The sequence below is a fragment of the Carcharodon carcharias genome, assembly GCF_017639515.1.
Source record: "Carcharodon carcharias isolate sCarCar2 chromosome 27 unlocalized genomic scaffold, sCarCar2.pri SUPER_27_unloc_2, whole genome shotgun sequence".
Lineage (NCBI taxonomy): Eukaryota > Metazoa > Chordata > Chondrichthyes > Lamniformes > Lamnidae > Carcharodon > Carcharodon carcharias.
This window is the reverse complement of record NW_024470635.1, coordinates 881,673-1,025,851: the sequence shown is the minus strand read 5'-3', so window position 1 is coordinate 1,025,851 and position 144,179 is coordinate 881,673. Positions and strand designations below refer to the sequence as shown.

The window sequence follows — 144,179 nt, the reverse complement described above, 5'->3', positions numbered from 1 at the left end:
TTTGTCACCATCCTGCGACTCCTGCATGACAGCATGACCACCTCCGTCCTGAGTGAAGGATCTGAAACTGACTCCTTTCACATTCGGACCAGGGCCATACAAGGTTGTGTGATCGCCCCCAACTTGTTCACCATTTACCTGACTGTCATCGTCCACCTCATCCAAGATGACCTACCACATAGTGTCAACATTCAACAATATCTGGACGGGCAGCTCTTCAAACTTGGTTGCTTCTGGACAAAAACCAAAACTCACCACCATGGACATCCACAACCTTCAGTTTGAGGATGACGGCTGCATGATGGTTTACTCTGTAGGGGATATGCAAAGGACCCTTGGCCTCTTCAACATCTCATATAAGAGGCTTGGCCTATCCTTAAACATTGCCAAGATGAAGGTCCTTCAGCAACCTTCCCTGGGCCAGTTAAGCATCCCTCGTGCCATCCACCTGGATGGGGTGGGCATATAGCATGTGCAGCAAATCCCTTATCGCAGCAGCCATCTCTCCCAAGGGACCATTCATCAATGAGGAAGTCCAACACCGAGTCAACTGGAGAATGAGATTTGAAGTTTCACACGTGTTAGAAATGTCACACGTGGAACAAATTGAGAACAAACACAAAGATGGAGAGGGGAAGTGGAAATAAAAGGGAAGGGCTGTGATAGGTTACAGAGCACTGACTATAGAGCTGGTGGTGCAAGGCAGAATATTATTCCTGTATTACCCATGTCACTTGCAGCTCTAATTTCCTGATATATACCGTGCCCAACATTACCACTACAGTTTGATGACCTGTAAACAACACCCACCAATATTTGTTCCCTCTTGCTGTTTCTGAGCTCCACCCAAACTGATTCTACTACTTGATCCTTCAATCTAAGATCCTGTCTCATGAATGTACTGATCTTGTCCCTTATTAACAACAATACCCCACCTCCGTGTCCTTTTTGCCTGTCCTTCCTAAATGATGAATATCCTTGAATATTGAGGTCAGCCAATCACATTGCTCTTTGAAAGCAGCACACAGGGCTGAATGGCCTCTTTCTTTGCTATACCTTTCCATGAATTGTTACTTCCTAACACAATGGTTACTCCTTTCACAGTCATTCTGCCATTTTATAATCCACTCTCGTGAGTGGGTTCAAACCTTAACAACGTGTAAAAGACCGGAAGGAGTCTGCAACTGTGGATAATCAGCACTGTGCACATTCATGTATGTGAGAGAATCAGGAAAATTAGGTCCTGGTTTATCTTTACCATGTCATCTTCAAACCCATCCCTCTAAAATTCTTGGGTTTGACGTTCCCTCTCCCTGCTTTCCAGGGAAAGCCCATGTTCACTGACTGTGCCTACATCAAGCAGCGAATTGACCTGGGAGCTGGATGGGCAGAGGGAGCTGGACGGTCATGGGGGGGAGGGGGGGGTTCAGGGACAGGGGGTGGTGGGTGGCAGGGACCGGGGGGGTGGGCAGGGACAGATGTAGAAACAGATGTGACATGAAAGCAGCAGAATTTGATGTGTGTCAGTTACTTTCAGTGATGAATTTCTGCCGTGTGTTCCCTTGTCAGTTTCACAGGAGCCGCAGTGATGAGGTTGGTGGGTTTTGGAAATTGAAAGTTACACATGAGCAGCTTGTGGGACTTTTTCACCTCACTGTCAATTTCATGTTCCAGATCACAATAACTGTTGCTGTCATTGGCTGAAGAAGTCATTTGTGTTCCACCTAAACAAGCAGTTTTGTGGTAAAAGAGATCTGAAATAAAAAAAAATGTGCAAAAGCAGCGTGGATAAGGCAAACTGATAAGCTTCTTGCCAGTTTCCCTGGTGGCCTATTGGTAAGCATTCAGCACTCTCGCTGCAGCTGGGGTTCGGTTATTGGTCAGGGAATGAAAATTAATTGGTCTTGTGAAATTGTTAAAACGAGTGTTAATTCCTCACTTTTTGAAACATTTGGTGGAGTGAGAGTTGAAATCTCATCTCACAGCTGAAAATGTCACCACTCATAGAGTCATAGTCACAGAGCCATCGAGGGCCACAGCACAGAAAAAAACCCTTTGGCTCATCGAGTCTGTGCCGATCAAACAAATACTGAACTATTCTACTCCCATTTTCCAGCAATCTGGAACCAGCTGGAACAGGTCAAGAACAAATATGGATGCAGAGTGAGTGAATGAAAAAAGGAGAAGAGAAGGGCTGGTTGCAAAGCACTGATCAAAAATATGGTGATGTGAGGCAAAGTATGGGTGGGAGAAGGACAAATGTTGCTGCCTACTGGTTGCACTGACACAAATATCACTCCTGATGGACCAACCAATCACAACTGCTCTTTGAAAGCAGCATGCAGGGCCGAATTATCTTTCTGTGCTGTAACCTTCTATAATTTTATGTTCCCTAACACCACTGTTGCTTCATTCACAGTCATTCTAGCGAGATTACCTTGTATTCGGCTCTTTTGAAACCAAAATACTGAGTAACTTCAGCGAGTTATCTTCTCATTTCTAGGCAGGGACAGAAGCAGAAAGAGGTGTGACATGAAAGTGTTTTGAATTTGATGTGTCTCAGTTGCTTTGAGTCATGAATGTCTGTCTTGTAGGTTTCACAAGAGCCACAGTGATGAGGTTGGTGGCTATTTTGAAAGCAACAAAATTTGAAACAAACACAATGGCACCCATTACCCAAAGATTAATAATCTTACGTTCTACCGACTGAGTCAGCCAGGCAAGGTTGAAAAACAAATGATCCATATGCCAACATACATGGAGAGAAACGTTGTTTTCCACCTGGAGCTTCAGCTTCTCTGAATTTCAAAGTGTAGAAGGTAATCGACCTACAAAAGACTCAAGGCTGCATTGCATTCCTCTCAATCATCAATAACATCCTTCACATCTTCCACTTCTTTGCTGCACCTCCTTCCAAACATTGCAAACTCCTCTTGCATCTTTCATCCTGACATTTTTCTCTGTAATATTTTCATCTGAAGCTACGCAACAAATGTGAATAAAATTTGTGATGATAAAATTGTGTTCACCCCCTCGGGAACTGAACCACATTGACACACAGACAGAGGAAAAAACACAGACATAGACACCGTGAGTGACAGAGGGCAAGGGCTTGTCTCTAAGGAGAGACAAACACCCAGAAAGCAAGCATGACACCAACCTGGCTCCGTTGTTGGTCCATTTATGACTGCAAGTTTCGTGAATGTTTTTGTGAATGAACAGAAATAGGAAAACTCCCGAGTGTTTGGATGGATTTTATTCAATTTAACCGATAATTATCTCAGTAGACTCAAAGGTAAAACCAGGAGTAATGAGAAGCAGGAAACCGCAATGGATTTGGACTCCATCGCCTTAACCTCTCGGCCACGACGACTGGCCCTATGGACAGGGTGATGTTGTTATAAAATCGTCGATGGATACAGCAGAGAAACAGGATATTTGGCCCATAATGCCTGTGCTGGCTGTCTGGAAGATCAACTCAACTAATTCCACAATCCCGCCTTTTCCCCACAGCAATTGTATTTGTATCTTCTCTCCTCGTTTTCCCTGTTTATAGGAAAGACAATCTACATCTGCACTAGCTTAAGGAGGCGCTTGTTGGACAAAAGATAGCATGCAATGCAACCCAAGGTTAAAGCACCTATAAAGTTGAGAGGAGAAAGATTTGAACCCAAGCCTCCAGAAAGACTGTAACCTGAATCCAGGACTTTAGACCACTCGGTCACAGTACCACACTAGACTGGCTTTTTACCATTACATTGATTGGCATTGCCACTGAAATAGAAGATTAGCAATACAACAGGAATTGACCATAAGCTCATCGAGTCTCCACTACATTAAATAAGATAATGGTGGATCCGCAGCCTCTAAACCAATTTCCCCCCTGACCCTGATAGCCCTTCATTCCCTTAAAATCCAAAAATCCATCCATCTCAGCCTTCAATCTTCTCATTGACTGAGGATCCACAGACCTCTGGGCTACAGAATTCCAAAGATTCACAAGCCTTTGAGTGAACAAATGTCTCCTCACCTCAGTCCTAAATGACTGACACATTATGCAGAGAATGTGAGCCCAGTTCTTGACGCTCCAGCCAGGGGAAAACAGCCTCTCAGCATGTTCACTGTCAAGCTGGCTCAGAATGTTCAATGAGATCACCTCTTATTAGTCTAAACTCTAGAGAGAACAGACTCATCCCACTTAATCTCTCACTCTCATCTCAGGAATCAATCCAGTGAATCTTGGTTGCACATAGGCAGCGAGAGAATAGAGGGAACAAAGAGAACATGGGTTAACAGAGATGGAGACACAGACAGAGATACTGAGAGAGTGAAAGAGACTGAGATAGATATACAGAGACAAAGAGAGACAGATAGAGAGCGGGGTAGAACTGAAAGGAACAGATACACTTCACCGTTTCATACGATCATTAACTTAGATTGACAGAAAGAAAGAAGAGAAAGAAAGACTTACATTTAAACAGAGCCTTTCACTAACTCAGGACAACAGGAGGCGCTTTAGAGCCAATGAAATCCTTTTGAAGTGTATTTACTGTTGTAATCTAATCACAGAGAGAGTTTGATAAAAATGCTAATTCAGCAGATGACAAAATCCGATTTTAAGAATCACATCTCAATGTAGAATCTTTCTTTCTATATCTCTGAACATTTCATTGTTTGTTTGATGCAGGTTCAGCAGATGTAAATCTGCAGCTGAGTGAATAAATTTCACCTCGAATCCCTGATGAAACAGGGATAAAGCATCCTATTTCTATCAGGTCATCTCTCAGCCTTCTCTTTTCTAGAGAAAAGAGCTTCAGGCTGTTCAGCCTTTCCTGATGATTATAACCTATCCATTCCTGTAACATTTGTGATTGAACTTTTATTTTTCTGTTCCTTGCGATACCTGACAGCGATAGAAACAGTTCCTAATGTCCGAGTGATTTCAGTTTGGACTATTTGTATTTACAAATTCATTCTCTCGCTGTGTCCATTGCCTTAACCATTCGACCACAAGGACTCAGTACCTGTTCAAATGTTGCTCGGTTATGAACATAGTTTGGAGAGGTCGGGACTGTTCATCTTGGAAAGGAGAAGGCTAAAAGGAGATTTGATAGAAGTGTTCTGAGTCATGAGGGGCCTGGATAGAGTAGATAGGGAGAAACTGTTCCCTCTCATCAAGAGATCAAGGACGAAAGGGTACAGACTTAAAGTGGTTTGTAAAAGAAGATGATGTGAGAATAAACTTTTTCACACAGTGCATGGTTTGAGTCTGGAAAGCACTGCCTGGAAGTATGATGGAGGGAGGTTAAGTCAAGGCATTCAATATGGCAATAGATGATTATTTAAAACTTATAGCACTTAGTAGATGGACAGCCTCCAGTAAAATAAATCAAGAAATAACTAAATTAATCTCCCCTTCCATGTTTTAAAACTGCTCCTCCCCCTACACCGGCCCAGCGCCCCCCACACCACCCCCCCCTCCATGCCACACACCCCCCCACCCCCACCCCCACCCACCATATACGACTTTAGTATGAAGCTACACTGACTAACGTGAATGATGTTTGGATGCTAAAAATGGGGAGCTGAACCACACAGACACACGTACACACAGAGGAACACACACAGACATATACACCGTGAGTGACAGAGGGCAAGGGATTGTCTCTAAGGAGAGACAAACACCCAGAACGCAAGAATGCCAACAGCCTGACTCAGTTTTTGTTCCATCCAAGTGGAAATTTGTTGAATGATTGCAGATGAGCACAAATAAGAAAAAACAAGAGTTTTGTGATGGTTTTTGCTCCATTTACCGATAATTAACTCTGTCGGCACCTGGTTAAAATTGGAAATGATGAATAGTGTAGTCAGCAGAATTCATGGCTGTGCAGGGAGACCGCAATGAATTTCAAAACCATCACCTTAACCGCTCAGCCACTGTTACAGACCTTGTGCTTGGTTGAGACATAAATCTCAATAGCATTAACAAAAAATACACTTGTGAAACCTTTGAGGTGTTGTAACCCACTTGCTCTGTATCTCCTGTGCCGAGTGGTTAGGAAGGATTCATAAACACCCAGCGGAGGCCTCAAAACCTGAATAAGAACCTATCAGGCCCGCGTTAGCACCCAACGGGCCGGTAACAGCTGCAAGGCCGTGTTCAAGTTGGAGGCCCGAGATCGTGCAGCAGGGCGCATGCGCGGTCATCCTGGTCCAGGTCACAGGAGGAGAGAATTTTATGAATTTCTGAGATAAAAGCAAAAAACAGCGGATGCTGGAAATCCAAAACAAAAACAAAAATACTTGGAAAAATTCAGCAGGTCTGGCAGCATCTGTGGAGAGGAGCACAGTTAACGTTTTGTCCGCATGACTCTTCAACAGAACTAAGGAAAAATAGAAAAGGGGTGAAATATAAGCTGGTTTAAGGGGGGGTGGGGTTGTTGGACCAGGGTGTCCCGGAGGATCCCTAGGATCCCTAAAGAATGCCGCCAGGGGGTTGTGAATTTCTATCCTGGACTGACAGGGATGGATTTTGGAAACTTCTTTTACAGGTGGTTAGAAGGGGAGGATTTACACACAGCAAACTCAAACCAAGAGAAATGTTTGTCTCTGCTCATTATTGGACTGACAGCAATGTTTTTTTACAGGGTTAGCTGGATAGAGGGCGAGTGACAGGTGGAGATAACCAAAATATGTCACAGACAAAAGGACAAAGAGGTGTTGAAGGTGATGATATTATCTTAAGGAATATGCTAAGTAAGGGTAGAAAGCAGGACGAGCAAGGTACAGATAGCCCTAGTGGGAGTGGGGTGGAGTGAAGAAATTGAAAAAGGCTAAAAAGTAGAGATAAAACAATGGATAGAAATATATTTAAAATAATGGAAGTTGGTGGGAAAAGAAAAATCTATATAAATTATTGGAAAAAGCAAAAAGGAGGAAGAAAAATGGAAAGGGGTTGGGGATGGAGGAGAGAGTTCATGATCTAAAATTGTTGAACTCAATTCGGAAGGCTGTAAAGTGCCTAGTGAGAAGATGAGGTGCTGTTCCTCCAGTTTGCGTTGAGCTTCACTGGAACAATGCAGCAAGCCAATGACAGACATGTGGGCATGAGAGCAGGGTGGAGTGTTGAAATGGCCAGCGACAGGGAGGTCTGGGTAATGCTTGCGGACAGACCGAAGGTGTTCTGCAAAGCGGTCACCCAGTCTGCATTTGGTCTCTCCAATGTAGAGGAAACCGCATTGGGAGCAACGAATGCAGTAGACTAAGTTGAGGGAAGTGCAAGTGAAATGCTCCTTCACTTGAAATGAGTGTTTGGGTCCTTGGACGGTGAAGAGAGGGGAAGTGAAGGGGCAGGTGTTGCATCTTCTACGGTTGCATGGAAAGGTGCCGTAGGAGGGGGTTGAGGTGTAGGGGGCGATGGACGAGTGGACCAGGGTGTCCGGGAGGGTACAATCCCTACGGAATGCTGCTGGGGGTAGTGAATTTCTATCATGGACTGCCAGGGATGGATTTTGGAAACTTCTTTTACAGGGGGTTAGAAGGGGAGGATTTACACACAGTAAACTCAAATGAAGACAAATGTTTGTCTCTGCTCGTTATTGGACTGACAGCAATTTTTTTTTACAGGGTATTAGCTGAGCAGAATTTGAAGGCGGGAAACTCAAACCAAACATCAGATCAAAACCTGACAGAGTCACTCGATTCAACAGAACCTAATGTATGTTTCTCTGTGGTAAAATATTCAAACATCTGTGTGACTGGTAATAGGGGAGAGCAAAGTCATGGAGGGGTTTGAGAAGAAGGATGAAAATTTTGTATTGAGTTGCTGTTTAACTGGAGCCCGTGTAGGTCATTGAGGACAGGGTGATGGGTGAGTGAATGGGACTCGTGCAGAAGACATAGGCAGCAGACATTTGGATAAACTCAAGTTTATCACGGAAGCCAGCCAGTCAAGACTTGATGTCATAAGGAATAGATGAGAGTTCAGAAACATGAGCTGAGACAGGGCCAAAACAAGTGACGTTACTGCAACATTTTATGGACAAGATGGGGGTTAATTTAAACCACACTGATTTCTCTCATTTCCCATCCACAAACAGAAAGGTGTTTTTGATTTGCTTCCCTCTTTATAAGTATTTTCCAACCCTCGGTTTTCATATGATCTGATTTCTATTAGTAACCCCATAGCAATGTCAAGATAGGATGAACTCAAAGGGTTAGTTTATTTGCACACACCCAAAACTTGTGTGGTGTGTATGTTACTTGCTTATCATCACCTCAAGCCTCTGTGTGACTGGAAATAGGGGAGAGCAAAGTCATGGATGGATTTGGAAAGAAGGGTGAGAATTTTAAATTTCTGATTAACTGGGAGCCTGTCTAGGTCAGTAAGTACAGGGTGATGTGAGAGTGACTGGGACTCAGTGCATAGGACATGGTGATATTTATATGTATTGCCTGAGACTGAGCCAGACTGTTCACAAAAATACAAGCAGAATACTGCAGATGCTGGAAATCTGAAATAAACAGAAAATGCTGGAAAGACTCAGCAGGTGTGGTAGTATCTGTGGAGAGAGAAACAGAGTTAATGTTTTGAATCCATATGATGCTTCTTCAGATAACAGGAGAAACTGTGGTTGTTCTTCCCCGGAGCAAAGGAGATTGAGGGGAGATTTGATCGAGATGTACAAGTTTATGATAGGTTTAGATAAGGTTGATAAACAAAAAGCTCATCCCATCAGCTGATTGGACATTCTACAGCACTGAAACCACAATTAACCATTCTCTTGACTGAAATGAGAACAGAAGACGTCATCTGTGGAAGAGCTCTCTCTCCACACACTGCTAGACCAGCTGAGGCTTTCTAGTATTTTCTGTTTTTATTTCACACTGTTTACAACTTTGGTGTAACATATATATTTATATATACATACATATGTATGTATAATATATATAATGTGTAGATATCCATTTATGTATATGTCTATATATAAAACACCACAGTTGTGAACAGTCTGGTTTAGTCTCAGACAGTTGCCAGGGAGAATGGTAGAGTGGGTGGCCAGGTAGTGGGGTTTGTAGGGGATTGAAGACTTGGCGACAACTTGGAGGTGATGGTGTTCACATACACCTGCTACCCTGGTTCTAGGTGGTGGAGGTTAAGGCATTTCAGAGATTCTGTTAAAGTATTGACAAAGTTCTAGTCTTGTTTTAGATATATAAAATGCCTTGCTTCACCCCTTCTGTTCCCATCTCTCTTAGTCCCGTTCCTCATACAGAGGCCAGACTCCTGTGTAGGCCTGGGTGGCAGGTTCCCTTCCCTGAAGGACATTAGTGAACCAGTTGGGTTTTTATGACAATCCAGCAGTTTTCATGGTCACTTTTTCCTCGTGCCGGCCCCACAAATTCCCAGATTCATTCAGCTCAATTTCATAACCTGCCTTTGTGTTTTTGTGGGTTCTCTCTCCCTCCCTTTTTTCTGTTTTAAATCAATTTCACAGAGGATTAGAAGGGGAGGAATTGCAGGCAGGAAACTGAAACCAAACATCACGTCAGGATCTTATGGAGTCGCCCAATTTATCGTAACCTAAACATGGAAGGAAAAAGCACCGTTCACAGTGGAGAGAAACCGTACACGTGTTCTGTGTGTGGACGAGGCTTCAGTCGATTGTCTGACCTGTCAGAACACAAATACAACCACAGCAGGGAGAAGCCGTGGAAATGTGGGGACTGTGGGAAAGGATTTAATTTCCCATCAAAGCTGGAAATACATCAGCGCAGTCACTCTGGGGAGAGGCCATTCACCTGCTCTGTGTGTGGGAAGGGATTCACTCGCTCATCCACCCTGCGGACACACCAGTGAATTCACACTGGAGAGAGACCATTCATCTGTTCAGAGCGTGGGAAGAGATTCACTCTGTTATCTCATGTCATGGCACACCAGCGGGTTCACAATGATGAGAGACCTTTTCAATGTCCAGAATGTGGGAAGTGTTTTAAAAGTTCTGCTGAAGTGATGTATCATCAACGTGTTCACACTGATGAGAGACCTTTTCAATGCCCAGACTGTGGAATTGTTTTAAAAGTTCCTGGGAACGAATGTGCCATCAATGTATTCACACTGACAAGAGACCATTCAGGTGCTCATGGCTGATCTGACTGTGACCTCCTGCTTACACACAATAACCTTTCACTCCCTTGTTTATCAAGCATCTATCCATCTCTGCCTTGAAAATATTCAAAGATTCTGCTTCCACTACCTTTAGAGGAAGAGAGTGCCCATAATTCACAAACCTCTGAAAGAAAACATTTCTCCTGATCTCTATCTTAACCCCTAATTTTATATTAACCCTGGCGACCCCTTATTTTTAAACAGTGGCCTGTAGTTCTAGATTCTCCCACAAGTGGAAACATCCTTTCCACATCCACGCTCGCATGACCCCTCAGTATCTCATAAGTTTCAATTAAGTCACCTATTACTCTCTAAAATCCAGCAGAGACAAGCCTAGCATGTCCAACTTGTCCTCATAATTCAACTCCGCCCCACCATTCCATGAATTAGTCTAGCAAACCTCTGAACTGCTTCCAATGCATTGATATCCTCCCTTAAATAAGGAGAACAATACTGCACACAGTACTCTAAATGTGGTCTCACCAATGCCCTGTATAACTGAAACATAATCTCCCTACTTTTGTATTCAATTCCCTTCGCATTAACAACAATATTCTAATAGCTTCCCTAATTATTTGCTGTACCTGCATACTAACCTTCTGTGATACATGCACTAAGACACCCAGATCCCTCTGGACTTCAGAGCTCTGAAATTTCTCACCATTTAGATGAAATGCTTTGTTTTTATTCTTCCTGCCAAATAGACCATTTCAAATTTTCCAACATTATTCTACATTTCCTGTTCTTTTTCCACTCACTTAAACTATCCGGATGTTTTTTTAACGTCCTTATGTCCTCATCACAGTTTACTTTCCAACCTATCTTTGTGTCAACAGCAAAGTTAGCAACCATAGCTTAGGTCCCTTCATCCAAGTCATTTGTATAAATTGTAAAACGTTGAGGTCCCAGCACTGATCTCTGTGGCACAACACTTGTTACATCTTGCCAACCAGAAAATTACCAATTTATGCCAACTTTCTTCTTACTGTTTCTTATGACATGCCAGGTGGACCAAATCCACACGGGAAACTTGGTTGTGCTATCAAAATAGTTTTGCAATTTGTATTTATTATGACAAGATGTGTGTACTGAATTCAGAAGTAATGAGTCCACCAAGGCCATTAAAATATTTATTTAAAAAATATTTCAAGCTCATACATAAGACTACAATTACCTAACACTATAATAACTCCTAAAACTCCTATTTGACCTGACTCCCAATTACACACCCATTTTAATACAGTCCAAAATAGATTTTAGATTTAAACAAACCCAACAAGTTAACACGGTACCCATTTGACAGTGGAATTCCAAATGGCTCTTCCCCAATTTCAGTTCCTTGACATAGCAAATGTGGGCACAAATGGCTGGAGGATTCTTGAAGGCTGATTCACATTCTCTTGTTAGACCTTACATGGCCCTTTCCTTTCATTTTCTTTTATGTTTCTCTCTCTTTAATATGTAAATTCTATTGTTTCCATGTGCCTTTGAAACTGTATCTTCCTCATAATATAAAAAAAACTTTCATGTTGCCAATATTGTCAGCAACGTTTGGGAAGAGAAACACACTCCTTAGCCTTGCTTATCCAACTGGTTGTAAACAAACTAAGATCCCTTTGAAATCCAAACAATCCCTTAATGTATCTAAAAATAACAATTCCCTTCACACCTAACATGTTAAGATAGCATCCATATTTACTCATTAGCATGCCAAGCACATTTCAACACCTAGCTTCTTCTGATGAATTTAAACTTGCAGTCTACTTGACTCCAAATGTAATTAAATCACACAGACAGAACCACCTATACATACACCCATAAACCTACTTTAAAATAAACCAGAATATTATGAAAATTATTAGATTTTAATCACATATTAGCAAGCCAATCTCCTACCCATGCCAATATGTTACCCACGACATCATGAGCTTTTATTTTCTGCAATACCCTTTGAGGTGGGACCTTATCAAATACCTTCTAATAGTCTAAATACAGTACACCCAATTATCCACAGCACATTTTACTTCTTCAAACGACTCCAATAAACTGATTAAACATGATTTCCTTTTTACAAAACCATGTTGACTCTGCCTGATTACCTTGAATTTTGAATTTTTCTAAGCGTCCTGCTATAACATCTTTAATAATCGCTTCCAACATTGTCCCAATGGCAGATGTTAAACTAACTGGCCTGAAGTTTCTTGTTTCTTGTCTCTCTCCCTTTTTGGGTAAAGAAGTTACATTTACTGTTTTTTAATCGAATGGAACCTTATCCAAACCTACGGAATTTTGGAAAATTAAAAGAAGTACCATCAACTCTCTCATTAGACACTTTTTTGAAGACCCGAGCCTGAATTCCATCAGGACCCTGGGACATGTCAGCCGCAGCTCCAACAATTTGCTTAGTCCCACTTCCCTGGTGATTTTCCTAAGCTCCTTCCTACCTTCCAATTTCTGATTTATATATATTTCTGGGATGTTATAGTATCCACAATAGTGAAGACCAATGCAAAATCTCTGTTCAATTCACCTGCTATCTCATTATTTTCCATTATCAGTTCCCCAGGCTCACTTTCTGTAGGACCAACGCTCACTTTGTTAACCCTGTTCTTTTTAAAATATCAATAGAAACTCTTACCATATGACTTTATATTTCTAGTTAGCTTTCTCTTGTACTCTAATTGTCCCTCCTTATTCATCTTTGGTCAATTTTGCTGTTTTTATATTCTGTCCAATCGTTTGACCTGCCACCCATCTTTCTGCAACTGCATGTTTTTCTGGCTGGGGTGGTGGGGGAATCTAGAACCGGGGGACACCATCTTAGCCTAAGCGAGATGGCTTTTAGGACTGAGATGAGGAGGAATTTCTTCACTGAGAAGGTTGTGAATCTTTGGAATTCTCTGCCCCTGAGGGCTGTGGAGGCTCAGTCACTTATTATGTTCAAGACTGAGGATTGGTGGATTTCTATATATTAAAAACTTCTAGAAATACATGGAGAGTGCAGGAAAGTGGTATTGAAGTAGACAATCAGCCATGAGCTCACTGAATTGTGGACTGGGCTCGAAGGGCTGAATGGCCTACTCTTGTTTGCTTATATTATGTTCTTATGAAAAGAGTATTATTTTAGAAACAAATATTTCTGTACAACCTTTTAATTCTTGGTGTGTGGGTGTTTGTAGCAAGTCCACTGAGGGTATTGCACATCCCCAGTTACCTTTGAGAAAGTAATAGTGGGCCACCTTCGTCTTGAACCACTGCCTGGCGAAGGTGCTCCCACAAGGCCATGAGGTAAAATCCTGAGTTCCACCATTTTCACTCTGCAATGAAGGAGAGGTGAGAATATGCCCAAGGCAGGATGGTGTGTGCCTGAGATGGAAAAATGGGGATCAGGGGTGTGTTTCTGTGAATCCACTATGTTCCTCCTTCTACGTGGTGGAATCTTTAGGGCTGGGAGGCCCTGTCAAAATTCTGGTTATGTTGCTGATGTATCAAATCCTTCATCTTCACCCTGACCTATCTCCGTCCCTTTCTCCTCACGTAGGGACACGGACCAGGTAGTAGGTTCTCCTCCTGTGCACTTGTTGCAACATCAATTGACTTCATAATGTAATATCTTTGGCTCCAATCATAATGGGATTACACAATATAATTTTGTATTCAACAATATCATATTTCAATGGCGCTGCGGTTACCCAGCATTCAGCGAGGCGCAGAATATGCTCAATCCTCACCGCGGGGTGTCATCGCGCAGCCGCAGTGTCAGGATGTGACTGGAGCATACGCTCTGCAAGTTGTGACCGGCGCATGCGCAGTTGCGATGCTGGGAGGGGCGTGGTGATGGTATCAGATCAGGGAGGGAAGCCAAAGAATAGCGAAGCCTGCGGGTGGGTGATGGGGAATAGGAGCCAGTCAATCGATGGGGCGGCTTCATAAATATCCTCTGCATGCCTCAAATCGCAAATTACAAGTTTCCTGCCTGGCGTTTGTACCGATTTGGCGGCTGTGCCGTTTCTCCCGATATCGGGGCCCGCATTAACAGCCGCCATCTTTTTGGGACGTAAGGTGGAGGAGTGCGCATGTGCGCTCGCCATCTTTATAGGGGCAATTACAGCAGTGCGCATGTGCAGTCAACATCTTTATAGGGGGCAATTTGCAGCAGTTCTGATCACAGGTGGAACAATTAAAATTGGGAATTGTCAGCAATCCGGAATGAGAGAAAGTGAAGATCTCTGGGAGGATTGTGAGTCTGGAGGAGATTACTAGACAGGGAGGAGCGAGACCATGGAGGGATTTGAAAGAACAAGAAAGTTAAAATTTTGATGCATTTTAACCTTTAGGGTTTGTAGGTCAGTGAGCACAGGGGCAATGGGTGAACAAGACTAGGTGCAAGTCAGCACATGGGCAGCAGAGTTTTGAATGACCTAAGGATTACAGGGAGGCTGAATGTGGGAGACCAGCCGGGAGTGCGTTAGGATAGTTAACTCTAGAGGTATCAAAGGAATGGATGAGAGTTTCAGCAGCAGATGAGCTGAGACTGGGCTGGAGTCAGGTGATGTTACTGAGGTGGAAATAGGCGGTCTTGGTGATGATGTGAATATGTGGCTGGAAGCTCATATTGGGGTGAAATATTTCACCATGTTTGTGAACAGACTGGTTCAGTTTCAGACAATTGCCAGGGAGAGGGAAGGAGTCAATGGCTAGGGAGTGGAGTTTGTAGTGGGGACAGAAGACAATGGATGTCAGACAAGCCAGGATGGTCTGTGACTTGAAGTGGAACTTGATGGTGATGGTGTTCACATACACCTGCTACCCTGGTCCTTCTAGGTGGTGGAGATTTGTAATTTTGGAGGTTCTGAATTGTAAACATATGAATGCTCTCTCCTTCACCCCTCACCACTCCCAATTCTCTCTCTCCCTCCCTCCTCCTATAGATGCCAAAGTCTTGTGTATGATCAGCAGCTTTCATGGTCACTTTTTCCTAATGCCAGCCCCACAAATTACCAGATTCATTCAGCTTAATTTCACAACCTGTCTTAGTGTTTTTGTGGGTCCTCTCTCACTCCCTTTTTTTCTGTTTTAAATCAATTTCACAGGGTAATATAAGGGGAGAATTTGCAGTCGGCAAACTCAAACCAAACATCACATCAGGATCTGACCAAGTCGCACAAATTAAGTGAACATAGAAGGAAAAAGCACTGTTCACGCTCTGGAGAAACCACGGAAATGTCCGGATTGTGGGAAGAGATTCAATTACCCATCTGTGCTGGAAATTCATTGACACACTCACACTGGGGAGAGGCCATTCACCTGCTCCCAGTATAGGAAGGGATTCACTGATTCATCCACCCTGCTGAAACACCAGCGAGTTCACACTGACGAGAAACCTTTTAAATGTCCAGACTGCGGGAAGCGTTTTAAAAGTTCCAGAAATCTGATGTACCATCAACGTGTTCACACTGACGAGAAACCGTTGAGGTGCTCTCACTGTGGGACTGGATTCAGACGATCATCTCAATTCACTGTACACCAGCGAACTCACACTGTAGAGAGACCATTCACCTGCTCCGAGTGTGGAAAGGGATACACTCAATCATCTGACCTGCTGACACACCAGCGAGTTCACACTGGGGAGAGACCGTTCACCTGCTCCGAGTATAGGAAGGGATTCATTCAGTTATCCCACCTGCTGACACACCATCAACGTGTTCACACTGATGAGAGACATTTTAAATGCCCAGACTGCGGGAAAAGCTATATAAGTTCCTAGGAACAGATTTCCCATCAACATGTTCACACTGATGAGAAACCGTTCAGGTGCTCTCACTGTGGGACTGGGTTCAAGCGACCATCTGAACTCACTGTACACCAGCGGCTTCACAGTGGGAAGAGACCATTCAACTGCTCAGAGTGTGGCAAAGGATTCACTCAGTCATCGGCATTGCACACACATCAGCGGGTTCACACTGGGGAGAGACCGTTTATCTGTTCTGAGTGTGGGAAGGGATTCGCTGATTCATCCAATCTGCTGACACACCAGCAAGTTCACACTGGAGAGAGATCATTTAAGTGCCCAGACTGCGGGAAGTGCTATAAAAGCACCAGGGGACCGATGTCCCATCAACGTGTTCACACTGACGAGAGACCGTTCAGGTGCTCTCACTGTGGGACTGGGTTCAGGCGATCATCTCAACTCACTGAACACCAGCGAATTCACACTGGGGCAAGGCCATTCACTTGTTCCATATGTGGGAAGGGATTCACTACCTCATCCAACCTACTCAGACACCAGCGAGTTCACAAGAAACTACAGTGATTGGATTTTTCTGTTAATCACATCCAGGACTGAACCATGTTCATTGGGGTCTGTTTCTGCTGATATGAATAAACTCCAGCCCAGATATAGGCATTTATATTTTGGATAAAAGTCAAATAAATTAGCTTTGTGTTAAACACAAAGTGTCAATTCTTTCCAATATCTCTACACAGTATCTCTCAACAAGTATGAGGAGCTCATGGAGCTTCTTTGTCACTAAGATTGAGACAATCCGATCAGCTGCCTCTGCTGCTTCCCTCCCTTCCACTAGCCCACAGGGAAAACTGTCTCTAAAATTCTACCAATGTCTGAGCCCTGCACCCACATCTTTCTCCAGATTCTCTCCCATCTCCCCTCATGCCCTCTCAGTGCTCATCTTTGTCCATGAGACTCGCCTTCTGCTCCAGTGACCCTATTCCCACTAAATTTTTGACCATCCAAATTCTCCTTGTTGGCTGATATTGTTAATGGTTCTCTCTCTCTTCTGGTACTGTCCCTTTCACTGTTAAATCCAGTCATCACCCATGGCCCGGCCTATTTCTCATCGACATGCTGCCACTAGGTGACATCATCCAAAAGCACCGTGTTAGTTTTCACATGTACACTGACAACGCCCAGCTCTATCTCACCACCATCCCTCTCCATTCCTCCACTGTTACTAAATTATCAAACTGCTTATCCCACATCCAGTACTGGATAAGCAGAAATTTCCTCCAATTAAAAATTGGAAGACCAAAGCCATTGTTTTCAGTCCCTACTAGAAATTTCGTCCCATAACTACTGAGTCCGTCACTATGAGGTAATATAGATACAGTGTCAAGCCAGGAATCTTTTTTCCTATGCAAGAGAGAGAAGGAGGGAGCTATTCCTATAATATTCAATACATTTCTGCAGATTTTATTAGGTTATAAGACATTGATTTCTCACATATCTCCCCAGCTTGAGAAGGGAATGTCCTTACTGATTTCTCACAACTGACTTCTGACTAACCTCACTATTTCTAAGGTACCAGTTTGTTTTCCTAATTTCTTGATGACAAACTGTAGATAACATACTAAAGCTACTAGAATGATCAGAATCAGCAACAGAAACCCTTGAGCTGCCACCAAGAATAAATGTCCAAACTTTTCCACTAAATGTGATAACTATTGACTTAGATTCATCCTCCCCGCAATCATCTCACACAATCTAAATTATTGACATGTCGTAAATACATCTGGTTCAAACAAAGGTTCATGCATGAACTTTAAAGATTCTCCAGCTCTCTGTTCACCTGCATCCACCTTGTGGATATTTTCTAAATCCAGATTCTATTTCCCTCTTCAAATTAATCCCTCTGATAGGTAACAGTGAGCTTAATTCTATTCTAAATGTTTAAAAGACAGTTTCTCCATGGAGTATGTGTCAATGTCTTGATAATTTAAAATGTTGTCTCATTCTACCGGCCATAATAATCACTCATGTTCTGTTTTCTTTTTCATTCATTCATGGGATGTAGGCTTCACCGGCTGGGCCAGCATTTGTTGCTCATCCCTAGTTGCCCTTGAGAAGGTGGTGGTGAGCCGCCTTCTTAAACCGCTGCAGTCCATGCGGTGCAGGTATACCCACAGTGCTGTTAGGGAGGGAGTTCTAGGATTTTGACCCAGCAACAGTGAAGGAATGGCAATATATTTCCATATCAGGATGGTGAGCGACTTGGAGGGGAATTTCCAGGTGATGGTGTTCCCATCTATCTGCTGCCCTTGTCCTTCTAGATGGGAGTTGTGGGTTTGGAAGGTGCTGTCGAAGGAGCCTTGGTGAATTCCTGCAGTTCATCTTGTAGATAGTACACACTGCTGCTACTGTGTGTTGGTGTTGCAGGGAGTGAATGTTTGCGGATGTGGTGCCAATCAAGTGGGCTGCTTTGTCCTGGACCGTGTCAAGCTTCTTGAGTGTTGTGGGAGCTGCACTCACCCAAGTAAGTGGGGAGTTTTCCATCACACTCCTGATTTGTGCCTTGTAGATGGTGGACAGGCTTTGTGGAGTCAGGAGGTTAGTTACACATTGCAGGATTCCTAGCCTCTGACCTGATCTTGAAGCCACAGTATTTAAATAGCTAGTCCAGTTCTGTTTCTGGACGCCCAGGATGTTGATAGTAAGGGATTCAGTGATGGTAATGCCATTGAACATTAAGAGGCGATGGTTGGATTCTCTCTTGTTGGAGATGGTCATTGCCTGACACTTGCGTGGTGCAAATGTTACTTGCCATTTGTCAGCCCAAGCCTGGATATTGTCCAGGTCTTGCTGCATTTGGATATGGACTGCTTCAGTATCTGAGGAGTCACGAATGGTGCTGAACATTGTGCAATCATCAGCGAACATCCCCACTTCTGATGTTATGATGGAAGGAAGGTCATTGATGTTTTCAAGTAGCTGAGTATGTCTGGGGCCTGTTCTTCAGTGCAGGGTCATCATGTTCATTACAGCACATGTAATATATCACATCTGCACATTCACACCAGTGTCCCATTAGCATTCCCCATGTACCATCTGAACAGCTCTGGGACTTTCAAGTGATCTTATCAAAAGATCGAGGTGGTGTCTATCTGAAGATCTTTGCTCACCTTCCTTGCATAGTTCCAATGCCCTCAGGTAGTGGCCAGACTTATCAGATTCAGTTAAAAACAAAATACTGCAGATGTTGGAAATCTGAAACAGAAACAGAAAATGTTGGAAAACCTCTCCTCATCTCCACTTTCCTGTCTTTCACTGGAATGTACATGTATTTCAGATTGAATTATTCCATTGAACTATACCCGGAATGAGTTATTCAATTCCCAATTGGTGGTGTCATTTTCCCTATCTTTTATTCTGAATGCACCATTCCACTAATTACTATTCCATCTCATTCAGGAGCGCTGGAGGAACTTTACCGTCCAATTTAATACTCACATAATATGGTGTTTGTAGATCAGAGACAGGAGTACAGATACTTGCAATCAAATTGCAGATCACTCCCATATCTCCCATTCTCAGACACTTTGTCTTGAATGATCACAATTGGGGTGAGGCCAAATCTTTAAAAAGCAAAGCCTTTTGTTTAAATTGTAACCAGGCTGTCAGTGGAAAGGGTTAACTTCTCAGCTTGTTAGCAAAGGGGCTGAAGAAACATTCTCAAATGTGCGCAATTGTGTCAAATTTAAATAACTCCACTTTCAGATCAAGGATGAACCAACCCCCACTTCAATCTTTGTTTTTCCAATTCTTTTGGTATTTTTCTCAGCTTTGCCCAAATGATATTTATTTTTGTTTCTTATTCAGGCGCCTTTCCAAGTGACTGTAATAAAAATGAAGTGAAATAAAAATAAAAAAAGTTCACTTTCACAGCAAAACAGAAGTTTCAACCTTCTGAGAGCAGAAGAGTTAAAGAGGGTGGAGCTTCCAACAGCTTGTGAGCTCCAGAACAGAACCTCAAGGCTGAAGCTTATCTTTAGGGAATCCAACTTTTCGATGTCTTTTACAATTGTACAAGTTCATTGTAATTCATACTTAAAGGTTTACTTTTAATCAGCAATTATAACCTTCCATTTTTCTCAGCACAGAAGCTGGTAGCATTTTAGATTCAATCCCAATTGTAAACTTCTCTTGTAGCTGGCGTATGGAGAAGATCATGTCCACTGTAGATCTGCCAGCACAGAAACCGCACTGTGCTTCTGGATACACTCGGTCTGCAAGTAGATGGAGTCTTTTAAGCCTGACCCTAGTGAAGGTCGTCCCTGTGATGCTGAGGAGTGAGATGTCCCTGCAGTTGTTTCAATCTCCTCTGTCACCTTTCTTTTTGTATATTGTGATCATTCTTCAATCACACATGCCCTGTGGAATGGATCCTACCTCCCAACAGAAAGGAGGAGGAGCTCATGAAGCTGTGACAGTAGATGGGACTTTCTGGGCTTGAGCAGTTCAGCTGGAATTCCAACCTTGCCGGGTGTCTTTCTGCTTGTGAAACAATCAATGGCCTTTTCGAGCTCAAGTGATGAGGGTTCTTCATCCAACTCAACCATGAGAGGAAACTGCAGGAGAAAGTCAAACGGAGACGGGGGGATGTCCATCCCATGGGGACAGATCCATGATATTTAAATGGAAGAAATTTCTGTTCATCCAGTACTGGATGTCAGACAAGTCAGGACCGTGTGTGACTTGAAGTGGAACTTGGAGGTGATGGCATTCACATACACCTGCTACCCTGGTTCTTCTAGGGGGTGGAGGTTTGTAATTTTGGAGGTTCTGAGTTGTAAAAATATGAAATCTCTCTCCTTCACCCCTTGCCACACCCAACCTTCTCTCTCTCCCTCCTTTCCCCAGTAGATGCCAGAGTCTTGTGTAGGACAAGACCGAGTGACAGGTTCCCTTCCCTGAAGGACCTTAGTGAACCAGTTCGGTTTTTATGACAATCCAGCAGTTCTCATGGTCAACTTTTCCTAGTGCCGGCACCACAAATTCCCAGATTCATTCAGCTCAATTTCACAGGCTGTCTTTGTGTTTCTGTGGGTTCTCTCTAACTCCTTTTTTCCTGTTTTAAATCAATTTCACAGAGTAATCATCCTGATCCCATCAAACACAGCACATAGATTTCCACTGTCAGTTTGGATTCCAATACGTATTTGTCTTTTATGCAACTGTCTCAGCTACTTTCAAGTTACACAGTATTCTAGCTGTTGGGTTTATGTTGTAATCAGGTAGGCTTTGCTTTTTGCTTCAATGACAGATTCATCTCTGCTGAGTAGGTCTCAAACCAGTTTTTGTTGTGGATTCCACCTTTCCCAAATGTTGCTGCTGCTGTGTCAGAAATGATTGAACTCAAACACTTCCAAGATTCAGCAATATTAATGTTGACTAATGAGGCTTTTATTGATATGCCTGTAAAATATTTTACTGTTTTATGTCCCTTGATAATTTAATTACATAACAGAGGTGTCACTGTGAAGAATATGCAAATCAGTAAGAATTGTCAGCAAGGATTAATCAGCACTTTCTAATTGGAGATGTTAATCAGTGGAACCTCTCAGACACTGAATTGTAGAGTTTGTACCAAAGATCAATTTAGGATTGAAGTAAAAGTTCATAATTTTGTTGTAATGTAGTTCCTGTTGAGCGTTCTTGAATTAAGGGAAAGATCACAGATGGTGCTTTTAAAAAGGGACCCTGCAGTCCAGAAAATCAGTGACAGATCCAGAATATTAAACTCCAGCCAGTTATATGGCTGTTAACATCAGCAGGAACAAACCTAATTATTGTCAGACCATCAATCCTGGACGTGATTAACAGCAGCAACAACCGCAGAATCCAACCATGCAGTCGCTCATGAATTCGCGGGTGAGTCCGCAGGTTGGAGGACCTTGTGAATCCCTTTCCACACGCGGAGCAGGTGAATGGTCTCTATTCGATGTTAAATCGCTGGTGTACAGTCAGCTTAGATGACTGTCTGAAACTCTTTCCACAGATATTGCAGCTGAATGGGCTCCCCTCAGTGTGAACTCGCTGGTGTGACTGAAGGCCAGATAACCGAGCAAATCCCTTCCCACATGCGGAGCAGGTGAATGGTCTCTCCCCAGTGTGAATTTGCTGGTGTCTCACCAGGTCAAATGACTGAGCAAATTTTTTCCCACACTCGGAACAGGTGAATGGCCTCTCCCCAGTGTGAATTCGCTGGTGTACAGTGAGTGTAGAAGAATGTCTGAATCTCTTTCCACAGGAAGTGCAGCTGAACGGCTTCTCCTCAGTGTGAATTTGCTGGTGTTCAATGAGGACAGATGACTGTCTGAAACCCTTTCTACAGTAAGTGCAGCTGAATGGACTCTTATCAGTGTGAATTCGCTGGTGTAACTGGAGGCTGAATAATTGAGCAAATCCCTTCCCACACATGGAGCAGGTGAATGGTCTCGCCCCCAGTACGAAGCCACTGGCGTCTAACCAGGTCAAATGACTGAGTGAATCCTTTCCCACACACAGAGCAGGTGAACGGCCTCTCCCCAGTGTGAGTACGTTGGTGTACAGCGAGTGTGGATGAATGCCCGAAACTCTTTCCACGGGAGGTGCAGCTGAAAGGCTTCTCCTCGGTACGAATTTGCTGGTGTTAACAAAAGACTGGATGACCTTGTGAAACCCTCCCGACACACGGCCCATACGCTCTCTCATTTCCTGTGCTGAATTCCAAACCCATCATACCATCTCCCCCCATATATTTCCTCCACTCCCAGTTTTCTCCCTCCATCTGCTCCAGTTCAGTTCAGTCCTCAAACCCCTGTGTGCAGAGTGAGAATAAAATCAATGAATGAATAATTTTCTCTCCTGGTCACTGGGACCCTCAAGCACCCTGCACACAGCCCCAATGAAGATGGTGCCGTCACCCCTGGGCCTGACAGCGGAAAAAAACCCAAGCAGCTGCCACCGGTTCAAAGCAGGACCCGGGATCTTCTAATTGGGCACTTGATGCCCGCACAGGGTGTTTGTGAACCCTCCCCATTGATTCCGCCGCCGCCACCATTACCCCACCACAATCGGCCCTTCCTCTCGGATTGTCGAGCCAAGCTCACCATCTCCACATAGCTGCAGCACCCACGCTGCGCATGCGCACGCTCCATGCACATCCCCACCACTGCGCATGCGCGGAGAGCTCCGGTGGTGAAGATAGGGCACATTCTACCCCGCAGTGAATGCTGGGTAAATGCCCAGCCATGGAAAGGGCAAAATGTTAAATAAAGAATTATGTTTTCTAGTCCGATTTGAATTGCAGCCCATAGAGATAAAATATAAAATTACTAAATAATTTGTTGAAGCAACCAATGTGCATGAACCCGCCACCACAGTTCTGTTCTGAGAGTAATCAACAGCAGAACAAACCCCTACAGTTGGATGTGACCCCTTTGGAGTCTCCGCAGCTGGAATGAATAAGTGATTTAAATAAAAAAATTGTATTTTTGGCCCAATGGCTCCATTGTCTTCAGATCACAAAACATAATATACTATTCAAAAGTATGGCCTTTCAATGGCAGTGATCCTACCCAGCCTGCACTGTGGGGAATGTGCCCTATCCTCCTTACAGGATTTCCCCACACAGGCACCCTACCGGATTCTGCTTGGAGCATGTGCTTTGCAGGCTCTATCTCCAGCTGAGCAATGGGGAGTCGAAGCGAGTGAACGGAGCCGGTGGGCAGGGAGGAATGGAGGGGCCGAGTGGTACAGGAGGAATGGAGGGGCCAAGTGGGTAGGGAGGCTTCACAAACACCAAGTGGAGACCTCAAACCTGCAATAAGAAACTCCCAGTCCTGTAGTTGCACCAAGTGGCCCGGTGAATGTTTCTCTGGTGATAAAGTGCCCGGTGAGCGGGGGGCGGGTTGGGGGTGGTGGTGTGGTGGGGGGATGGAGCCAGCGGCTGTGTGAGATAGAGAGTGTTGGGGAGGCAGATTCAGTCGTGCTTTTTAAAAGAGAATTGGACCAAAACCTGCAATATGTCGAAGGAAAGGGTGGGGAGTTGGACCAGGTGAGTTAGCTTCCAGAAGAGTAAGATGTCTCCCATTTCAGATGGAGATGAAGAAATTCATTTTTTTTCAGAGGGTCATAACTCAGGAATTTTCCCCAGAAAGCAATGGAGGCTGAGTTACTGAATTTATTCAAGGCAGAATTAGATAGATTTTTGATAGACAAGTGAGTCAAGGGTTATGGGGGCATCGGGGGAAGGGGGTGGAGGGGGCCGGGTGGAGGGGGGTGGATGGAGGGGGCAAACTGAGAGACAGGCAGGAAAGTGGACTTGAGACCACAACCAGATCAGCCATGATCTTATTGAATGGTGGAGCAGAGTCAAAGGGCTGAATGGCCGATGTTCCTCTGACCTGGGCTGAATGATCTCTATATGCGGTGTTACCTTGGCTCTGATTTCATGGACCTGTGAGGGGCTCGAGCGACAAAATGGTCTATTCCTGCTCCAACTTGTTATGCTCTAATTCAGTACTGATACCACTCAAGGCAATGGTTACCATCATATTCCCAGCAGTAGTGTGTGCGACTGGTCTCAGGCGCTAGATTTAGGCACCAGTTCCTATTAATTCATGGATTTGAATCCCATCATTGCCAAAGTTTCAGTTCATTTGTCCTTTCAGGCGTTTCATCAAATCCCATAAGATAGGCTTGGTGCATTTGACATATGAAGTGGTTTGTCTTGGCAGGAAGAACAAGGGAGGCTGTAGGAATTGCAGGGTGACTGGGAATAGGTGGGGCCCAATGCTCTCATTCTCTGCTCTGTAACCATTCCATGATTTTACATGAACAGCACTGATATTAACATAAGGTCTGTGGCCGTGAGCAAGTGGTTAAGATGACAGATTTGAAATCTATCGGGGTCTGCCTATACATGTTCAAGTGCTGCTGACTGTGCTTCTCGCTGTTCCTTTGTTTTGATGTCTCCAGAATTAACTATTGGTTAAGTGGAATCAGCAACTTCCAAACACTCACGTGTGTTTTTCGTGATTCACTTCCGTGCTGCTTCATTTCTGTTTATCCAAAAACATTCAAAGAATTTGCAGTCAGAAATGGTACAAAATTGAGCTAATTGGTGGCATCCTTGCTTTCTGAGAGATTTTCTCTCCTTAGAGCCAAATTCTTGCTCGCTATCACTCACGCTGCATATGTCTGTGTGGCTCAATGTGGTTCAGTTCCCCAAGGAGTGAAGACATCTTTACCATCGCAACCTTTATTCATGTTTGTTATATATCTTCATGGTAAATTGGACAGTCAACAACAACAGGTTAAAAAGTTGCAAGAGGAGGTTGATCCTTTGTGTTTATTTGAGTGGCGACTGCTTATTGACTCAGTGCCTGTATGTTACACAGCGGAGGATGATTGAAATTTTCACTGAGCAACATTTTAACAGACAGTGGATTCACTCGAAGTGATGCTGTGTTCCAGTTCTATATATGCAATTTGACAGTCAATTTCGATTAGTCGCTTTGAACCCAATTTTTCCAAAAGGTTGGAGGTTATGCACATGTTTGTTTCAGTTTCTTGGCTTATTTGAAATGAATATTCATAAATCTATTTGTGTGGGAACTTACTGAATAACAGCAGGACTGGCAAAGTTTGAACAATATTTCCTTATATCAAAGGACACAAAGCAGAACCTTGTCGGTGATATTAGTTGAAACAGGAATAGAGTCAGCTGATTTGATCCTAGGTGGTCCTAAACCATTAAACCTTCAGTTGGAATCTAATTTCGTTCAAACAGTATGCTAAAGAAACACCCTAATGGTTCAGATTCGGTGCTTTCTCCGCCTGGGTTCAATTCTGTGTCTTGATGTTGTACAAAATGTTGTAACTAGCAGCCAATTTATGGTTTGGAAAAGGATCATATTGAACTCAAAACCTTCACTCTGTTTCTCCCTTCACATTTGCTGCCAGACCTGCTGAGAACTTCCAGCACTTTCTGTTTTTATTATAACATGAATTACTGTCTTTATCATACACATGAACACAGGAAATAGGAGCAGAATGGGCCACATGGCCCATAGAACCTGCTCCATCATTCAATTCAATCATGGCTGATCTTGGGCTTCAACTCCATTATCCTGCCCATTCCCCATATCCCTTCTGTCCGAAGAATGACCCAAACCTCCCTGTCGCTTGCCATTTTAACACTCCACCCTGCTCTCTTGCCCACATGTCTGTTCTTGGCTTGCTGCATTGTTCCAGTGAAACTCAACGCAAACTGGAGGAACAGCACCTCATCTTTCGACTAGGCACTTTACAGCCTTCCAGACTGAATATTGAATTCAACAACTTTAGGTCTTGACCTCCCTCCTCCATCCCCACCCCCTTTCTGTTTCTTCCCCCTTCCTTTTGTTTTTTCCAATAATTTATATAGATTTTTCTTTTCCCACCTATTTCCATTATTTTTAAATCTTTATGCTCCCCCCACCCCCACTAGAGCTATATCTTGAGTGTCCTACCATCCATTCTTAATTAGCACATTCATTTAGATAATATCACCAACTTCAACACTTCTGTGTTCTTTTGTCAGTGACACCTTCTGATGATCTGTTCCTATCATTGCTTGCTTGTCCCTACAACCATACCACACCCCTCCACTTCTCTCCCCCCACCCAACCACCCCTCCCCCACCTTGAACCAGCTTATATTTCACCCCCCTCCTTGGATTCACATAGTTCTGTTGAAGGGTCATGAGGACTCGAAACGTCAACTCTTTTCTTCTCCGCCGATGCTGCCAGACCTGCTGAGTTTTTCCAGTAATTCTGTTTTTGTTTTTATTTTTGCCCTCCAATCCTCTTGTAATAAAGGCCAACATGCCATTGGCCTCCCTAATTTCTTGCTGCACCTGCATGCTAACTTTCTACGTTGCTTGTACAAGCACAACCAGGCCCCTTTGAAAATCAGCACTTATAAATTTCTCATCTTTTAAAAGCTTTTAAAAATTCTGTTGTTCTAATTTTTATAAACAAGTGAACGTATGCACACCTGCACACATGGTAGTCCACCTGCCTCTTGTTGCTCACTCACATTATCTGTCTATAACTTTTTGCATGCTCTCTGTGCCTTGCCACCCAATTTAATAAATTTTAACCACAGAATTGAACTCGCGACTGCTGATGTTTATAAGGCCAGTACTTGAGCCACTGAGCTATGTAGCTAGTGACATTAGAGCCTGCAGAGTAACCCAGTAGAAAGAGGAACAGGACAATGTTCTGTGGAGATGATATTTGGTCAATCTGGAAATGTCTGAGATGAAGAGCAGGGAATTAAAAGATGAGACACGAAAATGGCAGAATTTGATATGTGTCAGTTGCTTTCAGTGATGAATGTCTGCCGTGGTAATGTGAGAGATTTTACTGCCCACTGTTTACAATTGACACAAATATCACTCCTGACCAACTAATCACATCTGCTCAATGAAAGCAGCGCACCAGGCCAAATGGCCTCTTTCTTTGCTCTCCCGTTTGTAGAGCACATTGAATCAGGTTGTAGATATCAGTGCAGAAATAACAAGAACAGGCTTAGTCAGAATGTTGTTTTAAATCGTGATGTTTTAAATTTGCTATGAAATCAATTGCATGAATCAATATTGTTTATATCAAAAAGTGTATATGGAACCGCAGCGGAGAAAGCACAATTCCAAATCACTAGGCCTACAGGGAAACTGATTGCAAACCTCACAACTTGGCTGATCCATGCTACCTGTGCCTTTTATTTTCATTTCAGACCTCGTTCACCAGATGCAAGTTTATCCCACAAAATGACACGTTTGTATCGAACACAACCGACTTCTTCAGCCAATGACAAGAGTGATTGCTGTTAGCTGGAACATCATTCATTGTCACACAGTTCCGGGCTGTCACTGGGTCCCTAAGTGGCAAATAAAATAAAACAAAATAAATAATAAAAATTGCCATTTCTGCGTAGTAAGAGGACCTTCCACCCATGATGTCTTTGTCCGCATTTTTAAAAAGAGCTGATGGATTCGTCTCGATTTCCTTCTCTCTTCCTTGAGAGTATTACCTTTGAGCCCTGCTTCTTAATTTGATGCCTAGCTCTTCATACTTACTATGCATGATTTCTTTCCTTGTCCTGTCTATGTCATTGGTACCTACATGTACCATCATAGCTAGATCCAACCCCTCCCAATGCAAGTTCCTCTCCATCCCTGAGCAAATGTCCCAAACCCTGGCACCAGACACGCAGCACAGCTGTCTGGACTCTTGCTCTTCATTGCAGAGAAGAGTGTCAATACCCCTCACCATACTGTCCCTTACTGCCACTACATTCCTGTTTACTCCCAACAGTGAACAGCTCCCTGTATCATGTTGCCATGGCCAGCTTGCTCCTCCACCTTGCATATTTCCCTTTCGTCCACACAGGGTGTGAGCACCTCAAACCTGTTTGACAATTGCAACGTCTGAGGCTCCTCCCTACTGTCTGCTCGGTCCCTTTACCTGCCTCACTCATGGTCACATCCTCCTGTCCCTCACCACTAACCACAATAGATGACTCAACCAATAAAGGCATGACTGTCATTTGGAACGAAGAGCCCATGTATTTTCCCCCATCCCTTATGTTGCGCAGTGCCTGCAGTTTGGCTTCCAGATCAATAATCCTGATCCGGAATTCCTCTAGCTGTTTACACTTTCTGCAGACGTGTTTGTCCTGGATCACCTTGGTGTCCAAAAGGCCTACATTCCACCGCTGCAATTATACCTGTGCTGCCAATGTTATTTATTTTATTTAGTTAACTTAATTTAATTACTTCATTTATTAACTTAGATAATTCCTAGGTATGGTACAATTTACTGTGCTTATTAAATATTTGTACTTTTATTAACGTTTATTAACCACACAGCAATATGTTTCAGGTGTTTATTTTAATTATTTTATTTTATTTTTAAAGTTTTAGTTAATTTATTTATAGATCTACCTTAACTCCCGTGCCCTAAGCTGTTTATTAACACACTGTGCCGAACACAAAACACTTACCGGTCAGTCAACTTACAATGACATCATTGTTGTCACTGGCTGAAGAAGCTTTGTGTTTTACCTAAACACGCCCCTCTGTCAGAGAAACTTGTCTCTGGTGAAAATGGTCTGGAATGGAAAAATAGGCCAAAGTAGCCGGAAGGGCTGTTGAAAGTTTCACTCATGGTCTCGTGGTTAAGAATTTGGTGGTTTTACTGTTGTGGCTGACTTTCATTTCTGGTCACAAAATGATGGTTTTGTGAAATTGTTCAAATGAACATGATTTAATTATTGATTGAAAACAGAAAACACAGAACGGCTCTCCCAAAATCAGTGGAGTGAGAGGAGAAGTTCACATCACAGCTGGAAATGTCACATGTGGAACAGGCTGAGGACAAACACAGAGCTAGAGGGAGGGTGTGAAAGCAGAATAGAAGGGCTGTAATAGGATGCACAGCACGGATGGAAGAGATATTGGTGCAAGACAAAGTATGGGAGTTAATGGGACAGATTTTACTGCCCACTGTTGGCACTAGCACAGATATCACTCCAGATCAATCAATCACAACTGCTGTTTGAAAGCAGAATGCCAACTGAATTGAAAGTTACACATGAGCAGCTTGTGGGGCTATTTCACCTCTCTGTCGGTTTTATGTTCCAGCTCACAGCAACTGTTGCTGTCATTGGCTGAAAAAGATGCTTGTGTTCAACCTAAACCTCCCATTTTGTAGCAGAAACTTGCCTCTGGTGATAAAGGCCTGAAATTAAAATAAAAGGCAAGGGTATCATGGAAAAGCCAGGTTAAAATGCTCAGAGGCAGTTCCGTGGTTGTCCAATGGTTGGACTGTGTTCTCTCAACACCGTGACCGGCGTTAGGTTCCAATTCAGGAAATGAAGTTATTGCTCATGTAAAAACAAACATCAATGACTTCCTGATTGAAAACAGCTCTGCCAGAAGCTGCGAGGAGTGAGAGTTTTCGTTTCGCATCAGAGCTGGAAGTGATGCGTGTACAACAGGCTGAGAACAAACACAGAGGCAGAAAGAGAAGGGCAGTGAGAGGCTGAAAAGCGCTGATGATAGACGTGTTGGTTGGTACAAGGCAAAATATGGGTGGTAATGGGATGGATTTTACCATTGACACTGACACAAATATCTATCAGACCTGCTTCCGAATCTCGTGTTAAATAACATGAAAACTTCTCACTGAATTTATTCAGTCCCATGACATCAGAAGAGCTGAACACAAGGGAAGAAGGTGGATTTTGCTGGAATGGGTTGTAAGATGATAGAATGACTGTGAAAGCAGCAGCAGTAGGGATGGAAATGAAACTATAGAAAGTTACAGCACAGGAGGAGGCCATTCGACCCCGCTAGCTGCTGTGAAGGAGCAGTTCCAATTGATTTATCAGGAGGAATATTTGTGCCAGTTTGAACAGCAGGGAGAAAAATCTGTCCCATTGTGGCTGCGCAGTTTTGTTGGTCCAGGGGCTTGAGTGGAACTTGACACTTTTAAAGTGTCATCATTCATTGTAACTTAGGCTGCAGCTACCAATTTGTCTCCCATGCTGAAGGGGAGGGCAGTTTCAGTCATAAACCAACAGCTGTGATATTAACAAAGCAAGATGGAGAAAGACTCAGTTTGAACGGTGACACTGCTGGAGAAATGTAGAGCTGGGGATCACCCATCGAAGCAGCAAAGTTTAAAAAAGGCTTGAACACACAACGCTGAAAGCAAGGGTCGCAGACTCTACCACCTGAACTAGCTGGGCATCCAAGTGGCAAGCGTCATATCACAAATAACAAAGAGAAATGTTGTTTTCAACCTGGAGCCTCAGTTTGTTTTGAATTTCAAAGCCAAGAAGGCAGTCGACCTACAAATGCCCCAAAGTTACAATGCATTCCTCTCAATCATCAATGACATCATTCACATCTTCCACTTCTTAGCTGCACCTCCTTCCAAATACTGAAATTCATTTTCAAGGCTTGTTTCAGGACTTAATATTCAATATTTTAACGCTGGTGCCCTCAGCTTTAAGGTGACCATATTACTCTCAGTTACCCTGTGAGATGGTGAATAAATATGTTAATCTGCTTCAATAAACCCATTCATTTCTATTGCTGACTGGAAGAAATGTTGATATGTCTGCGGAGTGACAGTCAACACTTTCATCCATCAGGAAATCATTATATATTTTTTCACATTACTATTGTGGGGTATTGTAAAGTCAGCGTGTGTGTGTGTGTGTGGTTCTGTGGGTGTGGCTAATTTACTGAAATTCGAGACAGATGGACTGCAATAGGAGCAGGAATAGACCATTTTCCCCTCGGGCCCCTCATAGTGTTATACAATCAGAGCCAAGGTTACACCACAGATAGAGGCTATTCGGCCCGTTTCATAGCAACATCGGACTAATGAGCAGAAGTAGGTTATTCAGCCCTTCGAGCCTGATCCCCCATTCAATAACGTCTCAGCTGATCTGGTTGTGATCTCACTTTCCTGTCCGCCCCCATAACCCCTAACTCCCTTGTCTATCAAAAACTTCATTCTGCCTTGAATAAATTCAGTGACCCAGCCTCCACTGCCTTCTGGGGAAAATAATTCCATAGACTAATAGCTCTTGGAGAGAGAGAAAAGAATCCTCAACTCTGTCTGAAAAGGGAGATCTCTTACTCTTCTGGAAACTAACTCATCTAGTACCATTCCGCCACCTTTTCCCTGTGGAGCTGCATTTTCTGTTCAATTCTCTTTTGAAATCCGCAATTGAAGCTGCCTCCCCCACACTCTCAGATAGTGCATTCCAGATCCTAACCATTCACTGTGTAACAGAGAAACCCCTTTAGAATTGTACGTTTCATTTGAAAACAGGAAATGCTGGAAAATCTTTCCAGGTCTGGCAGCATCTGTGGAGAAAGGAAGAGAGAAAATGCTTCTTTGAAGAAGAGTCATATCGGATTTGAAACATTAATTCTGTTTCTTCCTCCATAGATACTGCCAGAGCTCCTGAGTTTTTCCAGCATTTACTGTTTTTTTTCAGGTTTCCAGCACCTGCAGAATTTTGCTTTGGCACTTTACTTGATGTTGTCTCTTCTCATCCTTCCGACCAAAATCAATCACTTCGCACTTCCCTACATTAAATTTCAGCTGCCACTTGTCTGCCCAAATGGATTTGTTGAAGAGCCCGAAAGGAGACCTGACTCATCCTGGAAATGGAAGAGTGAGAATGAAAGAAAAAGACAAGTGATGGGTTTTGTAGATCCCAGGGGAAAGAGATTCCAGAATCAGTTCATTGTGACAGTTCACACAGCAACAAGAAAACAACATTCCCTGCTGAGGGCCAAACCCGGGTGGCAGGAGTGGGAGCGCCGAATAATAGCATGTTTGGTTCAAACACAGAAGACTTGTTCAGCCAATAACAGCATCGAGTATGTTAGACATGAACATGAAGTGAACAGTGAGGTGAAATAGTGCCACAAGCTGCGGATGTACAACTTTCAATTTCCAAAACCCACCAACCTCATCAATGTGTCTCCTCTGAAACTTTCAAGGCAAATATTGATCCCTTATAAGGTGTCATTCCCAGAACTATACACAGTCCTCCAGGTATGATTTAACCGGGGCTTTGTATGGCTGTCGTAAACCTTTCCCTCTTTCCTATAACAATCTCTGTAACAGGTTGTACAGCAAGGGGAGTTAGAATCTATGTACCAACTGAGAAAAATGACAAGATGCTTGATCAGAAAAAACTTCAAAAATTTAATTCAAAAATCAAAAGATTAAGTGGAGTTTTGATTCAGAAACAGTGTAAGAATCCTCAGTTCAATTCCTCATGTCATTGGGTCAAGGAAACTTTGCTAAAACTGCAGAATTTAGCAGACTGGACACTGCCGAAGCTCTTGATTATCTTTCAATATTGTTTCTTCTTAACTTAAAGTTTTCAAACAAAGGAATTGCGCATTGGCTTGAGGCGGGGAAAATCAGGGTCCTGGAGCGAAAGAGGGGAACTAGGATGAATTAGAAAGCTCTTTGTAAAAAAGCTTATGACAATGAAACTGTTGGTGAAGGTCCTCTTGCTGTGCTGTGCCATTTGATGATGACATTGTTGATCAGTTTGTCTCCAGCATTCCTAATGAAAACAGCCGAATTCCATTTCTTCAAAACAAAGACCCAAAGTGCTGCTGCATGACGTCACCGTTTAACATTCTAGCCAGGTGCCTTTCGGTTTAGAGGATTCAAGTAACATCCCAGAAATAGCTGTAAATCAGTAAATGGAAGGTAGCGAGGAACTCAAGATAACTAAAATAACCAGGGAAATGGTACTGAGAAAATTGTTGGAGCCGCAGCCTGACCCCAAGGCCCGATGGACTTCATCCTGGTTAGTGAGGTAGTTGATGTGTTGGTCTTAATTTTCCAAAATTCTGTAGATTCAGGGAAGGCCCCATGAGATTGGAAAATAACAAATGTAATTCTTATATTCTAAAAGGGGGGGAGACAGATATCAGAAAACTACAGGCCAGTTAGCTTAAAATCTGTCATGAAGAAAATGTTAGATGCTAATCTTAATGATGTTATAGCAAGGCACTGAGAAAAATTCAAGGTATTCTGGCAGAGACAACATGGTTTTGTTAAAGGCAAATCAGGTGCTGTGTATAATGGGGAACTTATGGATGTGCTGTACTTAGATTTCCAGGAGGCATTTGATAAGGTGCCACATCAAAGATCATTGAGGAAAGTGAAAGCTCATGGTGCAGGGGGTTATATATTGACGTGGATAGAAGATCAGCTAGCTAACAGGAAACAGAATAGGCATAAATGTGTCATTTTCTGGCTGGCAGGATATGACAAGTGGTGTGCCACAGGGACCAGTGCTGGGTCCTCAAATGTTTACCATTTATCTAAATGACTTGTTTGAAGGGACCAAGGTATGGTTACTAAATTTGCTGATGACACAAAGATAGGTAGGAAAATAAGTTGCAAGAGGATATAAGGAGGCTACAAGGAGATACAGATAGGTGAAGTGAATGGACAAATGTCTGGCAAATGGCAGAGAATGTGGGAAAATGTGAAATTGCCCATTTTGGCAGGAAGAATAAAAAAGCTTCTTATCTAAATGGTGAGAGATTGCAGAGTTCTGAGATGTAAATGATCCTGATGCCCTAGTGCAAGAATTGCACAAGGTTAGTGTGCAGGTGCAGCGAGTGGTTAGAAAAGTTAATAGAGTGTTATTGTTTATTGTAAGGGAAATTGAATATAAATTGGGAGGTTATACTTAAATTATACATGTCATTGGTGAGATCACATTGGGAGTACTGTGTACAGTATTGGTCTCCTTGTTTAAGGAAGGATGCAAATGCATTGGAAGCAGTTCAGAGAAGGATCACGAGGCTAATATCTGAAATGATTGGGTTGTTTTATGAGGAAATGTTGGAAAGGTCTGGCTTGTATCTGCTGGAGTTTAGAAGAGTAAGACGTGACTTGATTGAAACATCTAAGATCCTGAGGAGTTTTGACAGGGTGGATGTGGAGAGGATGTTTCCTCTTGTGGGAGAATCCAGAACTAGGGGTCACTGTATAAAAAGAGAGGGCCGCCCATTTAAGGCAGAGATTAGGAGAATTTTTTCTCTCAAATGGTCATGAATCTTTGGGACTCTTCCCCAAAAGACAGTGGAAGCAGAGTCGCTGAATATTTTAAAGACAGAGGTAGATTGATTCTTGATAATCAAGGAGGTGAAAGGTTATCTGAGCTGGCTAAGAATGTGGACTCGAGGTTACAATCATATCAACATGATCTTATTGAACGGTGGAGAAGGTTTGAGGGGCCGAGTGGCCTATTCCTGATTTTAATTTGTGTGTAAATTGTGTGAAAGATAATAAAAAGGCTGGACACAACTTGCCTTTAACACAAAGCTAATTTACTTCACATTAATCATCAATATTAACCCCTCTAACTGGGCTGGAGTTTATTAATATCAACAGAAACAGACCCCAATGAAAATCATTCAATTCTGGGAGTGAGTAAAATACAATCAGTGCAGTTACTTGCGAACTCACTGCAGTGTCAGCAGGTAGGATGACTGAGTGAACCCTGAACCACACTTAGATGAGGTGAATAGTCTCCCCCCAGCGTGGATTCACTGGTGAACAGTGAGCTGAGATGATTACCTCAGTCCCGCAGTGAGAGCACGGTGTCTCGTCGGTGTGAATATGTTGATGGATCATCAGTTCCTGGGAACCCTTAAAGCACTCCCCACACTCTGGGCAATTAAAATGTCTCTGGTCATTGTGAACTCGCTGGTGTTTCAACAGGGTGGATGACTGAGTGAATCTCTTTCCACACTTGGAGCAGGTCTCTCTCCACTGTGAGTGCGCTGGTGTTTAGTGAGGTCAGATGAATGTTTGAATCCAGTCCCACAGTGAGAGCACCTGAACGGTCTCTCGTCAGTGTGAACACGCTGATGGGACATCAGGTTCCAGGAACTTTTATAGCCCTTCCCACAGTCTGGACATTTAAAAGGTCTCTCCCCAGTGTGAGTGCGCTGGTGTACAGTCAGGTCAGATGAATGCTTGAAACCAGCCCCACAGTGAGAGCACCTGAAAGGTCTCTCGTCAGTGTGAACACGTTGATGGGACATCAGGTTCCCGGAACTTTTATAGCCCTTCCCACAGTCTGGACATTTAAAAGGTCTCTCGTCAGTGTGAACTCGCTGGTGTGTTAGCAGGCTGGATGACTGAGTGAATCCCTTCCCGCACTCGGAGCAGGTGAACGGTCTCTCCCCAGTGTGAATTCGCTGGTGTTTGGCGAGGTCAGATGACCACTTGAACCTACTCCCGCAATGAGAGCACTTGAATCGCCTCTGGTCTGTGTGAACACGTTGATGGTACATCAGTTCACTGGAACTGTTATAGCTCTTCCTGCAGTCTGGACATTTAAAAGGTTTCTCGTCAGTATGAACTCGCTGGTGTATCAGCTGGTTGGATAACTGAGTGAATCCCTTCCCACAATGGGAGCAGGTGAATGGCCTCTCTCCAGTGTGACTGCGTCGATGAGTTTCCAGCTCTGATGGGTAATAGAATCCTTTCCCACAATCCGCACATTTCCACGATTTCTCCCTGTTGTGACTGCGCTTATGTTCTGACAGGCCAGACGATTGGCTGAAGCTTTGTCCACACACAGAGTACGTGTACGGTTTCTCCTCACTGTGAACGATGTTTTTTCCTTCCATGTTCAAAATCCAATGGTATTCAGGTTACGATAAATTGGGTGACTCTGTCAGGTCCTGAGCTGATGTCTGGTTTGAGTTTCCCAACTGCAAATGCTCGTCTTCTAATCTCCTGTGAAATTGATTTAAAACAGAAAAAAGGGAGTGAGAGAGAACCCACAAAAACACAAAGGCAGGTTGTGAAATTGAGCTGAATGAATCTGGGAATTTGTGGGGCCGGCACGAGGAAAAAGTGACCATGAAAACTGCTGGATTGTCATAAAAACCCAACTGGTTCACTAATGTCCTTCAGGGAAGGGAACCTGCCACCCGGTCTGGGCCTACACAAGACTCTGGGTTCTATGTGAGGAGGGAGCTGAGAGAGATGAGAGTAGAAGGAATGAAGGAAAGGGATTTTATACATCTATAACTAGAGTCTCCCAAACCCTCAACCTCCACCACCTAGAAGGACCAGGGTAGCGGGTGTATGTGAACACCATCACCTCCAAGTTCCCCTCCAACTCACACACCGTCCTAACTTGCCCGACATCCAGTACTGGATGAACAGAAATTTCCTGCATTTAAATATTGGGAAGACTGAAGCCATTGTCTTCAGTTCCCGCTACAAACTCCACTTCCTAGACACCGACTCCATCCCTCTGCCTGCCAACTGTCTGAGACTGAACCAGACTGTTCACAACCATGGTGAAAGATTTCACCACAACATGAGCTTCCAAACACATATCTTTGTCATCTCCAAGAATGGGTTTCCATCTGTGAGGATACTGAGACCTCACACTGTTTTTTTTTAAGAAAATAGATATAGATATCCTGATGGCTATTTCTAAATTTTTAAAACTGGACAAAGACCTTTTAAATGGCTGAAGCTGTCTGTGACCACTGAACAAAAAACTCTGTCTGGCATTGTTGGAGAAATTTGGAACTCGCTATCTCTGAAGAGACATTCATGACCCACTGTGGGTTGCACAGGCCAATTTCAAAGAGGGCTATCCAAAAGCCATCTGCATTTCATGACCCAGGCTGGCCAACAGGAGTCCAATCGTCTGCTGTAACAAAGAGCCCTGGCACCTCACTTTCAATTCTTAATGATTGAGACATTTAACCATCTTGGGGGCCCAGATAAGGGATACACATCTCTTGTCAAAGACAAGGTGGGAGTCATGGGACATGGACCTCCAGTTTGTGTAACCAGTAATATTGCCTTGCTGCACTGATAAACCTCAGTCTGCCATTTTAACATCTATAAGCAGCAAACAGAAAAGGTGTTCTGCCCAGATTTAATACCAGGCCACATGTACACTGTTTCTGCTGGAACATCTGTGCCTTCGCCTACAAGACTGATTCATCTCTGCATAGCTATCTCATCACGTGAAGTCAACTCCACCGGAAAAGTGAATTACACAGCATCAGTTTTCAACCTGCTGACCTCCATGAAGGAACACCTCACTGGACTTTGATTCCGGACTCTGGGACCCACATAAAATACAATTTTTCTCTGCAGTCCCTGCCCTGTAAATCTTTCTTTTCTCCATCCCTCTTTAACTGTATGAATGCAAAGGAGCCACATTGCGATCGCCACCCATGTTTTGGGTGTGTGCAAATGAACTAACCTTTTGAGTTTGTCCTATCTCGAGTTTGCTGTGCGGTTATTAATAGAAATTAGATTGCATGAAAACTGAGGGTTGAATAATACTTATAAAGAGGGAAGCAAATCAAAAACACCTTTCCTTTTACAAGTGGGTGGTGAGAGAAATCAGTGTGGTTTGAATTACCCCCCCAACTCCTGACCCGAACACATCTCAATAACATCATTCAAATTGGCCCTGTCTCAGCACGTTTCTGAACTCTCACCCCCTCCTTTGTGACCTCTAAACTTGACTGGCTGGCCTCCCATATTCAACCTTTGATGACCTGGAGTTTATCGAAACCTCTGCTGCCTGTGCCCTCTGCACTGAGTCCCATTCACTCACCCATCACCCTGTCCTCACTGACCTACACAGGCTCCCGGTTAAACAGCAACTCAAATTTAAAATTCTCATCTTTCTTTTCAAACCTCTCCATGGCTTTGCTCTCCCCTATTTCCAGTCAAATAAATGTTTGAATCTTTTTCCACAGACAAACATACTTTCAGGGTCAGATGAATCGAGTGACTCTGTCAGGTTTTGATCTGACGTTTAGTTTGAGTTTCCCGACCTTCAAATCCTATTCTTCTAATATCCTGCAAAAAAAAAAAATCCCTGTCAGTCTAAGAATAGGATTTGAGAAGAGACAAACATTCCTCTTGGTCTGAGTTTGCTGTGTGTAAATCCTCTCCCTGAAAAAGTAGTTTCCAAAATCGATTCCTGTCAGTCCAGGTTAGAAATTCCCAACATTCTCTCCTCCTGCTACCTGGACCAGGATTACCGCGCATGCGCCCTGCTGCAGTAACTCGGGCCTCTAGCCTGTCGCCGCGGCCCTTCAGCTGTTACCGCGCCGTTCGTTGCTAACGCGAGCCCGATAGGCTCGTATTTGGCTTTTCAGGCCTCCACTGGGTGTTCATGAAGCCTCCCCACCCACCCTGTCACCTCCATTACCTTCCAAAACTCGGCCATTTCTCTCCTATTGCACAGTCCATGTGACAGCAACCCACAGCTGCAGCACCCACACTGCTCATGCACGGTCGGACACAACACTGCGCATGCGCTATTCCCAATTCGCCTGTGCGCCTGCGCAAGGGGCTCATTCAGTGAGAATAGGGCACATTCCCTCTCGCCGCGAATCCTGGGTAAGATCACCGCCATTGAAGGACAATATTATTCAATCGAAAATTATGTTATATGGTCTGATTACGATTGGAGTAATAGGGCCAAGATAGAAAATTATTAAATCAATTGATGCAGTAGCCAAAGCGCACGAAACCTCCAGCAGTTCTGTCCTGGGTGCAATTAAAAGCAGAACAAACCCCTACAGTAAAATTTGAACTCACTGGAATCTCAGCAACTGGGGTGTGAACAAGTGATTTTTTTTTTCCCCCACATACGAGACATCTAATCTGTGTCTTGCCAGAGTGGACTAATTGTGGATCAAACCCTTTGAACTTTTACAGCTGGAGCTTTAACAGGTGAGGAAACTGTTCACTTCACTACACTTCACTTCAAACACGCAAAGTATCTGACTGGTCTCTCTCCAGTGACTGTGCTGCTGTCTCTGTAAATGGGATGACCTAGTGAACGCCTTCCCACTTTCAACTGGTAAACTGTCTTTTCACAGTGGGAATTTACCCATGGGTTACCAGCTCACACATGGATCTCATTCTGGTAAGAAGCTCCACATTCTCAATACTCTACATTGAAAGAAAAGCAAAGCACTGCAGATGCTGGAAATCCGAAATTGAAACAGAGAATTTTGAAATTCTTATCACATTTGGTCATATATGTGGAGACAGAATCATAGTTTATATTTCAGGTCTGTGGCTTTGCAACAGAAATGTATAACTGGATAAAAATCAATAATCTGGAACATTCACTCTGTTCCCATTTCCATAGATACTGATGAGTGTTTCCAATATTTTCTGTTTTAAGTTTGGATTTCCAGCAGCTGAAGTATTTTCGGTCACTGTGAATCAGTTTTTTCTCACTTAATGTTACCTAGTTAAATAGATAAAATGTAAAGGCTTTAACTAATGAGACAGCAGTTACTGTCATCCTGTTTGACGTGAAATGAAACAAAATGACAATTGCTCACTTTTAAATATTCTTTCATGGGATGTTGGTGTCGCTGTCAAGGGCAGCATTTGTTGTCCATCCCTAAGCACTCTTAACAGAGTGACTTGCTAGACCATTTCAGAGGGCAGTTATGAGTAAATCCACATTGTTGTGAGCCTGGAGTCACATGTAGTTCAGATTGGGTAGTGATGGTACATTTCATTCCTTAAAAGATATTAGTGAACCAGATGGGTTTTCGCGACAATCGAAGAAAGCTTCAATTCATCATTACTGAGACTAGCTTTCAATTCCAGATTTATTAATTCAATTCCCAACTCACCAAGGCTCATTCAGTAGCACATTCCAACCCCCTGAGCCCAACCACCTCGAATGACAAGGAAAGTGGACGATTGGGAAACACCACCACCTGCAATTCTCCTCTATTCTAAACATCATGCTGACTTGGAACAATATCACCGTTACTTCACTGTCACTGGGTCAAATTTCTGGAACTCCCTCCCTAATAGCACTGTGCGTGCTCCTGTACCACATGGACTGCTGCAGTTTAAGAAGGTGGCTCACCACCATCTTCACAAGGAGAAATTAAGGATGGGAATAATATATATATTGGCCCAGCAAGCGATGCCCGCATCCCATGAAAGAATAAAAAGAAATGAAATCACAAATGGTGGCGGAAGCTGAAGCCTTGTGCCTGGGCCTCTGGATTAATTCCCCCTGATGTTATCACTGTGCCAACTCCATCCCGAAACAATTGAAGGGCAAATTTTCTGCGTGAGATCTTACCAGCTAATTTCACATTTAAAGCAAACACTATGACCATTGCACTCGGGAAATCTGTGTCCCGCATCCTGGACAGAGGGGAAATGGCCATACATCTATCACTCTCATTGACAACCAGAAAATGCTGGAAATACTCAGCAGGACAGGCCGAGACTGTGGAGAGAGAAACAGTTATCAGTTCAGGTCGTTGAACTTTCATCCGAACTGGAAAGAAGCTCGAGGTGTTACAGATTTTCAGGAAGTTCATAGACAGGGGAAGGGAGACGGGAGAGAACTAAAGAGAAGGTCTGTATTGGGTGGAAGACAGGAGAGAATAAATAACAAAAGGGATGAGGATGAAAGGCAAAAGCGATGAAGATGGAACTAGTAAAGGAATTAAAGATAGGAAAGTAATTCTGTATCTGTCATCTATTTCTGCTCAGATTGGAAATGTTTTGCTTCCCTGTTGATCCATTTCACTTCTGTCCCAAACTGAATAATCTCAACCCTTCTCCACCATTACCTTTTACAGGCATTTAATTAAGCAAACACACACGGGGCACACGGGGAAGGGGGGTGGGGGGGGCGGTGGGGAAGGGAGATGATTGACTTGGAGGGGAACTTCCAGGCGGTGATGTTCCCATCTTTCTGCTGCCCTTGAGCTTCTGGTTGAGAATGGCTGTGGGTTCGAAAAGTGCTGTCTAAGGAGCCTTGGTGAATTCCTGCAGTGCATCTTGTGGATGGTACTCACTGCTGCTCCTGTGCGTTGGTGGTTGAGGAACTGAATGTATGTGGATGTGGTGCCAATCAAGCGGGCTGCTTTGTCCTGGATGGTGTCAAGCTTCTTGAGAGTTGTGGGAGCTGCACTCGTAGGCAAGTGGAGAGTATTCCATCACACTCTTAATCTGTGTCTGGTAGTTTGTACACAGGCTTTGGAGAGTCAGGAGGTGAGTTACTCACCGCAGGATTCCTAGCCTTTCACCTGCTCTTGTAGCTACAGTAATAACATGGCTAGTCCAGTTCAGTTCCTCGTCAAAGTTAACCCCCAGGATGTTGATAGTGGAGGATGCAGCGATGGTAATGTTATTGAATATCAAGAGGTGATGGTTAGTTTCTCTCTTGTTGGAGATGTTCATTGCCTGGCACATGTGTGGTGCCAATGTCACTTGCCATTTGTCAGCCCCATCCTGGATATTGCCCAGTTGAAAAGGAATAAAAACGGAGTCAAGTTGGTGTCATTCTTGCTTTCTGGTTGTTTGTCTCCCCTGAGAGACAAAACTTGTGCTCTGTCACTCTTGGTGTATATGTCTCTGTGTGTTCCTCTGTGTTTGTCAATGTGGTTCAGTTCCCGATTTTTACCAATCTAAACACTAACTCATTCATCGTGTATTTTCATAGTAACATTGTACAAAGTAAAAAGAACAGTGTTAAAACATGCAAGAAGAGACATATTTCATTATTTATTTATTTATTTCAGTGGAGACTGATCATAAGACCATAAGGTATAGGATCAAATGTCGGCCATTCACCCAATCGAATCTTCTCCAACATTCAATGAGATCATGGCTGATCTGATAATCCTCAACTCCACTTTCCTGCCTTTTCCCCATGACCCTTGATTCCCTTACTGTTTAAAAATCTGTCTATCTCAGTCTTGCATATACTTAATGACCCAGCCTCTATAGTCCTCTGTGGTAAAGAATTCCAGAGATTCACTCCCCTCTGAGAGAAGAAATTCCTCCTCACCTCTGTTTTAACTGGGCGACCCCTTACTCAGATATTATTCCCTCTGGTCCTAGACTCTCCCACAAGGGGAAACAACCTCTCAGCATATACCCTGTCAAGCCCCCTAAGAAACTTTCAATCAGATCACTTCTCATTCTTCTAAACTCCAATGAGCGCAGGCCCAACCTACTCAACCTCTCCTCATAAGAAAATCCCTCCATACTCGGGATCAACCCAGTGAACCTTCTCTAGACTACCTCCAATGCCACTATATCTTTCCTTAGATAAGTGGACTGAAAATGTTCAAAATATTCTAGGCATGGTCTAACTAATGCCTTGTATAGTTTTAGCAAGGCTTCCCCTTGCTTTATACTCCATTCCCTTTGAAATAAAGGCCGACATTCGATTTGCCTTCTCTATTACCTGTTGAACTTGTATGCTAGTTTTTTGTGAGGGCCCCCAAATCACTATGTGCTGCAGATTTCTGCAGTCTTTCTCTATTTAAATAATATTCAGCTCCTCTATTCTTCCTGCCAAAGTGCATAAACTCACATTTTTCCACATTATATTCCAACTGCCGAACTTTTGCCCAGTCACTTAACCTGTCTATATCCCTCTCTACTCTTTCTGTCATCCTCACCACTTGCCTTCCCACCTAATTTTGTGTCATCCAAGTCATTAATATATTTTGTAAATAATTGTAGTCCCAGCACTGACCCCTGTGGCACTTCACTAGTTACAGGTTGCCATCCGGAAAATGCCCCCCTTATCCCAACTCTTTGTCTTCTATTAGTTAGCCAATCCTCTACCCATGTTAATATACTACTCCCAAACCATCTTATGAAGTAGCCTTTTGTGTGGTGCCTCATTGAACACCTTTTGGAAATCTAAATATATACATCTACTGGTTCCCCTTTATATATCCAGCTTGTTACCTCCTCAGAGAATTCTAATAAATTTGTCATGCATGATTTCCTCATCATGAAGCCATGTTGACTTGGCTTCATTATATTATATATTTTTAATGCACTGCAATTTCATCCTTTTAATAGACTCCAACTTTTTCCAAATGACAAATGTTTATCTCACTGGCTGATAGTTACCTGTTTTTGGTCTCCTTCCCTTTTTGAATGAACATTGACAGTTTTCCAATCCTTTGGTACTTTTCCAGGATGTAAAGATTCTTGGAGGATTACTACCAGTGTATCCATTATCTCTGTAGCTATTTCCTTTAATATTCAAGGATACAGCCCATAAGGTCCAGGGTTCTTTTTGGCCTTTAGCCCCATTGGTTCCACCAGTACTTTTTCTCTCATGACAGTAATTGTACTTAGTCCCTCAGCCCCCGCCCCTCCCACCCCCACCACCACCCCCCCCCCCCCCCCCCCCCCCCCACCACACCCATACCTTTGGCCTTGATTATTTAGTAATTTTTGAATGCTATTAGTGGTTTCTACTGTGAATACTGATGCAAAGTACTTAGTCAACTTCTCTGCCAGTTCCTGGTTTCCCATTATTATTTCCCCAGCCTCATTCTCTAAGGGGCCCATGTTCACTTTGGCCTCTCCCTTCCCTTTTATCTATTTAAAGAAGATCTTACTGTCAGTTTTTATATTACTTGCTAGTTTACCCTCAAAGTTTATTTTCTCCCTCTCTATTATTTTAGGTCATCTTCTGTTGGTTTTTAAAACTTTCCCAATCCTCTAGTTTAACACTAACCTTTGCCACATTGTATCTTTCAGCTACAAAGCGGAGGATGATTGGAATTTTCACTGAGCAACATTTAAACAGACAGACACTGAGTCCTTGTGGTAGAACGGTTAAGGCAATGGGCACATCAAGAGAAGTAATTTGTAAATATAAATAGTCCAAACTGAAATCCCTCGGATGTTAGGAACTGTTTCTATTGCTGTCAGACATCGCAAGGAACAGGAAAATAAATGCTCAATTATAAATGTTCCAGGAATGGATAGGTTATAATCATCAGGAAAGGCTGAACAGCCTGAAGCTCTTTTATCTAGAAAAGAGAAGGCTGAGAGATGACCTGATAGAAATGGGATGCTTTGTCCCTGTTTCTTCAGGGATTTGAGGTGAAATTTATGCACTCAGCTGCAGATTTACATCTGCTGAAGCTGCATCAAACAAACAATGAAAAGTTCAGAGATATAGAAAGAAAGATTCTACTTTGAGATGTGATTCTTAAAATCGGATTTTGTCATCTGCTGAATCAGCATTTTTGTCAAACTCTTTCTCTGTCATTAGATAAAAACAGTGACTACACTTCAAGAAAGACTTCATTGGCTCTAAAGTGCCTCCCGTTGTCCTGAGTTGGTGAAAGACTCTGTTTAAATGTAAGTCTTTCTTTCTCTTCTTTCTTTCTGTCTGTCAATCTAAGTTAACAATCATATGGAATGGTGAAGTGTATCTGTTCCTTTCAGTTTCTACCCCACTCTCTGTCTCTCTTTGAATCTGTATATCTGCCTCACTCTCTTTCACTCTCTCAGTCTCTCTGTCTGTGTCTCTATCTCTGTTGACTCTTGTGCTCTTTGTTCCCTCCATTCACTCGCTGCCTGTGTGCAACCAAGATTCACTGGATTAATTCCTGAGATGAGGTGGTTGTCCTAGGAGGAGAGATTAAGTGGGATGAGTCTGTTCTCTCAGGAGTTTAGAATAATGAGAGGTGATCTCATTGAACAGTCTGACATTCTGAGCCAGCTTGACAGTGAACATGCTGAGAAGCTGTTTTCCCCTGGCTGGACCATCTGGAACTGGGCTCACATTCTCTGAATAATGTGTCAGCCATTCAGGGCTGAGCGGAGGAGACATTTCTTCACTCAAACGCTTGCGAATCTTTCCAATTCTGTAGCCCAGAGCTCTGTGGATCCTCTGTCGATGAGTATATTGAAGACTGAGATGGATAAATGTTTGGACTTTAAGGGAATGAAGGGCTATTGGGATCAGGGGGAAAGTTTGTGTTGAAGCTGGGCATCTGACATGATGTTATGACCTGGTGGAGGAGACTCGAGGGGGCTTATGGCCAATTCCTGTTCATTTTTGAGGTTTTTATTGTTCCATTTCAGTGGAAACACAATCAAGGAGATGGGAAACAGCAGGTTGAGCATGGTAGCCAGGCCGAACGGCCTCAGGCACTGGATTCAGGTTCCAGTCTCTGTGGAACCGCTGCCAAAGTTACAGATGGTTAACCTGTGGGTCACTTTGAATGCTCTCTTCTGACGAAAAAGTTCCAGCTCAAAGTGATTGCAGGTGTGTATTGGGTTTCATTTTATCTGGAAGAAGGAGGAGAGGCAATACAAACATTAATTGATTTTGTGAGAATGCACAGTAGTGGGAGTAGTTGAGTTGCTCTTATAGAGAGCCGGCATGGACACAATGGGCTGAATGCCCTCCTTCCCATCTTATATACCCACAATAATTAACCTGTCCAGAGGGCCAGTCATTGTAGCCGAGTGGTTAAGGTGATGGAGCCCAAATCCACTGGGGTTTCCCGCTTCTCATTATTCCTGGTTTTAACTCTGTGTCTACAGAGTTAATTATCGGTTACATTGAATAAAAGCCATCCAGAAACTCGGGGTTTTTCCTATCTCCGTTAATTGATGAAAGCATTCACAAAACTTCCAGTCAGAAATGGAACAAAAACAGAGCCAGGTTGGTGACACGCTTGCTCTCAGGGTGTTTGTCTCTCCTTAGAGACAATCCCTTGCCCTCTGTCACTCTCGGTGTATGTGTCTGGGTGTGTTCTTCTGTGTGTGTCAATGTGGTTCAGTTCCCGAGGGGTTGAAAACCTTCTTACCATCACAAACTTCATTCACATTAGTTGTGCAGCTTCATATCAAAATGTTACAGGGAAAAATATCAGGATGAAAGATGCAAGAGGAGTTTACAATATTTGGAAAGAGATGCTAAGAAGTGGAGGATTCAGCGAGAAGTTTTATTTTCATTTATCACCAGATTTGGAACAGGATCTGGGAATATTTGTGTCATTGTAAACAGTAAAATCTCCCCTATTACTGCTACATTTTTCCTTTCACCAGCATCTCTCTAGTCGGTGATGTGCAGCCTATCACAGCCCTTCTCTCATTCCCTACCTTAATCTCTGTGTTTGTTCTCGACCTTTTGCACGGGTGACATTTCCAGCTCTGATGCAAAACTCAAGCTCTGACTTCACTGATTCTGGCAGAGCTAATCATTTTAATCAACAATCAACTCGAGCTCATTTTAAGAGCTTGCATGAGGTTAATAAACCATCATTCCCTGATCAGGGATCGAACCCGGACCACAGCTGTGAAAACACCAGATCATGATCTCTAGACCATTAGGGAAACTGCTGACAAGCCTTACAACCTGGCTTACAACATGGTTAAATACTAACTGTGCCTTGTATTTTCATTTCCAACCCTTTTCACCAGAGATTTGTTTCATAAGAACATAAGAAACAAGAGGAGTTGGCCATTCGGCCCCTCAAGCCTGCCCTGCCATTCAATAAGATCGTGGTTGATCTGCTCCAGCTTCAACTCCTCTTTCGTACCAACTCCTGATAACTCTCAGGTCCCTGATATTTTAAAAACCAATCTACCTTTTCTTTAAATACTTTCAGTGATCAAGCCTCCACAACTCTATGGTGTAGAGAATTCCAAACATTCACTACCCTCTGAGAAAAGAAATTCCTTTGCATCTCAATCTTAAATGGGTGTCCCCTTAATCTGCAATGACGTCCCCTAGTTTGAGATTTTCCCACTAGTGGAAACATTTTCTCAACATCTACCCTGTCAAACCTCCTCAGAATCGTGTATGTTTCAATAAGAGCACCCATCATTCTTCTAACTCTAATGAATAAAGGCCTAATCTGTTAATCTTGATAATTCAACCCCTCATCCCAGGAATCAACTAGTGAATCTATTTTGTACTGCCTCTAATGCCAGCATTTCCTTTCTTAAATATGGGGACCAAAACTGTACATATACTCCAGGTGAGGCCTCACCAACAACTTGTATAATTGCAACAAGACTTGCCTATTTTTAAACTCCAACCTCCTAGCAATACAGGCCAAAATTCTATTTGCCTTTTTAATTAGTTGCTGCACCTGCATGTGAATTTTTTGTGTTTCGTGCACAGGATCACCCAGAGCCTGCACTTTTTTGGGTTCTCTCTCCATTTAAATAATAACCTGCCTTTTGATTTTTCCTACTAAAATGCATGACCTTACACTTTCCTACATTAAACTCCACCTGCCAAGCTTTTGCCTTTTCATTCAACCTGTTCATATCGCTTTGAAGATTTCTTATGTCCTCGTCACAACATGCCCTCCCACCTATTTTTATATCGTCAGAAAAATTGGATACATTACAGTCTGCCCCCTCCTCCAAATCATTAATATAAAACGGAAATTATTGAGGCCGTAGGACTGATCCTTGTGGCGTTCCACTATTTGCATCTTCCCAACCTGAAAAATACCCATTAATCCCAACTCTGTCTTCTCTGTGTTACCAATCTTCAATCCATGCTAATACATTATCCCCAATACCATGAGCTCCTATCTTGTGCAATTACCTTTTATATGGCACCTTATCGAATGCCTTTTGGAAATCTAAATACACTACATCTACCAATTCCAAAAATAAAAACAAAAAACTGTGGATGCTGGAAATCCAAAACAAAAACAGAATTACATGGAAAAACTCAGCAGGTCTGGCAGCATCGGCGGAGAAGAAAAGAGTTGACGTTTCAAGTCCTCATGACCCTTCAACAGAACTAGGTGAATCCAAGGAAAGTGGTGAAATATAAGCTGGTTTAAGGTGTGTGTGTGTGTGTGTGCGTGTGTGTGGGGAGGAGGTGGGGAGAGAAGTGGAGAGGGGTGGTGTGGTTGTAGGGACAAGCAAGCAGTGATAGAAGCCATGATTCATAATGTCACAGAATGGCTCATTGGATTGGCTCATTTCATCTCATCTTATTTCAGCTAATGAGAGAACGTCTCCACTCAAGATTGACCCCTCATCCCTCTTGCTTAGTTTAAATCACACATCGACAATTACACTGTGACATCATCACACATCGACAATTACACGGTGACATCATCACACATCGACAATTACACGGTGACATCACCCCGCTCCCTGGGTATTTCCTCAACTGGGAGATTTTTATCTAAGCCTACAGCTTCTGATATCTTTCCAGCTGCAGGATCCAGCAGGAGATTTTCAGATTGAAAACAGCGAGATAGTTTCAGAGTTGAGTATTCTTCACCATTCATCTACAATTTAGAGCTTTCAGTGTTGCGCTCTGTTTTCTGTGAGAGGTTCCATGTCTCTGGGGGTGGTGTGACTCCTTTACTGTAGATCTGAATCCATGTCCATCCATTGCTCTGTTTCACTTCTGCCCTCCCTGATCACCTCTCTGCCATTGTCTAACTTCCTCTGTCTCTAATACTGGGTTAATTATGTTTAGTATTTTACTATTACTCCTGCTGACTGTGTCTAAATGAAGTTTCCACTGCTGTCCATCCCAGACCATGTGCTGCTGTCTTCCCAGCTTTATCTTCCCACAGTATCTTTCACAGTCAGGAATTGTTTTTCCTGTTCTATAGTCCATTTCTCTCCCACTTCTGAGCTTATTTTGACCATCAACTTCTGCACCATTTTTATTCCCCCTAATTCATTCTGCACACCCTGAAATGTTAACTCCACAGATACTGCCTGACCAGCTGAGTATTTCCAGCATTTGCTCTTTTTATATCCGATTTCCAGCAGCTGCAGTATTTTGCTAAGATTTTATTGCAGGTGTTGTTCACAGAACTGAGTCTAGAAACACAGACGGAACAATTAAGAGCCGGTTTGTATCAGGGTTACAGGGCTGTTGGTTACAGAAGTTGGTCCCTCACCTCCAGTGTTGGTCCTTTTTCATCGAGTCACAGAATCATTGAATGATGGCAAAATAGACGGAGGCCATTCAGCCTGTTGTGCCTGTGCTGGCTTTCTGCAAGAGCAAATCAGCCAGTCCCACTCCCCAGCCCCTTCACTGACAAGACCAGAAAATGTTGTCAATCCCCAGTTACCTGTGGAGAAGATGATGTTTGAGCTTCTTGAACTGCTGCAGTCTGTGTGGTGAAGATGCTCCCACAATGCTGATAGGTAAGAAGTTACAGGTTATTCACCCTGTAATGATGAAAGATCAATGATATGTGTCCAAATTAACAACAATTTGTAATTCTGTAGCACCTTTTGTATAACAATGTTCCAAGATGTTTCACCAGGAGGTTATAAAGAAACATTTGAGGACGAACTGCAAATAGAGATATCAGGGCAGATTAACAAATGTGTAGTTGAAAAGGTAAATTTTAAGGATTATCTTAAAGGAGGAAAGTGAGGTGGAGAGGTTTATGGAGGAAATTCCAGAGTTCATGGTCTTGGCAGCTGAAGGCGCGGCCACCAAAGGTGGAGGAATTAAAACTGGGAATGCTCAGGAGGTCGGAATTAGAGAAGTGTAGATATCTGGGAGGGTTGTGAGGCTGGAGGAGATTACAGAGATAGGGAGGGAGAGACCATGGAGGAATTTGAAAACAAGGATGAGAATTTTGAAAATGAGGTTCTCCTTATCCTGGAGTCTTTGTAGGTCAGTGAGCACAGGGGTGATGGGTGAACAAGACTTGGTGTGAGTAAGCACATGGGCAGCAGAGTTTTGGATGACCTCAAGATTACAGGGAGGTTGAATGTGGGAGGCCAGCCGGGAGTGCTTTAGGATAGTTAAGTCTAGAGGTAACAAAGGAATGGATGAGAGTTTCAGCAGCAGATGAGCTGAGACTGGGGTGGAGTCGGGCGATGTTACTGAGGTGGAAATAGGAGGTCTTGGTGATGATGTGGATATGTGGTTGGAAGCTCATCTTGGGCTGAAATATTTCACCATGGTTGTGAACAGTCTGGTTCAGTCTCAGACAGTTATCAAGGAGATCAACTCTGCCACCTCTCCCCCGTCTCTCTCTCTCTCTCTCTATTTTCTCCCCTTGAGGCCAGAGTCTTGTGTGGGCCCAGACCGGGTGGCAGGTTCCCTTCCCTGAAGGACATTAGTGAACCAGTTGGGTTTTTATGACAATCCAGCAGTTTCCATGGTCACTTTTCCCTGTGTTGGCCCCACAAATTCCCAGATTCATTCAGCTCAATTTCACAACCTGCCTTTGTGTTTTTGTGGGCTCTCTCTCCCTTTTTTCTGTTTTAAATCAATTTCACAGGGTGTTAGAAGGGGAGGATTTGCAGTCGAGAAACATAAACCAAACATCACATCAGGATCTGACAGAGTCGCCCAATTTATCAAAACCTGAATATCATTGGATTTTGAACATGGAAGGAAAAAGCATCGTTCACAGTGGGGAGAAACCTTACACGTGCTCTGTGTGTGGACGAGGCTTCAGCCAATCTTCTGGCCTGATGGAACATAAATGCAGTCACCACGGAGAGAAACCATGGAAATGTGGGGACTGTGGGAAGGGATTCAAATACCCATCTGACCTGGAAAAGCATCAGCGCAGTCACACTGGGGAGAGGCCATTCACCTGCTCCACATGTGGTCAAGGATTCACTCAGTCATCCAACCTGTGGAAACACCAGCGAGTTCACACCGATGAGAGGCCTTTTAAATGCCCAGACTGTGGGACGTGCTATAAAAGTTCCGGGGAACTCATGTCCCATCAACGTGATCACACTGATGAGAGGACGTTCAGGTGCTCTCACTGTGGGACTGGGTTCAAGACATCATCTGATCTCAATGTACTCCTGAGAATTCACACTGGGGAGAGGCCGTTCACCTGCTCCCAGTGTAGGAAGAGGTTCACTCAGTCATCTCATCTGCTGACACACCAGCAAGTTCACACTGAGGAGAGACTATTCAAATGCCCAGGTTGTGGGAAGTGCTATAAAAGTTCCAGGGAACTAATGTGCCATCAATGTGTTCACACTGACAAGAGACCATTCAGGTGCTCTCACTGTGGGACTGAGTTCAAAACATCATCTCAGCTCACTGTGTACCAACAAATTCACACTGGGGAGAGGCCGTTCACCTGCTCTGAGTGTGGGATGGGATTCATTCAGTCATCCCACCTGCAGACACACCAGCGAGTTCACACTGGGAGAGACCTTTTAAATGCCCACACTGTGGGAAGTGCTATAAAAGTTCTTGGAATCTGATGTACCATCAACGTGTTCACACTGATGAGAAACCATTCGCCTGCTCCAAGTGTGGAAAGGGATTCACTCAATCATCTCAACTGCTGACTCACCAGCCAGGTCACACTGACGAGAGACCTTATAAATGCCCAGAGTGTGGGAAGTGCTATAAAAGTTCCGGGAACCGGATGTCCCATCAATGTGTTCACACTGACGAGAGACCATTCAGGTGCTCTCACTGTGGGACTGGGTTCAAGACATCATTTAAGCTCACCATTGACCAATGAATTCACACTGGGGAGAGGCCATTCACCTGCTCTAATTGTGGGAAGCGATTCACTACCTCATCCCATCTGCTGAGACACCAGCGAGTTCACAAGTAACTGTAGTGATTGGATTTTGCTGTTAATCAGATCCAGACTGAATCATATTCTTTGGGGTGTTTCTCCTGATGTTCATCGACTCCTAATATTCTGGATGAAGTAAAATAAATCAGCTTTTTATTAAACACAGTGTGTGTTGAATCTTTTAAACGTCTCTGTTGGTTCCATTTGAAGGGCTCTCCTTCTCCCCTGTCTCCTCCATCCTCACCTCCAACAACAAGTGTGAGGAGCTCACAGAGCTTCTTTGTCACTAAGATTGAGACAATCTGATCAGCTGCCTCTGCTGCTTCCCTCCCTTCCACTAACCCACCGGGGCAGACTGTCTCTAAAGTTCCCCCTTGTCTGAGCCCAGAACCCACATCTTTCTCCAGTTTCTCTCCCATCTCCCCTCATGTCCTCCCAGTGCTCATCTTGTCCATGAGACCCACCTCGTGCTCCATAGACCCTATTCCAACTACAATGTTGATCACCCAACTTCCCCATGTTCGAAGACATGGTTACCGGTTCTCTCTCTTCAGGTGCTGTTCTTTGCCTGAAATCTGCCATCATCACCCCCTCCTCAAAAACAAACCTTCGATCCCACCGTTCTTGCGACTACTGCCCCATCTCCAACCTCCCATTCCTCCCTACACTGTTCGACCGTGTTGTCACTTCTGCTGGGGTTCTCAGTGTGATCAGGGTGGGATGTGTTTGAAGACAGGATGTCCCGTTCTCCACCCTGGGATTCTCAGTGTGAACAGGGTGGGATGTATTTGGAGACAGGATGTCCCAGTTCTCCACCCTGGGATTCTCAGTGTGAACAGGGTGGGATGTGTTTGGAGACAGGATGTCCCAGTTCTCCACCCTGGGATTCTCAGTGTGAACAGGGTGGGATGTGTTTGGAGACAGGATGTCCCAGTTTTCCACCTTTAAAGGGACAGACCAGCTGGGCTGAATGATGCTGCTTTATGACATCACTGCAGTGCCTAGTAACCATTCTCCCTGAGTCCTGCTCATTATGGGCTGGCTTTAGCTCAGTGCAGTTACAGGGAGGGAAACAGGAGCAGGATTCAAACCATGTGGAGCTCAGGGTTAATGGAGAGAGATACAGGATCAATTTCTATCTGATCCGAGTGAGAAATGTCAATGTCCCGGCCACTCCCTGTCCCTCAGTATCTGTATCCGGGGGACAGGCTGATGGATTTACTCTGTATCTAATCCGTGCTGTGTTTGACTGGTGAGTGTTTGATTCTGACAGATGCTGTTCACCTTAATGATGAAAAGATAAACCCATCAGCTTCTCCCCTGGACACCAATCTTGAAGGATAAGGAGTGTCTGGAATATTTTGGACCATGTCCTTGACCCAGTTTTGAACTCCTTGCTCACATCTCCCCTCATCCTGCTTTGTTCTAATGAAAAGACCCCCAGTTTCTCCAGTGTTTCCTCATGGGAAAGAGAAGTTGGAATTAAGTTAGAAACTCAAACAGGAGCTTCACAGCAGACAGGTCACCATGAGAAAACATTTCATTCCACAGTCAGTTGTTATCATCGTGAGTACACTGTCTGAAAGTTTGGTCGGAGCAGATTCAACAGTAACTTTTAAAAGGGAATTGGAGAAATGCTTGAAGGAAAACATTGACAGGACCACGGGGAAACAGCAGGGGAGTGGATTATTCAGAAGGCTCTTCCAAAGAGCTGGCAAAGGCACAATGGGCCAAGTGGCCTCCTTTTGTGCTGTAGCCTCTCATCCGTGGTATCGTCTCTGTGAATCTCCCCTGCACCCTCTCCATGGCCCTGACATCATTCCTGTTGTAAGATGTCCAGAATTTGACCCAATATTCTAAATGCAGCCTAACCAATGATTTACACATTAATTTTATAAAAAGAGTGGAGTAACAGGTTCAAACAGCATTTCAAACTTGTCCTTCAAATTTAAATATTTATGTTACTGAACCCCTTGTAACATGGCTAAAAGACATTGAGGTAAAATGTCTGATATAACGTGTATTATGGGATAGAGAAGTTTAGTCTGAGTTAGAAACTCAAACAGGCTCTTCACTGCAGACAGGTCACCACGGCAACACTGATAAGACATTCCATTGCGCAGAATCAGCTCATTGGAAACTCGAATCAGATCAGGGAACAGGACAGAGTTTGTCTGTTATTAACCACAATATAAACTGAAACCAGAGTGAGGAATGGAATAGATCAGATTATAACGTGTGATGTTTATATCTATAATTGTGAAGCTATCCGAAATAACAGAATTAACTGTGGGCAGGGGAGTTTATGGAGAATGAGAAAATTCCTGAAGGAAAGTAACTGCTGGGAACCAGGGAATGTCTCCTTGTAAATCACAGATTAGAGAAATTCCAGCTCTTTTTTCCTCACTTCCGGGCAAAACCCAGCAGAGAAGACAAAGAGCCAAGGGCCACAGCTGGATCACAACAGGGTATAAAAGTGAGGGGATACTGATGTAAGGGGGCAGTCGGGACTGGAGACACCAGAGATCAAACTCAGGGCACCCGAGGTTCCATCCAGTGGGCTGACCTCGTGTAAGTGACTGTGGACACATGGGACTTGCGTGTTTACTCTGATTATTGGATTAATATAAGATATGGTAGAGAACAGAGAATCTGCTCAGCTTATGCTTCTTAATGAGGTATTGAAGTTGCTGACACTGGACTCTCAAACCCACAGATTCTGAGAGAGAGAGAATACTGAAAGGAAGCAAAGGAATGATATGTAAAATTGATGGGGAAACAGGAAGTGATCAATGAGTGAAGTTATAATGACAAAGGATAGACAATGAGAGAATGTAGAGAAATAAAAGATATCTACAAATCTCAGAGGATGTGAGAATAGTTACAGAAGGTTAACTAATTTGGGCATAGTGTGGCGAAATGGTGTTGAAGTAGATTATTAAATGGTGCAGCATCGCGCTCCTATTTCTTATGTTCTTCTAAAAAGTGTATTGTTTTAAAAACAAATACTTCTGTACAGGGTTTTAATTCAGGGTGTGTGGGCATTGGTAGTAAGTCTATTATATAAACTGCCCATCTCTTGTTACCCTTTGAGAAGGTAATGGTGGTTTTGGTGGTGATGTGGGTATGTGGTGGGAGCTCATCTTGGGGTGAAATATTTCACCATGGTTGCAAACAGTCTGGTTCAGTCTCAGACAGTTGTCAGGGAGAGGGATTGAGTTGGTGTCTGGGGAGTGGAGTTTGTAGTGGGGACTGAAGACAATGGATTCAGTCTTCCCAATATTTAAATGAAGGAAATTTCTGCTCACCCAGTATTGAATGGTGTGTGACTTTGAAGGGAACTTTGAGGTGAAGGTGTTCACACACACGTGTTACCCTGGTCCTTCTAGTTGGTGGAGGTGGATGGTTTGCAAGAATCTGATGTATTTCTGTTCTATTTGTATATGTCAAGATATTCTCTCTCCTTCGCTTCTCTCTCGCCCTACCTCTCACACTCTCACGCTCCTCCCACAGAGGCCAGAGCCTTGTGTAGGCCCAGACTGGGTGGCAGGTTCCCTTCCCTGAAGGACATCAGTGAACCAGTTGAGTTTATATAACAATTCAACAGTTTTCATGGTCACTTTTCCCTAGTGCCAGCCCCACAAATTCCCAGATTCATTCAGCTCAATTTCACAACCTGCCTTTGTGTTTTTGTGGGTTCTCTCTCACTCCCTTTTTCTGTTTTAAATCAATTTCACAGGGTAATAGAAGGGGAGGATTTACAGTCGGGAAACTCAAACCAAACATCACATCAGGATCTGACAGAGTCACTCGATCCATCAAGCTCGATAATGGAAGGAAAAAGCAGTGTTTACAGAGGAGACACTGTGGAAATGTGGGGACTGTAGGAAGGGATTCAATTCCCCATCTCAGCTGGAAACTCATCAGCGAGTTCACACTGGGGAGAGACCGTTCACCTGCTCCAAGTGTGGAAAGATTTTCATTCAGTCATCAAACCGGCTGAGACAGCAGCGAATTCACACTGGGGAGAGGCCATTCACCTGCTCTGTATGTTGTCAGGGATCCATTCAATTATCCAACCTGCTGAGATACCAGCGATTCAATACTGATGAGAGGCATTTTAAATGTTCAGATTGCGGGAAATGCTTTAAAAGTTCTGGGGAACCTTGTGCCATCAACGCGTTCACACTGACGAGAGACCTTTCAGGTGCTCTCACTGTGGGACTGGATTCAGGCACTCATCTCACCTCACTGCACATCAGTGAATTCACACTGGGGAAAGGCCGTTCTCCTGTTCCGAGTGTGGGAAGGGATTCACTCAGTCATCCTACCTGCTGACACACCAGCGAGTTCACAAGTAACTACAGTGATTGGATTTCGTTGTTGGTTACATCCAGGACTGAACAAATTTCATTGGAGTCTGTTTTTGCCGATGTTGAAAAGCTCCAACCATGTTGGAGGTGCTAAGTTTTCTGGATGAAGTTAAATAAATCAGCTTTGTAATAAACATATGTGTGTTGAACATTTTTAATATCTTTAACACAAGTCAGTTCCTTTTGAAAGACTCTCTCTCTCTCTCGTCTCCTCCATCCTCACCTCCAATAACAAGTGTGAGGAGCTCACGGAGCTCATTTGTCACTAAGATTGAGACAATCCGATCAGCTGCCTCTGCTGCTTCCCTCCCTTCCACCAGCCCACCGGGACAAACTGTCTCTAAAGTTCTCCTTGTCAGAGACCTGAACTCGCATTTTTCCCCAGTTTCTCTCCCCTTATGCCCTCTCAGTGCTCATCTTGTCTTCTGCAATATTGACCCCATTCTCATTAAACTACTGATCACCCAGCTTCCCTCTCTCAGCTGATATTTTTAATGGCTCCCTCTCTCTTTCTTCTGGTACTGTCCCTCTCACCTTTAAATCCACTGTTATCACCTGAAAAAACACTTGACCCCACCACCCTAAAATTCCACCCCATCTCCAAACTCACTTTTCTCTGCACAGTCCTTGGACTTGGTGTCCCCCAAGGATTTCACTCTCCATGACATCACATGTCCCCACCTGACCCCAGCTCATCTGCTGCTCAAACCCTCATCCATGTCTGTGTTACCTTTAGACTTGACAATTCCAATACATCCCTGGCCAGCCCCTCAATTCACCCCGTCCCCACATGGAAACATGAGATCATCCAAAACTCTGCTGCCCTTGAGCTTTCTCAGGCAAGTCCTGTTCCCCCATCAGCCCTGTGCTCACTGACCTACACTGGCTCCTGGTCCAGCAGTGCCTCCAGTTTAAAATTCACATCCTTGTTTACAATTCCCTCCATGGCCTCATCCCTCCTGATCTCTGTAATCTCCAGTCACTCACCCTCTGAGGTATCTGTACTCCTCTCATTCTGGCCTCGAACATCCCTGATTTTAATGACTGCACCATTGGTGGCTGTGCCTCGGTGTGAAACTCTGAAATTCCCTCCCTAAACCGCTCCACCCCCTCCAGCTCTCTCTCCTGATTAAAGATGCTGGTTAAAATCTGCCTCTCCAATCAAGGTTTTGTTCATTTACCCTAATATATCCCTCTGGGACATGGTGTCAAATTTTTCTTTACAAAACTCCTCTGAAGCACCTTGGGATGTTTTACTACATTCGACATGTTAGATAAAGACAAGTTGTTTCTGTTTCATGACAGCCAGATGCGCAAAGTAAGATTCCACAAACAACGATCAAACAAGTAACTGATTAATGTGTTTTTTTGGTGCTGTTGGTTAAAGCACAAATGTTGGTCCCACTGCACCAGGAGAACTCCCCTGTGGACAGGATGTGGAATTGTTGAGCTCTCCTGAGCTGAGAGTGGAGCTGATTGAGCTGTCGAGCCTGCAGTGTACCTTGAAGAACCGCTGTCTGGGATCTTTCCTCTTAATTCACTGACTCTCAGCTGAAGTTATTTCTGCAGTACAATAGTTAACTTTGAATATCAAATGCAATTTAATCTTTGAAGTAAAATCGACAACTTCAAATCAGCTGCAGAAGAGACAGAAAGTTGTGTTTATTTATCATCTTTCACATCCTCAGAACATCCCAAAGTGATTCACAGTCAATGATGTATTTTGAAACTAAGAATGAGGAGAGGCAGAATAAACTAAATGGTACAATTTTAAACAGAGTGTAGGAAAAGTATGACCAAGCTGTTTAATAAAAAGCTAATGGGGTCCTCGGTTTATTAATGGAGACATGGAGTACAAAAGCAAGGCAGTTATCCTGAATCTTTATAAATCACTGCTTAATCCTCAGCTGAAATATTATGTTCAATTTTGAGCACCACACTTTAGGAAAGATGTCGAGGCCTTGGAGAGGGTGAAGGGAAAATGTCCCAGAATAGTATCAGGGATAAGGGGTTTCAGTTCTGTGGAGAGACTGGATAAGCTGGGATTGTTCCCTTTAGAGCAGAGAAGGTTAAGGAGTGCTTTAATAGAGATGCAGAGATTTTTCAGGAGTTTTCATCTGCACAGGGAGAAATTGTTTTCATTGGCAGGATGGTTGGTAACCACTGAACACAGCTTTAAAATAATTGGCAAAGAATCCAGGATGGAGATGAGGAGAGATTATTTTGCTCAGTGAGTTCTGATGATCTGGAACACATTGTCTGAATGACTGGTGGAAGCAGATCCACAAGTAACTTTCCAAAGTGATTTGGACTGATCGCTCTGCACTAGTTCAGGGTTCACACATGTGCAGAGCACATTCAGTGACCACGGCAACAGACTCTCTGTCTGTTGGTTCAGGGGCTTGAGTAGAACTTTCCACTATTAAACTCATCATTCATTGTACATTATGCCACATCTACAATCTTGTCTCTCACATTTCCAGTGAAGAGGAGCACCTGTGGATGGATGGATGGGTCACTCCAAGAAGCTCTTCACTGTCTGACGTTATTCTCTCTCTCGAAAGCCACTTTATATATCTCATTTCTGGGGGTCTCATGTCAATAACTTATCCAATTGTCCATTAGCAAGGGACAGATATTCAAGGTAACCCCTCCTATTTCCACTGGAAGTTCATGAAGTCTTTTGTGGCTCATCACTTGCTGGGACATCCTGTTTACCCTTTACTCAGACAGTTGGTTTACATATGGGTCATGAGATCCCCTCACCCAATCAAGCTTGTCTTGTTTCAGGGTCTGTGCCAGAGACATGTCCTTGGCAGAGAAACAGGCCTCACTGTCCTGTGTTTCTCAACCCAGGAAGCTTTATTCTTGAGAGAGATAGACAGATAGTGAGAGACAAAGAGTGAGAGGGTAATTGCAATAATGTTCAATACATTTCTGCAGATTTTATAAGGTTATTAGACAGTGATTTCTCACAGATCTCCCCACCTTGAGAAGGGTGACTCCTTATTGACTTCTCACAACTGATTTCTGACTAACCTCACTATTTCTAAGCTCCGAGCTTGTTTTCCTAATTTCTTGATGACAAACTGTAGATAACATACTAAACCTACTAGAATGATCATAATCAGCAACACAAACCCTTGAGCTGCCACCAAGAATAAATGTCAAAACTTTTCCACGAAAATGTCATAATTATCACCTAAGATTCATCTTCCCCACCTGTCAATTATCTCACACAATCTAAATTATTGGCATGTTGTAAATACATCTGGTTCAAACAAAGGTTCATGCACAGACTTTCAAGATTCTCCAGCTCTCTATTCACCTTATGGGTTTTTTCAAACTCATTTTGGACCTTTATCAACTTAATCTGTCCTTTCTAACCCTCTTTACAAACCCTATCAAGGATATACTTGTAATCCCGGTCACTCTCTGCTCCAATCCCCAGGATATCTCTCACGCCCGGCCTGCCTGTTTTCTCTATCAGACTACCTATCAGTCGCTCCCTGTAATACGTCAATGCCATTGTATATTCCTGGCTTCACTTAGGAACTTCTCCATTCACATTTAAGTAAGCGTGTTGCTTCTCAAGCCTATGATCTCGATCACTTTGATCCCACTGCTAACACCACTTGTAAGATTGAGGTTCAGGAGTCACAGATGACCTGAAAAGGGGGTTGAGCACAGAAGTGATTTTAAAGTAGTTTATTGAGAAGCGACAGTTTAAATACGATGCAGAACCTAAACAGACATGAGAAACACATGACCCATGACAGGTTAGAATGGATTACTGGTCCCAGAGGACACAGAGTGAGTGCTGGTCTCCGTAGCCAGTGGTGGCAGTCTCTTCTGAATGGTTAACTGGTGTGGGGAGTGTGAGTATTGGGCTGAAGCTAATATGGATCGCTTCAAAATCTCTTTGCTGTCGAGAGCCTATTTTAACCTTTCTATAGGGTTATTAGACAATGATTACTTACAGTCTGTTACTTGGATTGAACATGTCTCCATTCCCGTGCCGAGGGGATTTCTGTACCAGGCGGGAGGGGTAACATTTGGGAACTCTCGATTCTCCATCAGTTCCCATTCCCCTTCTTTCTGATGGATAATGGAGGTATCACTGTGAGTAATGTACAAGTCAGTAAGAATTGTCAGCAAGGATTAATCAGCACTTTCTAATTGGAGATATTAATCAGTGGAACCTCTCAGATACTGAATTGTAGAGTTTGTACCAAAGATCAATTTAGGATCAAAGTAAAAGTTCAGAACCTTGTTGTAAACTAAGTTCTGATGAGAGTTCCTGAATTAAGGGGAAAGATCAGAGACAGCAGTTCTTAAAGGGACACTGCAGCCCCGAGAACACAATCAGCCATAGATCCAGAATATTAAACTCCAGCCTAGTTACAGGGATTGTAAACATCAGCAGAAACAAGCCTAATATTGTCAGACCTTTCATCCTGCATGATATTAACAGCAGAATCCAATCCCTGCAGTCACTTATGAACTCGCTGATGTTGCAGCAGGTGCGATAACTGAGTGAATCCCTTCCCACAGTCGGAGCGGGTGAACGGTCTCTCTCCGGTGTGAACTCGCTGGTGTACTTTGTAGTTGGACCTGAATCTCTTTCCACAGTAAGTACAGGGGAACGGTCTCTCCTCAGTGTGAATTCGCTGGTGTGTCAACAGGCTGGATGACTGAGTGAATCCTTTCCCACAGTTGGAGCAGGTGAATCTCCTCTCTCCAGTGAACTCGCTGGTGCACTTTGAGGTTGGATGAAGACCTGAATCTCTTTCTACAGCAAGTACAGCTGAATGGCCTCTCCTCAGTGTGAATTCGCTGGTGCTTCAGCAGGACAGTGGACCCAGTGAATCCTTTCCCACATACAGGACAGGTGAATCGTTTCTCTACAGAGTGAACTCGTTGGTGTGTCAGCAATGTGGATAACTGGGTGAATTTCTTCTCACACTCAGAGAAGCTGAATGGTCTCTCCCCAGTGTGAACTCGTTTGTGTGTCAGCAAGTGGGATGACTGAGTGAATCCCTTCCCACACTTGGAGCAGGTGAACAGCCTCTCCCCAGTGTGAACTCGCTGGTGTGTCAGCAGGCTAGACAACTGAGTGAATCCCTTCCAACACTCAGTGCAGGTGAACGGCCTCTCTCCAGTGTGAAGTCGCTGGTGTACACTGAGTTTGAATGAAAACCTGAATCTCTTTCCACAGGAAGTACAGTTGAATGTCCCCTCCTCAGTGTGAACTTGCTGATGCTTCAGAAGATCAGGGGACCCAGTGAATCCTTTCCCACATACAGAGCAGGTGAATGGCCTCTCTCCACTGTGAACTCACTGGTGTGTGCATAGGTGGGATAATCGAGTGTATCCCTTCCCACACTTGGAGCAGGTGAATGGTCTCTCTGCAGTGTGTAACTGTTGGTGCGTTAGCAGGTTGGATAACTGAGTGAATCCCTTCCACACATCAAGCAGGTGAACGGTCTCTCCCCAGTGTGACTGCGTTGATGGGTTTCCAGATGAGAAGGGTAATTGAATCCTTTCCCACAGTCCTTACATTTCCACGGTTTCTCCATGGTGCGGGTGTCCCTGTGTCTCTCCAGGCTGGATGCTCAGTTGAAGCCTCGTCCACACAGAGAACACGTGTACAGTTTCTCCCCACTGTGAATGGTGTGATGTTATTTTCAGGCTGTGTAACTGGTTAAAGCTCTTTCCCCAGTCAGTTCACTGGAATACTGTGTGCATGTGTGTCTCGGTGCTTTTCCAGTCACACTGATGTTTGAAATCTTTTCCCACGAACAGAACAGACAAACATTTCTCCTTCCACATTCAAAAGCTCGATGATATTCAGGTCGTATAAGTTGTGTCAGACCTTGAAGTGATATTTGATTTGAGTTTCCCATCTACAAGGCCTCCCCTTCTAATTCTCTGAAAGAGGAGTTTACAAAAGTCATCACTGTAAGAACAGGATAGAAATTCAAAACAGACAACTCTCGTTTCCGTGGAATATTTCTTCAACTCTTTTTCCCCCAAAGCTGCAAATCCCCATCCCATGCAATCTCCCCCCTCTCTGTGCTGAAATCCAAACAGAGTTTTGGACAATTACTTCTGTATCTTTTTAACAGATTTCTACAACTGGAGATGACAATATGTTTGATCATTCACTTCAGTCATTACTCATGACAAATCTTTAATCTGAAGTCCCCTGACCAACCATACAAAATAGCAGACGTTAACCTTGTATCCAAAACTTACTGTGTGGAGATTTAATGAGTGATCGTGAAGGTGGTTTATCCAAACCTCTGAGGGTTTCCTTCCTTCCTTCTCTCCCTCTCTAACTCAGTCTCATGGCCCATTCTGGTTCCTGCTTCTCTTCCTGGTGACTAATTAACTCCAATTAAACACTGAGAAGATTGAAGTCACTGTTTTCAGTCCCTGCTCCAATCGCCATTTCCCAGATACCCACTCCATCCCCCTCTCTGGGAACAGTTTGAGATTAAGCCATCATCGCTGCTGTTGTTACCTCCAGACTCAACTATTCCAACACACTCCTGGCTGGTCGCCCACGTTACCCTCCATAATGTTGAAGCCATCCAAAGATCTTCTGTCCATGTCTTCACTCACAGTGAGGCCCATTCCCCTAACACCTCTGCTTCCTGACCTGCCTTGGCTCCCAGTCAAGCAACAGCTCGATTTTAAAATTCTCATCCTTGTTTTCAAATCCCTCCATGGCCTCACCCCTCCCTATCTCTTTAATCTCCTTCAGCCCCACAACCCTCTGAGATAACTGCAATGTTCTAATTCTGACCTTGTACATTCCCTATTTTAATCGCTCCACTATTAGTGACCGTGCCTTCAGCTCCCTTGTCCCCAAGCTTTGAGATTCTCTCCCTACCACACTTCCCCCTTTAAGACACTTGAAGGAGGAACAAAGGGACCTTGGCATGTGTGTCCATAGATCTCTGAAGGCAGAGGGGCATGTTAGTGGGGTGGTGAAAAAGGCAGATGGGGCACTTGCCTTTATCAATCAAGGCATAGATTACAAAAGTAGGAAGGTCATGTTGGAGTTGTATAGAAAATTGGTGAGGCCACAGCTGGAGTACTGTGTGCAGTTTTGGTCGCCACATTACAGGAAGGATGTGGTTGCACTAGAGGGGGTGGAGAGGAGATTCACCAGGATGTTGCCTGGAATGAAACGTTGAAGTTATGAAGAGAGGTTGGAGAGACTTGGGTTGTTTTCGTTGTGTAATAAAGAAAGGGACAGCAACAACATGGATATGAAATTGGCTGAGTGACATTGTTTAATGGATGTTTTTAAGACTGAAGTAAGGTTTATAGTGGAGTTCCCCAGGAGTCAGTGTTAGGAACCCTGCTCTTCTTAACAGATATAAATAACCGAGACCTTGGTGTTCAGGCACTATTTGAAATTTGTTGACAGAATCTTGAGTGGGCACAGACTGGGTGGCAGGTTCCCTTCCCTGAAGGACATGAGTGAACCAGTTAGGTTTTTATGACAATTCAGCAGTTTTCATGGTCACTTTTTCCTAGTGCTGGCCCCACAAATTCCCAGATTCATTCAGCTCAATTTCACAACCTGCCTTTGTGTTTTTGTGGGTTCTCTCTTACTCCCTTTTTTCTGTTTTAAATCAGTTTGACAGAATATGAGAATGGGAGGATTTACAGTTGGGAAACTGAAACCAAACATCACATCAGGATTTGATGGTGTTTATCATAAGCTGAATATCATCAGATTTTGAACATGGCAGGAAAAAGCACTGTTCACAGTGGGGAGAAACTGTACATGTGTTCTGTTTGTGGATGAGGCTTCAGCCAAACATCTGGTCTGTCAAAACACAAGTGCAGTTACAACAGAGAGAAGCCGTGGAAATGTGGGGACTGTGGGAAGGGTTTCAGATCCCCATCTGACCTGGAAACACATCGGCATAGTCACACTGGGGAGAGACCATTCACCTGCTCCGTTTATGGGACGGGATTTACTCATTCATCCACCCTGCTAAAACACCAGCAAGTTCACACTGATGAGAGATCTTTTAAATGTCCAGATTGCGGCAGGTGCTATAAAAGTTGCAGGAACCTGATGTCCCATCAACGTGTTCACACTGACGAGAGACTGTTCAGGTGCTCTCATTGTATGACTGGGTTCAGGCGATCATCTGACCTCACTGCTCACCAGCAAGTTCACACTCATCAGCGTAGTCACACTGGGGAGAGACCATTCACCTGCTCCGTGTGTGGGAAGGGATTCACTCATTCATCCACCCTGCTGAAGCACCAGTGGGTTCACACTGGGGAGAGACCTTTTAAATGTCCAGGCTGTGGGAAGTGGTTTTAAAAGTTCCTGGGAACTGATATTCCATCAACGTGTTCACACTGATGAGAGACCATTCAGGTGCTCTCATTGTATGACTGGGTTCAGGCGATCATCTGACCTCACTGCACACCAGTGAATTCACACTGGGGAGAGGCCATTCACCTGCTCAGAGTGTGGGAAGGAATTTGCTCGGTCATCCCACCTGATGAGACACCAGCGAGTTCACAAGCAACTCCAATGATTGGATTTTGCTGTTAATCACATCCAGGACTGAACCATGTGCATTGGGGTCTGTTTCTGCTAATGTTAATCTACACCAGTCCAGCTTTGGGTGTTAATATTCTGTATAAAAGTCAAATAAATCAGCTTTGTGCTAATTACTGTGTGTTGAATCTTTTAACATCTCTAACACAAGTTAGTTGCTTTTGAAGGGCTCTCCCTCTCCTCTGCCTCCTCCATCTTCACCTCCTACAAGTGTGAGGAGTTCATGGTGCTTCTTTCAGAGAACTTTCCAAACCCACGATCACTACCATCTAGAAGGACAAAGGTAGCAGATCCATGTGAACACCAGCACCTGCAAGTGTCCCTCCAAGTCATGCACCATCCTGACTTGGAAATATATCGCCGTTCCTTCACTAACGCTAGGTCAAATCCTGGTACTCCCTCTCTAACAGCGCTGTGGGTGTACCTACACCACATGGACTGCAGCAGCTCAGGAAGACACTACCTTCTCAAGGGCAATTAGGGATGGGCAATAAATGCTGGCCTAGCCAGTGATGCCCACATCCCCTGAATGAATAAAAATAATTGAGACAATCTAATCAGCTGCCTCTGCTGCTTCCCTTTCTTCCACTAGCCCATCAGGTCAAACTATCACTGACGTTCTCCTGTCTTAGGCCTGAACTCAAGTCTTTCTCTAAGTTGCTGTGTGGTCTCCCATCGGGCAGGTTTCCTTTTGTCTCTCCAGGTACACAGACCCCATAAAGAGACCAGGTAATTGGGAGAACAGGGGGTGTAAGAGTTGTGAGGGGTGAGGGAAGCATTGAGAAGGGCTAAGAATCATGGGGGGGTGGGGAAGAGTTGTGACAGACAGAATGGGGAATGCGATGTCATTTATTCACCGACCTGATGTTGGAGTCAGTGATGGGGCCTCGAACCTCATTCTCTCGACACCCGGACCACTGGCAGGAAAGGAAACGCACGTGTCCTGGAGCCTCGAACCCGATGGCAGGACTGTCCGGGCTGAGTCTCTGCTCCAAATCCCCCATTGCTGCCTCAGAGCTCACAGCCCCAATTCCTCAGCCCCCCACCTCACCGGGAATCGCGACTCTCTGTTTGAGATCCCCTGCTGTAAAATCAGGCCAAGGTTTTTGTTTGGAGTCTCCTGACTGAAAATCCCCTCTCTCCAATATCCTGCAAATGGAGTTGACAAAGGGCGTCTCTGTCAGTACAGGATAGAAATTCAGAACAAACAATTCTAGTTTCTATGGAACATTTTTTCCTCTCTTGTTCTCCAAAAGCTGTAAATCCCCATCTCACACACTCTCCGTCTTCCCTCAGCTGAAATCCAAACCCATCGCACCATCTCCACCATTTCCTTTCTCCACTCCCAGTTTTCTCCCTCCCTCTACTCTGGCTGGGTTCAGTTCTCCAGCTCCTGTGACTCTTATTTGGCTCCTCAGACTGGTCTCAGCTGCCGTCCGATGGAACTGAGGAGGCGGCCCTCGGTTGGATCTTATTCAGGCCCAAAAGCTGCACCACTAGTTTCTGACCCTGGGGTGGGTGGTCATAATGCCCTCCTTCAGTTTCTGAATCAGTGATAGTAACAAAGCAGGATGGAGAAAGACTCATTTTGAGGGGGTGACACTGCTGGAAGAATGGAGAGCTGGAGTTCACCTGGAAAAGGAGAAAAGTTTAAAAACAGAGAGTACCCAATGTGAGGCTCAAACCCACAACCCTGAGTTGAAACGACTCATGCAGAACTAGACAGGGTAGATGCAAGCAGGATGTTCCCAATGGTGGTGGAGTCCAGAACCAGGGGTCATCTGAGGATATGGGGTAGACCATTTAGGACTGAGATGAAGAGAAATTTCTTCACCCAGAGAGTGGTGAGCCTGTGGAATTCGCTACCACAGAAAGTAGTTGAGGCCAAAACATTGTATGTTTTCAAGGAGTTAGATATAGCTGAAAGGGATCAAAGGATATGGGGAGAAAGCGGGAGCAGGCTATTGATGTTGGATGATCAGCCATGATCATAATGAATGGCGGAGCAGGCTTGAAGGGCCAAATGACCTACTCCTGCTCCTATTTTCCATGTTTCTATGCTCGACCAACTGAGTTAGTCAGGCAATCGGAAATGTTATATCCAGATGTTATCACAATGAGATAACTGAATGAAATAGCTGAGAAGGAAATTGACCACCAGATGCCCAAGGGTCCAATGCTTTCCACTCAATCATCAATAACATCATTCACAGCTTCTGCTTCTTAGCTGCACCTCCTTCCAAACATTGTGATCCATTTTCCTCAGGATTTTTTCCTGGGTTTAATATTTACCTGCTTTGTGTCCTCATTTTGAAATAAGATTTGCTTCAATATCCAACACAAATTGAATTGCAAACCTGATCGACAAACAATGGAAAACAAGTCACTCAGTAACACAAATCCCGTGGTGCTCATTTTCAGATTCACAACAGTAAGATTTTCAATAAAATGAAAGGATTTCGCAGTGAAAGGATTGAGGAAGTTGGTGTGACATTTATTTGTGACTCACTCACTCGGGTATTCTGTAAATGCTGCTCGGAGGTTTGGTCACAGGGATATAATCGACCTGCGTTTTCCTGAGCCTGTGCTGGGTGTATTGGGAGGTTTGACCCAAGATGGAGTATCTTGCTTCCCAGGGATGGGCAGGAACCCGCTGATTGAAGCTGCAGTCACTGCTCTCTGCTGGCAGCAGGTGATTGGAGAGGTCAGGGCCAGAATATTGCTGCTTTCCCCTGTGTTGTGATATGGTAGGTGGTATTTGCTGGGCTGACCAAATCCCAAAGGAAAACTTGGTCAGGCTATCACAACAATTTTGCAATTTGTATTTATTATGAGAAGGTATGTGTACTGAAGTCAGAAGTAAAGATACCACCACCGCTTTTGCGGATTTTAAATAATAAATTAAAACATTTAACAGAAGAAAATGTAAACACATAAGATTACAGTTATACAGTTAACTTCGTTTTATATCATTTCCCAAAAGATTTCCACTTAGCTAGACTCACAAATAAACACCCATTTTCAGGCAACAGTCCCGATAGATTTTTAATCTATAAAACATCCAGTAATATTCCTGCAAGGCACCCACTGTTGCTATAGGGGAGGTATTTCACAAGCTTCTCTCTCCCTCTCAGTCAACAATGGAAATCCAAGTCTTGTAAGAAAACCTTGCTGTCTGGAACAACCAGACACTTCTCTGGGGTGGTGAGAAGCTGCTTCCTTCATAGGACTGTGTTCACATGGCACACTCTTCAAATCACATGGCCAAACCCCTCATAAATGTTTTTAACTTTCTTTTGAAGGTTACCTTTCCCAGAATCTAAAAACATTCATGTTGATTTTATGGCTACTACTTTAAGGAAAAATAAACTTAGTAACTTTGCTTTATTTATTTATGCTCTTTGCCAGTTGTTAGTCTTCCTTTTTTCTCTCTTTAAAATTCACTAGCTAAAAATTCAGCTCCTCATTTATCTCCCAATGCAAATTCCTATTCATGCTGTATCTCCTGGTATCCCATCTTAGCTCACTCATCTCTTCAAATATGTCTCCTTTTGCACCTAATCCTCTTCATGATTTAAACCTTGCAGTCTGACTGTCGTCAGTCTAATTAAATTAGTCACACACACACACACAACATATACACAGTCCGCACAAGCCTGCTTCGCAGTATCCCACAGTAATAAGGGGAAAAAAAATGATATTTTGTTTACACCCGTTTCACTCACAATAGAACTGATGAAGAGAGAATAATTTATTGTTTTGTTTGAATCCATAAACTTCATGGATTTCTAATGGGTGAGATGTAGGTAAAAGACAACGGTTCTTCAAGGTACACTACAGGCCCAACAGCTCAATCAGCTCCACTCTCAGCTCAGGAGACATCAACTACTCCATGTCCTGTCCACAGGGGAGTTCTCCTGGTGCAGTGGCACCAACATTAGTGCTTTAACTAACACCACCAAAAAAAACCTGGATTAATCAGTTAGTCTGATTGCTGTTTGTGGGATCTTACTGTGCACAAACTGGCTGTCATGAAACAGAAACAATTTGTATTTATAAAACACGTTTAATGTAATAAAATGTTCCAAAGTTCTTCACAGGAGTTTCATAAAGAAAAAAATTGACACAGAGTCACAAAGGGCGATATTAGGGTAAATGGACAAAACCGTGATTGGAGAGGCAGATTTTAACCAGCATCTTTAATCAGGAGAGAGAGCTGGAGGGGGTGGAGAGGTTTAGGGAGGGAATTTCAGAGCTTCACACCGAGGCACAGCCACCAATGGTGCAGTCATTAAAATCAGGGATGTTCAAGAGGCCAGAATGAGAGGAGCGCAGATACCTCAGAGGGTGAGTGACTGGAGATTACAGAGATCGGGAGGGACGAGGCCATGGAGAGAATTGTAAACAAGGCTATGAACTTTAAAATTAAGGCACTGCTTGACCAGGAGCCAATGTAGGTCAGTGAGCAGAGGGGTGATGGGGGCTTGATGTGAGAAAGCTCATGGACAGCAGAGTTTTGGATGATCTTACGTTTCTGTGTGGGGGACGGGTTGAATGTGAGAAGCTGGTCAGGAATGTAATGGAATCGTCAAGTCTAAAGGTAACATGGACACGGATAAAGGTTTCAGCAGATGAGCTGGGGGTGGGGTGGAGTCAGGCGACGTTATGGAGATTGAAATACCTGGTGTTAGTGATGGTGTGGATATGTGGTCAGAAACTCCTCCTGCAGTCAAATATGACACCGAGATTGTGAACAGTGTTGTTCAGCCTCAGACAGTTCCCAGGGAGAGGGATGGACTCGGTAGTTCGGGAACAGAATTTATAGTGGTGACTGAAGACAATGGCTTTGGTCTTCCTGATTTTTAATTGAGAAAATTTCTGCTCATCCAGTACTGGGTGTGGTATAAGCAGTTTGATAATTTAGTAACAGTGGAGGAATGGAGAGGCATAGTGGTGAGGTAGAGCTGGGTGTTGTCAGTGTACATGTGAAAACTAACACGGTGCTTTTGGATGATGTCACCGAGTGGCAGCATGTAGATGAGAAATAGGAGGGTAGATCCTTGGGGGACACCCAGTACAAGGGCTTTGGAGAGGAAAGGGAGGTTGGAGATGGGGCAGTAGTTTCCAAAGATGGTTGGGTCAAAAGTTGCTTTTTTTTAGAATGGGTGAGGATGGTAGATTTAAAAGTGAGAGAGACAGTATCAAAAGGCAGCGAGAACCATTAACAATATCAGCTAAGATGGAGAAGTTGGGTGATCAGCAGTTTAGTGAGAATAGGGTCAAGGGAGCAGGAGGTGGGTCTCATGGACAAGATGAGCACTGACAGGGCATGAGGGAGATGGGAGAGCAACTGGAGAAAGATGTGTGTTCAGGGCTCAGACAAGGGGGAACTTCAGAGACAGTTTGTCTCGGTGGGCTAGTGGAAGGGAGGGAAGCAGCAGAGGCCGCTGATGGATTGTCTCAATCTTAGTGACAAAGTAGTTCCATGAGCTCCTCACACTTGCTGTTGGAGGTGAGGATGGAGGAGACAGGGGAGAGGGAGAAACCTTCAAAAGGCTGTGTTAAAGATATTAAAAATATTTGACACAGTGTATTTAACGCAAAGCTGATGTATTAGTCTATTTTTCTGATAATAGCCCCTATAACTGGGCTGTAGTTTATTAACATCAGCAGAAATATAATCCAATGAACCTGGTTCATTCCTGGATGTGATTAACAGCAAAATCCCATCACTGTAGTTACTTGTGAACTCGCTGGTGTCTCAGCAGGTGGGATGACTGAGTGAATCTCTTCCCACACTTGGAGCAGGTAAACGGCTTCTCCCCAGTGTGAACTCGCTGGTGTACAGTGAGCTGAGATGATTGCCTGAATCCAGTCCCACAGTGAGAGCACTTGAATGGTCTCTCGTCAGTGTGAGTAAGTTGATGGGACATCAGTGCCCTGGAACTTTTATAACACTTCCCGCAGTCTGGGCATTTAAAAGGTCTCATGTCAGTGTGATCTCGCTGGTGTTTCCGCAGGTTGGACGAATGAGTGAATCTCTTCCCACATTTGGAGCAGGTGAACGGCCTCTCCCCAGTGTGAACTCGCTGATGTTCAGTGAGTTGAGATGACCACCTGAAGCCAGTCCCACAGTGAGAGCAGCTGAATGGTCTCTCGTCAGTGTGAACACGTTAATGGGACATCAGTTCCTGGGAACGTTTGAAGCTCTTCCCACAGTCTGGGCATTGAAAAGGTCTCTCGTCAGTGTGAACTCGTTGGTGTATCAGCAGGGTGGTTGAACTATTGAATCGCATCCCACACTCGGAGCAGGAGAATGGTTTCTCCTCAGTGTGAACTCACTGGTGTGTCTGCAGGGTGGATAACTGACTGAATCCCTTCCCACACTCGGAGCAAGCGAATGGTGTGAACTCGCTGGTGTCTCAGAAGGCTGGAGGACTGGGTGAATGCCATTCCACACTTGGAGCAGATGAACGGTCTCTCCCCAGTGTGACTGCGCTGATGCACATTGAGGTAATAAGAGGTCTTGAACCCAGTCCCACAGTGAGAGCACCTGAACGGTCTCTCATCAGTGTGAACACGTTGATGGGCCATCAGTTCCTGGGAGCTTTTATAACACTTCCCACACTCTGTGCATTTAAAAGGTCTCTCGTCGTTGTGAACACACTGGTGTCTCTGCAGGGTGGATAAAACAGTAAATCCCTTCCCACACTCGGAATAGGTGAACAGTCTCTCACCAGTGTGAGTGGGCCGATGAGTTTCCAGCTGGGATGGGTAACTGAATCCCCTCCCACAGTCTCCACATTTCCACAGTTCCCTCCCAGTGGGATCAGTGCTTTTTCCTTCCATGTTCAAAGGCCAAGGATCCAAATGAATCCAAAGACTCTCTCAGATCCTGATCTGATGTTTTGTTTCAGTTTCTGGACTGCAAATTTTCCCCTTCTAATAATGTGAAATTGATTTAAAACAGAAAAAGGGAGTGAGAGAGAATCCACAAAAACACAAAGGCAGGTTGTGAACCCGAGCTAATGAATAATTTATAACGCCGGCACTAGGACAAAGTGAACGTTAAAGCTGAAAGAGAGAGGGTGGGTGGGGAGAGAGAGAGAGAGCGAGAGTGAGAGAGAGAGAAAGGAGAACCCTCAACCTCCACCACTTAGCAGGACCAAGGCAGCTGGTACATGTGAATATCATCACTTCCAAGTTCCCCTCCGAGACACACGGCGATATAGTTCCTAGTCAGGATGGTGTGTGATTTGGAGGGGAACTTGCAGGTGGTGGTGTTCCCATGCATCCGTTGCCCTTGTCCTTCTCAGTGTTAGAGGTCGTGGGTTTGGAAGGTGCTGTCGAAGGAGCCTTGGTGTGTTGCTGCAGTGCACCTTGTAGATGGTGTACACTCCTGACTACACTATGGTTGGAGAAAGTCGGGTGGTTCTCCTTGAAGCCAAGTAGATTGAAGGGAGATTTGATAGAGGTGTGCAGGTTAATGATAGTTTTAGATAAGATAGATAAAGAAAAGCCGTTTGCAATTAGGTTGAAGGGGTCAAAAACAGCAAATGCTGGAAAAACTCAGGAGGTCTAAAAGTGTCTGTGGAGAGAAAGACATTGCTAATGTTTCGAGCCCGATTGATTCTTTTGTTCTTCTCTCTGAAGAAGAGTCATCAGGACTTGAAATGTTAACTCTGTCTTCCCTTCCACAGATGCTGTAAGACTTGCTGAATTTTTCCAGCATTTGCAGTTTTTGTTTCAGATTTCCAGCATCTGCGATATTTTGCTTATATCTTAGGTTGAAGGGAGATTTGAGAGAGGTGCGCAAGTTAATGGAGATTTAGATAAGGTAGATAAAGAAAAGCCATTTGCAATAACTGATGGTGAAAGGATTACAAGACACAGATTTAAAATTTAGTGCAAGATCTACAGGGGGGAACGTGAGGAAGTAATTTTACACAGTGAGACACAATGACCTGGAACTCAACACTTTCACTCAGAGGCCAACAATATCCAGGTCCTGATGAATGGAGTGATTCAGTCCCACTTAGATGTGACGTTTGTTGTGTGTGTCCCGATGATGGCGGCCGTTGATCCAGGCCTGGAACATGTAGGGAGTCGCAGCTGTTGCCTGTTTGGTGCAAACGCGGGACCGAGAGTTCCTAATTAGGGTCCTGAGTCCTACACTAGGTGTTTATGAAACCTCCCAGTCCATATCGACTCCATTTCTCTCCTGCACTCGGCTGTCACTCACCCTTTCCCGCCTCCTTCCTCCTTCACCTCCCGCACTCCCTGGGCTTCAGGTACAATGACAATGCGCCTGCGCAGAGCCTCACCCCTCGAGCCCCGCCCCCTCGTTCACTCCGATTGGCTGGAGGACCAGTCGCCCGCTCTCAGTTCTCCAGTCCCGCCCCCTCTTCCCATTGGTCCGGAGCTGCCGTCAATCAACAGGGCATTGTGACGGTTTCAAATGGTGAGAGCGGCCACAGACTCAGCCTGACTTGCTGATTCTTGGCAGCATTTTCTGTTTGGGAATTAGAGCTAGAGATGGATGGTCAGTTCCCCTCTGTCCGGGGGGGATTCACACTCATTTCCCTAGTGCACTGATTATCACGTTTACTTTACATGAGAAAGTCCCCGGTTCAATCATGAGATGCTGGGATTGGCACCACATCCACCACCAATGCACAGTCACAGCCAGTGTGTACCATCTACGAAGTGCACTGCAGAAACTCACCAAGGTTCCTTAGGCAGCACCTTCCAAACCCACGACCACTACCATCTAGAAAGACAAGGGCAGCAAGGGTTCAAGGATTTTGACCCAGTGACAGTGAAGGAACGGCGATATATTTCCCAGCCAGGATGGCGAGTGACTTGGAGGGGAACTTCCTGGTGGTGGTGTTCCCATGTGTGTGCTGCCCTTGTCTTTCTAGATGGTAGTGGTCGTGGGTTTGGAAGGTGCTGCCTAAGGAACCTTGGTGAGTTTCTGCAGTGCACTTTGTAGATGGTACACACTGGCTGCGACTGTGCGTTGGTGGTGGATAGAATGAATGTTTGTGGATGTGGTGCCAATCCAATGCATTGCTTTGTCCTGGATGGTGTCGAGCTCTTGAGTGTTTTTGGAGCTGCACTAACCCTAGCAAGTAGACAGTATTCCATCGCGCTCCTGACTTGTGCCTTGTCGATTGTGGACAGGCTTTGGGGAGTCAGGAGGTGAGATATTTGCCGCAGGAGTCCTAGCCTCTGATCGGCTCTTGTAGCTGGACTATGGAAATGGCTGGTCCAATTCAATTTCTGGTAAATGGTAACCACAGGATGTTGAAAATGGGATATTAAATGGTAGTAATGCGTTTCAATGTCAAGGGGAGTTGGTTAGCTTCTCTCTTGTTGGAGATAGTCATAGCCTTGCACTTATGTGGCATGAATGTTCCTTGCTCCTTGCCAGACTAAGCCTGGGTATTGTCCATAAGACCATAAGATGTAGGAGCAGAAGCTGGCCATTTGGCCCACTGAGTTTGCTCCGCCATTCAATGAGATTGTGGCTGATCTGATAATCTTCAATTCCACTTCCCTGCCTTGTCCCCATAACCCTTGATTTCCTTACTGATTAAAAATCTGTCTATCTCAGCCTTGAATATACTTAATGACCCAGCCTCTTCAGCCCTCTGTGGTAAAGAATTCCACAGATTCACTATATTTTGAGGGAAGAAATTCTGCCTCGTCTATTTTTTAAATAGGTGCCCCCTTACTCTGGGATTATGCCTTCTAGTCCTAGACTTTCTCACAAAGGGAAACAACCTCTCAGTATCTACCGAGTGAAGCCCCCAAAGAATCTTATATGTTTCAATAAGGTCACCTCTCATTCTTCTGAACTCCAATGAGTACAGGCCCAACCTACTCAACCTCTCCTCCTAAGAAAATCCCTCCATACCCAGGATCAACCAAATGAACCTTCTCTGGACTGCCTCCAATGCCAGAATATCTTGCCTTAGATAAGGGGACCAAAATTGTTCACAGTATTCTTGGGGCGGTCTAACTGCTGCCTTGTATAATTTTGGCAAGACTTCCCTATTTTTATACTCCATTCCCTTGGAAATTATGACCAACATTCCATTTTCCTTCCCTATTCCCTGCTGAACTTGGATGTTAGCTTTTTGGGATTCATGCACAAGGACTCCCAAATCCCCCTGTGCTGCAGCCTTCTGCAGTCTTTCTCCACCTAAATAATATTCAGCTTCTCTATTCTTCCCATCAAATAGCATAACCTCACATATTCCCAAATTATATTCCATCTGCCAAGTTTTTCCAGGTCTTGGTGCATTTGGACATGGATTGTTTCAGTACCTGAGGAGTCACGAATGTTCACGAATGATCATTGTGCAATCATCAGTGAACATCCCCACTTCTGACCTAATGATTGAAGGAAGGTCATTGATGAAGCAGCTGATGATGGTTGGGTCGAGGACACTATCCTGAGGAACTCCTGCAGCGATGCCCTGAGTTGAGATGATTGACCTCCAACAACCACCACCCAGGACTCAAACCCATGGAGAGCTTCCCCCTCATTTCCATTGACCTCAGTTGTGCTCAGGCTCTTTGATGCTACACTCGGTCAAATGCTGCCATGATGTCAAGGGCAGTTACTCTGAGTTCAACAGTTTTGTCCATGTTTGAACAAAGGCTGTAATGAGGTCAGGATCAGAACCCAAATTGAGCACCAATGACCAGATTATTGCTAAGCAAGTTCTGCTTGATTGCACTGTTGATGACCCCTTCCATTACTTTGTTCACGATCGAAAGTAGAATGATGGGGCAGTAATTGGTCCAATTGGGTTTATCATGCTTTATGTGTACAGGACATACCCAGTCCATTTTCCACATTGCTGGGGAGATGCCAGTGTTGTAGCTGTACTGGAACAGTTTGGCCATGGGTGCAGCGAGTTCTGGAGTCCAAGTTTTCATTACTATTGCAGATGGGGATATTTGTGGAGCCTCCTCCTCTAGTGAGTTGCTTAATTATCCACCGCTATTCACGACTGGATGTGCAGGACTGCAGAGCTTAGATCTGATCCATTGGTTGTGGAATTGCTTAGCTCTGTCTGTCACATGCCGTTTGCGCTGTTTGGCCTGCAAGTCGTCCCATGTTGTAGCTTCACCAGGTTGACACCTCATTTTTGTGTATGCCAGATGCTACTTCTGGCATGCCCTCCTGCACTCTTCATTGAACCAGGGTTGATCCCCTGGCTTAATGGTACTGGTAGAGTGGGTGGTTGGGGGGGTGGGGTGGGGGGTGGTGGGGAGTGGTAAGCCGGCCATAAGGTTACAGATTGTGGTTGAGTGCAATTCTGCTGTTGCCGATGGCCCACAGCACCCCATGGATGCCCAGCCTTGAGTTTCTAGATCTGTTCGAAACCCATGCTATTTAGCACAATGGTAATGCCACACCATACGATGGAGGGTATCCTCAATGTGAAGATGGGACTTCGCCTCCACAACGACTGCGTAGGATGTGATTCCTACTGATGCTGTCATGGACAGGTGCATCTGCAGCAGATGGAATGATGAGGATGAGGTCAAGTATGTTTTTTTCCTCTTGAAGACTCTCTCACGACTTGCCACAGACCCAGTCTAGCAGCTATGTCCTTTAGGAATCAACCAGCTCGGTCAGTAGTGGTGCTATCGATCCACTCCCTGTTACTGAGGAGGAATTAAACGTGAGTTTAGTTCCATGTCGACCAAGCTGATGGAACATTTCAGGTTACTGACGTTTTTCATTGTGTCACCTGGAAAGTATGTTTGGGGACCTGGAATGTGGGAAGGGAAGAGGTGAAGGGTGGATGCTGCATCTGCTGTGCTATTATGGAAATGATTCACAGTGATGTTCATAAGAAAACAGGAAATAGGAGCTGGGGTAGACCATACGGCTCTTTGAGCCTTTTCCACCATTAAATGATCTTTCAGCTCAACTCCACTTTCCCGCCCCATTCCCATATCTATTGATTCCCTTAGTGTCCAAATATTCTAGTGAGATAATCTCTCAAATAAAGAATGATGAATAACAGCTCGAAACCACAGTCCTCTCTCCCACTGCCGTACTGATCCTTCCAACATACAGAAATTTGGGGCAATAGTGATGTTGATGCTCAGATTAGCTCTGTCTCCATATGTTAAATTGGATCGAGAAGCACTGGGGAAGGTGCAAAACAGATTTACTGGAATGATGCCGGAATTGGAAAGTTATATCAATCAACAAAGATTTAACAGTTTGCAAAGGTTTTGTTTGGAGAAGACAGTGAGACATGACCTGACCGAGGACTTTAAGATAGTGAAAGGGTTTGACAGGATGGACACGTGGAAGATATTTCCATTTGTGAATGGATGGCAATAAATATAAGTTAGTCACTAATAGATCTAATGTGTAAATAATGATCAATTTTCATTCACCAGAGATAATGCAGAATGTGCCAGAAACACTCAGCACATCTAGGAGCATCTGCATTGAGAAGCATTAAGTTTTCAGGACTGTTCACTGATGCTATATTCCTCACTGTACCAGTACTACCAGATCTGCTAAAAATTCCAGCATTTTCCATTTTAATTTCAGATTCACAGCACCCGCTTTTTGATAACTGTAGATGGTTGAAAATGTGGAACTCATTATCTGAAGGGTTTGAGATCCCTGTGTGAGCTGGAAACTTATGGGTAAAATCACACCGTGAAATGATCGTTCACCTGTTGAGTTGTTACATCCTAACTGCGACAGAATGTAAATGTTCTGTGTATGGAATGAAAAATCACTCGTTCACACGGCCTGCTGAGATTCCAGTGAGTTCACGTCTAACTAGGGATTTGTTCTGCTGTTAATTACACCTGGCACCAAACTATGGCGGAAGACCAGTGCATTTTATTATGTCAATTGATATCAAAAAACATTGTTATATCTTGGCCCTGTGGCTCCAATCATCAGTGGATCACAAATAATAATTTCCTATTCAGAAATATGGATTTTCAATGGCAGCCAGGCTACTCAGCATTCAACTCTTGTGGCAGTAACTCTTTCGAGTACAAACCCATTTCCATCTGTTTCAGATAAAGTTACATTGTTTCATAGTTTTGCCATTGTGAGATTTGAACTCTTGATCTTGGGGTTACAAACCCAGTACCATAACCACTTAGCTATTTAGGTCAGGGGAAACAGAATATGCCCGATCCTCACAACAGCAGCTCCCTGCACATACGCATTACGGCATGCTGGGGCATGCGTATTGCGGTCTGTTTCATGAGCATGCGCAGTGCTGGTCTGTGACTGAAGCTGCTCAGAGCGGGTGAGAAAATGTGGAATGGAGCAAACTAACAGTTAGTGTGTGTGTGTGAGGAGGAATGGAGCTAGCAGAATGGGCAGGAAGGCTTCATAAAGACACAGTGCAGGCCACAGACCCCATATAACAAGGTACCGGTCTTGTGTTTACAGAGAACGAGCCGAAAAAGTCTGGATTTCTCCCTTCGCCAGGCCCGGGGTAACGGCCGCCATCTTTATAGGGGGCAATGTGCATCAGGGCGCATGCGCAGTCATCCTGGTCCAGGTAGCAGGAGGAGAGAATGTTGTGAGTTTCTATCCCGGACTGACGGGGATGGATTTTGGAAACTCCTTTTACAGGGGATTAGAAGAGGAGGATTTACAGACGGGAATGTCAAGACCAACATCGCATTTAGATATGACAGAGTCACTTGATTCACAGGACCTGGATCATCCTTTTCTAATGCTCTGTGTAAACCGTTTCCCAAACATGTCACTGTCAGCCCAGGATAGAAATTCAGGACCTGGATATTATCAGCCTCTGAGTGTAATCATTGAGTTCCAGGTCATTACCATTCACTGTGTAAAATTTCTTCCTTTCATTCCCCCTATAGATCTTGCCCAAAATCTTTAATCTGTATCCCGTAATCATTTTACAATCAGTTAATGGGAACAGCTTTTCGTTAACTATCGTTATCATTAGGGACCAAGGGGGCAATCTATGGTTGGAGCCAGAGGACATCGCTAGAGTGTTGAATGAATACTTCACATCCGTCTTCACCCAAGAGAATGAGGATGAAGGTATGGAACTCAGGGAGAGAGACTGCGAGGTTCTTGAGCATATTGATATAGGGAGTGACAAGATATTGGAGGTGTTGGCAGGCTTAAAAGTGGACAAATCTCTAGGTCCAGATGATTTGTATCCCAGACTGCTGAGGGAGGCAAGGGAGGAGATCACAGGGGCTCTGACCCAAAATTTTAATTCCCCTCTAGCCACGGGGGAGGTGCCAGAGGACTGGAGAACAATTAATGTGGTTCTGCTATTTAAGAAGGGTTGTAGAGATAAGCCAGGGAACTACAGACCAGTGACTCTCATGGCAGTGGCTGGGAAACTATTGGAGAAAATTCTGAAGGAGAGAATCTATCTCCACTTGGAGAGGCAAGGTTTGATCAGGGAAAGGCAGTGTGGCTTTGCAGAGGGAGGTCATGCCTAACAAATTTGATTGAATTTTTTGAGGAGGTGACCAGGTAGATGAGGATAGTGAGGTTGATGTAGTTTATATGGATTTCAGCAAAGCCTTTGACAAGGTCCCACATGGGAGACTTATAAAGAAGGCAAATACACATGGGAGACAGGGTAATTTGATAAGTTGAATTCAAAATTGGCTTAGTTGTAGGAGGCAGAGCATGATGACAAAGGCTGCTTTAGTGGCTGGAAGCCAGTGTCCAGTGGCGTACCACAGGGATGTGTGCTTGGTCCCCTATTATTCGTAATTTATATAAACGACATGTGGGGAGTAGGATTAGTAAGTTTGCGGATGACACAAAGATTGGCCGGGTGGTTATCAGTGAGACTGAGTGTCTTGGGCTTCAGGAAGATATAGATGGGATGGTCAAATTGGTAGATAAGTGGCAGATGGAATTTAACCCTGAAAAGTGTGAGGTGATACACTTTGGAAGGAGTAATTTGACAAGGAAGTATTCAATGAACGGCATGTCACCAGAAAGTTCTGAGGAACAAAGGGACCTTGGCGTATGTGTCCATAGATCTCTGCAGGCAGAGGGACATGTTAGTGGGGTGGTGAAAAAGGCATATAGGACACTTGACTTTATCAATCGAGGCATAGATTACAAAAGTAGGGAGGTCATGTTGGAATTGTATAGAACTATGGTGAGGGCACAGCTGGAGTACTGTGTGCATTTCTGATCGCCACGTTAAAGGAAGGATGTGATTGCACTGGAGGGAGTGCAGAGGAGATTCACCAGGATGTTGCATGGGAAGAAACATTTAAGTTATGAAGAGAGATTGGATAGACTTGGTTGTTTTCGTTGGAGCAGAGAAGACTGAGGGACAACCTGATTGAGGTGTACAAGATTATGAGGGGCATGGACAGGGTGAATAGGAAGCAGCTGTTCCCCTTAGTTGAAGGGTTAGTCACGAGGGGATCCAAGTTCAAGGTGAGGGGCAGGAGGTTTGGGGGGATGTAAGGAAAAACTTTTTTACCCAGAGGGTGGTGACCATCTGGAATGCACTGCCTGAGAAGGTGGTGGAGGCAGGCTGCCTCACATCCTTTTGAAAAGTACCTGGATGAGCACTTGACACGTCATAACATTCAAAGCTATGGGCCAAGTGCTGATAAATGGGATTAGGTAGGTAGGTCAAGGTGTTTCTCACGTGTTGGTGCAGACTCGATGGGCCGAAGGGCCTCTTCCGCACTGTGTGATTCTGTATGATCTACCTTATCTAAACCTATCAAATCTTGTACACCTTTATCAAATTTCCCTCAATCTCCTTTGTTTGAAGGAGAACAAAACCTTCTAGCTCATATCCCCCATCCCTCGACCCATTCTGGTAAATCTTCTCTGCCCCCTCTCAAGGACAGTCACATCCTTCATAATATGTGGTGAACACTGGTTTGTACAGACCCAGATGTTTTGTGTTCGTGTCTGTGACATCATCACACATTGCTTTTGTTCTTCCCTCACAATCCCACTTTCATTGACTTTAAACCTATTACATTTCTATCTTTCCACAGTTCTGAGGAAGGGTCATCACAATCTGAAACATTAACTCTTGTTCTCTTCACAGATGCTGCCTGACCTGCTGAGTATTTCCAACATTTTCTGGTTTTATTACTGAGGTGGAAATAGACGGTCTTGGTGATGATGTGGAAGCTCATCTTGGGGTGAAATATTTCACCATGGTTGTGAACTGTCTGGTTGCCAGGGAGAGGGATGGAATCGTTGGCTCGGGATTGAGTTTGTAGCAGGAACTGAAAACAATGGCTTCAGTCTTCCCAAAACTTAAATGGAGGAAATTTCTGCTCATCCAGTACTGGATGTCAGACAAGCCAGGATGGTGTGTGACTTGGAGGGGAACTTGGAGGTGATGGTGTTCATATACACCTGCTACCCTGGTCCTTCCAGGTCAGGAGTGAGGATCCTTTTTCTTATCACGGGCCAAGAACAGCAACCACAGCCAAACATAATGTTTCTCAGCATTCCTGGTGTCATCCTTTTGTCGAAATTGGACGGCGAGTTTCCCAACCCAGAAGTCTAGCACTGTCCTAAAGTTCACCCGGGACTTCATTGTTTTCCTGCAGCATCGTGGTCAGTTACAGAGACAAACGAGTAGCCGTGCTGTCAAGATGAGTTTGTACAGATCTCACTAAAAATAGAGACTGAGACAGCAAGAAAACAAAGTCATTTCGGCACTAGAAAGATCTGGTGCTGTGTTCAGACTCTACGCAAAACATCGGAGCTAATTTTAATTTTAGAACTCTTGCCGCGGGCTGGATAAAATTGAGCAACGGGCCAGATCCAACCCACGGGCCGTGGATTCCCCACCCCTGCCATAGGTGGAGGTTTCGTCAAAGCTGTGGTTGGGTTTTAGGCAAATAAAATCCCTCTCATCTCTCTGCTGCTCCGACCACTCTCTCTCTCTCTGGCTTTGTCTCTCTTTCTCTCTCTCTTCGCATAGAGGCCAGAGTCCTGTATCATCAGTGAACCAGTTGGGTTTTTATGACAATCCAGCAGTTTTCATGGTCACTTTTTCCGAGTGCCGGTGCCACAAATTCCCAGATTCATTCAGCTCAATTTCACAACCTGTCTTTGTGTTTTTGTGGGTTCTCTCTCACTCCCTTTTTTCTGTTTTAAATCAATTTCACAGGGTGTTAGAGGGGAAGAACTTGCAGTCGGGAAACTCAAACATCACCTCAAGATCTGACAAAATCGCCCAATTTATCGTCATCTGAATATCTTCAGATTTTGAACATGAAAGGAAAAAGAACCATTCACAGTGGCAAGAAACAGTGGGATTGTGGGGACTGTGGGAAAGGATTCACTCGATTATCTCAACTGCTGACTCACCAGCGAGTTCACACTGATGAGAGACCTTATAAATGCCCAGACTGCGGGAAGTGCTATAAAAGCTCCGGAGAACTGATGCTCCATCAACGTGTTCATACTGATGAGAGACCGTTCAGGTGCTCTCACTGTGGGACTGGGTTCAGAGAATTATCTCAACTCTCTGTGCACCAGCGAGTTCACACTGGGGAGAGGCCATTTATCTGCTCCTTGTGTGGGAAGGGATTCACTCAATTGTCCCATATGCTGAGACATGAGAGAGTTCACACTGGGGAGAGACCTTATAAATGCCCAGACTGTGGGAAGTGCTATAAAAGTTCTGGGGAACTGATGTCCCACCAACGAGTTCACACTGACGAGAGACCATTCAGGTGCTTTCACTGTGGGGCTGGGTTCATGCTATCAGCGGAATTCACTGCACACCAGCGAGTTCACACTGGGGAATGGCTGTTCACCTGCTCCAAATATGGGAAGGGATTTGCTCAGTCATCCCAACTGCTGACACACCAGCGAGTTCACACTGGGGAGAGGCCTTTCACCTGCTTTGAATGTAGGAAGGGATTCGCTCAGTCATCCACTTTGGTGTATCACCAGCGAGTTCACACTGGAGAGAGGCCATTCACCTGCTCCGAGTGTGGGAAGAGATTCACTCGGTCATCCCACCTGCAGAATCACCAGCGGATTCACAAGTAACTACAATGATTGGATTTTGCTGTTAATCACATCCAGGTTTGAACTATGTTCACAGGGATCTGTTTCTGCTGATGTTAATAAACTCCAGCCCAGTATAGGATTAACGTTCTGAATAAAAGTCAAATAAATCAGCCTGGTGTTGAACACACTTTGTTAAATCTTTTTAATATCTTGAACACAAGTTAGTTCCTTTTGAAGGACTCTCCCTCTCTCCTATCTCCTCCATCCTCATCTCCTACAAAAAGTGTGAGGAGCTCATTGAGCTTCTTTGTCACTAAGATTGAGACAATCTAATCAGCTGACTCTGCTGCTTCCCTCCCTTCCACTAACCCAGCAGAACAAACTGTCTCTCAAATCCCCCCTTTTCTGAGCCCTGAACGCACATCTTTCTCCATTTTCTCTCCCATCTCCCCTCATGCCCTCTCAGTGTTCATCTTGTCCATGAGATCCACCTTCTGCTTCCTTGACCTTATTCTCACTAAACCGCTGACCATCCAACTTCTCCATGTTAGCTGATATTGTTAATGGTTCTCTCTCTCTTCTGGTACTTTCCCCCTCACCTTTAAACCCACCATCATCACCCAAAAAAACCCTTTGACCCCAACATCTTTACAAATGACTGGCCCATCTCCAACCTCCTTTTCCTCTCCAAAATCCTTGTACTTGGCCCCTCCTATTTCTCATCTACATGCTGCCACTAGGCAACATCATCCAAAAGCACCGTGTTAGTTTTCACATGTACACTGACAACACCCAGCTCTACCTCACCACCATCCCTCTCCATTCCTCCACTGTTACTAAATTATCAAACTACTTATCCCACATCCTGTACTGGATGAGTAGAAATTTTCACCAATTAAAAATTGGGAAGACCAAAGCCATTGTGTTCAGTCATCACTAAACATTCCATTCCCTAACTACCGAGTCCATCCCTCACCCTGGGAACTGGCTGAGACTGAACCACACTGTTCACAATCTTGGTGTCATATTTGACTCCAAGGTGAGTTTCTGACCACATATCCACACCATCACTAACACCAGATATTTCAATCTCCATAACGCTGCCTGTCTCCATCCCATCCCCAGCTCATCTGCTGCTTAAACCCTCATCCATATCTGTGTTACCTTTAGACTTGACAATTCCAATACATTCCTGGCCGGCTCCTGACATTCACCCCGTCCCCTCACGGAATCATGAGATCATCTAAAACTCTGTGCCTGTGCGTTCTCGCCTCAAATCCCGTTCACCCATCACTCCTGTGCTCAGTGACCTACATTGGCTCCTGGTCAAGCAATGTCTCCATTTTAAAATTGCATACTTGTTTCAAATCCCTCCATGGCCTCATCCCTCTCTATCTCTCTACTCTACAGTCCTACAACCCTCCTAGATTTCAGCACTCATCCTCCTGGCCTCTTTGGCATCCCTGACTTTAATTATTTCACCACTGATGGCCGTGCCTAGGTGTGAAGCTTTGAAATTCTCTCCCTCAACTTCTCCACCCCTCCACCTCTCTCTCCTGATTAAAGATGTTGGTTAAAATCTGCCTCTTCAATCACGGCTTTGTCCATTGACCCTAATATCACCCTCTGTGACTTGTCAGTTTTTTCTTTATGAAATTCCTCTGAAGCACCTTGGGATGTTTTATATAAGTTGTTTCTGTTTCACGACAGCCAGTTTGTGCGCAGTAAGATTCCACAAACAGCAATCAGACTAACTGATTAATCTAGTTTTTTTGGTGGTGTTAGTTAAAGCATGAATGTTGGTCCCACTGCACCAGGAGAACTCCCCTGTGGACAGGATGTGGAGCTGTTGAGCTCTCCTGAGCTGAGAGTGGAGCTGATTGAGCTGTCGGGCCTGCAGTGTACCTTGCAGAACCATTGTCTGGGATCTTTCCTCTTAATTCACTGACTCCCAGCTGAAGTTATTTCTGCAGTTAAATAGTTAACTTTGAATATCAATCCCAATTTAGCCTTTGGAGCAAAATCAACAACTTTAAATCAGCTGTAAAAGAGAAAGGAAATTCATGAGAATGCATTTGGGGAGGGCAAACAAAGCTGGAGAATACACAATAAACAAGAGAATATTGGGAGGGGTAGAGGAAGTGAAAGACATTGGAGTCCATGTCCACTGGTCCCTGAAGGTGGCAGGACAGGTGGATCAGGTGGTAAAGAAAGAACATATTTATCAGAACTCACCATACACCAGAACACTCACACCGGGGAGAGGCCATTCACTTGTACGGAGTGTGGGAAGGGATTCACTCAGTTATCCAGCCGGATGAGACACAAACAAACTCACACTGTGGGGAGGCCATTCAGCTGCTCCGAGTGTGGGAAAAGATTCACCCATTCAAACAACCTTGTGAGACACCAGCGAGTTCACACTGGGGAGAAGTTGTTCAGCTGCTCTGAGTGTGGGAAGAGATCTACAGACACATCAACGAATTCACATTGATGAAAGACCTCTTAAATACCCAGACTCTGAGAAATGCTTTAAAAGTTCCAGTGAACTGATACATCATGAACGTGTTCACACTGATGAGAGACCGTTCAGGTGTTCTCAAACTGGGACTGGGTTCAGGTGGTCATCCCAACTCACTGTACACCAGCGAGTTCACACTGGAGAGAGGCCGTTCAGCTGCTCCGAGTGTGGGGAAGGGATTCACTCAGTCATTAACCTGCTGAGACACCAGTGAGTTCACAATTAACAAGTGATTGGATTTTGCTGTGAATCTCATCCAGGTCTGAACCATGTTCATTGGGGTCTGCTTCTGCTGATGTTAATAAACTCCAGCCCAGTTGTAGGGCTTTATATTCTGTATAACAATCAGATGAATCAGATTTGTGTTAAACACATGGTGTATTGAGTGTTTTTTAATATTGCTAACACAAATTAGTTCCTTTTGAACATAGGAACATGTCTCAGGACATTGGGGTAGCAATGAACAAATTCAGGGGAATATTGGATACAGATTCTTTCTCCATGTGACCTGTCTCAGAATTCTCTCATCAAACAGACCATCAACATGAGAGAAATTGACATTTTCAGTCATTCCAAGAGGAAATTAGAGGCTGTAATTATCCACAGATGTTGTTCTGAAATTTTACAACCTCCCACTGTCACCAAAGCTGGCAATAGACAGCTCATTGTTCTAATTGTGTTGTAGCCTCTGTCCCAGATGTTGTTCAATGTGGATTTAATGTTCAGAGAAAGGGCTAAGATTGGATGGTCAAAACTGCTCACAGGCTATGGAGGGTGATGTTGACTTGAATGTGCCAAAAACAGTGTTCTTCACAGGCACCAATACTTTATCCCCAGTATTAGTCACTTTGATTGGTGTTGTCCACCTGATAGGACAGGATGTGTCCTCATCTGTCTGTTTGTATGGGTGCGGGTGTGTCCCTGAGTGTGGAAGTGTGTGTAAATGTGTGTGGGTGTGGAGAGGATGTCTGAGTGTGTGAGACAGACAGAGAATGTGTGTGTGGGTCTGTGTGTGGTTGTCTGTGCTGCTTCTCATCAGCTGTAACACAAACCTTCCTCTCCAAGCAGACAACATGGCTCCTGAGAATCCCATCCAGTGATGTGAATGGTACGATTTGGAGATCCTTCATCCAGGGTGAAACCACAGGCTGACCTGTGTGCTGTGTAAAACCTGACATCTACACAACCAGGCCCCACTTCTCCTGGAGCAACATGAAGTGTCTGCTGCTTTCCAGATCCATTCCTTACCCCTCACCATTATCCTCAGATAATTCACAAATTCCTTGTGTACATCTCCTCCAACATGCTGATGGTTTCCACTCTAAATATTTCCATCCGTGTTTTTCACAGACAGCAATGGCATTGCTGCAATCACAGGAATCAGTTCTGAAATACTGTTCCACTGATCTTCAGGCTTCCTGGAGTAATACACTGATCCAGATCTTCCCACCAAACACAAATCCATATCCCCACCTGAGTTCCAGATTTTAATGTGATGTCATTTCACCCATTTAAACCTGAGTCAGCACACCCCCTCTACACACACAATACAAGAGATTGTCTTTGAGATCAGTTGTTCCTTTGTAATCTGGGTTGTTCTGAATGATGACAATATGAACTTTCTTCCTAACCTGTCCTAACCCTTGAAAGGGGGGAATGTGCCTTTAACACATAGAAGCTTCAAGTTAATAATTCTGCTTTGTCTGACTGACATGGTTAATTTACAGAAGGATTAGGGTATGGTCGAATGGACAGATGTCCAACGGGGACATAAGGGGACTTCTTGCTAATGTCGGGATTACAAGTTTTGACATTATTTTTACATTGATTTTTTAAAGAATTTGCTGATTTTTGATGGAAAGGGAGACATTGAGAAGGAGCTAGAAAGTCGAGAAGGTCAGAGGAACTGTACTTGTGGTGTGGGGTGGGACGGGAATAACAGAGGAACCAGCTATGGATGCAGACCATTTTTACATAGGCATGAACGTACAGGATGGAAATTATAAACAAGGGCACACGGTTCATTCTGTAATCATGATCAATGCTGTATTGTGTAGAAAATACTCCAAACATACGGGAGAAACTTGTATCGATGAGATGCCTTTGGATCTCTCCTGTATCTGCTTATTCGTCATTAAACTTGCTTTTCCATCACACAGCTGACCCATGCCAAGTGCCTTAGATACTCCTCAGCACCCGTCTGTCGGTTTGTTATGTTATACTGGGTAACGCTTTGTTCGAATCAAAGGAGACAACTGATTATAAATGTTACTTTATTGCATCTACACAACTACAAACAATAATCTCACGCCCTTCTGCCCATTGGGGACCCTATAGCAATGGCTGATCGAGAGATATCCTCAAGTTCCTTGACACCGGTCGCGAACCCAGTCCATAGGTGAAGTCTGAATTCGACTGGAAGGTCCCCGCTTTTATAGTATGGTATAAACAAAGGACTTATCTTGTTTGCTACATTCTTTCTCGAGTTAGTCATGGCCATCTAGTGTTTGTGAGCATTAGACAGATTATACGATATTAACCCATGAATATCATTCAGAGACCGTGGCAATCCGCAGATTCCCACATGGTTCATTCACTGAAACCAGGGACTGTCCTTGTTCTAACGGTGACATTCCCAGTTTGTCCAGTTATTTCTTGAAGTCAGTCAGCCCTTGAATTGTTCGTACATTGTTTCATCATGTCTCACCCAGCTGGCCACCAGTGCAGAGGCATTGGAGGAGGATGGTTTGGTCCACGTTGTTAGAGGCTGCGGACAGGCCAAGAAGGACAGTGAGGGAGTTTTCCTCTGTCACATTCACATTGGGTGTCATTTGTGACTTTGGGAAGAGCTGTTTTGATACCGTGACAGGGACAGAGATCTTATTGGAGGGATTTAAACCATGGAGTTCTGGGAAATGTGGACATGGATTTGGGGGGTGATCAGGACTTTGGAGAGTGAAGGGAGGTTGGAGCTGGAGCGGGAGTTTAATCGGATAGTGGGGTCAAATGTTAGTTTTATTGAGGACAGGTGATGATGGCAGATTTGAAGGAGAGATGGGCAGTACCAGGAGAGAGAGAACCGTTAACAATATCAGTGAACATGGGGAAATTGGGTGATCAGTAGTTTAGTGGGAATAGGGTCGATGGAGCAGGTGGTGGGTCTCGTGGACAAGATGAACACTGAGAAGGTACGAAGATGTGGGTTCAGGGTTTAGACAAGGGGGAGCGTTAGAGACAGTTTGGCCCAGTGGGCTAGTGGAAGGGAGGGAAGCAGCTGATCAGATTGTCTCAATCTTAGTGACAAAGAAGCTCCATGAGCTCCTCACACTTGTTGTTGGAGGTGAGGATGGAGGAGACGGGAGAGGGAGAGCCCTTCAAAAGAAACTAATGTCTTAGGGATAGTAAAAAAAAAATCAACGTCATGTATTTAATAGAAAGCTCATTTATTTTATTTTTATCCAGAACATTAACACCTATAACTGGGCTGGAGTTTACTAACATCAGCAGAAACAGTCCCCAATGTATATGGTTCAGTTGCAAAACTGAATCACTGTAGTTACTCGTGAACCTGCTGGTGTCTCAGCAGGTTGGATGACCGAGTGAATCCTTTCCCACACTCAAAGCAGGTGAACGATCTCCCCCCAGTGTGAACTTGCTGGTGTATCAGGTTGGATGACTGAGTAAATCCCTTCTCACACACGGAGCAGGTGAAAGGCCTCTCCCCAGTGTGAACTCACTGGTGTGAAATAAGATTAGCTGATCGCCTGAACCCAGTCCCACAGTGAGAGCACCTGAACGGTCTCTCATCAGTGTGAACACGTTGTTGGGACACCAGGTCCCTGGAACTTTTATAGCACTTCCCACAGTCTGGACATTGAAAAGGTCTCTCCTCACTGTGAACTCACTGGTGCATCAACAGATGGGATGAATCAGTGAATCCCTTCCCACATTCTGAACAGGTGAAATGCCTCTCTCCAGTGTGACCATGCTGGTGTCTCAGCAGGTTGGATGACTGAGTGAATCCCTTCCCACACTTGGAGCAGATAAATGGCTTCTCCCCAGTGTGAATTCGTTGGTGCACAGTGAGATGAGATGATCGCCTGAAACCAGCCCCACAGTGAGAGCACCTGAACGGTCTCTCATCAGTGTGAACACGTTGATGGGACATCAGTTCTCAGGCACTTTGTAGCATTTCCCACAGTTGGGCATTTAAAAGGTCTCTCGTCATTGTGAACTCGCTGGTGTTTCAGTAAGTAGGATGAACGAGTGGATCCCTTCCCACACTCGGAGAAGATGAATGGTCTCTCTGCTGTTTGACTGTACCGATGTCTTTCCATGCAATTAAATCCTTCCCACAGTCCCCACATTTCCACGGTTTCTCCCTGTTGTCCCTGCATTTATGTCCTGCCAGGTCAGATGATTGGCTGAAGCCTCGTCCACATACTGAACATGTGTACGGTTTCTCCCCACTGTGAACGGTGCTTTTTCCTTCCATGTTCAAAATCTGATGATATTCAGGCTGCAATAAACTGGGCAACTCCATCAGATCCTGATGTGATGTTTGGTTTCAGTTTCCCGACTGCAAATCCTCCTCTTCTAATATGCTGTGCAATTGATTTAAAACAGAAAGAGGGAGTGAAAAAGAACCCACAAATTCAGGTTGTGAAACTGAGCTGAATGAATCTGGGAATTTGTGGGGCTGGCAATAGGAAAAAGTGACAATGAAAGATGCTGGATTGTCACAAAAACCCAACTGGTTCACTAAGGTCCACCAGAGAAAGGACCTTCTACACAGTCTGTGCCCATAAATTTCAAAATTGTGCCTGAACACTAAGGTCTAGGTCATAGAAGCAGGAGTCCTAACACTGACTCTTATTTGGCACTTTATCTAATGCCATTTGGAAGACCATGTACACCAACATTAACAGCATTACCCTTATCAACCACACTGTTTACTCTTGAAAAACCTTAAGCAAGTTAGTTTAACATGATTTTCCCTTAACAAACTTGTGCTGGCTTTCCTGAATTAGCCCACATTTGCTTAAGTGACTATTAATTTTGTCCAGAATTATCACCCCCAAGGTTAAACTGACTGGTCTGGTAGTTGCTGGGCTTATCATTACACCTTTTTTGAACAAAGGTGTATGATTTGCAATTCTCCTGTCCTCTGTCACCACCCATGGGTCTGAATAAGATTGAAATAATATGGTCAGTGCCTCCACAATTTCCACTCTGAATTCCCCCAGCATCCTTGGATGCATCTCATCCAATCCTGGTGCCTTGTCAACTTTATCAGACAGCCTATATAATACCTTCTCCTTATCAATATTAAACACCACAAGTGTTTGAACTACCTCCTCTTTAACCATGACTGTGCAGCATCATCTTCTTTGGTAAAGACAGATACTCATTTATACCTCATCCATGCCCCCTGAGCCAATGGGTAAATCACCTTTTTTAAATCTCAAATCAGCCCCTTTCTCCTTTTACCACCCTGTTACTAGGTATAAGCCAGAGAAAGTGTTTTGATGTCCTTCCATGTTAGCTGCCAGTCTCTTCTCATAATCTCTTTGCTTCTCTTACTTTATTTTTCCAATTCCTCTCTGAATCTTCTTTCTTTATCCTGTCTCTCAGTTGTATTAGCCACCTGATATCTCTATTAGCAGACTTATTCATCTTCATCTTAATCTCTTATTTAATGAGCTATGGATAGGTTAGCCACTCCTTCCTCATTTGTAAGAATATATCATTACTGTGTCTGAACTATTTCCTCTTTAAGGCAGCCCATCTTTCAATTACAGTTTCTCCTGCCAACCTTTGATTCCACTTTACTGGGTCAGATCCATTCTCACCCTATTGAAATTGGCTTTCCCCAGTTAACTATTCTTTCTCTTACAAGTAATCTTTCTCCACAGACAGACCAACTGTTAACCTTCCAGGTTTAAAGGCCGATGATATTCAAGCCCTCACGAATCAAGTGACTCTGCCAGAATTGAATTGATGTTTGATTTGAGTTTCCCATCTGTCAACTCTTAACTTCTAAAATCCAGTAAAATAAATTTACAAAAACACTAACCATCACTCTAAGATAGAAATTGAGAAGAGACAAACATTTCTTTTGGTTTGAGTTTGCTGTGTGTAAATCCTCCCCTTCTAATCCTCTGTAAAAGGAGTTTCCAAAATCCATCCCTGGGAGTCCAGGATAGAAATTCACAACATTCTCTCCTTCTGCTACCTGGACCAGGATGGCCGCACATGCGCCCTGCTGCATATTGCCCCCTATAAAGATGGCGGTTGTTGACTCGGGCCTGTCTCCGAGAGAAGACGCGGGTCAGAGTTGTCCCGGTCCCATTCGGTGTAACTGCAGGACCGGTCGCTTCTTATTCAAGATTTCAGACCTTCACAGGGTCTTCAAGAAGCCTCCCCGCCCACTCCGCCGCCTCCATCCCTCTCCACTCACCGGCTCCTTTTACTTGCCTGCGTTCGCCATTTCTCAGCGTCTTCCACCAACTCCAGGTACAGATGGTACTGCGCATGCTCCAGCCAAAGAGCACAATGTGCATGTACTAGTCACTGCCGGCTATTGCGCCTGCGCGAGGCCCGCCTGTCGTGAGAATAGGGAATATTCTACCCCCACTGAATGCCGGGTAAACATACCGCCATTGAAATGCCTTTTCTGATAAGAAAAACCTCGACAATTAGATCTGAATTCACTGGAGTCTCAGCAGGCGGTGTGGAAAGTGATTTTTATTCCCTGACTCTGACTACTGAAATTCCGTCTTGTCAGTTGGAATGTAGCAATTGTGGATCCAATCCTTTGACCTTCTAAAACTGGAGTGTTAACAGATGAGCAGTGAGCAATCCCTTTGCGCACATGAAGTATCTGAATGGTCTCCGATCCACCCTGACCAGAACTGCGCTGTGCCCAGCAGGAAGATCTCTGACAGCCTTGCACGACTCAGGGATACGATTGCCTATGTGCAGGACAGGGATGTAGACACCTGCCTCATCAGCCTGGATCAGTAGAAGGCCTTTGACAGAATATCGCACACCTACATGGTGGATGTGCTCTCCAAAATGGGGTTTGTGGAGGGAATCTGCAACTGGATCCAACCGCTCAGCACTAACATCAATAGCACAGTCTCAATCAATGGGTGGGAATCAGATAGCTTTCCTATTAAATCTGGAGTCAGGCAGGCCTTCCGTCTCTCCACTGTCCTGTTGCATAGAGCCTTTTGCTGAGTCAGTCAAGAAGGATCTGGGCATAAGAGGAGTGACGATCCCAGGCAGTGGAGGCACTCAGGTCAAAGCTTCCCTGTACATGGATGATGTCGTTGTCTTCTGCTCGGATCTGCAACCAGTTCAAACTGGCCTCGGGAGCAAAGGTAAATCGTGGGAAGAGCAAAGCCATGTTCTTTGGGCCTGAAGGTGCTGGGGCTATGGTTCGGAGGTACTGGGCCATGCGTTAAAAACTGGAAGGAGTGAGTGTCTATGGTGCAAAGAAAACTGGGCCTGTGGGAGCGATGCTCCCTCTCCATTGTGGGTAAGAACCTGGTCATCAGGTGTCAGGCACTCTAGGTGTTGCTATACTTGGCGCAGGCCTGGCCCATTCCACACTCTTGTGCAATGGCGATCACTCGAGCCATCTTTCACTTTATCTGGAGGTCAAAAATGGATCATGTTCACAGGGATGCGATGTATAAGGCTCTAGATAAGGGAGAAAAAAACGTGCTCAAGAATGTCCTCATCCTGATGGCCACCTTTGTGTGTGGCTGCATCAAGCTGTGTGTAGACCCCCAGTATGCAAACACCAAGTGTCACTCCGTGTTGAGGTTCTACCTGTCCCTGGTGTTGCAAAGGATGGATTTGGACACGCTGCCGTGGAACGCTCCAAGTAGTTGGACCGTGCTGTACCACCTGTCCCTTGTGGAAAAATTTATGCAGAGAAACACCTTTGATCACAAGTCCATCAGGCAGTGATCGGCACATAACATCCTAGAGGCCCTGTGGGAAAAGGAGATGGTGGATCCTGTCGGATAGTTCCCCAAGCAGACTGTCAAAGTCATTTGGCAGAATGCCTCATCACAAGAACTTTCCAACAAGCACCAAGATGTAACTCGGCTGGTGATGAGAAAGGCCCTCCCCATCAGATCCTTCCTACATGCCAGGAGTCTCACCCCCTCTGCACGTTGGACTCGAGGTGGCTGTGGTGGGGAAGAGACTGTTGTTCACCTCCTTGTGGAATGTGACTTTGCAAAGAAGGTCTGGAGAGATTTGCAGTGGTTTCTGTTGCAGTTCATCCCGAGCAGTTCTGTGACACAGGACTCTGTGCTCTACGGGCTGTTCCCAGGGACACACACCGAGAGAAACGTCAACTGCAGCTGGAGGATCATCAACTCAGTAAAAGACGCTCTTTGGTCTGCCCGGAACTTGTTGGTCTTCCAGTGCAAAGCGTTGTCCCCGACCGAGTGTTGCAGACTGGCACATCCCAAGGTCCAGGACTACATGCTGGGGGATGCACTAAAGCTTGGGGCAGCCACCACAAAGGCGCAATGGAGAAAGATCGCTGTCTAAAACCTTTATGCCACAGTGCACTGAGGGGCTGAGAATTGTATAGACCCCTCGGGTTGTACGACTCACAATAAATATATGAAGTTAATACTAAATGTATCATAATTGCATTGAAGCACCGCGGAGTGCAACATGATGTATGTTGATAACTCCAATACCATTGCACTGTCTGACTCTCTGTACTGACCATATTGAAATGACTAATATTCATTGATTGTATTGAAGCACCTCATGATCCGTGTGTAAAAGTTGAATCTGATTGCACTTTCTGTGATGGCCATTTGGAAATGTTTTGTAATGTTCTTTCAGATATTTTACGAATAAAGTATATTATTCCAAAAAAAAATCACATGGAATCTAAGGCCTAGGACAGCGGGCCCCACCACAAATGTAGGAACAGGAGAAGGCCATTCAGCCCGTCCAGCCTGCTCTGCCATTCAATACGATCATGGCTGATTGAACACTTAAATGCCTTTTACCTACACTATCCTCATAATCCTTTAAGTTATTATTAATCAGAAATCTGTCGATCTCTACCTTAAACATACTTGTGACTGAGCTTCCACAGCCCTCTAGGGTAGAGAATTCCAAAGATTCACAAGCCTCTGAGTAAATAAATTTCTCCTAATCTCGGCCCTAAGTAGCTTTCCCCTTATTTTGAAATTGTGTCCCTTGGTCCTAGACTCCCCAACCACAGGGAACATCTTATCTGCATTTACCTTGCCTATTTCTTTAAGTATTCTGTGGGTTTCAATAAGATCAGCTCTCATTCTTCGAAACTTTAGAGAAAACAGGACCAGTTTCCCCAAATCTCTCTTCGTAAAACAGCCCGGACATCCCTGGAATAAGTCTGGTGAACTGGTTGCATTCTCCCTATGGGAATAATATCCTTTCTGATGTAAGGAGACCAACACAATGCTCCAGGTGCGGTCTAAACAAGCTTCCATAAAATTAAAGCAAGACTTCACTACCCCTGTACTCAAATCCTCTTGTGATAAAGGCTACATTCCATTAGCCTTCCAAATATCTTGCTGCACCTGCAAGTAAGCCTCCAGTGGCTTAGGGACAAGGACATCCAGGTCCCTTTGCACATCTATACTTTCTAATCTCTTATCATTTAGGAAACACTCTGTACATCTGTTCCATCTATCAAAGTGAACAATCTACATATTCTTACATTATATTCCATCTGCCATGTCCTTGACCACTCAATAAGTCTGTCCAAATTCTCCTGTAGCCGCTTTACACCTTCCTCACAACACACATTACCACCTAGCTTTGTTTCATCCATGAACTTGGAAATATTACATTTCGTCCCCACGTCCAAATTAACGATATACATTGTGACCAGATGGGACCCACGTACCGAACCTTGCGGTACCCCAATAGTCATAGCCTATCAACCTAAGAATGACCCATTTATTCCTCCTCTCTGTTTTCTGCCTGTTCACCAATCCTTAATCCATGCCAGTACATTGCCCCCTCTCCCATGTGCTTTTAGTCTGCTAATCAACCTCCTGTGGGCGACTTTATAAAAAAGCCTTCTGAAAAACCGAGCGTACTATGTCTTTCAACTCTCTATCAATTTTGTTAGTAATATCCTCAAAAATCTGCAAACATGATTTCCCATTCGCAAATCCATGCTGGCCATGCCCAATCAGATCATGATTATCCAAGTGTCCATTTATCACGTCCTTTATAATAGATTCTAGCATTTTCCCTACTGCTGATGTAAGGCTGACAGGCCTGTAATCCTTTTTTTTTCTCTCTCCTTCCCTTCTCAAACAGTGAGATGACATTTTCTAGTTTCCAATCTTCAGGAACAATTCCAGAATCTATAGAATTTCGGAAAATGATCACCAATGTATCCACTATCTCTATAGCAACCTCTATCAACAGTCTGGGGTGCAGTCTATTAAGTCCCAGGGACTTATCAGCTTTCAGTCCCATTAATTTCTCCAATACAAGCTTCTTAATTATATTAATTTCCTTCAACTTCTCATTCTCCCTCGTCCATTGGGTCTCTAAGTCTGGAAGATTTATTGCATTTTCCTCAGCGAAAACAGACACAAAATCATCATTTATCTACTCTGCCATTTCTCTATTCCCCATTATGAATCCTCCTGACTCTGCCTGCAATGGATCCTCACTTGCCTAAGCCAAACATATAGAAGATTTTACAATGCGTTTTTATGTATTTTTCTGGATTGAATTCAGATGCTATTCTCCCTTTCTTTACCAGTTTGTTGGTCTTCCTTTGCTTATTCTGCAAACCTGCCAATCCTTAGGTTTAGTACTACTTTCGGCAACTTTATAAGCCTTTTCTTTTAATCTTATACAATATTTAGCTTCATTTCTCAGCGACTTTTGACTAACTTTTTGCAATTTTTGCACCTTGAAGGAATGTATAGGTGTTGTAAGCTGTGCAATAGTTCATTGAAGACTACTCATTGCCTATGTACAGTCACACCCTTTAATGTATTTTCCTGGTCTACCTCAGCCAATTTGTCCCTCATGTCTCCATAATTTTCTTTATTCAACTTTAACACTCTTGCTTCAGGGTGAACGACCTCACTTTCAACATAATCTAAAATTCTATCAAATTGTGGTCACTCAGCCCTAAAGGTTATTTTACAGCTAGATTATTAATTATCCATCTTTCATTACATAATACTAGACCTAAAATAGCCTATCCTCTAGTCGGCTCATCATAATGTTCTAGAAAACCATCCCCAACACACTCCAGAAACTCGTCTTCCACAGCATCAGTGCTCAATTAGTTTACCCAGCCTATATGCAGATTAAAGTCACCCATGATCAATGTATTGCCTATGCTACATGTTTCTCTCATCTCCTGATAAATACCACGCCCCACATCACCATTACTATTTGGTGGCCTATAAATAACTCCAACCAATGTCTGCTGCCCTTTGCTGTTTCTTAGCTCCACCCAAACAGATTCCACACATTATTCTTATGTGAGATCCTCCCTTAATAATGCACTGATCCCATCCCTTATTATCAGCACAACTCCACCTCCTTTCCCTTGACTGTCTTTCCTGTACGTCGAATATCCTTGAATATTCAGTTTCCAGTCTTGGTCACCATGCAGCCATGTTTGCATAATGGCAATAATATTGCACCCATTTACCTCTCTTTGTGCCTTTAGATCATCTACCTTATTGTGAATGTTGCACACATTCAGGTGGAGCCCCCTTATATTTGCCTTTTTGACATAATTCCACATTCGAAGCATACTCAATGCTCTGCTTCGTTTGTCCTGCCTTCTGGACTCACAAACACTTCTTGTTACCAACTTTATTTACTTCTAATTTATTACACTTAGAGTATAATAAATTACTAGCAACTTCATTTTATTATTCTTCCACTAACTTTATCTTACTTTGGTTTGCTTTATTACTATATTTCACTTTAACTTGATTTAACTTCCCTATTGCTACTGTTCCTTACTGAAAACCAAGTAGCTACATCTTTTTAAATGAAACGTTTTTCTAGTTTTAAGCTATTTAAACACACTTCCTAATAGCAGCTTCTAGTTTTCCTGTGATGTTACTCATGAATTTTTTTTCCAAACTCAGCCCGCTGCCTGAGCAGAGGTGTCCCTCGCAGGTCCAGCTGTCTCCACTCCTGGAAGGCGAGGAAGGACCAGAAGGGAAAGTTTATCTTTGTCACTGCCACATAGGATGTCGCTTGTGGCTTTGATAAGAACAATTTTAGAACTGTGATGGGCAGAAATATGGAGGGATTCAAACAGCAAGTTCTGGGAAAGATGGACACGGACTTTGGAGGTTACAAAACCTTTAAGGATTTATGAAAGGAAAGTGGGTCTGGAGATGGGGCGGCAGCAAGCAAAGATGGAGTAGTGAAGGGTTTGTTTTTATTAACAGACAGTGGTAATGATGGAAGATTTAAAGGAGAGAGGGACAGTATCTGAAAAAGAGAAAACCATTGACAATGTCAGAACCATTGCAACAATGTCAGCAAAACTGTGGAATTTGGATGGTCAGTAGTTTTATGGGAATAAGGTCAATGAAGCAGGTGGTGCACAAAGAGGGCATGAGAGGAGATGCGAGAGAAACTGGAGAAAGATGCGAATTCAGGGCTCAGGCAAGGGGGAAATTTAGAGACAATTTGCCCAGGTGGGCTCATGGAAGGGAGGGAAGCAGCAGAGATCAGGTTGTCTCAATCATAGCGACAAACAAGCTCTATGAGCTTCTCACACTTGTTGTTGTTGGTGAGGATGTGGGAGACAGAAGAAATGTAGAACCTTTCAAAAGAAACTAACTTGTGCTCGAGATATCAAAAAGACTCAACATACTGTGTTTAACACAAAGCTGGTTTATTTGAATTTTATCCAGAATCTTTAACTGGCCAGAAGTTTATTAACATCAGCAGAAACACTCTCCAATGAATATGCTTCAGACCAGGATGTCATTGGGAATTATAACCAACCCGAGCAGTTACTTGTGAACTCGCTGGTGTCTCAGCATGTTGGATAACTGAGTGAATCTCTTCCCACACTTGGGGCAGGTGAACAGCCTCTCCCCAATGTGAACTCTCTGGTATGTAAATAGATTGAATTGACGAGTGAATCCCTTCCCACACTCGGAGCAGGTGAAGTGACTCTCTGCTGTGTGAACTTGCTTATGTTTCAGTAGGGTGGGTGAATCAGCCAATCCCATTTTACACGCAGAGCAGGAAAATGGTCTCTCCTGAGCATGAACTTGCTCATATGTCTGCAGGCTGGACAACTGAGTGAATCCATTCCCACACATTGAACATGTAAATGATCTCTCACCAGTGTGAATGCGCTGGTGAATTTCCAGCTGGGATGGATAATTGAAACCCTTCCCATCGTCCCCACATTTCTATGGATTCTCTCCAGTGTGACTGTACTTGTGTTCTGACAGGTCAGATTTTCGGCTGAAGCCTTGTCCACACACGGAGCATGTGTATGGTTTCTCCACAATGTCAACAAGACTTTTAACTTCCATATTCAAAATCCGATGATATTTTAGGTACAATTAATTGGGCAACATCGTCAGACCCTGATAGAATGTTGGGTTTGAGATTCTGGACTTCAAATCCTGTGAAAATAGTTCAAAACAGAAAAAAAGGGAGTGAGAGCAAACCTACAAAAACACAAAGGCAGGTTGTGAAATTGTGCTGAATTAATCTGGGAATATGTGGGGCCAGCACCAAGAAAAAGTGACCATGAAAACTGCTGGATTGTCATAAAAACCCAACTGGTTCACTCATGACCTTCAGGGAAGGGAACTTGCCAAGTGGCCAGGGCCTACAGAAAACTCCAGCATCTATGGGAGGAAAGATAGAGGGAGATGGGAGAGCCAGCGGGTGAAGGAGCTGGATTTTATATATCTAAAACTCCACTAGCTCGTTGACAGAATCTCCAAAACCCTCATCCTCCACCACATAGAAGGACCAGGGTAGAAAGTGTTTGTGAACACCATCACCTCCAAGTTCCCCTCCAAGTCACACACCGTCCTGACTTGTCTGACATCCAGTACTGGATGGGCAGAAATTTCCTCCATTTAAACATTGGGAAGATTAAATTCATTGTTTTCAGTCCCCACTACAATCTTCACTCACTAAATATCAATGTCATCCATCTCCCTTGCAACTTAGAGTCTGAACCAGGCTGTTCACAATCTTGGTGCCATATTTGTAGGGGCCCCCCTTTTCCTTCAGTGACCCTCCCCACGCTAAAGTTCGGGACCCCAGATTCACAAGTATATGGCTTGAACAGGGTGACCAGCCCAGACAGATTTCTTCTGATAATTCAAAATTGCTTTATTGAATCGCCCACAACCGTGCACTACAAACCCAAAATTTAAAACAACCTATTCCCAGTACCCAACACAAAGTCACCACGACTCAGTTAAAACTTACAAAGCACAGGCAAAACATTATGTCCTTTCCTGAAACCTTAAGAAGAAACCCTCAGACCAATATCACCAAGATAGGGCTGAAGTTACATGGTACTGGCAAAAAGCACCAAGTTTTCGCCCCAAGCCTTCACAAAACCCTCAGACCAATATCACTACTATTTGTCTGTAAAATACAATCCCCAACACAACTGGTCTGTCTCATGTTGACTGTAGACCTGAATCGAGGTGACCAAATTCGACCCTTTTTGCAGCTGCAGCCTAGGTACTCAAATCTGCTCTGCTTTTATAATAATTTAACTCAAATGTAAAAATATACTTACTGTTGTTCCAATGTCCATTTAGTTGATTCCATGCAAAGTCCAGACAAATGTTCATCAGCTCCTGCTGGTTGAAACAATACGGGGTTTTCCATGGACGATGAATATAGATGAATATTATCAGTTTTCATTGTATGAGCAATTCCCCTGCTCTTTGAGGTGGCACAGTAACAGCAACTGGCTCCAAAGCTAATGAGGGATTGATTGACCCTATTCCAATGTTATTTTCTGTGGTAGTTGAATAATTCTTTATGTGTATTATATTGATGATATATCCTTTATTCCATTGTATTGGGTAATCAGGTTTCTTGGATGGTGTTAGTCAAAGTGCGTACCCTTTTGATGAGTCACTGTGTTTTCATTAAATGTCCAAATTAACCCCATTGCTGCCCAGCCCTGTACTGCTGACTGCAGCTTAACTTTTTGAAATTTATAGTTTAAATAAAGAGGCCAAAACATGTCTGTGGATGTGAAATTATGGTCCTTAAATTTTCCAGCTGGAAGGAATTTCGATCCTATGTACTTTACCCCAAGCTTAGCTTCTGATGACATATCACTAAGATGGCCCATTTACATCTCAGTAACTTTGTCTAACTTCACTCCTGCCTCAGCTCATCTGCTCAAAGTCATATATTCCCTTGTTCCCGCTAAACTGGACTATTCTTTGCCGCCCACATAAATATGGGGTCATTTAAAACTCTGCTTCCCACGTCTTTACTCACACTAAGTCTTGCTCATTCAAAACTCCTGTGCTCACTGAGCAACATTTATTCTGGTTAAACAGCATTTGAATGTTCAAATTCTCATTCTCGATTTCAAATCCTTCAGTGACCTCGCCCATCAACTATCTCTATTATATCCTCCAAACTACATCCTTCCCAGATATCAGGGCTCATCTCGTTATGGCCTTTTGAGCATCCCTGATTTTATTTGACCCACCATTTGTGACAGTGCCTTCAGCTGCCCAGGCCATAAGCTCTGGAATTCCCTCCTTAGACCGCTCTGCCTCCCTCTCACCCTTTAAGACTCCCCTTGAAATCTACCTGTTGATCATCTGCCCTGATGTCTGCTTGTGTGCCTCAGTGTTAAATATTCCAGTATAATATTCTTGTGAAATACTTTGGAAGATTTTATTCTATTCAAGGTGCTATATAAATACAAGGTATTGTTGTTGATTACATAAATCATCACTGAGCGAAAATCTTCCAACTCCTTACCAAACAGCATTGTGGGAGCAGCTTCACCAAAGTGACTACAGTGGTTCAGGAAGAAGGCCCACCAACACCTGACGAACAGACAACTGGGGATTACAATATTTGCTGATCTTGTTAATGACACCCAAATACCAAGAATGGAGTTAACAAAAAATCTCGGATACAAAGGAACTATAGATATATTTGATACAAAAACAGTACTCTGAAATTGAATGGGTTGTATCCCTTTAGCAACCTGATCTCCCCCAGAATCTATCTCCCTTGGCAGTCGCACATTTGAAAGTTCTGGGCCTGACAGGGTTCAACCCAGCAGCTTCTCCTCCAACTCCACCCTAGCTCAAAATGATGCAATAAAAATAGACCCCCATCGAACACCCACCCTAATTCAAACCGGCTCCCAATTGGTCTGAAATAATAACAGAAAATGCTGGAAAAGCTCAGCAGGACTGACAACATCTGTGGAGAGAGAAGCAGAATGAACATTTCGAGTCTTCTTCAGAGCACTGAAGAAAACACAGCTCTGAAGAAGGATCATACAAACTTGAAACGTTAACTCTGTTTCTCTCTCCACAGATCCTGTCAGGTCTGTTGAGTTTTTCTGGAGTTTTCAGTTTTGATTTCAGATTTCCAGCATCTGCATAATTTGCTTTAATCCTGATTGGTCTGTCTATGTTTCGAGTCTTGCTTCTATAAAACAATAAAACAAAAGCAAAACTCTGCAAGGTTGGATCTGAAATTAAAATGTAAAATTCTTTAAATATCCAGCTGGTCAAGCAGCATAAACCGATTAAGAAACAGAGTTAGAGGCTCAGGTCGCTGATCTGCCTCCATTCTGCACGAAAACACTCAGCGACAGCTGCTGAATAATGGCGGCCAACATTCCCATAATGCTATTCGCCCCAGAAACCGGTCTATCTAAAAGTTGTTTATTTCCTGGTCGATGGGTGGTTGTTGCAGTCTGCAGTGAGAGCTAATGAGGTGAAGACCTGCAGCAAATTACAGCAAGACATAAACAGACTTGCCAACTACACAGATAAATGGAAAATTAAATTCATAATGGTGGAATGAGGGCGGGTTGGTTCCCCGCTGATGGAGATAGAGCGTATTCAACCTCGCGGTGCATTCTGGGTAGGGACACCCGCCATTATTACAGAAAAATAAGCCGTGCTTCTGCGCTTGCACACCCACACCAGGACCGGGACTAACAACCGTCCCACATCCAGAATCACCGCAAAGAGAAACGATGCAAGGAGAAACAATATAATCTAACATTCACAGCGTCCTCCAATCCACCTCCATTCCCGGATAGTGAAACAGAGTTTAGAAATACTCAACAACACGACTCCAGTGAAACATCCACGAGGAAAAGGGGGAGCCGTGACTGTACCTGCTCTGATATCGCCCCAGACCTGTCACTTAAAACCGTGCTAACGTCGCCCATTTTACAGCTCAACCTACCAGCTTGCATCTTCCTGCACCTTGACCCCATGTGTGGGACAGTCCAAGGTGAGTCCTTTGTATAATCAGGAGAATTGGGGAACGGTGATCTTCTGCCCTGTGCTGTGTCCCAAATGGACGTGTGTAGTTTGCCTGGGTAAGTGCAGCTCCTAAAACACTGATGAAGCTGGACACCATCCAGGACAAAGCAGACTGCTTGATTAGCACCACATCCACAAACATTCATTCCCTCCACCATAGACACACAGTAGCAGCAGTGTGTACCATCTACATGATGTACTGCAAGAATTCACCAAGGCTCCTTCGACAGCACCTTCCAAATGCACGACCACTACCATCCAGAAGGACAAGGGCAGCAGATAGATGGGAACACACCACCTGGAAGTTCCTCTCCAAGTCACTCACCCGACTTGGAAATATATTGCTGTTCCTTCACTGTTGCTGGGTCAAAATCCTGGAAATCCCTTCCTAACAGCACTGTGGGTGTACCTGCACCACATGGACGGCAGTGGTTCAGGAAGGCAGCTCAAAATCACTTTCTCAAGGGCAACTAGGGATGGGCAATAAGTTCTGGCCCAGCCGGTGAAGCCAACATCCCGAGAATGAATTTTTAAAAATTCTTCCTCCCCTTCCCGAGGGTCTTCTGAACACAGCATGAAGACGGCTGATGGACCCTGGGGATCCTCACTGACCTGAACAGGTACATTTTCCTGCACCTTACTCCCGATTCACTGTGTGAACCAGTTGCTTTCCTTTTTTGCTGCTTCCCCTTGCCCTAAACATCTTCTTTCATATATGTTTCTTCTAGGCTTAATATTGAGTTCAACAACTTCAGATCATGAACTCTCTCCTCCATCCCTACCCACTTTCCAATCCCCCTTTTTCCAATAATTTATACATATTTTTAATATACATGTATATGTATTTTTTTCTTTTCCCACCTATTTCTGTTATTTTTAAATACATTTCCATTCAATGTTTTATTTCCACCTTTTAGTCCATTTCGACCCCTTCCCTGCACCCCACGCCCACTAGGGCTACCTGCCAATTGCTCGTCCTGCTTTCTGCTCTTAATGTCACCACTAGCAGATCCTTTAGCTAATATCACCAACATCAACACCCCTTTCTCCTTTTGTCTACGGCATCTTTGGCAATCTCTCCTTTGCCTCCACCTATCACTTGCCCTCTATCCAGCTCTATCTGTCCAGCTTATATTTCATCTCATTTCTATTTTTCCTTAGTTCTGATGAAGAGTCATACGGACTCGAAAAGTTTACAGTATTCCTCTCCGCAGATGCTGTCAGACCTGCTGAGTTTTTCGAGCTATTTTTGTTTTTCTTTCATACAAGCCTTGTTTCAGACTTGTTTAATCACAGGGCTACGGGGCAAAAGCAGGGAGGTCTTAGATTCATAGAGTTATACAGCACAGAAACAGTCATCCCATCGTGTCCATGCGGGCCATCAGCAGGTATCTGTTCTAATTCTATTTTCCAGCAATTGGCCCGTAACCCTCTGGTGGCAGGAGGAAAATTTTTCCTTCAGGGGGCCAACACAGACACAATGGCCCCATTGATCCCCTTCTGAGCTGTAACCATTCTATGAATCTCTAATGTGTATTTAACCTGCTGCTCCATTTCCAGTGATTCCCACCTTCTGCTCTGGCTCCTGGCTCCCTGCTAACCAAGTAATTCCTCCTCTTTCCCCAGTTCACCCTGTGCAGTGTGTGTGTCAGGCTTCCTCCGGACACCTCACCCCATCACCGCCCCGGCTCTTTTAAACATCAGCAGCTTTCTGCTTGTCTGGCTTTCGTTTAAATTTACAGAATTGAAGTATTTAGCTTCAAACTCGCTTTAGCCGACTGCTCTAAATCGGAAAATGTTTGTCCCTCACTCCAGGATCGATTATTTTGTTTCAAATCTTACCAAAAACGCAGTTGCTGCCCCGAACTGAAGAGGCTCCTCATTTAAATCCGCACTTGACCCAAATATAATATGGTGAAAATTATCCCCCAGACCCGAATATAAAACAGTGAACATTATCCCCCAGACCAGAATATAAAACAGTGAACATTATCCCCCCAGACCCGAATATAAAACAGTGAACATTATCCCCCAGACCCAAATATAAAACAGTGAACATTATCCCTAGACCCGAATATAAAACAGTGAACGTTATCCCCAGACCCGAATATAAAACAGTGAACATTATCCCCCAGACCCGAATATAAAACAGTGAACATTATCCCCAGACCCGAATATAAAACAGTGAACATTATCCCCCAGACCCAAATATAAAACAGTGAACATTATTCCTCAGACCTGAATATAAACAGTTGGCTGGAATGTCATGAGGCCGAGACTTTTGTTGTCGATGTGGCAAATAAATTTGATACAATCTCTTTCTTCACAAACACTCACAGTCTACAATCCCGACATGAATCTTAAAATGTTGAAAGTCCTGAGCAGGTCAGGCCTTCAACTATGAAGAAAGAAACAGAGTTAACGTGACAGCTCTGCGACCTTTCATCTAACCTGAGAATAACTAAAAATGTAACAGTTTATTAGCAGGTCAAATAGAGACACTTTACAGGTTTCGGGAATCAAAATTTGAGTTCAACAATTTTCTATCATAATCTCTGCCCTCATTTGTTTCTTGTTTCTTTGAGTCCTAGTTTTCCTTTCTCATTTCTCTCATTTTCTTCACATTGCATTCAGACTGTTGTTATTGTGCCCTTCACACCTAATCTCGAAACAGCTTTTGTGTTTTAATGGTCCCATTATCACTCCCTTTGACCTTACATCATGAAGCCTTTTGTCAGTTAATCTCTCCCGCCCTGCAGCCTTTCAAAGACGTTTCCTTCTGTTCCTCTTCCCACCTCCCCCCTTTCATTGGCTCACAGACCTGAAACATCAATTCTGTTTCTCTCTCCACAGATTCTCCTAGTTCTGCTGAGTGTTTCCAGTTTTTACTGTTTTCATTTCATATTTTAAGCATCGCAGTTTTGTTCATTTCTCCGTTCCAAGCCCTCTGTCTGACGTTATTAATAATTCATAAATTAATTTGTTACCTGTACTTAATGTCTTGAAATCTGATTAACTATTGAGCTGTTTGTCAGTTATCAGTGTCTTTAAATGTAATTACAATTTCACCACTTCCCTCGTTTTCATCACACTTTCTGGCAATAATATTAAATCCTTACTAATCTTAAATGGATGGATCAGCCCAGCATCGACAGATCAGTCAGTTTAGCCTCTGTGTGGGAAAGCATTTGGAAGCGGCAATTCTGGTCAAAATTAAGTCACTCGTACAATTGTGGGTTAATTAAAGCCAGCACAGATTTGATCAGGACAAATCGCGTTGAACTAATTGCTTGAGATTTTTGGTACGGGAACAAAGAAAGTTGATGAGGGTAACACGATTGGTGTGCACATGAAATTCTGAAAGACATTTGATACAGCGCCAAGTAATAGGCTTGTTCGCAAATTTAAAATCCATGGGACAGAGGCAGCATTGGCTGCATGATAGGAATCAACATGCATGGTAGTTGGTTGTTTTTTTCAGATTGAGGAAAAGTATACAGTGGGATCACAAGGGATCGGTGGTCAGACCACTGATTTCTTGATATACATTAATGACCGAGACTTGTATGTGCAGGGCAACATTTCAAAATTTGTGAACGAAACTAAATTTTCAAGTTGTATTTAAAGTGAGGAGAATGGTGAAAAACTTCAAGAGGACATAGAGAAGATGGTGGAATGCACAGACTGGTGGTAGATAAAATATAATTCAGAGAGCAGTGAAGTGATTCTTTTTGGTAGGAAGAACAAGGAGAGACAATATAAAATAAAGGGTACAATTGTAAAAGGGTGCAGGAGCAGTGGAATCTGGGGCTTTATGTACACAAATCATTGAAGATGGCAGGGCAGGCTGAGAAGCAGTGAATAAAGCATGTGGAATCCTGGGCTTTATGAACAAGGGAATTAAGTACAAAAGCAACCAAGTTAAGATAAACCTGAATAAAACACTGGCTTGGCCCCAACTGCAGTATTGTGTCCAATTCTGAGCACCTCACTTCAGAAAGAATGTGTGGCATTAGAGGATGTGCAGAAAAGATTCACGAGAAATGAGGAACTTCAGTTAGGTTCGGTGAAGTTGGTTTGTCTTCCTTGGAAGGGGAACTGTTCTCTTGCATCTTTTTTGGGGCCTCTGACTTCAATTCTTTCTGAAATTGTAGCCATTCAGTGGCGGAGGGTGTTAAACACTTTCTTTCATGGAATGTGGGCAAGGCCAACATTTGTTGCCCATCCCCAACAGCCCTTGAAGCAAGTGGCTTGCCACACCATTTCAGAGGGCCATTCACAGTCATCCACATTTCGGTGGATTTGGAGTTATCATGTAGGCCACACCAGGTGAGGATGGCAGATTTCCTTCCATAAAGGAATTTTTGTGAACTGAGGCTAGCTTTCAATTCCAGGTTTATTAATTGAATTTAAATTCCACCAGTTATCACGATAGGATTTGAAACCAAGTCCACAGGCTGGTCTTCTGGATTACAGGTTTATTGACACTTCCACAATGCCACCGACTCCCCCAAATATATTTTAAAAAACATTTTGTAAGTAGTTTAATATTTCTCAATATTTTATTCCATGTGGCTTCTATTATGAGTTTCAGACAGTTCAGTGCGTTGTAGACATGGTGTTTAAAAGTCATTCATTTCCCCCTTAGCATGTCGATGTTTGGTAAAGATACAGAGAATGATGTCCCCCTCATTAAGTATCTATTGACTTTACTTAATGGAAAATTCCCACTCCCATTGTTCTGGGTGGATGTTAGATGCTCTATACATTTAGATTTTTTATAAATTAATTGCTAATTTTATTGAATAGCCCATTGCCCCAAACTCCACATCATAACAAAAAATCACCATTTCTGATTGGACATTCAATGGCGGTAGCTTTACCCAGCATTCTCCGCGGTGGTGAATGTCCCCTATCCACACCACTGAGAGCGGTGCGCAGGCGCAGTGATGGATAGTGTTTGAAGCATGCGCAGTGTCAGTGGTGACAATGGGGAGAGAAGATCCTCGGTCACATCTGCAGCCAGTGAAGATGTGGAAAAGCGGCGGGAGAGATAGAGTCGGGAGATGGATGGGGAGGGTTTATAAACACCCGGTGAAGGATTTAAAACCCGAATAAAACCTGCAGGAAAAACTCAGCAGGTCTGGCAGCATCGGCGGAGAAGAAAAGAGTTGACGTTTCGAGTCCTCATGACTCTTCCACAGAACTGAGTGAATATAAGGAGAGGGGTGAAATATAAGCTGGTTTAAGGTGGGGTGGGGGGAGAGAAGTGCGGGGGAGTGTGGTTGTAGGGACAAGCAAGCAATGATAGGAACAGATAATCAAAAGATGTCACAGACAAAAGAACACAGAGGTGTTGAAGGTGGTAATAATATCTAAACAAATGTACAAATTAAGAATGGATGGTAGGGCACTCAAGGTATATCTCTAGTGGAGGTGGGGTGGAAAGACTAGCAGGGCATAAAAGATTTAAAAATAATGGAAATAGGTGGGAAAAGAAAAATCTATATAAATTATTGGAAAAGACAAAAGGAAGGGGGAAGAAACAGAAACGGGGTGGGGATGGAGTTCAAGATCTAAAGTTGTTGAATTCAGTATTCAGTCCGGAAGGCTGTAAAGTGCCTAGTCGGAAGATGAGGTGCTGTTCCTCCAGTTTGCGTTGGGCTTCACTGGAACAATGCAGCAAGCCAAGGACAGACATGTGGGCATTTTCTCAGTTCCTTTGCTTCCATCGCATCTGTTCCGATGATGCTACCTTCAAAAACAGTTCCTCTGACATATCCTCCTTCTTCCTTAACCGAGGTTTCCACCCACGGTCGTTGACAGGGCCCTCAACCGTGTCCGGCCCATCTCCCGCGAAACCGCCCTCACGCCTTCTCCTCCCTCCCAGAAACATGATAGGGTCCCCCTTGTCCTCACTTATCACCCCACCAGCCTCCGCATTCAAAGGATCATCCTCCACCATTTCTGCCAACTCTAGCATGATTCCACCACCAAACACATCTTCCCTTCACCCCCCCCAGCAGCATTCCGTAGGGATCATTCCCTCCGGACACCCTGGTCCACTCCTCCATCACCCCCTACTCCTCAACCCCCAGCTATGGCACCTCCCCATGCCCACGCAAAAAAAGCAACACCTGCCTCTTCACTTCCTCTCTCCTCACCATCCAAGGGCCCAAACACTCCTTTCAAGTGAAGCAACATTTCACTTGCATTTCCCCAAACTTATTCTACTGCATTCATTGCTCCCAATGCGGTCTCCTCTACATTGGAGAGACCAAACGTAAACTGGGTGACCACTTTGCAGAACACCTGCAGTCTGTCCGCAAGATGGCCCAAGCCTCCCTGTCGCTTGCCATTTTAACACTCCACCCTGCTCTCTTGCCCACATGTCTGTCCTTGGCTTGTCCATGGGGCAGAGGCAGCATTGGCTGTGTGACAGGCAACAGCCTGCATGGTGAACAGTTGCTTTTTCAAATTGAGGAAAAGTATACAGTGGGATCATCAGTGGCCAGACCACTGATTTCTTGATATATATTAATGATCTAGACTTGTGTGTGCAGGGCTGCATTTCAAAATTTGCAAATGACACCAAATTTTCAAGTTGTGTTTACAGTGGGGAGGATGGTGATAAACCTCAAGAGGACATACACGATGGTGGATGGTCAGACAGGTGGCAGATAAAATGTAATTCAGAGAGGGGTGAAGTGGTTCATTTTGGTAGGAAGAACAAGGAGAGGCAATATAAAATAAAGGATACAATTGTAAAAGTGTGCAGGAACAGCATAATCTGGGGCTTTATGTGCACAAATCATTGAAGATGGCAGGGCAGGCTGAGAAAGCAGTGAATAATGCATGTGGAATCCTGGACTTTATGAATAGGGGAATAAAGTACAAAATCAACCAAGTTAGAAAAGACCTGAATAAAACACTGATTTGGATCCAAAGAACAAAGAACAAAGAAAAGTACAGCACAGGATCAAGTCCTTCAGCCCTCCAAGCCTGCACCCATCATATTGCCCGTCAACTAAAACATTTTGCACTGCTCTCCTGGATGCACCTTACAAAATCTGCACCATCCAAACCCCTAGCACTAAGTGATTCCCAGTCAATATAGGGAAAGTTAAAATTACCCAACACAACAACCCTATTGCTTTTACATTTTTCCAAAGTCTGCCTACATAACTGTTCCTCAATCTCCTGCCGGCAATTGGGAGGCCTATTGTAAACCCCCAACATTGTGACTTCACCCTTCCTATTCTGGAGCTCTACCCATATTGCCTCACTGCATGAGCCAACCGAGGTGTCCTCCTGTTGTACAGCTGTGATATTCCCCCTAACCAGCAGTGCAACTCCCCCACTTCTTCTACATCCCTCTCTATCCTGCCTGAAACATCTAAATCCTGGAACGTTTATCTGCCAATCCTGTCCATCCTTCAACCAAGTCTCAGTAATAGCAATAACATCGTAGTCCCAAGTACTAATCCAAGCTCTAAACCCATCTGCCTTGCCTGTTATACTTCTCACATTGAAACAAATGCATTTCAGACCCCCAGTCCCACTGTGTTCAGTAATTTCTCCCTGCCTGCCCTTCCTCTTAGTCCTACTGGTCATATTCACTGGTTCCCAGTCCTTTATTTCACTTGCTGACCTATTGCTCTGGTTCCCACCCCCCGCCATACTAGTTTAAACCCTCCCGACTGACACTAGCAAACCTCGCAGCCAGGATATTGGAGCCCCTCCAGTTTAGATGCAACCCGTCCTTCTTGTACAGGTCCCACCTGCCCCGGAAGAGATCCCAATGATCAAGATATCGGAAACCCTCCCTCCTACACCATCTGTTCAGCCACGTGTTCAGCTGCACTATCTTCCTATTTCTAGCCTCACTGGCACTGATTTGGGTTGAGGATGGAGGAGACAGGAGAGAGGGAGAGTCCTTCAAAAGGAACTAATTTGTGTTAGAGCCATTGAAAAGATTCAACACAATGTGCTCAAGACAAAGCTGATTTATTTGACTTTATCCAGAATATTAACTGAGCTGGAGTTTATTAACATCAGCAGAAACCCAATGAATATTCTTTCATTCTGGATGTGACTAACAAAAAAAATCCACTCAATGTTCTGAGTTACTTGTGAAGACGCTAGTGCCTCAGCAGTGCAGATGACTGAGTGAATCTCATCCCACACTTTGAGCAGGTGAACAGCCTCTCCCCAGTGTGAACTCGCTGGTGTACAGTGAGATTAGCTGATTTCCTGAAGCCAGTCCCAAGGTGAGAGCACCTGAACGGTCTCTCGGCAGTGTGAACACGTTGATGGGACATCAGTTCCCCGGAACATTTGTAGTACTTCCTGCAGTCTGGACATTTAAAAGGTCTCTCATCAGTGTGAACTCGCTGGTGTCTCAGCAGATGGGATGATTGAATGAATCCCTTCCCAAATTCGGCGCAGGTGAATGGACTCTCTCCAGTCTGAGCTCTCTGGTGTTTCAGCAGATTGGGTGACCGAGTGAATCCCTTCCCACACTGGGGGCAGATGAATGGTCTCTCGTTAGTGTGAAGTTGCTGGTGTTGTAGCAGCCCTGATGATCAGGTAAACTCCTGCTCACACTTGGGGCAAGTGAACGGCTTCTCCCCAGTGTGAACTCGCTGGTGTCTGAGCAGGTGGGAAGAATGATTGAATCCCTTCCCACACTCAGAGCAGGTGACCCGTCTCTCCCCGGTGTGAACTCGCTGGTGTGTCAGCAGGTTGGATGATCGAGCGAATCCCTTCCCACATAGGGAGCAAGTGAACGGTCTCTCCCCAGTGTAAGTGCGCTGAAGAGTTTCCAGCTCAGCCAATCGGAATCCCATTCCACAATCCCCACATTTCCACAGTGTCTCCCCACTGTGAACGGTGCTTTGCCCATCCATGTTCAAAAGGGCGACTCTGTCAGATCCTGATGTGATGTTTGGTTTCAGTTTCCCGACTGTAAATCCTCCCCTTCTAATACCCTGTGAAATTGATTTAAAACAGAAAAAAGGGAGTGAGAGAGAACCCACAAAAACACAAAGGCAGGTTGTGAAATTGAGCTGAATGAATCTGGGAATTTGTGGGGCCGGCACTAGGAAAAAGTGACCATGAAAACTGCTGGATTGTCATAAAAACCCAACTGGTTCACTAATGTCCTTCAGGGAAGGGAACCTGCCACTCGGTCTGGGCCTACACAAGACTCTGGCCTCTCTAAGAACTGAAGAAGTAGAAACAAGAGAACAAGAGAAGACCTAACACTCCATCGAGCTTGCTCCACCATTCAATACAATCGTGGCTAATCTTGGGCTTCAACTCCTTTCCCGCCCGCTCCCCATATCCCTCGACTCTGAGAGACCAAAAATCTCCCCATCTCGGCCTGAAATATATTCAATGATGGAGCATCACAACTGGCTGGGCTGGAGAATTCTATGTAACAGAGAGAGAGAAAAAGAGAGAGAAGGGAAGTGAGAGAGACAGAGAGAGAAGGGGAGTGGGAAAGAGAAAAAGAAATGGGGAGTGGGAGAGAGAGATATAAGGGAAGTGGGAGAGACAGAGAGAAAGGGAGTTGGAGAGAGGGAGAAGGGGAGTGGAAGAAGCAGAGAGAGAAGGGGAGTGGGAGAGGGAGAGAAGCGGAGTGGGAGAGACAGAGAGAGGAAGGGAGCAGGAGAGACAGGGGGTGAGGGGTGGCTTTTATAAATCTACAACAAAACCAGAACTTGGACTGAATCTCCTGAACCACTAACCTTCGGCCCCTGGAAGGACCAGGGTAGCAGGTGTATGTGACACACCATCGCCTCCAAGTTCCCCTCCAAGGCACACACCATCCTGACTTGTCTGACATCCAGTACTGGATGAGCAGAAATTTCCTCCATTTAAATATTGGGAAGACTGAAGCCATTCTCTTCAGTCCCCACTACAAACTCCACTCCCTAGATACTGACTCCATCACTCTCCCAGACAACTGTCTGAGATTGAACCAGACTGTTCACAACCATGGTGAAATATTTCACCCCAAGATGAGCTTCCAACCACATATCCACATCATCACCAAGACCGCCTATTTCCACCTCAGTAACATTGCCCAAATCCAGCTCAGTCTCAGCTCATCTGCTGCTGAAATTCTCATCCATTCCTTTGTTACCTCTAGACTTAACTATCCTGACGTGCTCCCGGCTGGTCTCCCACATTCAATCTCCCTGTAATCTTGAGGCCATCCAAAACTCTGCTGCCTGTGTGCTTACTCACACCAAGTCTTGTTCACCCATCACCCTTGTGCTCACTGACTTACAAAGGCTTCCTGGTTAAGAAGCACCGAAATTTTAAAATTCCCATCCCTATTTTCAAATTCCTGTATGGCTGCTCCCTGTTGCTGGAATTTCCTCCAACATCACAACCCTTGGAGATATCTGTGCTCCTCTAATTTGGCCTCCTGAGCATTCCTGATTTTTATTCTTCCACATTCGTGCCCATTCTGTCAGTTTCCAAGGCCTCAAGCTCTGGAATTCACTCCCTGAACCTCTTCCTCTCTACCTCATTTTCCCTTTTAAATTTACTCTGTAAAACCCACCGCTTTGACCAAGCTTTTGGTCAGCTGCTCTAATATCTCCTCATGTGGCTCAGTGTCAAACCTTGCTTTGTAACATTTCTGTGAAATGCCTTGGAACATTGTCTTCCATTAAAAGTGCTAAATAAATACAAATTGTTGCTGTTGATTTGGACGTATATCACTGTTCCTTTACTATCACTGGGACTGCAGCGGTTCAAGAATGTCAAACATCATCTTCTCCACAGGCAACTGGGGATCGCAGTAGGTGCTGGTATCTGTGGAGAGAGACCGAGTTAATGTTTCATGGTGTGCAGAATGATTTTTCTTTACTCAGATGGGCATTACTAGCTAGGCCAGCATTCAGAGGGCAGTGAAGAGTCAACCACTGCTGTGCTTTGGAGTCATGTGTCAGCCAGACCAGGTAAGGATGGCAGATTTCCTTCCCTAAAGGGCATTGAAATTCCACCATCTGCAATAATAGGATTTGAACCTGGGTCCCTGGGATATTGCCCTGGGTCTCTGGATCACTTGTCCAGCGACAATACCAGTAAACTATCGCCTTCCCTAGGGGGGTAAAAATTTGATGGTCAATATAAGCTCAGAAGTGGAAGAGAAATGGACTATAGCACAGGAAAAACAATTCCTGACAGTGAAAGATACTGTGGAAAGATAAAGCTGGGAAGCCAGCAGCACATGGTCAGGGGATGGGCAGCGGAGGAAACTTCATTTAGACAGTCGGCAGAAGTAACAGTAAAATACTAAACATAACTCAAATACATCCATTATTGGAGACAGGGGAAGTTAAAAATGGCAGAGAGGTGATCAGGGAAGGCAGAGGTGAAACAGAGCAACAGATGGACACGGACTCAGATCCACAGTAAAGCAGAGCCATGGAACCTCTCTCAGATAAGCAGATACAGAACATAGAACTAAAAGCTCTAAATTGTACGTGGATGGTGAAAAACAGTCAACTCTGAAACAGTTTCAGTTTTCAACTTTAAACTCTCCTGCTGGAGCCTGCAGCTGGAAAGATACCAGAAGCACTGGAGTCAGAGAAAAATCACCCAGTTGAGGAAATACCCGGGTAGCGGGGTGATGTCACTGTGTAATTGTCCATGTGCGATGATGTCACAGTGTAATTGTTGATGTGTGATGATGTCACAAATACGGACACAGAACATCTGGGTCTGTACAAACCAGTGATCAACACACATTATGAAGGATATGAGGGAACTGAGGAGATTGGCCTGAATGTTTCAAGGGATGAGGAATTTTAATTGTAAGATTAGGTTTGAGAAACTGGGGTTGTTCTCCTTGGAGTAAAGGAGACTGAGGGGAAAATTGATAGAGGTGTACAGGATTATGAAAGGTTGTTAAATAAAAGCTGTTCCCATTACCTGGTTATGTGAGGACTCAGGGACATAAGTTTAAGGTTTTAGGCAAGATCCACAAGGGGGATGCCAGGAAGAGATTTTTTTATCCAGTGACTGGTAGTGACCTGGAACTCAATGCTTACATTCAATGGATCGTGATATTCAGGTCCTGTTGAAACAAATGACTTTCAGGTTTTGATGTGATGTTTGGTTTTAGTTTCTCATCTCCCTCAAGTTTCCCCTCCTCTTCTAACACCCTGTAAACAGAGTTCACAAAATCTATCACTGTCAGTCCAGGACAGAAATTCTGAAAGGACAAACGTTTCTCTTGGTTTGAGTTTGCTGTGTGTAAATCCTCCCCTTCTCACCCCCTGTTAAAGGAGTTTCCAAAATCCATCCCCGTCAGTCCAGGATAGAAATTCACAATATTCTCTCCTCCTGCTACCTGGACCAGGATGACCGCGCATGCGCGCTGCTGCACATTGCCCCCTATAAAGATGGCGGCCGTTACCCAGGGCCTGGCGAAGGGAGAAATCCAGACTTTTTCGGCCCGTCATCCGCAAACACAAGACCGGTACCTTGTTATTTGGGGTCTGCGGCCTACACTGTGTCTTTATGAAGCCTCCCTGCCCACTCCGCTGGCTCCATTCCTCCTCACACACCCACTAACTCTGTTAGTTTGCTCTGCTCGACATTCTCTCCCCATATATAACAATAAAAACAAAAAACTGCGGATGCTGGAAATCCAAAACAAAAACAGAATTACCTGGAAAAACTCAGCAGGTCTGGCAGCATCGGCGGAGAAGAAAAGAGTTGACGTTTCGAGTCCTCATGAATCTTCCACAGAACTGAGAGCATATAAGGAGAGGGTTGAAATATAAGCTGGTTTAAGGTGGGGGGGGGGGGGGGGGGGGGGGGGGGGGGGGGGGGGGGGGGGGGGGGGGGGGGGGGGGGGGGGGGGTGGTGGTGTGGTTGTAGGCCTTGTTCACCTTCATTGCTTTCCATTTCTCTCCTGGTGTTTGACAAGGTGTTTACTAAAACCTGGTTTCACTACCTTCAACAACTCTGTATTCTTTTGTTCTTTTGTCTGTGACATCTTTTTATTATCTGCTCCTGTCACTGCTTGTCCCTACAACCACACCCCCAACCCCCTTCCCTCCCCCCTTAAACCAGCTTATATTTCACGCATCTGTTGTGAGGATAGGGCACATTCTGTCTCACAGTGAAAGCTGGGTGACCGCTCCGCCATTGAAAAACCACATTGTAGAACAAAATCCTCTGTCCTGTAATCAGAATACTACAGATACCATAGGGGCAAGACATAAAATTGTTGAATTATTTGATGCAGTGGCCAAATTGCTCCGGGCACCACCACAATTCTCTCCTGGATGTAATGAACTGCAGAACAAACTCCTGCAGTTAAATCTGAACTCAATGGAGTCTCAGCAGATGGGGTGAGCTATTGACTTTTCCCCTTATACATGGAATATTTAAACCGTGTCTTGCAAGCATCCCTGCTCTGATTGTGGATCAAATCTTTTGAACTTTTAAAGTTGGAGTGTTAACTTGTGGGAAAACTGAATAAAGCCCTTTGCACACGTGAAATATCTGAACAGTCTCCCATCAACAAGACTGTGTACCTGTGTCAGTAAATGGGGTGAGAGTGAATCCCTTCCCAATTTTAGCTGGTGAACAATCTGTTTACAGTGTGAATTTACCTACACATTTTCAGCTCAGACATGGATCTTGAAATCTACTGGTAATGGGTTCCACATTCTTAGCACTACATAAGAGCAAGGAACAGGAGTAGGCCATTCAGCCCCTCAAGCCTGCTCTGCCATTTATGAAGATCATGGCTGATCTGATAGTAGCCTGTAATCTGTACCCCGCCTATCCCTGATAACCTATCAGCCCCTTGCATACAGAGAATATATCCACCTTTGCCTTAAAAATATTCAAAGATTCTGCTTCCACAGCCTTTTCAGGAAGAGAGTTCCAAAGTTTCATGACCCTCAGAGAAAAGAAAATGCTAATCTCTGTTTTAAATGGGTGACCCCTTGTTTTTAAACAGCGATCCCGAGTTCTAGATTCTCCCACAAGAGGCAACATCCTCTCCACAATGGCCCTGTCAAGTACCCTCAGGATCTTATATGTTTCACTAATCAGGTAAAGAAAAGCAAAATACTGCAGATTCTGGCTATCTGAAATAAAAACAGAAAATGCTGGAATTCTCAGCAGATCTGGTAGCTTCTGTGGAGAGAGAAAAACATCATTTTCATTTCAGGTCTGTAACCTTTCGTCAGAACTGCACTGCATCTGGAATGTTAATTACGCCTCTCAATCCAAAGATGCTGTCAGATGTGGTCAGGGAACTCAAGGAGAAAATTGAAAATCCCCTTTGAGGAATGGAATCCGAGGAAAATGAAGGCTGAACTGTCCGACTGACCAGAGAGAGTCAAGGCACCTTTCCCTTCTTTAAGATGCTGGAACATTGACTCTGATGTTATCAGTGAAATTAACTGATCTGAGACGTTGAAAGGATTCTCGTTACCGCACATCAGGAATTCAAACCTAATATCGGCTTCGGGACAATCAGAATACTTGGTAACAGACAAGACAGTGAAAGGCTTGACGGGAGGCGGCACCGGTTATAGAAGAGCTGGTTCCCGGTGACATGGATGTGTCTGCAGTGGTTGAGATCAGACTGTTTCCATGTATCCACAATGAATGTCCAAAAGATTATTTTGAAAGAGTAAATCTAACAGAACGATTGACATTTGGGTAGTGTCAGTTTGAAGATTTGACTTAGTCACACCCTGGTTTGGATACCCTACAGTTGGAGCTTATCTCACTTTATGTGGAACAATTGGTCAGCACATTTGCCTGTTGACTGAAAGGTTGATGGTTCTAAACCATGTAGGGATGCACTTTTCACTGTTTTTCTCCCCATCAGCATTCATTGTCACACAGTTCTGTTGTCAATGGGTATTTGAGATGCAAGAAAATATCCCCAAAATGTTGTCAACTCTGCAGTTATCCAGTGAGTTCCCACATGAACACTTTTTAAAAATTAACTTTTCTGTCAAACATATAGTGAATAGATTTGGAACTACTATGCACCTTCATATAACCCATTAGAAATCCATGAAATTACTAGCTTTAAACAAACCCATCAATTATTCTCTCTTCCTCAGCTCCACAGTGAGTAAGACAGGGAAAAGCAGAGAAGCAGCAATATTCCGGCCCCGCACTCTCCAATCACCCGCTGCCAGCAGAAAGCAGTGACTGCAGCTTCAATCAGCGGGTTACTGCCCATCCCTGGGATGCAAGATACTCCAACCCAGGCCAAACCTCCCAATGCACCGAGCACAGGCTCAGGAAAATGCAGGTAGATTATATCCCGGTCACTAAACCTCCGAGCAGCATTTACAGAATACCCGAGTGAGAGAGTCACAAATGAAGAAACATCAACTTTCTAAATCCTTTCACTGTAAAATTCCTTCATTTTATTGAAAATCCGACTGTTGTGAATCTGAAAATGAGCACCATGGGATTTGTGTTATTAATTGACTTGTTTCGCATTGTTTGTCCAACAGGTTTGCAATTCAATTTGTGTTGGATATAGAAGCGAATCCGATATCAAAATGAGGTCACAAAGCAGGTAAATATTAAACGCAGGAAAAATCCTAAGGAAAATGGATCAAAATGCTTGGAAGGAGGTGCAGCTAAGAAGCAGAAGCTGTGAATGATGTTATTGATGATTGAGTGGAAAGCATTGGACCCTTGGGCTTCTGGTGGTCAATTCCTTTCCGTCCCATTGCAGTCAGACAGTTATCTCACTGTGGTAAGAGATATGGGTATTGCATTTCTAAATTCTAAATACCTGATCTGCTTAGTTGGTAGAACATGTGTCCCTTAATCTTTTTGAGCCCCATGTTGGGCGCTATTGTTTTTAAACTTTGTTACTTTCATGGTCATCCCCAGCTCTCCATTCCTCCAGCAGTGTCACAGCTCAAACCGAGTCTTTCTCCAGCCCACTTAGTTAATCTCACAGAGATTCAGACACTGCTGGGAGGCCAATCCCTGACCGCCCGCCACGGGGTCAGGAACTGGGTGAGTGGCTTTAGGATCTGAATAAGATCCAACAGCGAGTCCCCTCCTGTGTTCCACTGGACAGCAGCTGGGGTCAGTCTGAGGACCTGAATAAGAGTCACAGGAGCTGGAGAACTGAACCCAGCCAGAGTACAGGGAGGGAGAAAACTGGGAGTGGAAGAAGGAAATGGTGGAGATGGTGCAATGGGTTTGGATTTCAGCAGAGTGAAGATGGAGAGTGTGTCGGGTGGAGATTCGCAGCTTTGGGGGAACAATAGAGGAAAAAAATGTTCCATAGCAATGAGAATTGTCCGAGAACTGTTCTGAATTTCTATCCTGTACTGACAGTGAATAATTCTGTAAACTCCATTTGCAGGATATTGAAGGGAGAGAATTTGCAGAGAGAAGACTGCAAACAAAAACCTTGGCCCGAATTTACAGCAGGGGTTCTCAAACAGAGGGCTGTGACTCTTGGAGGTTGGGGTGGAGGAGGTGGTAGTGGGTGGTGGGTCAAGAGCAGAGTGGTATTGTCGCTAGGTTTGTATTTTGGAAATTCAGGGGAACGTTTTGGGGACGTGAGTTCGAATCCCATCACTGCAGATGGTGAAATTTAAATTCAATAAAAATCTGTAATTAAATATCTGATGTAACTGTTTATTGTTGTAAAATAAATCAACCTGGTTCACTAATGCCCTTTAGGGAAGGAAATCTGCCATTTTGGGCAATAAATGCTGGCCCAGCCAGTGACACCCACATCCCATGAATGAATAATATAAAAAAGGCAGTTAGGCACCAGAACTAAAGCACTTCCAACAGACGGGACATTTAAGAGGTCTATCCCCTGTGTGAACCCGCTGGTGTCTCAGCAGGTTGGATAAATGAGAGAAATGCTTTCCACACTCGGAGCAGGTGAATGGTCTCTCCAAAGTGTGACTGCGCCAATGAGTTTCAAAATCAGGCTGGTAACAGGACCCCTTCTCCATTCCCATGGATTCTCTCAATTATTACTGCATTTATGTTTTGACAGGCCAGATGATCGGCTGAATCCTTGCCCACAGGCTGAACACATGCTTCAGTTTCCCTCCCTTTCTAAAACCCCGTGAAATTAATTGAAAACAGACAAAAGAGAGTGCGAGAGAACCCACAAAGCACAACGCAGGTTCTGAGACTGACCTGAATGAATCTGGGAATTTGTGGGGCCGGCACCAGGAAAAAGTGACCATGAAAACTGCTGGATTGTCATAAAAACCCACCTGGTTCACTAATGTCCTTCAGGGAAGGGAACCAGCCACCCAGTCTGGGCCTACACAAGACTCTGGTCTATGTGGCAGGAGAGAAAGATGGGGTTTGGGAAACGGACTATGTAAATCTGCAATGCAACCAGCATGTTGACAGAATTGGCCCAAATCACAGCTCAGACCATCCAGAATACAAGGACAGCTGATGCATGGGAAACCATCTCTAGGACACGCACCAGCGAGTTCACACTGCTGTTCACCTGCTCCGCGTGTGAGAAAGGGTTTAATTGATCATCCAATTGCAGAGACACCAGCAAGTTCACAGGTGGTTGTAGGAGTTGGATTCTGCTGTTATTGCTGCTGTTAATCACATCCAAGACTGAACCATGTTTATTCTGACAGTTGGGGTTTGTTTCTGCTGATGCTAATAAATCCTTTAACTGGGATAGAATTTAATGTTCTGATAATTTGTTTGCTTTATTTTGTAACCTTTGTTCTTCAAATAAAGTATTTTTCTTCTGCCTGTTGTCAAGATTTTGCAAGATGAAACCAAACAGTGATTTACTTGTACTTCTTGCAGTTTAGTTACTGTATTCACTGCTCATGATGCGATCTGCTCTACTTTGGGAAGACCAAACATAGGTTGGGTGATCACTTTGTGGAACAACCTCCGTTCAGTCTGTGAGCTTGACCCTGAGCTTCTGGTCACTTGTCTCCACCCCACTCACACTTTGACCTCTCTGTCCTCGGCCTCCTGCACTGTTCCAATGAAGTTCAATGGGAGCTGGAGGGACAGCAGCTCATCTTTCAATTCAGCAATTTACAACCTTCCACACTCAACATCGATTTCAGCAGGTTCTGCACCAACAGAGAGTTGTCAGGATCTGGAACACTCTACCTGAAATGGTGCTGGAAACTGATTCTACCAGAAATTTTAAAAGGGAGCTGACAGAGATTTGAGATTGAGGAACTTACAGGGTTAACAACAGAAAGTGGGTGTGTGGGGCTAAACACGACTGCTCTTTCAAAGAGACAGCACAAGCACAAAGGGTTGAATGGCCTCCTTCTGTGCTCTAAGTTTCGAGGATTCTAGCAGTTGGCTATTTAGCCCATCGAGCCAATCCCACCATGCAATCAGATCATGGCTGAACTGTGACCCTTTGTCTCATGTCCCTTAATTTATACCTTGGGTTAGCAAAGATCTATCAACGTTAGATTGAAACTGAACATTGATCAAGCACGAACTGCCAATTCAGGATGTGAATGTCAAACTTCTCCCAACTTTACCTGAAGATGATTTTCCTAATCTCACTCCTGAAAAGTCTGGCTCTAATTTTTAGACCATGTTCCTCAGTCCTGGATTCTCCAACCAATGGAAATTGTTCCCTTCCATTCACCACTCCATTTCCAATTAATATCATGAACACTTCGAGGAAATCTTCCTTAATTTTCTAAATTCCAGGGAATATAACTTTCACAGTGAGATGATGAATACTGGCAGAAGAAATAGGGAGACGCAACAGATATTTAATGGGACAGTCTCAGAGTGTTCAGGGGCGGGGGCAGCTGTGGGGGGGGTGCGGGTGGGGACTAGGGGTTTATGTGCACAGATGTTTGAAGGTGACAGGACATACTGAGAAAGCAGTTTGGAAAATATATGAGGATAGGGTTCATAAACAGATACAATGTGTATAAAACCAGGAAAAATATGCTGATGATCAATAACTTAAAAAGGAGATTGGATCGGCACTGAAAGGAAATAAACTTGCATTGGGGATACAGCAGGGGAATTAGACTGACTGGATTGCTCTACAGCAAGTCAGCACAGACCCAGTGGTTGAGGTGCGACCTAACCAGGATTTTGAAAATCTTGTGCATTTCCAGTCACAGTGACACCTGAAACCTTTTCCCACAAACAGAACAGACAAACCTTTTTCCTTCCACTGTCAAAGTCTGACGATATTCAAATTCTTATGAATCGAGTGACTCCGTCAGATCTTGATGTAATGTTTGGTTTGAGGTTCCCTGTCGGCAAATCCTTCACATTGAATATTCTGCAAGGAAGGAGATTATAAAAAACATCCACCCCTGTCAGTCCAGGATAGAAATTGAGAAGAGACAAATGTTTATAAAAACAAAAAACTGCAGATACTGGAAATCCAAAACAAAAACAGAAATACCTGGAAAAACTAAGCAGGTCTGGCAGCATCAGCGGAGAAGAGCAAAGTTCACGTTTCGAGTCCTCACGACCCTTCAACAGAACAAGTACAAATAGGAAGTGGTTGAAATATAAGCTGGTTTAAGAGGCGGGGGGGGTGGGGGGGGCGTTGTTGGGACAAGCAAGCAGTGATTGGAGGAGATAACCAAAAGATGTCACAGACAAAACAACAAAGAAATGTTGAAGGTGGTGATATTATCTAAAAGAATGCGCTAATTAAGAGTGGAAAGCAGGACAAGCAAGGTAGCTCTAGTGGAGGTGGGGTGAAATAAACGCTAGGTAGGATACATTTAAAAATAATGGAAATAGGTGGGAAAAGAAAAATCTATATAAATTATTGGAAAAAACAAAAGGGAGGGGGAAGAAATGGAAAGGGGGTGGGGATGGAGGAGGGAGCTCAAGATCTAAAGTTTTGAACTCAATATTCAGTCCGGAAGGCTGTAAAGTGCCTACTCGGAAGACGAGGTGCTGTTCCTCCAGTTTGCGTTGAGCTTCACTGGAACAATGCAGCAAGCTAAGGACAGACATGTAGGCAAGAGAGCAGGGTGGAGTGTTAAAATGGCAAGTGACAGGGATGTGTGGGTAATGCTTGTGGACAGACCGAAGGTGTTCTGCAAAGCGGTCACCCAGTCTGCGTTTGGTCTCTCCAATGTAGAGGAAACTGCATTGGGAGCAACAAATGCAGTGGCCTAAGTTGGGGGAATGCAAGTGAAATGCTGCTTCACTTGAAAGGAGTGTTTGGGCCCTTGGACGGTGAGGAGAGAGGAAGTGAAGGGGCAGGTGTTGCATATTTTGCATTTGCATGGGGAGGTGTCGTAGGTGGGGGTTGAGGAGTAGGGGGTGATGGAGGAGTGGACCAGGGTGTCACGGAGGGAACGATCCCTACAGAGTGCTTCCGGGGGGGGTGAAGGGAAGATATTTTTGGTGGTGGCATCATGCTGGAGTTGGAGGAAATGGCGGAGGATGATCCTTTGAATGCAGAGGCTGGTGGGATGATAAGTGAGGACAAGGGAGACCCTATCATGTTTCTGGGAGGGAGGAGAAGGCGTGAGGGCGGATGCGCGGGAGATGGGCCGGACATGGTTGAGGGCCCTGTCAACTACCGTGGGTGGAAAACCTTGGTTAAAGAAGGAGGACATGTCAGAGGAACTGTTTTTGAAGATAGCATCTTCAGAACTGTTCTGCCATTTCCGCCAACTCCAGCATGATGCCACCACCAAACACATCTTCCCTTCCCCCCACCCCCCCCCCGCCGGCAGCATTCCATAGCGATCATTCCATCCGTGACACCCTGGTCCACTCCTCCATCATCCCCTACTCCTCAACCCCCACCTATGGCATCTCCCCATATAAATGCAAAATTTGCAACGCCTGCCCCTTCACTTCCTCTCTCCTCACCGTCCAAGGGCCCAAACGCTCCTTTCAAGCGGAGCAGCATTTCACTCACATTTCCCCCAACTTAGTCTACTGCATTTGTTGCTCCCCATGAAGTTTCCTCTACATAGGAGAGACCAAACGCAGATTGGGTGACCGCTTTGCAGAACACCTTTGGTCTGTCCGCAAGCATTACCCAGACCTCCCTGTCGCTTGCTATTTTAACACTCCACCCTGCTCTCTTGCCTACATGTCTGTCCTTGGCCTGCTGCATTGTTCCAGTGAAGCTCAACGCAAACTGGGGGAACAGCACCTCATCTTCCGACTAGGCACTTTACAGCCTTCCGGACCGAATATTGAGTTCAACAACTTTAGATCTTAAGCTCCCTCCTCGATCCCCACCCCCTTTCCATTTCTTCCCCTTCCCTTTTTTTTCCAATAATTTATATAGATTTTTCTTTTCCCACCTATTTCCATTATTTTTAAATGTATCCCACCTAGCGTTTATTTCACCCCACCTCCACTAGAGCTACCTTGCTTGTCCTGCCCTCCACTCTTAATTAGCACATTCTTTTAGATAATATCACCACCTCTATGTTCTTTTGTCTGTGACATTTTTTGGTTATCTGCTCCTATCACTGCTTGCTTGTCCCAACAACAGCCCCCCCCCACCCCGCCCCTTAAACCAGCTTATATTTCACCCCTCTCCTATTTCTACTTAGGGCTGTTGAAGGGTCATGAGGACTCGAAACGTGAACTTTGCTCTTCTCCGCCGATGCTGCCAGACCTGCTGAGTTTTTCCAGGTATTTCTGATTTTGTTTTAGAGACAATCATTTCTCTTGGTTTGAGTTTGCTGTGTGTAAATCCTCCCCTTCTAACCCCCTGGAAAAGGAGTTTCCAAACACTCGGTGTAAACTGGGCTCCGGGAGTTTCTAATCCGGGTTTGGAGTCCTACACCGGGTGTTTGTGAATCCTCCCAGTCCGCCCTCCGGCTCCATTCCTCTCCTGCACTCGACCCTTTCTCACCCGCTGGACTTTCAACCCGACCGGTTCGCCCACCCACACTGCGCATGCCCTACTCACAGCCGGCTCCGCCCCTTATTCACTCTGATTGGCTGAAGGACCAGCGTACGGCTGGAGGTCCTCCTGCCCCGCCCTCCTTTTCTTATTGGTCTGGAGCTGCGGTTAATCATTGTAAACTGGAGCATGCGCAATCTCCGGAAACAGACTAGAGTTCGAGCGAACGGATTTAAATTACGAATTTTACAAAGACCGAGTGCGGGTTCAGAGCAGAAAATAAAGCCGTAAAAATGGATAGGTTCGGTGTGTGGGTTGGAAGGCTTCATAAACTCACAGTGTTGGCCCCAAAGCCCCGGTAAGGTACCATCTGTAACACGTTTCACGAAGCTGGACGACAAGAAGTAAGAGAGCGCATGTGCGGCCGCCATCTTTATAGGGGGCAAGATCTAACAGGGCACATGCGTGGGCGCCATCTTTACAGTGGCTTCAGACCCGGATGAATGACCTGCAGGAGGGACAATGAATCAGAGATAGAGTTTGGTGTGAAATCAATGGGTTGTTGTAAAACAGGAGATCAGGGTAACTGTCAGAAACAACAACAACTTCTATTAACATCATAAGTCATCCCAGTGAGCTTCACAGGGAAATTATAAAACAAAGTGTGACATCTAGACATATCAGGAGATATTAGGACAGGTGACCAAAAGCTTGGGCAAAGAGTTTTAAGTAGTGTTAAACAGTTGCTTGGTTGTACAGAACTTGAGTATTACTGAAAAAAGGGACAAGCTGTGGAAGCATTTTGTTTTGCACTCAGGACAGATGCAAGAATGTCAAATTTCAAAGGGAACAACAATTTATATGCATGAGAAAAGGGTGCTGATTGGCTGGCCAGTCAGCTCTGGTGGGTCCTTCCCATGGAGAATGCTACAGGGAGATATCAATCCCCATGCCTTTGTTTAATTCAAGAAAAGAACCCATGCCTGGACTTGTTCCTTCTGCCTGCAGAGGACAGATCCCTGTGTATAAATATATATAGCTTCGAGCAAGGGTAAGTGAGCCACATTATGAGCCCAACTGATAAATCTTTGAAATTTGGTATTCGTGTGTCTGTCCTGATGAGTACAAGATAAAATGTTTTGACAGAATGTCTTTTTTATTAATACTCAAGTGTCGTAAAGGAGGAAATTGAGGTAGACAGTGAGAGAAGTGTCAGGAGAGAATTTCAGAGCTTGGAGACATGGGAACTGAAGGCAAGGTCTCCAATGCTGGAGCAATTAAAATAGGGAATGTACAAGTGTCCAGAATAAGAGCCATGTAGGTATCTTGGAGGGTTGTGGGGCTGAGGAGATTAGAGAGGTGGGTGCAGTGGGGCGGGGGGCTGCGGGTGGGGCAAGGCCATGGAAGGATTTGAAAACAAGGATGAGAATGTTAAAATCAAATTGTTGCTTGACCGGGAGCCAAGGCAGGTCGGGAAGCAGAGGGGTGTGAGGAATCTTGCTCCAAGTTAAGGCACGGACAGTAGAGGTTTGAATGGTGTCAAGTTTACAGAAGATAGAATGTGGGCGACCTGCCAGGAGTGTGTTGCATTAGCCAAGTCTGGAGGTAACAATGGCAGCGATGAGGGTTTCAGCAGCAGATGCACTGAGACAGGGTGAGGTCGGGTGCCAACAGGCGATTTTAGTGATGGCACAGATATGAGGTCAGAAGATCATCTCGAGATCGAATGTCACACTGAGGTTGTGAACAGACAGGTTTAATCTCAGACTGTTCCCAAGGCGAGGGATGGAGTTGGTATCTGGGAATGGAGATTTGAGCAGGGACTGAGAACAGTGCCTTCAGTCTTCTTAGTGTTTAATTGGAGTTAATTAGTCATCAGGAAGAGAAGCAGGAACCAGAATGGGCCATGAGACTGATAAGACCATAAGACATAGGAGCAGAAAATAGGCCATTCAGCCCATCGAGTCTGCTCCGCCATTCAATCATGGCTGATAAGTTTCTCAACCCCATTCTCCCGCCTTCTCCCCGTAACCTTTGATTCCCTTACCAATCAAGAACCTATCTATCATGGTCTTCAATACACTCAATGACATGGCCTCCACAGGTTTAACTCAGTTAGAGAGGGAGAGAAGGAAGGAAGGAAACCCTGGGAGGTTTGGAGAAGCCACCTTCACGATCACTCATTAAATCTCCACCCAGTAAGTTTTGGACACAAGGTTCACGTCTGCTATTCTGTATGGTCAGTCAGGGGGTTTCAGATTAATGTTTTGTCACGAGTAATGACTGAAGTGAATGACCAAGCATATTGTTATCTCCAGTTGGACAAATTTGTTCAAAAGACACAGAAATAATTGTCCAAAACTCAGTTTGGATTTCAGCACAGGGAAGAGGGAGAGTGTTTGGGATGGAGATTTGCAGCTTTGGGGGAAGAAGAAGGGAAACAATGATCCATTGAAAGTAGAATCGTCTGTTCTGAATTTCTATCCTGCACTGACAGTGATGACCTTTGTTAGCTCCTCTTACAGAGAATTAGAAGGGGAGAATTTGCACACGGGAGATTGAAACCAAACATCGCATCAAGATCTGATAGAGTCACTCAATTCATCAGACTTTGAATCTAGAAGAAATATTTATCTTCTGTCTGTGGCAAAAGATTTCAAACATCAGGGTGACTGGGAAAGCACCGAGACACAGCCACACCCGAGTAAGAGTGCTCCAGTGAACTGACTGTGGAAAGAACTTTAACCAGTTACATAGTCTGAAAAAAACACCAAATCACACCATTCACAGTGGGGAGAAACTGTGCACGCATTCTCTGGATGAGGCTTCAACTGATCATCAAACTTAAAGAGAGAGAGGGTCACATGCACCATGGAGAAACCATGGAAATGTGAGGACTGTGGGAAAGAATTCAATTACCCATCCCAGCTGGAAATTCATCGACACAGTCACACTAGGGTGAGACCGTTTGCCTGTGTCGAATGTGGGAAGGGATTCACGCAGTCAGCCAGCCTACTGAGACACCAGCAAGTTCACACCAGAGAGAGACCATTCACCTGCGCTGAGTGTGGGAAGGGATTCACTCAGTCAGCCAGCCTGCTGAGACACCAGCGACTTCACACTGGAGAGAGGCCGTTCACCTGCCCTGTATGTGGGAAAGGATTCACTGCATCCTCTAACCTGCTGAAGCACCAGCGAGTTCATACTGAGGAGAGGCCATTCAGCTGTACTTCCTGTGGGAAGAGATTCAGATCTTCAGCCCAGCTCAAAGCACACCAGCGAATTCACACTAGAGAGAGACCATTTACTTGCTCCGACTGTGGGAAGGGATTCATTCAGTCAGCCTACCTGTTGAGACATCAGCGAGTTCACACTGAGGAGAGGCCCTTCACCTGCCCTGAATGTGAGAAAGGATTCACTGAGTCCTCTGTCCTGCTGAGACACAAGAAAATTCACACTGAGGAGAGGCCGTTCAGCTGTACTTCCTGTGGAAAGCAATTCAGGTCTTCATTCCACCTCAAAGTACACCAGCGAGTTCACACTGGAGAGAGACCATTCACCTGCTCCGAGTGTGGGAAGGGATTCACTCAGTCATCCAACCTGTTGACACACCAGCGAGTTCACAATGGGCAGAGACCATTCACCTGCTCTGAATGTGGAAAGGGATTTACTCAGTTATCTGCCCTGTTGAGACACCAGCGAGTTCACACTGGGGGAGGACCATTCACCTGCTCTGAGTGTGGGAAGGGATTCACTCAGTCCGCCTGCTTGCTGAGACACCAGCGGGTTCACACTGGGGAGAGACCGTTCACCTGCTCCGAGTGTGGGAAAGGTTTCACTGGGTCCTTTGAGCTGCTGAAGCACCAGCGAATTCACACTGGAGAGAAACCGTTCAGCTGTACTTCCTGTGGAAAGAGATTCAGATCTTCAGCCCAGCTCAAAGCACACCAGCGAGTTCACACTGGGGAGAGGCCGTTCACCTGCTCCTAGTGTGGGAAGGGATTCATTCTGTCAGCTTTATTGTTGAGACACCAGCGAGTTCACACTGGGGAGAGGTCATTCACCTGCTCCAAGTGTGAGAAGGGATTCACTCAATTATCGTTCCTGCTGAGACACCAGCGAGTTCATAAGTGACTGAATGAGTTGGATTCTGTTGTTGCTGCTGTTAATCACATCCAGGACTGATCCATGTTCATTCTGACAATTGGATTTGTTTCTGCTGATGTTAATAATCCCTGTAACTGGGCTGGAGTTTAATATTCTGGATCTATAGTTGGTTGTGTTCTCAGGGCTGCAGTGTCCCTTTAAGAACCGCTGTCTCTGATCTTTCCCCATAATTCAGGAACTCTTATCAGAAATTAGTTTACAACAAAATTCTGAACTTTTACTTCAATCCCAATTTGGTCTTTGATATGAACTCTACAATTCAGTGTGTGAGAGTTGCAATAATTAACATCTCCAATTAGAAAGTGCTGATTAATCCTTGCTGACAATTCTTACTGACTTGCACATTACTCACAGTGACACCTCCGTTATCCACAGGAAAGAAGGGGAATGGGAATTGGTGGAGAATCGAGAGTTCCCAAATGTTACCCCTCCCACCTGGTACAGATTGGAGACAAGTCCAGTCCAATAACAGACAATAAGAAATCACTGTCTAATAACCTGATAAAATTTTCAGTAATTCATGTAAAATAAAAAAGCTCATCCTCTCTCTTTGTTATGAAGAAAGCTTCCATAGCAGCTTGCTGGCTGACAAACACAGGACAGGCCTGTTATCTCTTTCAAGGACATGTCTCTAGCACAGACCATGAAACAACACATTTCTAACCCTGATACGATTCGATCTCATGACCCAAATGTAAACCAACTGTCTGTGTAAAGGTTAAAACAGGCTCTCCAGTGCACAGAGATTTTGAAGTGATCCATACTGGCTTCAGCCCAACACCCACACTGTGGCTCACATCAGTTAACTGTTGAAAGGAGACTGCCACCACCAGCTACAGAGACCAGCGTTCACTCTGTGTCATCCATCAATTTGTCCTCCGGACTGGTAAACCGTTCTCACCTGTCACAGGTTGTGTGTTTTCCTGTCTATTTAGCTTATATATCAAATTTAAACTGTTACTTCTCAATCAACTACTTTCAAATCACTTCTGAACTCAACCTTCTTTTTGGATAATCTGTGACTTCTGAACTTAAATCTTACCAGCCATAATGAAGAGGTCAGTTGTGGTTGCCATGTAGAAAAAGATATCGAGTCACTGGATAGGGCCCAGACCAGATTTATAATGATGATACCAGAGATGTGCAGGTAAACATATCAGGAAAGGATTGACAGACTTGGTCTCTTTTCTCTTGAGAAAATAAGGCTGAGGTTAATCGAGGTCTTTAACATGATGAAAGGTTTTGATGGAGTGGATGCAGAGAGAACGTTTCCTCTTGTGGGAAGAACCATAAGCAGAGACCATCAAAATAAGATAGTCATCAAGAAATACAGTAGGGAATTCAAAACAAACTTCTTCACCCAAAGAGTGGTGAGAAAGTGAGACTCACTACCACTGGGAGTGGTTGAAGTGAATTGTAAAGCTTTTGTTTAGGTGAGAAAGGGGCAAAAAGCAATGTGTTTTTTTTTTTTTGCAAAGGATTGGGGTCTGTGTCAATATATGCAGCTTCTAGCACATATAAGTGAGCCTGACTGCTCATCTTAAATTCGTTGTTCATGTAATTCTTTGCACCATCAGGATTGTTTAGTAAGTGTTATCCAATCGTGGAATGACATCTAATATTGTTTGAAGGGAAGCTGGACAAGCACAAGAGGGAGACAAGAACAGGTGGTTATGATGATAGGTTGAGATGAGGTAAGTCCAGTGAAGCCCAACACAAACTGGAGGAACAGCACCTCATCTTCCGACTAGAAACTTTACAGCCTTTCGGACTAAGTATTGAATTCAACAACTTTAGGTCTTGAACTCCCTCCTCCATCCCCACCCCCTTTCTGTTTCTTCCCCCTTTTCTTTTTTCCAATAATTTATATAGATTTTTCTTTTCCCACCTATTTCCATTATTTTAAAATCTTTTATGCACCCCCCCACCCCCACTAGAGCTATACCTTGAGTGCCCTACTATCCATTCTTAATTAGCACATTCATTTAGATAATATCACCACCTTCAACACCTCTGTGTTCTTTTGTTCTTTTATCTGTGACATCTTTTGATGATCTGCTTCTATCACTGCTTGTTCCTACAACCACACCACCCTCTCCACTTCTCTCCCCACACCGCTCCCCCCCCCCCCCCCCCCCACCACCACAACCTTAAACCAGTTTATATTTCTCCCCTCTCCTTGGATTCACCTAGTTCTGTTGAAGGGTCATGAGGACTCGAAACGTCAACTCTTCTCTTCTCCGCCAATGCTGCCAGACCTGCTGAGTTTTTCCAGGTAATTCTGTTTTTGTTTTGGATTTCTAGCATCCACAGTTTTTTGTTTTTATCTCTGTGTTTATATATAAAGTTGGGCGAGGGCTCTTTGGAAGCTTAAACCCCAGTATGGACTGGCTGGGCCGAATGGCCTGTTTCTGTATCATGTATCCTATGTAATTACACTCCTGAATGTTCTACTACTAACTTTTAGACTATACCACCTATTCCTAAACTGCCTAACAAGTGGAAATAATTTCTATTTAACCGCTGCTCCCCTTAATGTGATTGATTCTTATGTTACTGTCACTGTTAATCACATCCAGAACTGAATCATGTTCATTGTGACAGTTGGGGTTTATTTCTACTGATGTTAATAATCTCTGTAACTTGGCTGGAGTTCCATATCTTCATGCCTGTTAAGTAAATCAGCTTTGTTTCAAATGCACAGTTTGAGTCCTTGTTTTCTCCAGGGTAAGAGGAGATTAATTGATGTCCTGTTACCGACTGTTCCATTTTTGGATCTTTTCTCCTATCTAACTCTAGATGATTTTAGTTCTCTTACCTTTTCTTACTCTCATGGGCAAGTCCGAGCTCCCCATGCCTCCCAGAGAGCCTCTTTTCACGTGGGATCCAAGGAAGTATCGATATTAAAAACAGAAAATGCTGTAAATAATAATCCATACATTTCCAAGTGCCAATTAATTTTTTCCTGGCTTCTTAGCTCTGCCCATTCCCCACCACTGATGTGAAGCTGATTGTCCTGGAATTGCTGTGTTTTTGAACAGGGGTGTAACATTTACAATCTGTCAGTGCTTTGACACCACTACGATATAAGGAGGATTGGAAGATTGTGACCAGAACCTCCACTAGTTCCATCTGAAGGATGCTGTCTCTGACAGTGCAGCAGTCCCTCAATGTCACCCTGGAGTGTCAGCCTAGATAATGTGCTCAGGTTTATTAATATTTCCTCTTGCTATTGATGTGGATCATTAAGAAACAATGGACTCTTATGATGTCATCCAGTCCCAGTGCGATGATGTCATCCAGTCCCAGTGTGATGATGTCATGAAGACTATTAAATACCAGCGGAGCCTTAGTGGTGAAAACAGTTTTGTTCGAGATGGCAGCAAGTCCATTACTGACAGATCAGCAAATGGAATTAATGGGAAAGAAAGTGAGACAGCTCATACAGATCAGGAATAGTGTTGTGAATTATGAAGATGAGCAATGTGTATAGTATACATGTCCTATCTCCCAAAAAGCTGCCCCCATCTTCTGACACACTGTCCCACCTCCTGACACTCTGGCCCCATCTCCCGAGTAGCCTGTCTCTACCTCTGCTGAACCCACACAGGATGCACCATTTTGAAGCCAGAGAAAAAGACTGGGCAAGAAATTGTAATTCACCAAGGGTGTGCACATGGGGGTTTGACAAAATATTAAGTTTCCTGTTTTTAACAATGAAACATAAAACGCATTGATTGGAACCACCTCCAGCTCTTGTCCATTCTGAGATCCCATGGGACAGCTCACCCTCTCACAGGGTTCATGCTGAATGTCAATCCAGGCTGGGAGCCATTGGGTGGATGTGCAATGGGTGAAGGAATGTTCAGTTCACAGGGAGGGGGATGGGAGAGGGGGGTTGGTGCTGGTGGTGGGAAGTGTTCATTCTGAAGGAGTCCCACCTGAAACAGTGACCATTCATTTCTCACTTTCCAATGATGTTTGATCTGCTGTGTTTTTCTCTGAAACCCAGGATGGTCAAACTATGTCCCAAAGTTCAGATTTGGGCCTTGAGCCTGGGCTATGGGGCCCACATACATGGAGCACCATTACCAGATGTCCTTCATCCCCGATTTTAATCACTACACCATTGGTGGTCGGGCTTCAGCTGCCTGGACCCTAAGCTGTGCAATTTCCTCCCTAAAGCGCTCCACCTTTCTAATTCACTTTCCCCCTTTCAGACACTCCATATAACTGACCTCTTTGACCAAGCAGTTGCTCATCTGACCTAATATGTCCATATGCCCCTGTGAAACATCTTGGGACAATGTATTACATTAGAAGCTCAATATAAATATAAGTTGTTTCATTTTTGGTGTAATTCAGTCAGACCTGATCACTTATTGAGTCTGTATCAATGTAACTCAGGTAGACACAGCTTGTGTCATAGTTCAGTGAGACCTGATTACTTACAGAGTGAGTGAGTCTGTATCAATGTAACTCGGATAGACACAGCTTGTTGGAACAGACCTGGGGAGCAGAAAGCTCTGAATTAATCACTGGACTTTCTGTTCTCCACAGTTGGGAAAACATGATTCTTTTCAAACATCCGAATGACGAATCAAGTAATTAAAGATGATTTGTTGTTTTGAGTTGAATTATTTGGTAGAATTAGAGTGAAGGAGTGGGATTGACCCACAGCCTGAGCCACCACTTTAAGGACAGGAAGAGAGAGAATCTGTAGAGGGGAAAAGCATTAGTTGGATACCGGGCACTGAATCTGGAACAATGAGCAGAGAGGGGGAGGAGTGTGTGGGACGAGATTTATAGATTTGGGGGAATGAAAGGAGAAAGAATATTCCGTAGAATTGTCTGTTCTGAATTTCTATCCTGTACTGACAGTGTTGGCTTTTGTCAACTCTGTTTACAGGGGATTAGAGGGAAAGGATTTTCAGATGGGAAAATAAAAACCAAAAATCTCGACAAGATCTTGTAGAATCACTGAATTCATATATGATCAGCCTCTGATTATGGAAGGAGAAATGTTTGCCTGTTCTGTCTGTGGGGAAATATTTAAATCATCAGTGTGACTGGAAAATCACCGGGATACAGACACCCAAGTCGGAATCTCATCTTGGGATCAAGTCACATTTGCAAAAAGTCTGGTTTAGTTGGTAGCTCGGGAATAAAAATAATGGCTTCAGTCTTTCCAATATATATTGGAGGAAATTTCTGCACATCCACCACTGGACATCGGACAAACATTCTGATAATTTAACAAAAGTGGAGAAGTGGAGAGAGGTGGTGGTGAGGTAAAGCTGGGCACTGTCAGTGTCCATGTGATAACTGACACTGTGTTTTCAGGTGATGTCGTTGTGGGGAGCATGTTGATGAGAAATAAGAGGAGGCCAAGGAGACACCAGAGGTAACTAGCAGTTGGAAGGGAAGTCATTACAAGTGATTCTCTGGCCATGATTAGATAGAGAAGAATGAACCAGGAGAGAGCAGCTCCACCCAGCTTGTCGACAGTGGAGAGGTGTTGGAGCAGAATAGTGTGGTCAACCCTGTCAAAAGCTGCAGACAGGTCAAGAAGGACGAGAAGGGATAGTTTACCTTTGTCACAGTCACATAGGATGTCATTTTTTGCTTTAATCAGAGCTGTTTCAGTACAGTGACAGGTGAGGAACCTGATTGGAGGAATTCAAACGGGGAGTTCTGGGAAAGCCGGGCACGGATTTGGGAGGTGACAACATGTTCAAGGAGTTTGGAGAGGAGAGGGAGGTTGGAGATGGGGCAATAGTTTTCAAGGATGATGTGGTCAAGGGTTTGATTTTTTAGGAGGGGGTGATGATGGCAGATTTGAAGGAAAGATCAACAGTGCGTGAAGAGAGAGAACTGTGAACAATATCAGTGAACATGGGGAAGTTGAGTGATCAGCAGTTTAGTGGGAATAGGGTCGATGGAGCAGGAGGTGGGTCTCATGAACAAGATGAGCACTGGGAGGGCATGAGGGGAGATGAGAGAGAAACTGACGAAAGACGTGGGTTCAGAGCTCAGACAAGAAGAAACTTGAGAGACAGTTTTTCCTGGTGGGTTCATGGAAGGGAGGGAAACAGTAGAGGCAGCTGATCGGATTGTCTCAATCTCAGTGACAAAGAAGCTCCAAGAGATCCACATACTTGTTGTTGGAGGTGAGGATGGAGGAGATAGGGGAGAGGGAGAGACCTTCAAAAGGAACTAACTTGTGTTAGAGATAATGAAAAGATTCAACACACTGTATTTAGCACAAATTGGATTTATTTGACTTCTATCCAAAATATGAACCACTATATCTGGCCTGGAGCTTACCAACTTCAGCAGAAACAGACCCCAACGAATATGGTTCAGTTTTCGATGTGACTGACAGCAAAATCCCATCACTGTCGTGACCTATGAACTTGCTGATGTCTGTGTAGCTTGGATGACTGAGTGAATCCTTTCCCACAATCAGAGCAGGTGAACGGCCTCTCCCCAATGTGAATTCGCTGGTGAACAGTGAGTTCAGATGATCGCCTGAACCCAGTTCCACACTGAGAGCACCTGAACGGTCTCTCATCAGTGTGAACGCGTTGATATGTAATTAGGTTCCTGGAACTTATACAGCACTTCCCACAGTCTGGGCATTTGAAAGATCTCTTTCCTGTGTGAACTCGTTGATGTGTCAGAAGGCTGGATGACTGAGTGAATCCCTTCCCACACTCGGAGCAGGTGAAAGGTCTCTTCCCCAGTGTGACTGCGCTGATGTTTAGTGAGGTCAGAGGATCGCCTGAACCCAGTTCCACAGTGAGAGCACCTGAACGGTCTCTCGTCAGTGTGAACACATTGATGGGATATCAGTTCCCTGGAAATTTTAAAGCACTTCCCACAGTCTGCACATTTAAAAGGTCTCTCATCTGTGTGACTTAGCTGGTGTGTCAGCAGGGAAGATAACTGAGTGAATCCCTTGCCACACTCAGAGCAGGTGAACGGCCTTTCCCCAGTGTGACTGCGCTGATGAATTTCCAGCTCAGATGGACACGTGAATCCCTTACCACAGTCTCCACATTTCCATGGTTTCTCCCCGTTGTGACTGCACTTGTGTTTTGACAGGCCAGATGATCAGCTGAATCCTTGTCCACGCACAGAATACACTGTGAACAGTGCTTTTTCCCTTCATGTTCAAAATCCGATGATATTCAGGTTATGATAAATTGGGCAACTCCATCAGATCCTGATGTGATGTTTGGTCTCAGTTTCCCCACAGCAAATCCTCCCCTTCTAATCCCCTGTGAAATTGATTTAAAATGAGAGTGAGAGAGAACCCACAAAAACACAAAGGCAGGTTGTGAAATTGAGCTGAATGAATCTGGGAATTTGTGGGGCCGGCACCAGGAAAAAGTGACCATGAAAACTGCTGGATTGTCATAAAAACACAACTGGTTCACTAATGTCCTTCAGGGAAAGGAACCTGCCACCCAGTCTGGGTGTACACAAGACTCTGAACTCTATGGGAAGAGGGTAAGAGAGAGAGAATGAGAGAGGTGATGGAAGGCACCTGGTAAAGCAGGGGGATTTTATATCTCTACAACTCAACTAGAACTTTGACAGAATCTTCCGAACCCACAACCTCCACGGTCCAGAAGATCTAGGGTATCAGGTGCATGTGAACACCGTTACCTCCAAGTTCCCTTTCAAGCCACACACTGCCCTGGCTTGTCTGACATCCGGTAGTGGGGGGCACAATTGGGAAATTTGCAGATGACACAAAGATTGGCCAAGTAGTGGATCGTGTAGAGGATAGCCATAATCTCCAAAACAATATAGATGGGTTGGTAGAGTGGGCGGTAAAGTGGCAGATGGATTTTAACATAGAGAAGTGTGAGGTCAAACACTTAGGGAGGTTAAACAGTTACAGGGATTACAAAATAAATGGGAATATACTAAGAGGGGTAGATGAAGTGAGAGATCTTGGTGTCCAAGTACACAGGTCCCTGAAGGCAGTAGTTCAAATTGACAAGGTTGGAAAGAAGGCACACGGAATGCTCTCCTTCATTGGCAGAGGTATAGAATATAAAAGTAAGGATAGGATGTTGGAATTGTATAAAACACTGGTGAGGCCACAACTGGTGTATTGTGTGCAGTTCTGGTCACCACATTACAGGAAGGACGTAATATCTCTGGAGAGAGTGCAGAGGAGGTTTACAAGAATTTTGCCAGGGTTAGAAAAGTGTAGCTACAAGGAGAGATTGGATAGGTTGGGGTTATTTTCCTTAGAACAAAGAAGGCTGAGAGGTGACTTGATTGAGGTGTACAAAATTATGAGGGGAATAGATAGAGTGGACAGGATAAAATTGTTTCCCTTGATGGAGAATTCTAGAAGCGGGGACATAGATTCAAGATAAGTGGCAGAAGGTGTAGGGGGACATGGGGAAGAACTTTTTTACGCAGAGGGTTGTGGGTGTCTGGAATTCACTGCCCAAATTGGTGGTAGAGGCAGAAACTTTAAACTCTTTTAAAAAGTACCTGGATCTGCACCTTAAGTGCTGTAAGCTGCAGGGCTATGGGCCGGGTGCAGGAAAGTGGGATTAGAAAGGGCACCTGGGTGTCCTCGGGCTGGCATGGGCCAGATGGGCTGAAAGGCCTCCTTCTGTGCTGTAACTTTTCCATGGTTCTAACAGAAATTTCCTCCATTTAAATATTGAGAAGACTAAAGACATTGTCTTCAGTCCCACAACAAACGCCACTCCCCAGACACCGACTCCATCCCTCTCCCTGACAACTGTCTGAGACTGAACTGGACTGTTCACAACCATGGTGAAATATTTCACCCCAAGATGAGCTTCCAACCACATATCCACATCATCACCAAGACCGCCTATTTCCACCTCAGTAACATCGCCCGACTCCAATCCAGTCTCAGCTCATCTGCTGCTGAAACTCTTATCCATTCCTTTGTAATCTCCTCCAGTCTCATAGGCCCCTCTCCCCCAGATATCTTCAATTTCTCTAATTCCGGATTGCTGACAATTCCCAATTTTAATTGCTCCAACTATGGTCACAGCTGCTGCCCTTTGCCTCCTATAGAGATGGCGGAGACGCATGCGCACCGCTGCCCATTGACCCCGATAAATATGTTGGACCGACATGCGCACTGCTACCCTGTTCCTATAAATATGGCGGCCACGCATGCCGTTGCCAAATCAGAGCAAACGCGGGATCGGAAGATTCTTATTGGTGGTTTGAGGCCTGCAGGTATATTTCTGAAGGCTTCCCACCCGCTCGCTGGCTCCATTTGTCTTCACCTGCCCGCTGGGTCAGCTCTTCTTCTGCTCTATAATAATAATAAACAAAAACAGAATTACCTGGAAAAGCTCAGCAGGTCTGGCAGCATCGGCGGAGAAGAAAAGAGTTGACGTTTCGAGTCCTCATGACCCTTCAAGAGAACTGAGTGAATCTAAGGGGAGGGGTGAAATATAAGCTGGTTTAAGGTGTGTGTGTGTGGGGTGGGGTGGGGGGTGTGCGGTGGATGGTGGTTAGGTGGTGGGGAGAGAAGTGGAGGGGGTTGGTGTGGTTGTAGGGACAAACAAGCAGTGATAGAAGCAGATCATCAAAAGATGTCACAGACACCAGAACAAAAGAATACAGAGGTGTTGAAGTTGGTGATATTATCTAAACGAATGTGCTAATTAAGAATGGATGGTAGGGCACTCAAGGTATAGCTCTAGTGGGGGTGGGGGGAGCATAAAAGATTTAAAAATATTAAAAATAATGGAAATAGGTGGGAAAAAGAAAAATCTATATAATTTATTGGAAAAAAAACAAAAGGAAGGGGGAAGAAACAGAAAGGGGGTGGGGATGGAGGAGGGGGGTCAAGACCTAAAGTTGTTGAATTCAATATTCAGTCCGGAAGGCTGTAAAGTGCCTAGTCGGAAGATGAGGTGTTGTTCCTCCAGTTTGGGTTGGGCTTCACTGGAACAATGCAGCAGGCCAAGGACAGACATGTGGGCAAGAGAGCAGGGTGGAGTATTGAAATGGCAAGCGACAGGGAGGTTTGGGGCATTCTTGCGGACAGACCGAAGGTGTTCTGCAAAGTGGTCACCCAGTTTATGTTTGGTCTCTCCAATATAGAGGAGACCGCATTGGGAGCAACGAATGCAGTAGAAGAAGTTGGGGGAAATGCAAGTGAAATGTTGCTTCACTTGAAAGGAGTGTTTGGGCCCTTGGATGGTGAGGAGAGAGGAAGTGAAGGGGCAGGTGTTGCATCTTTTGCGTGGGCATGGGGTGGTGCCATAGGTGGGAGTTGAGGAGTAGGGGGTGATGGAGGAGTGGACCAGGGTGTCCCGGAGGGAACGATCCCTATGGAATGCCGACAGGGGGGGTGAAGGGAAGATGTGTTTGGTAGTGGCATCATGCTGGAGTTGGCAGAAATGGTGGAGGATGATCCTTTGAATGCGAAGGCTGGTGAGGTGATAAGTGAGAACAAGGGGGACCCTATCATGTTTCTGGGAGGGAGGAGAAGGCATGAGGGCGGATGCGCGGGAGATGGGCCGGACACGGTTGAGGGCCCTGTCAACTACCGTGGGTGGAAAACCTTGGTTAAGGAAGAAGGAGGACATGTCAGAGGAACTGTTTTTGAAGGTAGCATCATTGGAACAGATGCGACGGAGGCGAAGGAACTGAGAGAATGGGATGGAGTCCTTACAGGAAGCGGGGTGTGAGGACCTACTGTAGTCAAGGTAGCTGTGGGAGTCGGTAGGCTTGTGATGGATATTGGTGGACAGTCTATCACCAGAGATTGAGACAGCGAGGTCAAGGAAGGGAAGGAAAGTGTCAGAGATGGACCACGTGAAAATGATGGAGGGGTGGAGATTGGAAGGAAAATTAATAAATTTTTCCCAGTTCCTACGAGAGCATGAAGCAGCACCGAAGTAATCATTGATGTACCGGAGAAAGAGTTGTGGAAGGGGGCCGGAGTAGGACTGGAACAAGGAATGTTCCACATACCCCATAAAGAGACAGGCATAGCTGGGGCCCATGCGGGTACCCAAAGCCACACCTTATATTTGGAGGAAGTGAGAGGAGTTGAAGGAGAAATTGTTCAGTGTGAGAACAAGTTCAGCCAGACGGAGGAGAGTAGTGGTGGATGGGGATTGTTCGGGCCTCTGTTTGAGGAAGAAGCTAAGGGCCCTCAGACCATCCTGGTGGGGGATGGAGGTGTAGAGGGATTGGACGTCCATGGTGAAGAGGAAGCGGTTGGGGCCAGGGAACTGGAAATTGTTGATGTGACGTAAGGTGTCAGAGGACTCACGGATGTAGGTGGGAAGGGACTGGACAAGGGGAGAGAGAAGGGAGTCAAGATAACGAGAAATGAGTTCTGTGGGGCAGGAGCAAGCTGACGTGATCGGTCTACTGGGACAGTTGTGTTTGTGGATTTTGGGTAGGAGGTAAAAGCGGGCCGTCCGAGGTTGGGCGACTATCAGGTTGGAAGCTGTGGGAGGAAGATCCCCAGAGGAGATGAGGTCAGTGACAATCCTGGAAACAATGGCTTGATGTTCAGTGGTGGGGTCATGGTCCAGGGGGAGGTAGGAGGAAGTGTCTGCGAGTTGATGCTCAGCCTTCGCGAGGTAGAGGTCAGTGCGCCAGACAACAACAGCACCACCCTTGTCAGGGGGTTTGATGACAACGTCGGGGTTGGACCTGAGAGAATGGAGTGCAGTAAGTTCAGAGAGACACAGGTTAGAATGGGTGAGAGGAGCAGAGAAATTGAGGTGACTAATGTCGCGCCGACAGTTCTCAATGAAAAGATCAAGATAAGGTAAGAATCCAGAGGGAGGGGTCCAGGTGGAGGGAGAATATTGGAGGTGGGTGAAAGGATCTGTTGAATGGGGAGAGGACTCCTGCCCAAAGAAGTGAGCCCAGAGATGAAGACGGCGGAAGAAGAGTTCAGCATCGTGCCGAGCCAGAAATTTGTTAAGGTGAGGGGGTAAGGGTATGAAACTAAGTCCTTTGCTGAGCACTGAACGTTCAGCGTCAGAGAGGGGAAGGTCAGGGGGTATAGTGAAAACACAGCCGGGGCTGGGATTGGAAGATGGGGTGGGGACGGAGGGACAGGCAGGGGTGGAGGGTCCTAGATGGGTGTTGGTGTCGATGAGTTGTTGGAGCTTGCGTTCCTTAGCACTTGAGAGAAAGAGAAAAAGTTTCTTGTTGAGGCGTCGGATGAGCCGAAGAATAAAATGAAACTGGGGGCACGCGCAGCTTTGAGAAAGGGTACGGCGGTGCTGCTGGAGGGAGACTTCTGCTCTCCTCCCTGATCCGACCCGACCGCACCGTAACTGTGCATGCTCCGGCCATAGCCTGGCGCCACGCCTGTGCGATGATCTCCCGCAGTGAAGATGGAGCATATTCTGCCTTTCGGTGAGTGCTGGGTAACTGCAGCGCCATTGAACCCTGACGTTGTTAAACACAAAATCATATTCCGAGCTCCGATAATGATTGGCGCCAACCATATACTATTATTAATTCAATTGATACAGCCATGCAAGTGCATGGGAGGGCAACCTGTTACCTGTTCTGTGTCCATACGTGAAGAGAGGGAATTGGGACAGGGTGAAGACGAAGGATTTTATACTTCAGCAACACAACCGAAATTGTTATGGAACATCCAAACCCTCATGTTTCCACCACATAGAAGGAGGAAGGTAGCAGATACTGGGGGACACCCTTATCCTCATCTTTCCACCTAAGTCATACACCATCCTCCCTTTGGCATTTTACACTGCTCCTTAATTGCTGAGTGAAAATGGTGGAACTCAGAATTTTACTTCACGACCTTGTGGGAGCACCATCACTAGATCGTGTTTCAAGGAGAAGGTGGCCCATCATTACCTGTACAAAGACTAATTGGGGGTGGGCAATATGTTTAATAGACTTGCTGCCAATGCCCACGCACCAAGAATGAAAAACCTGCAGAGAAATTTTGTTTCTAAAACAAAACTAATTTTATATTTGTTGCGGAGGGTTGTGGGGTTGGGGAGGCGGGTGGTGGTGGTCGGGGGGGGTGTTGTCGGTGTTTGTTTAACAAGCTAATTTTATATTTGATGGGGAGTGGTGGTTGGGGTAGTTAGGGTTGTTTCTTTAGCAAACTCATTTCCCAAGAATCTAACAGAAAATGTTTGAAATACTCAGCAGCTCAGGCAACATCAGTGGGGGGAGAAAGAATCAACCTTTCAGGACTTTCGGCTTTGTTAGGGTTAGCAACTGCCTTAAAATGATAGACAGAGGACTGTCTCACAGACACTAAGACATTCTTCATTCATAACTAGTCATTCACAGAATACTTAACATGGTCATTTTCAGACTGTAAACTTAAATCTGCCGTTTCACTTTCAGTCAGGAACAGGTCACAATTTTACACAAATCTCTGATTTGACAGCATATTTGTAGCATTCACCGTTATTCTTCCTAACTCTAAACACAGTTGTAAAGGAGCCTTCTGTTCAGTGTCCAAGAGTTCTGAACCATGGAAGAGAGCGGCTGTGACACAGTTCATACACGTGGGGTCAAACAGCAGCAGTAGCATGGATAAAAAGTTTACTAAGTGACAGCAAACAGAGCTGTGATGAATAGTGATAAAAACAAAAAAACTGTGGATGCTGGAAATCCAAAACAAAAACAGAATTACCTGGAAAAACTCAGCAGGTCCGGCAGCATCAGCGGAGAAGAAAAGAGTTGACGTTTCGAGTCCTCATGACCCTGTCAACTCTTTTCTTCTCCGCCGATGCTGCCAGACCTGCTGAATTTTTCCAGGTAATTCTGTTTTTGCTGTGGTGAATAGTGTTTTCTTTGGAATGAGGTGAGTTTTACTTTGCAGATCCCAGCGAGCAGCACCAGGGTTTCTGCTGCTTTGATTAAAAAAACTCACTGACTTGTGTCAGTAATATAATGTAATATTAATACTAAACGATCATTATTGGTTTAGAAATTGTAGTTTTTAAATGTAGGATAAATGAAAGAAAAACTGGTCTGAAGGAATGGTAGACAGACCTGGGATAATTACAGATCAAAGCGAGGCCCCATGTTATGTCAGTGAAGCCATAATGTGAGCTGTTCAAAGTTAAACAATGTAGGCCTCGTTAACAATCTTTTGAGGAGATGGTCTGTCTGTGAGGGCTCATATTGTTAATATCATTTCCCCAGATCAGGGACAGCTGAAGGCCATTGGTAGCCAGGAGACAGTTGCAAAGTATCCATATACTTTTCAGTTCAAAGGAGTGGGTTAAATTTAAAGATAAGTAATTTCCATTTCTTTCTGAAGAAAAACCTCATACGTCACGTGATATTGGAGATGGGTTAAGATGTTCACCATATTTCTGCAGTAAATGTCAGTCTGGGGGTCGGTCTGTGTCCTCAGCAGTTTGTAGAAGCAGAGAGAGAATCTGCCTGCAGCCTGAAGAAGGAGCAGAGCACCATCAGGAACCAGGGGTGTTTCTGATTTGAAGACAATATGCAAGGATGTGAGTGAGGCCCATGCTCAGGCTGGACAAATCCAAATTCATGAGGATGAAGTAGGGTAGGGCTGGATGCTTGTGGGAGAATCACCAAGGAAACTCTCATCTCAGAAGTTAATCTGCAAAAGGAAAAAAAACACAGTAAATCCTTGAGAGTTGAGACACACATTGGTTTGGTTTCAGGAGAGTTGAATGGACAGTTATGAAACTGTAAGATGAAAAGGAGTTCCTGCTTGAAAATCCAAGTAGAATGGGTAGAGCTTGGAACTTGGGTTTCAGGTATAAGTGCTTATGAGGCTATCCCAGCCAGAGACAGTAAAAGTTTTTCTTTCCTTGAAAACATGAAATGTTGTTGCATGTTCTTTTAGTTAATCACTGGGAATTCAAATTTCTTTTTAAAAGTCACAATCTCTATCGAGATCATAACACTTGGACTGGAGGGCACAGAGTAAAAATTTTCACAGGGCTCCAAACTTGAAAGAGCAGGAAACAGTAAAGAAGATAGTAACAGATTTCAGAAGGCTCTAAGCAGAGTGGTGCTATGTGTGGGCTTATGACAGATGAAAATCAATGCAGAAAAATATGAGCTGATACGTTTTGGACAGAAGAATGAGGAGCGAGAATATAAGCCAAATGTTAGAATTTAGTGAGGAGA

At 44.4% G+C, this 144,179-nt stretch overlaps 3 protein-coding genes and 1 pseudogene across 4 annotated transcripts; 3 read left to right on the top strand and 1 right to left on the bottom strand.

Annotated features, from left to right (window-relative positions):
* Nucleotides 1–15,602: 15,602 nt before the first annotated feature.
* On the top strand, nt 15,603–16,481 carry LOC121273847 (zinc finger protein 239-like). The gene is made up of 2 exons (XM_041180986.1): nt 15,603–15,820; nt 15,983–16,481. Exons 1-2 carry the CDS (start codon nt 15,603–15,605, stop codon nt 16,479–16,481), a joined length of 717 nt encoding a protein of 238 aa, XP_041036920.1.
* Nucleotides 16,482–34,897: 18,416 nt separating this feature from the next.
* Nucleotides 34,898–38,805, bottom strand: LOC121273866 (zinc finger protein 239-like). Of its 2 annotated transcripts, XM_041181013.1 has the most exons (3): nt 38,766–38,805; nt 38,318–38,410; nt 34,898–36,304 (listed from the first exon to the last, which is right to left on the bottom strand). In XM_041181013.1, the coding sequence occupies exon 3, from the start codon at nt 36,193–36,195 to the stop codon at nt 35,272–35,274; it is 924 nt and encodes a 307-aa protein (XP_041036947.1). In that variant the 5' UTR covers nt 36,196–36,304; nt 38,318–38,410; nt 38,766–38,805; the 3' UTR covers nt 34,898–35,271. The 2 variants fall into 2 exon arrangements, with proteins under 2 accessions (XP_041036947.1, XP_041036948.1); XM_041181014.1 differs by lacking the exon at nt 38,318–38,410 and having other exon boundaries at nt 38,766–38,799.
* A 2,222-nt stretch (nt 38,806–41,027) lies between these two features.
* LOC121273846 (zinc finger protein 664-like) lies at nt 41,028–97,689 on the top strand. The gene is made up of 8 exons (XM_041180985.1): nt 41,028–41,065; nt 45,461–45,586; nt 49,610–49,724; nt 64,751–64,833; nt 82,174–82,893; nt 85,434–85,584; nt 87,254–87,311; nt 97,586–97,689. Exons 1-8 carry the CDS (start codon nt 41,028–41,030, stop codon nt 97,687–97,689), a joined length of 1,395 nt encoding a protein of 464 aa, XP_041036919.1.
* A 19,898-nt stretch (nt 97,690–117,587) lies between these two features.
* LOC121273845 lies at nt 117,588–128,987 on the top strand (annotated as a pseudogene).
* Nucleotides 128,988–144,179: the final 15,192 nt, after the last annotated feature.

Bases quoted from the DNA above. Each gene is read 5' to 3' on its own strand.
- LOC121273847 (XM_041180986.1), top strand. From the start codon at position 15,603: ATGTACCATCAACGTGTTCACACTGACGAGAAACCGTTGAGGTGCTCT. The intron at 15,821-15,982 runs GTATAGGAAGGG...GAAACCGTTCAG, and splicing joins AGACCGTTCACCTGCTCCGA to GTGCTCTCACTGTGGGACTG.
- LOC121273866 (XM_041181013.1), bottom strand. From the start codon at position 36,195: ATGGAAGGAAAAAACATCGTTCACAGTGAGGAGAAACCGTACACGTAC.
- LOC121273846 (XM_041180985.1), top strand. From the start codon at position 41,028: ATGAAGATGGAACTAGTAAAGGAATTAAAGATAGGAAA. The intron at 49,725-64,750 runs GTAAATTTTAAG...TGAATTCACACT, and splicing joins ACAAATGTGTAGTTGAAAAG to GGGGAGAGGCCATTCACCTG. The intron at 87,312-97,585 runs GTCAGAGGAACT...TTCCAAACTCAG, and splicing joins GGAGCTAGAAAGTCGAGAAG to CCCGCTGCCTGAGCAGAGGT.